The sequence below is a fragment of the Lucilia sericata genome, unplaced genomic scaffold (assembly GCF_015586225.1).
Source record: "Lucilia sericata isolate MDLA Ls3-8-SP2 unplaced genomic scaffold, ASM1558622v1 Contig000939F_arrow, whole genome shotgun sequence".
In the NCBI taxonomy this organism is placed as follows: domain Eukaryota; kingdom Metazoa; phylum Arthropoda; class Insecta; order Diptera; family Calliphoridae; genus Lucilia; species Lucilia sericata.
The window spans coordinates 58,077-194,185 of record NW_023994925.1 but is presented as its reverse complement, the minus strand read 5'-3'; the positions used below and the strand labels follow the sequence as shown (position 1 = coordinate 194,185).

General features: G+C 29.9%; 1 protein-coding gene across 1 annotated transcript; it reads left to right on the top strand.

The window, feature by feature from the left end:
* Nucleotides 1–14,490: 14,490 nt before the first annotated feature.
* Nucleotides 14,491–106,748, top strand: LOC119609145 (Down syndrome cell adhesion molecule-like protein Dscam2). Its single transcript, XM_037963859.1, has 31 exons — nucleotides 14,491–14,495; nucleotides 14,573–14,715; nucleotides 26,655–26,816; nucleotides 31,011–31,160; nucleotides 31,244–31,364; nucleotides 38,059–38,176; nucleotides 41,621–41,844; nucleotides 44,964–45,091; nucleotides 45,226–45,326; nucleotides 46,535–46,739; nucleotides 65,499–65,630; nucleotides 66,072–66,221; nucleotides 67,116–67,261; nucleotides 67,695–67,830; nucleotides 70,088–70,207; nucleotides 76,009–76,161; nucleotides 76,465–76,987; nucleotides 77,393–77,603; nucleotides 79,521–79,776; nucleotides 81,205–81,348; nucleotides 87,527–87,835; nucleotides 91,399–91,554; nucleotides 94,215–94,394; nucleotides 94,497–94,871; nucleotides 95,067–95,192; nucleotides 99,638–99,953; nucleotides 100,659–100,822; nucleotides 104,444–104,689; nucleotides 104,803–105,090; nucleotides 105,338–105,554; nucleotides 106,109–106,748. Exons 1-31 carry the CDS (start codon nucleotides 14,491–14,493, stop codon nucleotides 106,404–106,406), a joined length of 6,003 nt encoding a protein of 2,000 aa, XP_037819787.1. The 3' UTR covers nucleotides 106,407–106,748.
* Nucleotides 106,749–136,109: the final 29,361 nt, after the last annotated feature.

Below are 136,109 nucleotides of genomic sequence, written 5' to 3'. Positions count from 1 at the left end.
AAATTTGATTAGATTTCATTATAGTTATGTAATATTCGATAAACTGTATTTTAACAGAGAAAATTTTTACAAACTCTCTTATGAGAGTTTTTAATAAATTCTTTCTTTATAGATGAAATCTTCATTTAATGAAAATTCGATATCTCTTCACTCTACGATAATTATTTTATTTAAAAAATAAAATAACACTTTTGATTAGAAAAATTTTAAATATTTTAAATTTCTTAAATTTTGTCAGTGTTTAACAGAAAAATGTCATGTATACATCAAATGCACACTTAATAAATTCATTAGATAAAATGTTGTTTTGAAAATACTACTTAAGATATTACAATTAAAACAAGAAGTAAAAAAAATTGTCGTTAAAAATGATTCAAGACCAACTTCAGAGTTAAAAAATAAAAACAAAACATCTACTGAAAATCACATACACATTAATAGTATGTATGTACGTACGTACAAAACATAAACATGTAAGTACTTTAGAAAACGTGTTTCAAACAAAAGTTCTCAGTTTTTATCTAAATAACCATAAAACCACTCAACAATGTTGCATTGCAAAGAAAAAAAAACTGAATCTAAAGAAAAAACGAAAGATCCACATAAAAAGAAATCACAATATATTTCGTTTATATGAATATTAAACAAAAACAAACGCACTGACTTAGAAAGAAAAAATTTAAGTGAAAATATATACACTCTCATATAAAATTGATATAAACGAACAAAATTTTACATAAACTTTACAACAACAAAAAGAAAAGGGTGAACAAATAAAAAAATGCAAAAAAAAATGTTTTGCGTTTGACTCAAAACAATAGAAGAGACAAAATAAACTCACATACATACGTTCGCACTTATACACTTAAAAAAGGATTTGATGAATGAATGGTTGAATACATCTGTGTATGCAGGTTGTTCTCCCCTCAAAACATATTCACACATACAAATGTTTTCATGTGTAAAGGGTGAACAAAAAAATGTAAATTACATACATTCATAAATGTATGAATGAATGAATAAATCTGTCTGTCTAACTTAGTGACTGGCTGAGTGACTACACTAAACCGTCAAAATCAATGTACCCTATTGTTGTTGTTGGTTTTTGTCTTTTTTCATGGAAATGAATTGTAAAAAAAAGCTGTTTTAACAACCACAAACAAAACCTAAACATAAAAAAAACAAATTCGGGTTTTAAAGACTTTTATATTAGCTTCTTAAGCATGATATTTAGTGCATATCTTCTATTATAAGTCTTTCCTTCCAGAGAACTTCACTTAATTAAAATAATAAATCATAATGAATTTAGGCTTAGACATGACGCGATATATATGAAAATAAAACCAAGTCCAATAATATTTTCATGGATCATTTTCAGAAACATCAATAGAGTTTGTAATTAAAGAATTCTTTAAATCATTATTAGACTCTAAATATTATCTTTGGTTACAAAGAAAATTTCGCTACAACTGCACTCAAACGTTAGCGAAACAATGACAATTGAATTTTGAACAAGTGAGAGTGTTATATTCGGCTGTGCCGAATCATATACCCACCATCAAACCGTATGCCTTAAAAGAAATGCTCCCCTATAAACATCAGGGTTATATGATCAAATTAACTGAAGAGGACCTTATATGAGAGATAGGGTTAATAATTGACTGTTTTTCATAAAATTTCTTGACCAATTTTGTTCATACAAACTTCTTTACATCGAATATTACTTCCCGACACTTTCCGCATTAAATACGGTAGGAAGATTTGCATTCCTATAAATGTTTCTTATATAAAATTTTATAAACTGTTCACGTATTTTTAAGTCAGCAAAGATCGTTAAAGTAATTTTCTTATGGACCAATCCTCAAGACATTTGGTAGAGAGGTTTTAACTCGTATAAAAAAATATGTGCGACGAATTCCATCGCTTTTCTGTATTCTGTATTTTTAAGCTAGTAATGATCGTTTAAGTAATTTTTTGAAGGGCACCTTATATGGGGAGTAGGTTCAATTATGGACGGATCCACATAAAGTTTGATAGAGAGATTTGGCTTCATTGAAACTTATGTGTGTCGAATTTCATCACTATACTCGTATTTTTATGCCAGTAATGAGCGTTAAAGTAATTTTATGAAGGGGGCCTTACATGGGGGATAGGGTCAATTATGGACCGATTTCATCATTATGCTCGTACTTTGAAACAGATATGCCCATTAAGCTTTTTTTCGGGGGTCCACTTGTATGGGAGCTATCCGAAACGTGGACCGATATTGCCCATTTTCAATACCAAACAAACCTTACCTATAGAGAATATTTGTGGAAAATTTCAATCCTCTAACTCGTTCCGTTCGGCCTCTATCGTGCTTTTAACAGACAGACAGACAGACATAAAGACAGACGGACGGATGATTGACGGACAGTCGTCTTAGATTTAATAAGGACCCGAATAATATATACTTTTGTGGGTCTATGACCAATATTTCTTTGTGTTGCAAACGGAATGACAAAATCAATATACCCCCCATTTTTTTTGATGATGGGTATAAAAAAAACCAAGCCGGAAAAAAACAAAAGAAGACAAATAAGCGAAAAACAATTGTTTAAAAAAACAAATAAGGAAAAACATTATGAATCAGGGATAATAACATTGTACTTTTTCCCGTAATTTTGACATCGATAGTACTTTGCCATTGTTATAAACTTTTGTTAATAGACCACAATGCAGTCAGTTACTAGACTTAACTAGACCATAGAGTGATCAGTGCACTACTCAATTCAGTACTCTATAGATAAGTCACTAGACTTTTTAGTAAACTAATACTTAGACTTAGTAGTAAGTAGACTAGCCAATTGAATATAATACTGCATAAACTAAATCTATAGATACATATGTCAATAGACTAGGCAAGACTATAGACTGTTAAAAGAAAGTTAAAGTCGAGTCAATATACCAGAATTCAGTCAGTCACTAGACTGGTCAGTTAACCGTTCCATGGAGTGATTAGTGTACTACTCCATTGAGTACTCTATTTATTATTCACTAGACTTTTAGTAAACTAATACATAGCCTAATCATAAACTAATATATAGACATGTCAATAGACTTGAATTGAATAACCATATAATAGCTAATTGATTAAATACTTTATTACTTATAAATTTTAAATATTCCAAGATCTACTCAAAAATAGTCAGTAGACTAATCCGTATACGAGTATATAGCCTAGTTAGTAGAATACTCAGTAAACTAGATGATAGTCCAATCAGCATAATAGTCTATACTCTAGGTTATAGACTTATCCATAGACTAGTCTATAGTCAAGAATAGATAATAGACTAGTCCACAGATAAGAGTAGTCATTAGACTAGAACATAGACTAGCCCATATTAATCAGTAGACTAGTCCATACACTTGCTTATAGACAGGCCAGTCCATAGACTAGTTCATGTACTAGTCTATAGACTAGAGAGTAGACTAGTCAATAAACTAGTCAGTATACTACTCAAGAGAATAATCCATAGACTGATCAGTAGGCTAGTCAGTATACTAGTCCATATACTACTCAATAGACTAATTCATAGACTAGTCCATAGGATAGTACATGCGCTAGCCAGTAGACTAGTCCATAGGCTAGGCCACAGACTACTTAGTAGACTATCCCATCGACTGGTCAGTAGACCAGTATGTTAATCAGTAGAGTAGTCCATAGGCTAGTCCATACAGCTAGCCTTTAAAAACTATTTTAAAAATTAAACGATCGAAAAAACCAAATGTACTTTAAATGCTAAAAAAGAGTACTTTTTTTCAAAATTAAAAATGTCCATGCCTGGTATGAATACAATGCATGTTTGGTTGTTTCAGTGTGTTTATAACATTCATTTGACAAATAACATGACTAAAGTGACATTTAGCAATGAGTAGTTAAAAACCCACAAGCAATATTACGCATGAGGGAGTTAGGGAAACTTAAAGAAAAAAATTCTACAAATTATTAAAATTTAATTTTTTCGCTTTCTTTTAGAAAAGTATTTTTTTTATTTTGTAAAAAACATTCTAATTGACAAGTGTCTCTAAGGTGTATTTAAAATAACTCATCAACATGAACATTGTGAATTTGTAATTAAAACCTTGCAATAACAGAAGAATAATATTTTTTGTTTAAAAAACCACAAAAGCATGTAGTTATGTCCACATGTATTTATGTGAGAGACTGAAAAAAACAACATGTAACCCCATGTGTAACTTTAGTTTTGACCCTCATTTGTTGGCAACCACAAAAACCAACAGAGTTAACCAAAAAAAAGGCGTCACTCGAACACACTTTAAAACATTTCAAAATTTTATGCCAGTTTTTAGTTAAATTAAGAGCAGGGAGATGTTTTGAAGGCCTCAAAATTTTAAACGATATTAATTCATTCTCTTTTTAACATTTTGAAAATAATCCCTTAAAGTGATGGTGAATTTTAATCTCGAGAATTTTTAATTATTTCCATATTTTTAATATTTCGATTCTTAATAGAAAATTTTCTATAATTCTAAATTCATAGAGAATTTAAACGAATTTTCGATAAATTTGTGGAGAACTTTCGATACATTGTTTCTTCGTACGCAACTTTCTTTTGTAAATAATTTTTTTTTAGTGTTTTCACGCTTCCCTTTTTATAGAAAATTTAGAAATTATAAAAATTGTTCAATAAACTCACAATTATAAAGAATTGCTGATAAGTTCTGTTTTTATGGAGATTTCCATGTTAATAGAGAAATTTCGATACATTCTCTTTATAGAGAATTATGATAAATTCTCTTTAAAACAGAAATTTTCGAGAAATTCTCGTTTGTAGAGAATTTTCGATAAATTCTCTTTTATAGAGAATTTTCGATAAATTCTCTTTTATAGAGAATTTCGATAAATTCTCTTTTATAGAGAATTTCGATAAATTCTTTTATAGAGAATTTTCGATAAATCTTTTTATAGAGAATTTCGATAAATTCTCTTTTTATAGAGAATTTCGATAAATTCTCTTTTATAGAGAATTTTCGATAAATTCTCTTTTATAGAGAATTTCGATAAATTCTCTTTTATAGAGAATTTTCGATAAATTCTCTTTTTATAGAGAATTTTCGATAAATTCTCTTTTATAGAGAATTTTCGATAAATTCTTTTTATAGAGAATTTTCGATAAATTCTCTTTTATAGAGAATTTTCGATAAATTCTCTTTTTATAGAGAATTTTCGATAAATTCTTTTTATAGAGAATTTTCGATAAATTCTCTTTTATAGAGAATTTCGATAAATTCTCTTTTATAGAGAATTTTCGATAAATTCTCTTTTATAGAGAATTTTCGATAAATTCTCTTTTATAGAGAATTTTCGATAAATTCTCTTTTATAGAGAATTTTCGATAAATTCTCTTTTATAGAGAATTTCGAAAATTCTTTTATAGAGAATTTTCGATAAATTCTCTTTTATAGAGAATTTTCGATAAATTCTCTTTATAGAGAATTTTCGAAATTCTCTTTTATAGAGAATTTTCGATAAATTTCTTTTATAGAGAATTTTCGATAAATTCTCTTTTATAGAGAATTTTCGATAAATTCTCTTTATAGAGAATTTTCGATAAATTCTCTTTTATAGAGAATTTTCGATAAATTCTCTTTTTATAGAGAATTTTCGATAAATTCTCTTTTATAGAGAATTTTCGAAAATTCTCTTTTATAGAGAATTTTCGAAAATTCTCTTTTTATAGAGAATTTTCGATAAATTCTCTTTTATAGAGAATTTTCGAAAATTCTCTTTTATAGAGAATTTTCGAAATTCTCTTTTATAGAGAATTTTCGAAAATTCTCTATAAAAGAGAATTTATCGAAAATTCTCTATAAAGAGAATTTATCGAAAATTCTCTATAAAAGAGAATTTATCGAAAATTTCTATAAAAGAGAATTTATCGAAAATTCTCTAAAAAAGAGAATTTATCGAAAATTCTCTAAAAAGAGAATTTATCGAAAATTCTCTAAAAAGAGAATTTATCGAAAATTCTCTATAAAAAGAGAATTTATCGAAAATTCTCTAAAAAGAGAATTTATCGAAAATTCTCTATAAAAGAGAATTTATCGAAAATTCTCTATAAAAGAGAATTTATCGAAAATTCTCTATAAAAGAGAATTTATCGAAAATTTCTATAAAAGAGAATTTATCGAAAATTCTCTATAAAAGAGAATTTATCGAAAATTCTCTATAAAAGAGAATTTATCGAAAATTCTCTATAAAAGAGAATTTATCAAAATTTCTATAAAAAGAGAATTTATCGAAAATTCTCTATAAAAGAGAATTTATCGAAAATTCTCTATAAAAGAGAATTTATCGAAAATTCTCTATAAAAGAGAATTTATCGAAAATTCTCTATAAAAGAGAATTTATCGAAAATTCTCTATAAAAGAGAATTTATCGAAAATTCTCTATAAAAGAGAATTTATCGAAAATTCTCTATAAAAGAGAATTTATCGAAAATTCTCTATAAAAGAGAATTTATCGAAAATTCTCTATAAAAGAGAATTTATCGAAAATTCTCTATAAAAGAGAATTTATCGAAATTCTTCATTAAAAGAGAATTTATCGAAAATTCTCTATAAAAGAGAATTTATCGAAACTTCTCTATAATAAAGAGAATTTATCGAAACTTCTCTATAAAAGAGAATTTATCGAAAATTCTCTATAAAAGAGAATTTATCGAAATTCTCTAATAAAAGAGAATTTATCGAAAATTCTTCTATAAAAGAGAATTTATCGGAAAATTCTCTATAAAAGCGAATTTATCGAAAATTCTTCTATAAAGAGAATTTCTCGAAAATTCTCAAATTTATCGAAAATTCTCTATAAGAGAATTTATTCGAAAATTCTCTATAACAGAGAATTTATCGAAAATTTCTATAAAAGAGCAATTTCTCGCCAATTCTCTATACAAAGAGAATTTATCGAAAATTCTCTATATAAAGAGATTTATTCGAGAATTCTCTACAACCGAGAATTTCTCGAACTTTCTGTTTTAAGAGCATTTATCATAATTTCTCTGATTAAAGAGAATGTATCGGAAATTTCTCCTATTAACATGGAAACATCTCCATAAAACAGAACTTATCAGCAATTCTTTATAAATGTGAGTTATTGAACAAATTTTTATAATTTCTAAATTTTCTATAAAAGGGAAGTCGTGAAAACACTAAAAAAAAAATTATTTAAAAAAGAAAGTTGCGTACGAAGAAACAATGTATCGAAAGTTCTCCACAAATTTATCGAAAATTCGTTTAAATTCTCTATGAATTTAGAATTATAGAAAATTTTCTATTAAGAATCGAAATATTTAAAAATATGGAAATAATTAAAAATTCTCGAGATTAAAATTCACCATCACTTTAAAGGGATTATTTTCAAAATGTTAAAAAGAGAATGAATTAAATATCGTTTAAAATTTTGAGGCCTTCAAAACATCTCTCCTGCTCTTAATTTTAACTAAAAAACTGGCATAAAATTTTGAAATGTTTTAAAGTGTGTTCGAGTGACGCCTTTTTTTTGGTTAACTCTGTTGGTTTTTGTGGTTGCCAACAAATGAGGGTCAAAACTAAAGTTACACATGGGGTTACATGTTGTTTTTTTTCAGTCTCTCACATAAAATACATGTGGACATAACTACATGCTTTTTGTGGTTTTTAAACAAAAAAATATTTATTCTTCTTGTTATTGCAAGGTTTTAATTACAAATTCACAATGTTCATGTTGATGAGTTATTTTAAATACACCTTAGAGACACTTGTCAATTAGAATGTTTTATTCAAAATAAAAAAAATAACTTTTCTAAAAGAAAGCGAAAAAAATTAAATTTTAATAATTTTGTAGAATTTTTTTCTTTAAGTTTCCCTAACTCCCTCATGCGTAATATTGCTTGTGGGTTTTTAACTACTCATTGCTAAATGTCACTTTAGTCATGTTATTTGTCAAATGAATGTTATAAACACACTGAAACAACCAAACATGCATTGTATTCATACCAGGCATGGACATTTTTAATTTTGAAAAAAAGTACTCTTTTTTAGCATTTAAAGTACATTTGGTTTTTTCGATCGTTTAATTTTTAAAATAGTTTTAAAGGCTAGCTGTATGGACTAGCCTATGGACTACTCTACTGATTAACATACTGGTCTACTGACCAGTCGATGGGATAGTCTACTAAGTAGTCTGTGGCCTAGCCTATGGACTAGTCTACTGGCTAGCGCATGTACTATCCTATGGACTAGTCTATGAATTAGTCTATTGAGTAGTATATGGACTAGTATACTGACTAGCCTACTGATCAGTCTATGGATTATTCTCTTGAGTAGTATACTGACTAGTTTATTGACTAGTCTACTCTCTAGTCTATAGACTAGTACATGAACTAGTCTATGGACTGGCCTGTCTATAAGCAAGTGTATGGACTAGTCTACTGATTAATATATGGGCTAGTCTATGTTCTAGTCTAATGACTACTCTTATCTGTGGACTAGTCTATTATCTATTCTTGACTATAGACTAGTCTATGGATAAGTCTATAACCTAGAGTATAGACTATTATGCTGATTGGACTATCATCTAGTTTACTGAGTATTCTACTAACTAGGCTATATACTCGTATACGGATTAGTCTACTGACTAGTTTTTGAGTAGATCTTGGAATATTTAACAAATTTATAAGTAATGATAAAGTATTTAATAATCAATTAGCTATTATATTGGTTATTCAATTCAAGTCTATTGACATGTCTATATATTAGTTTATGAATTAGGCTATGTATTAGTTTACTAAAAAGTCTAGTGAATAATAAATAGAGTACTCAATGGAGTAGTACACTAATCACTCCATGGAACGGTTAACTGACCAGTCTAGTGACTGACTGAATTCTGGTATATTGACTCGACTTTAACTTTCTTTTAACAGTCTATAGTCTTGCCTAGTCTATTGACATATGTATCTATAGATTTAGTTTATGCAGTATTATATTCAATTGGCTAGTCTACTTACTACTAAGTCTAAGTATTAGTTTACTAAAAAGTCTAGTGACTTATCTATAGAGTACTGAATTGAGTAGTGCACTGATCACTCTATGGTCTAGTTAAGTCTAGTAACTGACTGCATTGTGGTCTATTAACAAAAGTTTATAACAATGGCAAAGTACTATCGATGTCAAAAATTACGGGAAAAAGTACAATGTTATTATCCCTGATTCATAATGTTTTTTCCTTATTTGTTTTTTAAACAATTGTTTTTCGCTTATTTGTCTTCTTTTGTTTTTTTCCGGCTTGGTTTTTTTTATACCCATCATCAAAAAAAATGGGGGGTATATTGATTTTGTCATTCCGTTTGCAACACAAAGAAATATTGGTCATAGACCCACAAAAGTATATATATATTCTGGGTCCTTATTAAATTCTAAGACGACTGTCCGTCAATCCATCCGTCCGTCTGTCTTTATGTCTGTCTGTCTGTCTGTTAAAAGCACGATAGAGGCCGAACGGAACGAGTTAGAGGATTGAAATTTTCCACAAATATTCTCTATAGGTAAGGTTTGTTTGGTATTGAAAATGGGCAATATCGGTCCACGTTTCGGATAGCTCCCATACAAGTGGACCCCCGAAAAAAAAGCTTTAATGGGCATATCTGTTTCAAAAGTACGAGCATAATGATGAAATCGGTCCATAATTGACCCTATCCCCCATGTAAGGCCCCCTTCATAAAATTACTTTAACGCTCATTACTGGCATAAAAATACGAGTATAGTGATGAAATTCGACACACATAAGTTTCAATGAAGCCAAAATCTCTCTATCAAACTTTATGTGGATCCGTCCATAATTGAACCTACTCCCCATATAAGGTGCCCTTCAAAAAATTACTTAAACGATCATTACTAGCTTAAAAATACAGAATACAGAAAAGCGATGGAATTCGTCGCACATATTTTTTTATACGAGTTAAAACCTCTCTACCAAATGTCTTGAGGATTGGTCCATAAGAAAATTACTTTAACGATCTTTGCTGACTTAAAAATACGTGAACAGTTATAAAATTTTATATAAGAAACATTTATAGGAATGCAAATCTTCCTACCGTATTTAATGCGGAAAGTGTCGGGAAGTAATATTCGATGTAAAGAAGTTTTGTATGAATCAAAATTGGTCTAAGAAAATTTTATGAAAAACAGTCAATTATTAACCCTATCTCTCATATAAGGTCCTCTTCAGTTAATTTGATCATATAACCCTGATGTTTATAGGGGAGCATTTCTTTTAAGGCATACGGTTTGATGGTGGGTATATGAGATTCGGCACAGCCGAATATAACACTCTCACTTGTTCAAAATTCAATTTGTCATTGTTCGCTAACGTTTGAGTGCAGTTGTAGCGAAATTTTCTTTGTAACCAAAGATAATATTTAGAGTCTAATAATGATATTAAGAGAATTCTTTAATTACAAACTCTATTGATGTTTCTGAAAATAGATCCATGAAAATATTATTGGACTTGGTTTTATTTTCATATATATCGCGTCATGTCTAAGCCTAAATTCATTATGAATTTATTATTTTAATTAAAAGTGAAGTTCTCTGGAAGGAAAGACTTAAATAATAGAAGATATGCACTAAATATCATGCTTAAGAAGCCTAATATAAAAGTCTTTAAAACCGAATTTGTTTTTTTATGTTTAGGTTTTGTTTGTGGTTGTTAAAACAGCTTTTTTTTACAATTCATTTCCATGAAAAAAGACAAAAACCAACAACAACAATAGGGTACATTGATTTTGACAGGTTTAGTGTAGTCACTCAGCCAGTCACTAAGTTAGACAGACAGATTTATTCATTCATTCATACATTTATGAATGTATGTAATTTTACATATTTTTTTTGTTCACCCTTTACACATGAAAACATTTGTATGTGTGAATATGTTTGTGAGGGGAGAACAACCTGCATACACAGATGTATTCAACCATTCATTCATCAAAATCCTTTTTTAAAGTGTATAAGTGCGAACGTATGTATGTGAGTTTATTTTGTCTCTTCTATTGTGTTTGAGTCAAACGCAAAACATTTTTTTTTGCATTTTTTTATTTTGTTCACCCTTTTCTTTTTTGTTGTTGTAAAGTTTATGTAAAATTTTGTTCGTTTATATCAATTTATATGAGAGTGTATATGATATTTTCACTTAAATTTTTTTCTTTCTAAGTCAGTGCGTTTGTTTTTGTTTAATATTCATATACAACGAAATATATTGTGATTTCTTTTTATGTGGATCTTTCGTTTTTCTTTAGATTCAGTTTTTTTTCTTTGCAATGCAACATTGTTGAGTGGTTTTATGGTTATTTAGATAAAAACTGAGAACTTTTGTTTGAAACACGTTTTCTAAAGTACTTACATGTTTATGTTTTGTACGTACGTACATACATACATATTAATGTGTATGTGATTTTCAGTAGATGTTTTGTTTTTATTATTTTAACTCTGAAGTTGTTCTTGGAATCATTTTTAACGACAATTTTTTTTACTTCTTGTTTTAATTTTAATATCTTAAGTAGTATTTTCAAAACAACATTTTATCTAATGAATTTATTAAGTGTGCATTTGATGTATACATGACATTTTTCTGTTAAAAACTGACAAAATTTAAGAAATTTAAAATATTTAAAATTTTTCTAATCAAAAGTGTTATTTTATTTTTTAAATAAAATAAATTATCGTAGAGTGAAAGAGAATATCGAATTTTCATTAAATGAAGATTTCATCTATAAAGAAAGAATTTATTAAAAACTCTCAATAAAGAGAGTTTGTAAAAATTTTCTCTGTTAAAATACAGTTTATCGAATATTACATAACTATAATGAAATCTAATCAAAATTTCTTTATTAAGAAGATTTTTCGAAAATTTCTTATTAAAAGATAATCTATCAATAATTACCTATTAAAACAGAATTTAGCGAAAATTCTCTACAAGTAGAATATTTATCGAAAATTCTATATAAGAAGAGAATTTATCGAAAATTCTATATTAGAAGAAAATTTATAGAATATTCTCCATAAGAAGAGAGTTTATCGAATATACTCTATAAGAGGACCATGGACTAGCCTATGGACTAGTCTACTGGCCAGTCTATGAAATAGTCTATTGAGTAGTATATGGAGTAGTATACTGACTAGTCTACTGACCAATCTATACTCTATTGAGTAGTATACTGAGTAGGTTATTGACTAGTATACTCTCTAGTCTATACACTAGTAAATGAACTAGTCTATGGACTGACCTGTAAATTAGTCTATTAGCTAGTGTATGGACTGGACTATTGAATAGTATATGATATAATCTATGTACTAGTCTATTGACTACTCTTATCTGTGGACCAGTCTATTATCTATTCTTGGCTATAGACTTGTCTATGGATCAGTCTATAAACTAGAGTATGGACTAGTATGCTGATTGGACAGTCATTTAATTTACTGAGTATTCTACTAACTAGGCTATAGATTCGTATTCAGATTAGTCTACTGACTAGTCTACTGATAAGTATATTGACTAGAATGTCCTGAGTAGTTCTTGTAACATTTAACATATATGTATATAGTAATGATGTAGTACTTAATAGTCAATTAGCTATTCAATTGAAGTCTATTGACATGTCTATGGATTAGTTTATGAATTAGGCTATTGTTTTACTAAACAGTCTAGTGAATAATAAATAGAGTACCCAATGGAGTACTCATGGAATGGTTAACTGACCAGTCTAGTGACTGAATTCTCTGGTCTATTGTCTCGACTTTAACTTTCTTTTAATAGTCTATTGACATATGTATCTATAGATTTAGTTTATGGAGTATCATATTCAATTGACTAGACTACTTACTAGTTAGTCTAAGTATTAGTTTACTAAAAAATCTAGTGACTTATCTATAGAGTACTTATCTATAGAGTACTCTTTGGACTGGTTAATTCTAGTGACTGACTGCATTGTGGTCAATTGTCTCTCGATTTAACAAAAGTTTATTAAAACAGAATTTAGCGAAAATTCCCTACAAGAAGAGAATTTATGAATAATTCTCTATAAGAAGAGACTTTATGGAAAATACTCTATAAGAGAATTTATCAAAAGTTTCTTATTAAAAGAGAATTGATAATAAATTCCTTATATAAAGAGAATTTATAAAAAATTCCCTATTAAAATTTACTGAAAATTCCCTTTTAAAACTAAATTTATCGAAAATTCTCTATAAAGAGACAATTAATTAGAAATCTCTAGAAAAGGAAAATTTATCAAAAAGAAAGAGTGAGATTATCACAGAATTTTTAAAAATTTTTCTAATAATTAAAGTATTTATAGAGAATTTTTAGATTTTTTATGCAACTAGTACAGCATGACGTATGATTATTAAATAATTCTTGAAATAGAAATATCCATCATACGCTGCTTAATATTTTTTTAAAAACCTTAATTGTTTGGTGATTCATATAAATTGTATTTATACCGTTCTTTAACACACTCTTGCTCTTTAGAAAAATATCGTTAAAAATAATTCATATTTATGTGTAACCATTTAGGCAAACATGATCACATTATATCTTCCTTTACTTTTCACTTTCTCATTTGACATTTGAAATATAAATTTATTGCAACGAAATTGCTTTTTTTTTTCTTCGTCTATAGTAAAACTATGTAAAATGTATGTGAAATTTTAATGTTTGTTTGCAAGAGTGAGTGATGAATGCTGTTGCTTTTATTTTTTGTATTCACAATTGCGACTATATCCTTGTATGTACTTTTTAAGGAGTAAACAACAAAATTACTACACATATGTAGTTGGTAGTATATTTTTTGCAACAACAAGTAAAATAAAAATACTCTTGCTTTAAAACGAGGTTAAATTTAGTATTATTTTAAAAAGAAAGAAATATTTTTTATAACAAAATATTTTGAGTTTGATCAGGAAAAATGGTAAAATTTTTTTATTTTAGTAAATTACATAACATCAATAATATGAGTAGTAAAATCAATATGAATGAAACTATTTAGGATAAATTTGCAAACTAACCACCTACATATTAATATATAAAATAAAAAAAAAAAAACAAATCTACTTGTATCTACTAGTATACGTTGTAAAGGAACTTGATGTTGAATGTTGCTAGTTTTGATGTTATTTATAATACGTTCTTAAGTGTATGAGTGTACTTAAAATATTGTAGTAATAAAAATAATTTTTTAACAGTGGGGGAATATATTTATATAAAACCATGATATTTAACAAAAAGTTTTTACTTTTTTTCCACATTTTCCATTTTAAGTGAGATATAAATATGTAGGTATATACATAATATGTATATAGTGGTTTTAATGAATGCATTCAAAAGCCAAAAAAACATGATTTTTTGTAAAAAATTTGTTCACAATAAATATTTCTATTAAAAAAACATAAATAATGGTGTAAATTATATGAAAATAATGTCTTACTATTCCATATTTAATAAATTAGCATTCATTTTTATTATGTTTCTTTTCAGAAAAATTTCTGGCAATGGCACTTTATATTTTCCACCATTTCTGGCTCAATACTATCGTTCCGATGTTCATGAGACCATGTATCGTTGTCGTGTTACCAATGAAGCCGGCACAATCTTAAGTCGAAATGTTCACGTACAAGCAGGTAAATTAAATATTTTTTTTTTATTTTCATTCATTTTGTTACAAATTTATCTTTTTTATATTTATGTTATTGTTAAAAAAAATGATGTTGATTTTTTTCTATATTTACTTATTTTTTTATTGAATAAGTAATTATAGAAAAAAGTTCTTTATTAAATAAACTAAAAATCTATAGTAGTTTTTTTAAGAATAAAATATAGAAACATGTTTACAAATAACTGAGTTTATAAATCTAGAAAGAAAGCTTTTAGGGCTTAGTTTTTCTTTTGTCAGTTTTATAACAAATTTGTGAAGGAAATTATATTTTGTTTTGAAAATATAAGAAAATTATAGAGATGAACTTGCAAGTAAATAAATTCTAGTAAAGTAAAAGTTAAGTTTATGTTACAGTTTTTAGTTTAGTTATAAACTATAGATTCCCTTTTAAAAATAATTTATAGAAAACTAGCATACCCTGGGTGCTTCGCTACCCTTACCAAAATTAAATACATACAAAATTTTGTTTACTTTTATAGAAAATTAAAATTGATTTAAAAATTTGTTAATGTTTCAGTTTTTTACGTTCAATATCACGTGAATAAATTCGCATTCAGGAAGAAGCTTGTATTTATAGTTTATTCGTTTAGCTTCACATTATAGAAATTTCGAAATTACTATTTGAAAAAAGTACTATAAAATACGTCTTATTTAATCAAAGATTTTATGTATCTGTGTTCAATATTATAGACAATTCAAAAAATATAATTTGATGAATGAAAAAGTACCAAAAGCCCCTTTCAATAGATTCTCATTCACTAAAGTCCCTATATTTTAAATTTTATATTTCTATTTTCAATATCGTAAAAATATTAAAAAGTTCTATCGGAAAAACGAAAAAGAACAAAAATCTCTCTCAATAAATTCTCATTAACTAAAGAATGTGTTCCGGTTAACCATTATAGAGAAACCAAAAGTACCCCCTTACAGTATATTATTCAGTCAAGACCATGTATGTTAAAATTTATGTTCCTAGGTTGAATATTTCAGAAAATTCAAAAAGTACCATTTATGAGATAAAAAGTACTAAAAAGTTCTCTCTTAAAGAATCTTATTCAATGAGGACCGTGTATGTTTATTAATCATGTGTTTTTAATTCATATTATAAAACATACAGAGTATCATTTGAAGAAAGAAAAAGTATCAAAAGTGGAATAAATTCTACGTTAGTGGAGAGTACTAAAAAAAATAGTACAATTTAGAAATATATTTTTTTGAGAATTAAGTTTACAAAATGTTCCGTATTTAAATCTATATATCACAGTTAAAACTCAAACGATTCAAATCTGCATTCATTTGTTCCAGAAAAATTGTGCTTTCAAAGAGGTACCAAACAATTTGGTCCTATATACGCCTTAGTGCTCGAATTCCAAAATAATGTACAAAAAGTTTATTTTGTGTGAGTAAATAAACTACTTTTTGAAATTTTATAAAAATTGGCTCAATGAGTTTGAATAAAATTAAATTTCCCCTTTTTCTTCTTTTTAGTACTTTTTCCCCAATGAAATAGCAAACATTTTGTTTTAATAAACATTACAGAGTTAGTCCCTAATTAAATAGGAATACTTCAATAAATCGAAAAAGTTTTCTTAGTGTGCTTCTAATTTTAAGAGATATATTCAAAATATTTACAAAAATGTTATTTTGTTTATTAGTTAAAAAGTTATAAAGGGCCAAAAAGGTACCAAAATCACCTTTGTTACACATTTTCACCCCTTAAAAGTACGAATTTCAAAAAAGTACCAGACACACATCTGCTTATTTTAAGATTAGATACATGTGCATTTAAAATTTTTCTTGTATCACTAATATTAGGTAAGATAATTAAGAAAACCTGTTTTACCCGTTTATCCCCTTTTTACCCCTAAATGTACAAATTTCCAAAAATCTCTCCTTAGTGGATCTATATAACCAAAAAAAACATCTACTGTCAAAATTTCATGATTCTAGCCGTTTGGGCTGTACGAAGATGAATCAGTCAGTCAGTAACAAAACTCTTTTATATATATATATAGATTCTTTATTAAAATCAAATTCTTCAAAGAAGAAGGCAGATAGAAAGAAGTCGTTCAAGTTTATTTATAAAAAGAGAATTTATCGATAAATCTCATTGAAAAGAGATTTGATCGTCAGTTTTCTATAAAGAGAGAAGATTATCTTTAAACAGAGAATATGTCGAGAATTTGTCATTATTTTTGAATAGAGATTTGCTATAAAGATAGAATTTATCGAGAATTCTCTGTAAAGAGAGATTTTGTCGATAATTTTCTATAAAGAGAAAATATTAATATAATTTGATTTATAATTTTCTATAAAAAACAAGATTATCTATTAACAGAGATTCGAAAATTATCTTTGAAAAGAGTTTGATAGACAATTTTCTCTGAGAGTAAGGTTTATTTTTAAGGAGAGATTACATCGCAAATCTCTAGAAAATAGAGAATTAAACAAAATTCCTCTGAAGAGAAAATTGATTGTCAGTTTTCTAATAAGAGCGAATATTCTCTATAAGAATACAATTCATTGAACATTCTTATAAAGAGACAATTCATCGATAACTCTAAAAGGAGATATCTTGTCTCGAAAACTTTTGAAAACAGAGAATTTGTTTTAGATCAATAACTTCTCGTCCTGCTGTTCACCATTACCTTTACTTCATTCTTGTTGCTAATGGTATGTTGTTCACTTGAAGGATACAAGGCACCCACCTCTATAGTCCACTTATAAAAACATATTATTAAATCAATTAAAAGGAAATACTTCGATAAATAATGACAAGTCTTGCCTTTAAATTGACTTTAATTCATTTCATTGCACACCTATGCATTTCTTACCAAAGTTTAAATAATCTACGACAATTCTTGGCCCACTTAACTTATATTTATTTTACTCTAAGTTTTATTTTTGTAGAAATTAAATATTTTATGGTTTCTTAAAAGCATTTTATTGCCCTTTCTTTCTTTTTATTTAACATTATTTGCCAATAGAACTAGACACAATTTCCTGAAAGTTTAATACTATGTACTTGTTTGTTTATTTATAAAATTCTAAAATAGACATCAAAAGACCACAGAAACCAGACCAAAGAAACAACAAAATACAAAAAACAAACACAATCAAAGAATAATATTGAAGTTTTGTTGTGTGAATAGACAGAAACATTGTTATTAGGAATGTTCCATAAAATCTATTTCATTTAAACTGAAATTCTCTAAATTACATATGGAGTTTTGGCAAGAAATGTTATCTGAAACAAAATAGTTTTATTATGGAACTTTTTTGTCCCTTGATTTTATATATTGAACTATAACAAACTACTTGTTTTAGGAATGTTAATGAAAAATATCAACTGTATTGTTACGATTCTAATAGATCGGCACACCCTAATGGCCACACTAATTCCACACTTGCAACAACAGCCACATCATCATCACCAACATTTTAATCATTATCATGGGGATGATTTTTCAAAGTGCGAGTAGTTTTAGAAAATGTTTGTGGTGAAATTAGTTGACAACCATAATGATTACAAGTAAAAATTTGTCAAAGCATTAAATATTATCTGAAGGCACAGGCGAAAAGTAAATGTTTGTATTCATTGAAGGAGAGAAAGAAGACACTTGTTATTTAGTCATTTCCTTTAGGCTGATTGCTCTAATATCCGGTTTTTATACCCTACACAAATGTGCTAAAACAGAAAACTTGAGATATTGTTGTTTAGGAATTTAGAACAATGTATGCAAAGGTGTGTAGGAATAGCGTAGTTGAGAATTAAGGAATACTAACTAACTAAACTAACTAACTAACTAACTAACAACTAACTAACTAACTAACTAACTAACTAACTAACTAACTAACTAACTAACTAACTAACTAACTAACTAAACTAACTAACTAACTAACTAACTAACTAAACTAACTAACTAACTAACAACGAACGAACGAACTAACGAACGAACGAACGAACGAACGAACGAACGAACGAAAGAACGAACGAAAACGAACGAACGAAGAACGAACGAACGAACGAACGAACGAAACGAACGAACGAACAACGAACGAACGAACGAACGAACGAACGAAACGAACGAACGAACGAACGAACGAACGAACGAACGAACGAACGAACAACGAACGAACGAAAGAACGAACGAACGAACGAACGAACGAAACGAACGAACGAAAGAAGAACGAACGAACGAACGAAGAACGAACGAAACGAACGAACGAACGAACGAAGAACGAAACGAACGAACGAACGAAAAGAACGAACGAACGAAGAACGAACGAACGAAACGAACGAACGAACGAAACGAACGAACACGAACGAACGAACGAACGAACGAAGAACGAACGAACGAACGAACGAAACGAACGAACGAACGAACGAACGAACGAACGAACGAACGAACGAACGAACGAACGAACGAAACGGAACGAACGAACGAACGAACGAAAACGAAGAACGAAACGAAACGAACGAACGAACGAACGAACGAACGAACGAACGAAAAAACGAACGAACGAACGAACGAACGAACGAACGAACGAACGAACGAACGAACGAACGAACGAACGAACGAACGAACGAACGAACGAACGAACGAAGAACGAACGAACGAACGAAAACGAACGAACGAACGAACGAAAACGAACGAACGAACGAACGAACGAACGAACGAAACGAAAACGAAACGAACGAACGAACGAACGAACGAACGAACGAACGAACGAACGAACGAACGAACGAACAAACGAACGAACGAACAACGAACGAACGAAACGAACTAACGAACGAACGAACGAACGAACGAACGAACGAACGAAACGAACGAAAACTAACGAACGAACGAACGAACAAACGAACGAACGAACGAACGAAAGAAACGAACGAACGAACTAACGAACTAACTAACGAACTAACGAACTAACTAACTAACTAACTAACTAACTAACTAACAAACGAACTAACTAATAACTAACTAATAAACTAACTAACTAACTAAAACTAATATGAAAAGGATATATAGGAAATAATATGGTATTAAGCGTCCTACAGTTCGTATTCTGTTGCTAGGTCAGCATTTAACTCTTCAGCTGTAGTAACAGCAATGCTTTACTACATACACATAATTTATGTAAATATATTGTCGTTTTTGTAGATATATTGTCTCATAAAAGTTGTTCTTATAATTAATAATTAATTAAAAACTAAATTTCTTTTTACATTTACATTCTAAAAAGATAATTTATTTCTTTATTAAATTTTTAAGTTGCAATTGCAAATAAGAATAAATTATTAGAAAGTGAATAGAAATAAGTAGCCGATAAAGCCGTTAGCAAATTAAAGATTGTACTAAGTATGTACTTCAACCAAAAAAGACAAAGATATTAAGTAATTGCGTTATTTTGATAATTAATTTATCACTTGTAATAAAGCTTAAAATTTACTTTACTTCACCTGCTATCAATTTACTGCAAACATTTAATAATTTACCAGTTTTGCCCAACACACAAACAGACGAGAAATATTCATGATTTGTTGATGATAGTAAGTTTTTAGCAAACAAAATGGCTTAAAGGTAGTATTATACATTTGCAAAAAAAAGTGAAACAATCAGTTGTTTTAAGTGTTGACATCAAAAGGATTTACAAGTCGGCAACACTACAACAACAATAACTACAAGTGTAACAGTAGTAAACTGTGTATAAAGGAAAATAATCATTGTTATAACCCAAGGCTATTGCAAGTATTCAACGGATAATGATCCTTTTTATTTCAGTTGTTGTTATTACACTTTTCTTCTTCACTTTTTTTATTTATATTTTAATAAATGTAATATTCAAGCAATTTAAAACACTTACGTCGAAAATGCAATACTACAAATGAAACGTTAAAAAGAAACAAAGGAAATATATAATACTTGTAATTATTATGTGTCAGAAATAAAAAAAACACACAAGCAGGGAAGAAAAAGTAATAATAAAAATCTGCATATTGACCTGAAAACCTTCATTGTGATTTTTTTAACATGTCCTGTGAGTAGTATTGTATTTGTATGAGTGGAAAAAGTGTGTTTGCATTTGTGTATGTATTTTAATAGTATTTATGTGAGGGCGCGTTCAGAATAATAATTTTGTAATAGCTGAAATATGATATCAGAAATGTTTTGCTGTGCTTTTTATGGAAAATAGATGCAAAAACTCAGTTTCCTGGACGTAGCTGCTTAAAATGTTCATCCATTAGTCACCACTGTGCCTCAGATCATTCGTTTAGTATTACGTAAAGCAAACATTTTTACATGGAAAATAATTTTCTTATATAACAATAAATATCAACTCTATAAACTCTATGACGATCTTTTATTATCATATATTTAATATAAAAAATGTGTTAAACTTGTACTAACAAATTTGTATCTATTCATAAATTTTTCCTGCAAACAAAAAAAAACTTATATTTATTTTAACATTGTACTCTTTTTATCAATTTTTTTTTGTTACATAAAATTTTGCATAAAAATGTTTACAAATTTTTCATTCAATTCCTGCTAGCAACATCATATGTATTCATCAGATATTTACGAAATGCATCTATACAATGTGTTGTTGATACACTGTTACATTTAGTACACAGAAATACACTAACATATTTAGTCTATTTGTGTGTCTATGTATGTATGTATGTCTATTTAACTTAACTGCTACATATTCATTTTCTCACGTTTTTAAATATTTCATCACTATTGACTGTAGTCGATTTTCATAGTAAACTGCAAGTTTGTTCTACATTTATGTATGTATGCATCTAGTTCATATCTCTGGTATGTATGTATACATTCATTCATGTTTTTTGTTTATTCATTTTTATACCCTACACCACTTTAGTGGGGAGGGTATATTGGATTTGTGCTGATGTTTGTAACATACAAAAATATTCGTCCTATATCCACCTAAAGTATACCAATCGGCTTAGAATCGTTTTCTAAGTTGATTAAGCTATGTCCGTCCGTCTGTCCGTCTGGCTGGCTGGCTGTCCATGTAAACCTTGTGTGCAAGGTACAGGTCGCAATTTTCAAGATAATTGGATGAAATTTGGCACGCACGTTTTATTTGACCCAATGACGAAGCGTATTGAAAATGGTTAAAATCGGTCCATTATTTCACCTAGCCCCTATAGAACAGTACCCCCTGAAAAGGGCTTCTGAGCTCATAATTATGTTAAATATACAGATATATCGATAAAATACGGCACAACTAAGTTTTATAGAAGTCTTGATGACCCTGCCAAATATCATAAAGATCGGGCCCCATTTGACCCTAGCTCCCATACAAAGTCCCCTTAAGAAAATTACTTGAATGTCCCAAATTAACTTATAAACACAAATATCGCGATGAAATTCAGCACAATAAAATATTATGTAAATATAAACATATATTCACAAAATGTTATCGGGCTTGGTCCATATTTGCCCCTAGCCCCCATATAAAGCTTCTTTCAAAAAATTAGTTTTTCATCCATAAATTGCTTAAATGTATCGGAACAAGGGAATATTGAAGATAAATGCGATATTATGAAAAATAAATCACATTTAATATTCATAACTGGTGTAGGGTATCATATGGTCGGCCACGCCCGACTATACTTTCTTACTTGTTAAATTTGCTTTTGTAGTTTTGCCAGTTATTTACATACATGACTGTGAATTGAAATCGAGAGAAAAAAATGAAATAATTTGATAAATAAAAAGTGAATATTTTTTCTAGCATTTATTTTCATTTAAAGGTCAGGTAAAAAAGTTACACATTTGTGTGATGATATATTTTTGTAATAAATTCATGCATAAAAATGTGACTTTATCACGGTATTTTTGTTGTGTTTATTTAATTATTGTTTAATATTTTATAGTACAAATTGGTAAACTAGCGTTTGTCTGTTGTGAAAAAAATATATATATATATATTTATATTTTATTAAGTTTAAACTTCTTTTTCTTTAATAAAATAAACATAAAATTCCTTTTCATGGGATTTACCAAAAATATTAAACAATTTTAAGATTAGTTTAAAAACAGTAGATTTTAATTTAAGACCACTTTAGTTTTAAATAAGCCATATGTTTGCAATTAATATGAGTTCTACTAAACGTATGATTGATATTTAATTCCTTAAGTATACATACTACATACGCATGTGGACATACATATGTTTTCTATTATTTGCAAAAGAATGATAATAATGTAAATAAAAGATATTTTTTTTAAAGATCAAATTACTTACTTACAGCCATATGTTGTTCATGATTGATATATTCAGTAATATATTTAATATGCTGAAAAGAAAAAAATAATTAATATGTATGAAAAATATTTAATATTTATATTTATACAATAGTCAGAAATTTTAATTAGAAATTAAATTTTATATACTATTAATTAAGTTTAATTTAATTTAATTAAATAATTTTTTTTAATGATTAATATTTTAAAATTTCTTATAAACTTTTGGAGTGAATAACTACTAATTATTTTTGGTTTGCAAAAAAAGTAGTTACAAATAAGTTATACAATAACTAGTTACTCAGGAACAATGCTGAAAACAAAAAAAATTAAACATTTTCTAAGCCTTACTTAATGCTCCATTAACAAGTTGCTTTATAGTGATTTTGAGAACGGATTTTTACAAAATACATACATATCGTCAACTGAAACGCAAACGGCCCTAACTAACCAAAAATTCAAAATCGATTTTATTGTTGATTCTGATTTATTGCATCAAAACAAATGCTCACACCAAAAAATGGACTCCTACAAAAGGCCCTATCTACAAAAACATTTGAATATTGAAGGTAAAAAGTCCAATTTATTCATTTTTATATACGTCACTGTCAACCATGATAACAAATAATAGGTTTCACTATTAAATAATTTTTTTATTTACTACAAATAAATCGCGCTAATAGAAACAAACTTTTCACTTTAAATAGTTTTTTGCTTCTCCTGTAAAATTTACAAAAATGTTAGATAGGGCCATTTGCGTTTTAAATACGATATATAAATCAGTGCTATTTAAAAAACAAGTAGGCCATGCCCGACTATATTATACCCTACACCTTAAGTATATTTTAAAAATTAGTTATTTTTCATAAAGAAACTTTTATGTTGAATTTCCTTTTAATTCCGATGTATTTAAGCAATTTATGGATGAAAAACAAAATGTCTAAAAGAGGCTTTATATGGGAGTTAGGTTAGTTATGCTGAATTTCATCGCTATAATAATTGTTATAAGTAAATTTATGGATGTTTAAGATATTTTTTAAAGGGTGGATTGTATGGGGGCTAGAGTCAAATGACAGCCGATCAGTATATAAATTGGAATGGTCATTAATGCCTATATAAAACTTAGTTGTGCCAATTTTGGGAGAGATAGTAGTATATATTTAATGTAGTTATGAGTTAAAAACCCCAAATCGGAAAGTCAGGTGAAATAATGGATCAATTTCAACCATTTTCAATTGGCAAAAAACACGTATGATCCAAATTTTATCAAAATATCTTGACATCCAGCCGGACAGAGGAACGGAGATGTCTTAATCGGCTCATAAAGTTATTCTGAGCCGATCGGTATACTTTAAGGTGGGTGTAGGTCTAATATTTTTGTGCGTTACAAACATCAGCACAAACATATAATACTCTCCCCACTGTAGTGTGGTGTTGGGTATAAAAATAAATGTTATTCAGAAGGGTTTGAACCACCAACCTAATGTTTGTTAAATATACGCTCTAGAAACTTGGCCTATAAAAAATCCAAATTGCATCTCTCCTTACAAGTAATTGTCTATTCAACTCAATGAAATAATATAGTTAATAATGACCACGCATCAGTAAGTAATATATGAAATAACGATTGGCAATTAACCATTATTTTAACGATTTTGCTGGATATCTACTTTATGATGGATTCTTGATCATTTTTCTATTTATAGAAAATGTTGATGAAGTTTAAACATTAGATATTCTTAAATGAATATTACATTTTCCCATACGTCCACCTATTCTTCTTAAGATATTCTTAAATGAATATTACATTTTCCCATACGTCCACCTAGATTAATGCAACAATACATGAACCCACAAAACGAGAAAACTTCTTCAGAATGAGTAAGTTTGTGGTACGTTGCGTCGCTGATTCAGACGAATGTAAAACATGCACATAGGACAGTGAACCTATAAAACACTTTCCTCGTCATTACCAGGCTTTTGTCGAAATTATGATATTTCAGATATAACATCTCTCACGAACACTGATTGGAAATTTTTAATGAACTGAGTTTCTGAACATGTACGTAAAGGACCACACAAGAGGCCGTTAGTTGCCTAAGTACATTTGTTCGGATAGTATATATTATACATACTCCTCTCAACGTAACTTAACCTAAGTTGTTTTATTTTATATAAAAATTAGCTGTTAGCTATGATGCGAACTTGGGTCTCGTGTTTGTTAGCTCGCTGTCGTATTCACAGTACCGCTGCTTATTTACTTTATTATTGGTCATCTAATGGTTTTATATATATTCATCTCTTAAATGTTTGTGCAAAAAAAAAAAAACAGTTTCTAACGAAAAATGTTAAAAGCCTAAAAATTTGTACTCATTTATCAGATTACAAATATGTCCTTACTGAACTACTTAAAATGAATGCAGATAGTATGATGTAGCCATTGAAAAGTAAGTTGTTAAGTAAGTATAAAGGGTTAAATATACTATGCTATGCAGCTTGACAGACATTTTAATATTTAAGGTTTGTGCAATTGAAAAAAGTGTGTTTTACAAGCCACTTGTATAGTCTATTAGGGCCTATTTGGGCTTTATCAAGCTTTCACTGGGATTTGTATTTACAGATAATATTTCTGTGGTAAAAAGGCAAAAGTATATAAAGTGTTTTTTGTACTTTTCGAAAGGACATTTTTAAATTCCAATACAAAACTATTGTAAAATACATTTTAAAATTTCGATATTTTCAAAAGTTCTGTTCCGATTTTTATGACACTATATAATGTAGAGTGCGGAGATTTCAAAAATGCAAAAACATGCGATATGTACTTCTTCATTTTTGCCACAGATTTGTTAAATTTTTAATTTATTGAAAAGTTGAAATTAATTAATAATTTATTGAAAAGTTGAAATTTATTTAGACAAAGCTCTACTTCAAATTGGCTAGATTCCCTAGATAAACTTTTTCTTAGGACCCTTATCCATTGGAATATATTGAATTTTAGTCAAAATCGAGCGATTAGTTTTTGTTCACATAGCTTTACTTTCAACTCTAATTATTGACTATATGTATTTAATTTGTTTTAAAACTAATGTAACTGATCTTTGTAGTATTATGTGAAAAATACTACATTTTTTTGAAAATGAAATTATACGTTTAAGTAACTTTAATCACGTAAATTGTACAAACAAAAACTGCAGTAAATATTATATTGTGTTGAATACTGGCTTTTAATATTTTATTTATTGTATTTTTATTTGCAACATCAGCAAAATCTCATTTCAGACATTGTTGTGTTATTTTTATAGTTTTAAATATTCAGTTTAAAACCTGTTAATCCTTACTGCTCATGAAAACTATTTTATTTTTCATATTTTTTTCTTTCTCTCTTTTTGTTTTTGTACATTCTCATACAAAAACATAACCGGAAATAACACTTTTGTTTCAACACATACCGATAAATTTTTCATGATGTTTTACTTCTGTTGGTTACATTTTGTTGTTTTTGTTGTGTGAAGTTAAAACTCTCTCATTTTTTTTTTTGGAGTAAATTCCTACATACATATATTCGTATGTTTATCATTGTGTTGATGATGTTTCTCATGTTATTGTTGATTATTTTTCATTGTAGTGGTGCGCCGACAATTCCATGTACACGTGGAAAATACTGAAGTCTATTTGGGAAATTCAGCGTTGATTAAGTGTGCCATACCGGACTATGTGCGTACATATGTTAAAGTAGCCAGTTGGCAACGTGGCGAAGAGATACTATTGCCGGATCTGTCGGATGTTGGTGAGTGTTGTTTTAATTTTTTTTTATATACATATAAAAAAATATACGTATGTATTTACTGTAGTTGTACTTGTTGTTTTATTTTATAGTTTATTTTGGTTCCATTTATTTCTGTCCATTTAAATAGTATGAACAGTTTTATTATATGAGATTTTTGCCTTTCGTTGGGAGTTTTTAAACTCTCTTTTTTACTTATTCTGGTTTTTGTTCAGATAATCGACCGACCGGTATATGTATCTTCATATATATGTAGGTATATATTTATATATGTATGTAAATAATAATATAAACAAAAAACACTGACTATTGTCTGTTGTTTACATTTATATGTATGGATTTATGTATGTCTGTGTGTATTCTTGTGTACAACTAGTTTTTGCTGGAATATTGTGGGTATTTTACATTGTAGTTATTTGTCCTTTTTTGTGTATGCAGTAGTTATGTTGCTGTTGTGTTGGTATCTGTCTGTGTTTATCCGTTGGCTAAAATTTATGTTTTGCGCATTTTTCTTTCCTTCCGGTGCGTACGTATGTTACATGTTTTCTTTAAATTTTACAGTGTTTATCAAAATTCCATAACAGAAAAATATTGTCCTTGGTAAGAAGGAAAAACGCGCATTTCAAATCGATTTTCTTATTAAACATTTGATTTTATATTTATGTTGATGTCCATTCATATGTTTATCTAACTGTTTGTAACACGTATGTACCAAGCAACCAATTTCGAGGCAATGCACTTACCCCAAATATTCTTCATGTTCCTTATTAAACATTTTTATCTTCCTATTTTATTTTACAATTCTCTTACTTTTGTCCTTCATTGTTAAATCTTTTATTTTAAAGGCAGTGATGTACAAATTGGAATTTGATTTATGATTTAAAGTAATTTGTGTAATTTAAAATTTATAGATTTTGTTAGATTTATATATAAAATATGAAAAAGAATTATATTGTTTTAAATTGTAGGAAGAAATAAAGTTTTGGTCAAATATTATCCATCGTTTAGGATTTCATTGTTAACCTTCTTATATTATCAGGAAAATTATGGGCTAGGAAATCATGCTTTGATGATGACAATATATGTATGAGGCAGCATAGCCATTCGGCTATAAGCCCAACAATGAAGTATTCGGCGAACATTCTGGATAATAGATTTTTTAACTATGTTTTATTCATAAAAAGAAGAGTATTTGTACCTAAAGGTACTCATCATGTGGACATAAGATTTACACAAGAATTAAAGCCCGAGTACTTTATAATTATACCACAGTTTGGCGATGAATGCATACAACATATGAGTCATTATTGAATGTGGTACCGAGGTTTTAAAAATTAAACTCCAGTGATCCACGATAACACGATAACAGAGTATTTGAAATGCTTTGGCTGGTATGACGAAGAATTCGCTAGGTTTTCATAGCAACTATTGATGAAGTTTTTAGATCATGGTACCAGCAATGTAAATGGTGATGCGCTGATTATAATAATAATATCTGAGATTGTAAAGAAACGGCATTCCAAGGTTTTTACCAATTGATTGTAGAGAATATCCTAGCGATACTTCCGTAACTTATGGCCCCCACTTTAATACTGTATTGTACGTATTGGTGGTAATGTATACTCTACTGTTATCTATTACCACCAATACGTACATAAATAGGTAGAGGCAAAAAAGGAAAGAAAAAAATCGAAAATATTTGGACTGTCTGTTATAAATGTATGTATTTATGTTGATTTGTTTGTAGGTATATAGAAGCACATATGGTGTCCCTGCAGTTCGAAGAGCTATCCCAAACTGAGAACAGTTATATAATAATGCTAGTTTTGTTTTTGTGCTAAAAGCCGAATTCGTACTTTTTCATATCGATCAAGTAAGAGCTACATATTTGCCTTTGACGAATCTTATATTCCTTTCATTATAGTGTGTTTAAAATAAAGTTAATTTTATAAAATTTTCATATTACCCGAGTCCATAACTACTTTAACAACAACATACGCCAAACGAAACAAAACTCAAAGAACAACCAACAAAATAGGCTTTTTTATGAAATTTTCAGAGGTTGTCTCGGAACGGAATGACAAACTTATATATTCCCTTCTCACGAAGGAGAAGTGTATACAAATACAAATTTTGTTAGTAGGCAATGGACCAGTCTAATCTATAGTCTATTATAGTCTTTAGAGTAGTATAGACTCTAGTCTATAGACTAGTCCTTAGTCAGGTCTTATGTCTAATCTATAGTCTAGTATACAGTTTAGTCTATAGTATATAGTCTAGTCTATAGCCTAGTCTGTAGTGCAGTCTATAGTGTAGTCTATAGTCTAGTCTATAGAGTAGTATAGACTCTAGTCTATAGACTAGTCCTTAGTCTATAGTATATAGTCTATAGTCAAGTCTATAGTCTAGTCTATAGTCCAGTCTATAGTCTAGTATATAGTCTAGTCTATAGTCTATTATAGTCTATAGAGTAGTATAGACTCTAGTCCATAGACTAGTACTTAGTCAGGTCTTTGGTCTAATCTATAGTCTAGTCTACAGTTTAGTCTATAGTATATAGTCTGTAGTCTAGTCTATAGTCTAGTCTATAGTCTAGTTTATAGTCTAGTCTATAGTCTAGTCTATAGTCTAGTCTATAGTCTAGTCTATAGTCTAGTCTATAGTCTAGTCTATAGTCTAGTCTATAGTCTAGTCTATAGTCTAGTCTATAGTCTAGTCTATAGTCTAGTCTATAGTCTAGTCTATAGTCTAGTCTATAGTCTAGTCTATAGTCTAGTCTATAGTCTAGTCTATAGTCTAGTCTATAGTCTAGTCTATAGTCTAGTCTATAGTCTAGTCTATAGTCTAGTCTATAGTCTAGTCTATAGTCTTGTCTATAGTCTAGTCTATAGTCTAGTCTATAGTCTTGTCTATAGTCTTGTCTATAGTCTAGTCTATAGTCTAGTCTATAGTCTAGTCTATAGTCTAGTCTATAGTCTAGTCTATAGTCTAGTCTATAGTCTATCCTATAGTCTAGAGTATAGTCTAGTCTATAGTCTAGTCTATATTGTAGTCTGGTCTATAGAGTATAATAGTTTCTAGCCTTTTGTCTATAGACTAGACTATAGGTTAGACTATAGACTCTGTAGTCTAATCTACAGTTTAGTCTAAATTCTAGTCTGTAGTTAGTCTATGGCTTAGGGAAAAATTTATTAAGTACTTTAAAACTTAAAGGTTAGTTATTAGTTAGTACTATTTTTAAATACGAATACAAATGGACAAAAGACTCTGCAATGGATATTTAATTTACTATTCAGATTAGTTCGTGACACGAATGTGGCGATTAGCTTTCTCTATACTTCAACAAACGATTTTTATTATAAAAAATTGATTTATACAAATTTTTATAATACAAATCGTAATACAAAAGTAGTAAGAATTTTGGGAAAAATACTTTCCAAGCTTTATAGAACTAATGGGTTGTCACTAGTACTACTACTCCCACACCCATGTTGTAAAAATAATAAATATAGTGGCATTGTAGGTTGTATTTGTAGTTGTATATATTTTTTTCTGTTTCCGTTGCTGCTTTTTCTTTTTGTTGTAGTAGTATATTTTGTAGTTGACATTTATTGGAAAATGTTTTCATGTCATCATGTGGGAATTTTCATGTTTGTCCACTATTTTGTGTTACTGTCACACATACAACATTTATTTAACATTTTCAGGGGATTTTCAACTAGTTGTTGTTTTTGTTGCTGTTGTTGTTGTTAGTGAGCCCTAAACAAGTTACAAGTTTTTGTATCTATAGTAAAGTTACTATTTCTTTTTTTTATACTATATTACATTTGTTTTTTGTTTTTTTTTTTTTTTTTTTGCAAAATCCCCTAAGGAAGAGTATAGAGATTTTGCAATATACTATTACACCATTTCCAATTTAAAGTAAATTAAAGATTGCTTGCCGGGAAGTTTTTTTTTTAATTAGATTGAACATTTTTGAATATTAAATTTCACAAAAAAAAAAAAAAAAAAAAAAAAAACACAAATAATTTTATTACTTTTTTGCAAATTAACGAGAATTTTTAAGAAATGGTGTGTAAGTTATTGATTATTGTTAAAGTAAAATTTGTGTAGTTCTTAAAGTATTACAATTTTGTTAAAGTTATACCACTAGTACATTCTTTAAAATCCTTTATTATTCCCTTTACTTTTTTCCAGCTGGTCGTTATGTTGTGTTATCTGCATCTGGCGATTTGTATGTACGTTCCATACGCTCTGAGGATGCTTTAGTTAAATATTCCTGTTTGGTAACTAACACCTTAAATGGTGATAGACAACGTAGCGAAGCTGTTACGTTACAAGTAAAAGGTAACGAAAAGGATTTCAAATATTTCATTTTATATTTATCCCTAATTATATGTATTTTACCCTTTTTTTCGCCTTTTTCACAGAATTAAGTAAAAATTTAGCACCACGCACTACTCAGAAGCCTGTTATGGATATTCATGTAGAACGTGGCAATGATGTTCATCTGCCTTGTAATATACAGGGCAATCCATTTCCTATATTTACGTAAGTTTATATTATTTTCTCTTACCATCCTGTTAAAAGATATGAGAGTTCATTTGTTTTGGCAAACTTTTATGTTTATTTTAATCTCCAGGGATAATTGCAGAAAATATTTTAATGATGTGTGTGGGTTTTGTTTATTTTTATTATTATTTTTGGGCTTGAGAAATAATTAAAGTGTAGAAATGAATTCTAATAATAATAATTATTATTATAATAATTAGGGACACATGTTTAGCTGTGTGCATTTTCTAAGAATAAGGGATAATTGGGAAAAAACATTTCTAATAGAAATAACAGAAATTTAGGCTTTTTAGTACCTTTTATATTTAAGGTTACTCAAGAGGAAATTAGAATGAGTAAAAGTTAACTAAGGGGGCAATTTGTATTCAATAACTTAGTAGCTAAATAGATATTGTGAAAGAAACAAATTTTATTTTAAATCTAAATAGTTCCACTTAGTGCCTCAAATTACGATCCAATGATTGATTTTGACTTTTTAGAAGATAAACATACAGACAGACGGATGGACATAGCTTTACAATTTGACATGTTTGGGGGGTAACGACTATATATACCTCAAACGTAATTGTAATTGAAGCTTTATCATTAAAAATTACCTGTAATTCTAATTAAAGATTTGCCAATTGAAATTATATTTAATGTGTAATTAAGCAATAACCAATTACAATTACTTATAATTGTAATTGAAGAATTTAAAATTACTTGTAATTGTAATTGAAGAATTTATAATTACTTGTAATTGTAATTAAAGAATTTACAATTACTTGTAATTGTAATTGAAGAATTTACAATTACAATTACTTGTAAATATGAATTTTATTTCCTTACAATTACATGTAGAAGTAATTAGTAATACTTTGATTACAACTACAAGTAATTGTAATTTCTTCTGATCAGTTCCGACACATTTTTTAATCTTTTTTGAGTAATTTTTAAGTCGAATTACTGATCGTTTTGGTGTCATTTTCGAATCATATTTAAGTAATTTTTAAGTCATTTCTGAGTTATTTTTATGTGTGTTGCAAACAAATTATGAAATATAGAATATTTGTGGAAAAAAATTTCAGTATATTTTCCATAAGGAACCTGACGCACTCTTCCAAGAGATGGACGAACATAGCTAGAATATCTTAGATTTTGATGGTGGTTATAATAATCCATTTTTGTATTGAATTCAAGAAATCTTTTGGCCGATGGCCAACTATAGAGAAATCGAAATAATTGTAAAATCTTGTTTAATTTTTCTAAAATTGTTTGTATAATATCAGTTCATATTATTTTCCCCACCACTGTTCTGCAATAACCCAAAACATATTGTATAACTTTATCAGATTAATAGAATTTTCTAATTTAATAATATTTCCCCTCAATATATTCAAAATATCATATGTTTTATCGTTTCGAAACATAAACCCCATTTTCATGGTTAATATTTTTTGGATTCTAAATTATTATATTTACATTCCAGATACACGTATGTCTACACTCACGTATTATGATTACGAAAATATTTTCCCTCCCTTAAACCTATAAAAACACGAAATCAATAAACGCTACTTAAGCATAATCTGTCACAGATTTTCTTTTATGAACGTACAACTTAACGATTTATCCTTGTTCCTTTTTTTTGTTGTTAGTTATGCCAGGCACGCATACACTTTTTATGTTTTTTGCCGCATATGATTTTGTAACGGGAAATCAAAAACAATAAAAACAGGAAAACAGCAGACACACACAGAAAAACACACAAATATGTGCAAATATAGTCGTAACGGCAAACACTTCATGTTGTCTTGTACTAAATAAAAGAAGAGTATATTGTTTTAGATGTCTCTCTCTATATGTATGTTTAGAGTCACACATGTTTAAGTTTAAAGGATCTTTAGTTGGTGCTTCCTTGTTTGTTTTTAATTTTATTGCTTTTTCCACTGAAGTTTATTTTATTGCGTTCGAAAAAATTATCTTACATTTACCTCGTTACACCTTTTTCCCCTGGGTTGTGTGTAATGTGGGTTTAAATTATTTTGCTTGGTTGTCTGATTGCTGGCTGTCTGTCTTCTTAGCAACCAGTCATCAAACTTTTATTTTTGGTTAGTTAATATTGATTGGAGTGTGTGTATATTTATGTGAAGGAATTTTAATGAGCTTGTTTAAATGGTTTTTCATATGGTGTTGTAGGAGTGTGTGTGCGTTTAAGGATGTGCATAAATTTAATATGTCTGACATACGTTGCAAATAAATAAGCATTTTTATTGAAGGTTGTAGAAATGGTGGCAAAAATATTTTTGTCAAAATTATATACATACTTTTATTATTTTTATACCCTACACCACTTTAGTGGGGAGGGTATATTGGGTTTGTGCTGATGTTTGTAACGCACAATAATATTGGTCCTATACCCACCTTAAAGTATACCAATCGGCTCAGAATCATTTTCTGAGTCGATTTAGCTATGTCCGTCCGTCTGTCCGTCCGTCTGTCCGTCCGTCCATGTAAACCTTGTAATCAAACTACAGGTCGCAATTTTGAAGATAATTCAATGAAATTTGGTACATGATCTTCTATTGTACCAGGGACGAAGCCTATTGAAAATGGTTAAGATCGGTCCATTATTTCACCTAGCCCCCATACAACTGAACCCCCCAATAGGGCTTGTAATCCTTGTAATCAAACTACAGGTCGCAATTTTGCAGATAATTCAATGAAATTTGGCACATGATCTTTTATGGTATCGTAGACGAAGCCTATTGAAAATGGTTAACATCGGTCCATTATTTCACCTAGCCCCCATACAACTGAACCCCTCGAATAGGGCTTTTAAAACTTGTAATCAAACTACAGGTCGATATTTTGGAGATAATTCAATGAAATTTGGCACATGATCTTTTATGGTACCGTAGATGAAGCCTATTGAAAATGGTTACCATCGGTCCATTATTTCACCTAGCCCCCATACAACTGAACCCCTCGAATAGGGCTTTTAAAACTTGTAATCAAACTACAGGTCGCAATTTTGGAGATAATTCAATGAAATTTGGCACATGATCTTTTATGGTACCGTAGACGAAGCCTATTGAAAATGGTTACCATCGGTCCATTATTTCACCTAGCCCCCATACAACTGAACCCCCGAAAAGGGCTTTTAAAACTTGTAATCAAACTACAGGTCGCAATTTTGGAGATAATTCAATGAAATTTGGCACATGATCTTTTATGGTACCGTAGACGATGCCTATTGAAAATGGTTACCATCGGTCCATTATTTCACCTAGCCCCCATTCAACTGAACCCCCGAATAGGGCTTTTAAAACTTGTAATCAAACTACAGGTCGCAATTTTGGAGATAATTCAATGAAATTTGGCACATGATCTTTTATGGTACCGTGGATGAAGCCTGTTGAAAATGGTTTACATCGGTCCATTATTTCACCTAGCCCGCATACAACTGAATCCGCCGAATAGGGCTTTTAAGTTCATAATTATGATTAATATACTCATATCTCGACAAAAAGCTGCAATAACCAAGTTGTATACAAGACTTGATGACCCCCACGAATTCCATAATAATAGGTTCTCATATGACCCTAGCCCCTATGAAAAGCCCCCATCAAAATTTCACTTAAATGTCCACAATTTTATTCAACAATAAACGGCTTAAGTATGTATATCTAATACCCCATTTACACATACACGAAATCTAGTACTTATGAGATTTCGAGCCAAATCTACTTGATTTTAACTTGATTTCCCATACAAAACAAAATCTACTTCGTAACTAGATTTCGTTAAAATCTACTCAAAATCTAATAGTTTTTAGTGATGCAACTCTGTTTTTTTCCTAAATAATACTAAAAAATATGACACTACACAAGAAAAAAGAGGAAAACAAAACAAACAAAAAAAATTAAAATGTCGACAAAATTTTTATAAATTGAAAAACATGAATGAAAAGTTAATCTAAAATAAAAGGTAATGTTATATTTAAATATCTATTTTTTTATTTTAAATGGAATTTTGATAAATATCCCATTTTTCCTTCTTATTTTTCATATCACACACTTTTTCAAGAAATATTAGAAAAAATTAAATCTTCTTAAATGTCAAGAATAGTAAGTGTAAACGGACTAGATTTGGAAAAAGATTTTAAATGAAATCTACTAGATTTCGTGTATGTGTAAATGGGGTATAAGGCAAGGTACAATTCAACTTAAATGCTTTATTATGGCAACTAAATCACATTATATTTTTGTCAAAGTTGTAGGGTATTATATGGTCGGCCTCGCCCGACTATAATTTCTTACTTGTTAAAATTTGTTATTTTTATTATTTTTAAAATCATAAATGGGTTTTTATTTGGACAATTAATTAAATAATTTAATTGAAATGGCTTCTAACGTTATTCTGCCGAGCTATCGGCCTCTTAATGAAAGATATTTTTCAGAGACATTTAATAGGTTTCTTTACTTAATACTAAAGGAAACTTTCCCTTGTATTTATAAAGATATCCATCGCTTACTTTGGGTTTATTATGCAAATTTTCAATACAAAATTCCTACAATAAACCATTAATAACTTTATTAAACATTTACGAATATGAAGTTTTGTATTTAGAATTTAAACTTATAAATTGTCTGTTGCTCTGAAATGTGTATATTTCTTTTTATGAAAATTTTGCTTTTGGTAATACATCTTAGTATATTTTCACGACTATATTAATTAAGTCCAGTCTATAATGAAGACTATTTCCAGTCTCTGTTAGTCTATGTAGTTCTACGTCTGTAGTATGTATACTACATAACGTATGATGAATTTGTAAGTTATTGTTAATCAAATATTTATTATACGCACCGAAGTATTTTAAATTTTAAGAGATTTTAATGAGTGTGGCCACCGGAAGGTTAATGGTTAGTGTTTTAGCCTGGTAGACCGGAGGTGGTGGGTTGGATTCTCACCTTAGGCACTGGTTAAGGAGAGCACCACAGGCCCGATGGAGGGAGACCTTGGTGTATCGGATGTGATGTATATACGTATGAACTTCCTAACTAACTAACTAACTAACTAACTAACTAACTAACTAACTAACTAACTAACTAACTAACTAACTAACTAACTAACTAACTAACTAACTAACTAACTAACTAACTAACTAACTACTAACTAACTAACTAACTAACTAACTAACTAACTAACTAACTAACTAACTAACTAACTACTACTAACTAACTAACTAACTAACTAACTAACTAACTACTAACTAACTAACTAACTACTAACTAACTAACTAACTAACTAACTAACTACTAACTAACTAACTAACTAACTAACTAACTAACTAACTAACTAACTAACTAACTAACTAACTAACTACTAACTAACTAACTACTAACTAACTAACTAACTAACTAACTAACTACTAACTAACTAACTAACTAACTAACTAACTAACTAACTAACTAACTAACTACTAACTAACTAACTAACTAACTAACTAACTAACTAACTAACTAACTAACTAACTAACTAACTAACTAACTAACTAACTAACTAACTAACTAACTAACTAACTAACTAACTAACTAACTAACTAACTAACTAACTAACTAACTAACTAACTACTACTAACTAACTAACTAACTAACTAACTAACTAACTAACTACTAACTAACTACTACTAACTAACTAACTAACTAACTAACTAACTAACTAACTACTACTAACTAACTAACTAACTAACTAACTAACTAACTAACTAACTAACTAACTAACTACTAACTAACTAACTAACTAACTAACTAACTAACTAACTAACTACTAACTACTAACTAACTAACTAACTACTAACTAACTAACTAACTAACTAACTAACTAACTAACTAACTAACTAACTAACTACTACTAACTAACTAACTAACTAACTAACTAACTAACTAACTAACTAACTAACTAACTAACTAACTAACTAACTACTAACTAACTAACTAACTAACTAACTAATACACTAACTAATACAACCTTTTGATTGTATTTTTCAAGGCAAAAGTTTCCTATAGCTTATTTCGTCTCACTCTTTGGACGAAGCTTTCTAGAGAAAAAGGTGATTCTTTCTAGCAAACGTTTTGTATACAAAATATTGTCCATTTCAAGTAAATATTGTTTGCAGAAAGCATTGTTTTTTTCTTTAGCAAAAGTAAAATTTCAAATTTGTTATAAAAAATTTGGCTTTAAGGGAACTATTTATTTGTGAATGTTATGGTTTTATGAAATATTTATAACTTTTCATAAGATATTTACTAGTTTTCTCCATAACCTTCATAAAAACTTGAAATTTCTTTCTTTTTATTTGATTTATATAAAAAAATTATCGATTTCCATTTAATACTACTCTTTATAAACGTAATAGCTTTTATAAATGTCTATTATAAACCATATTTTAAGAGCCATTTATATGTATCATAGTACAATTACCATTAAATTATACAAGTACATTATTATACAGAGTATGGGTTTGTATATGTAAATATAATAAATTTCGGAAAGAAAAAAATAACTCATCCAGTTTTTACAACATCGTTTATTTTGTTCCTTTGTGTGTGTGTGTGTGTATATATATTTTTTCATATTTATATATTTACGTAGTTTTTTCATTTTTTCTCTTTTTTTTCATTTATTGTAGATGGTATCGTGTATCGGATTCATCAGCTTTATATCCAATACCATCATCCCAGCGTGTTATATTATCTCGAACATTGTTGCTGATCAAAAATGCTGACGAACGTGATGCAGGCAAATGGGTAAGTAAATGAAAATGAAATATTTTTTTTTGCGAAAAGAAATTTAAATTACTTTAGTTTATATGTAACGAATTTTGAAGGTGCTACTTAAGTTGGAAAAATTATAGGAATTTAATCAATGATATCAATTGATTTGAAATTTAAGTACCTTCGGGAGAGAGGAAAGTTACAATAACTAAAAGTTCAATTATAAGATATCCTATCATATTAATTCGGCTTCTAAATATTATAACAATATGACAAATTAATTTGCATGACAGTTACTATGAAAAATAATTAATATTTTTTCTACTATCTATCCTTCAAACCAGTAGGGGTCGGAAAAAAGGCTAAATTAAAAGACAAACGAACCGAACAATTTGAATATTGTGAATGTTATAAGTTAAATAAGTGAGCGAGTAAGTACGAAAGTAAGCAGGAAGTAAGCTAAATATTGTATAAGTAAGTGAAATAAGTAAAGTAAAGCGACAGTTGGAGTGTTTTAAAAACACAATCAGCCAAGCAGGCATGCTGCCACACAGACAAGCAAGCCAACAGCCAGCCAGACAAACAGAATGAATGAAAGACAGTCAGCATTAAAGCAACAGACATCATAGTCGAAGGTATTTACAGACACACTCACTCACATAAGAAATATGAATAAAAAGGAACAACTGGAAAAAAAGAAGTACTCAGCAGACTGCCAGCCATCCAAGCAGTTACACATTTTACCACACATAAAAATTGCGCCATGGTTTTGGTTTCCTTGTTACATTTTTTTCTAGTAGGGATTGTTCATATTCTAAATTGATTTAAATTCAAGTAGATTCTTTTTTATGACAACAATGAGTACCATCAACATCAACGTAATCATCCTCATGATGTTTGTAGTACTTTCGTGTTGTTCATCTCCGCTAAAAGGAGGCATAATGAAGAACAATTTAAATTTGCATAAATTCATTTGCACAGGGGATGTGGGAAAAAAAATTATGAGAAGTAGAACTTATTTATCTACTTTATTCATCATATTCATTAAAGTTTTGACAATAACCATTTTACTATGAAATATTTTTATCTGTTTTTGTTTTAACAAATTAAGTATTTGTTGCGAGCAAAGAAATGGAATATTTGTTTATTGGAAATGACAAAATAGAAGTGTTTAAATAAGAGGGTTAATCAATAAGTGGATTAGATTGTAGTAGAAAACTGAAAAATATTAACAATGAGAATTACAATGTAATGAAAAGTTTGAGAAAATTTTCTTTAGCCGAGAAAATATTAAATGTTTCTATAGAAGAGAAATTAAAAAAAAAATTACAAAATTTTCTATAGTAGAAATGAGAAAAATTTGTATAATATATATTGGGAAATTTTTACAGAAGTAAAATGCGAAAATTTGATATAGAAGAGAAAATTATAACATTTTCTATAAAAAAAGCGATCAAATTTTCTATAGAAGTGAAAATTAGGAGAGAGAATTGAGTAGAGAAAATTTTCTATAAAAAAGAAAATGAGAAAATTTTAAAATAAATTTCTTTAATTTCTCTGAGTAATTTTTTATATTTTCTCTTCTATAGACAATTTTTTACTTTCTCGTTTATAAAAAATTTTCTATAGAAGAGGAAATATAAAAAATTTCTCAGAGTAATTAAAGAATTTTGTATAGAAAATAAAATAAGATACAAAGGAAATCTATATATATATATATATATATATATATATATATATATATATATATATATATATATATATATATATATATATATATATAAAAATGAATGTGTGTTTGTATGTATGTTTGTTCGTTTGTTTGGACTTTATAGACTGCTAAACGGCTGGACCGATTTTCCTGAAATTTTCACAGTGTTTTCATTTATGTCTGGAAGGAACTATAGGCTACTTTTTATTTCAAAATTTTATGTGGGCAAAGTGCCACGCCCACGTACATAATAAGTATTTAAAATCACATATCTCGGAAACTGAAACAGCTAGAGTCCTCAAATTTTGTATGGACAACTTTGACATCTACATGAACATATGGGGACAAAATGGCCGGACTAGCTATAGTAGGCGTGGCCGCTCCCTTATAAAGAAAACATTAAATTAGTATATCTGAGGATACATAACAGCTAGAGTCCTCCAATTTTTCGGAGCCACTTTAGTAGCAACATGAATACTTAGGACAAAAAATGAGCGAACTAGCAATAGGGGGCGTGGCACCTCCCATATGAATTAAATACAAGATATTTATTTGGGAAACTATTGGAGCTGCAATCTTTAAATTTAGCTAGAAGCACTTTAACATCTATGTAAACATTTTGGGGGAACTATAGTCTACTTTTTTATTTTAAAATTTCATGTGGGAAAAGTGCCACGCCCACATATATAATAAGTATTTAAAATTACATATCTCAGAAACTGCAATAGCTAGAGTCCTCAAACTACAACTTTGACATCCACATGAACATATGGGGACAATATGGGCGGACTAGCTATAGTAGGCATGGCCGCTCCCATATAAAGAAAACCTTGAAGTATATCTGAGAAAATATAATAGCTAGAGTCGTCTAAGTGGCTCCGAAAACCACTTTAGTATCAACATGAATACTTAGGACAAAAATAGTGGCACCTCCCATATGAATTTAATGAAAAAAAATCATTTATTTGAGAAACTATTGGAGCTGGAATCTTTAACTTTTGCACGAAGCACTTTATTATCTATATGATCATTTTGGGACTAGCAATAGTGGCTGTGTACCTCCCATATGAATTAAATAAAAATTTCGTTTATCTGGGAAACTATTAGATCTAGAATCTTAAAATTTTGCAGGAAGAACTTTGACATTCATTTGAACATTTGGGTAATAAATTGGCGGCATAGCAATAGGGGGCATAGCACCCTTATGAATTAAATACAAAAATTTGTTTATCTAGAAACTATAAGAGGTAAAATCTTAAAATTAACATAAAAGTGCACATTTGGAAGTAAAATGAGCATAGGAATGAATATGAGTTAAATGCAAAAATGTGTATATCTGAGAAACTATTAGAGCTAAAACCTTAAATTTTGCGCTAACAACTCTAATATGTGAATATTTGAATCTATAGTCCTCAAATTTTGCAGAATAATTTTCACATTCATGTAAACATGGAAGGTACCATACCCCTATTGTGGACTATCAATAGGGGCTTTGGTACCTCCCATATGCATTAAAGAAAAACTGAGAAAATATTCTGAAGAACTGAGAAAATATTCTGTAGAAAAAATTTATCTTTCAAAGACACTAAAAACCTATTCTATAGAAATATTTGTTTCCCAGATAAACTTTAACCATTAGAGATTATTTCATTAAAATACTCTCTCTCTCTCTTTTGTTGGCTAACAAAAAATTTATTCAGTTTTCCTATACTATAGATAGTTATTCCTTGCTTAAATTTACATATTTGCTTTTTTTTATTTTACAGGTTTGTCAGGCATCAAATCAATTTGGCGAACAACGTATTGAAATACGTTTATTTGTAAATTCGTATGTATCCGTTCATATATTGCCACAAGTTCAAATTGTCAATTCGGGCGGAACGGCAATATTCAATTGTTCGACAACGGGTTCAGCAATCGATAATATTGAATGGCTGCACAATGGAAAACCATTACAGGAGGATAATATTCTAACAACTGGCAGAGATAAGTGAGTATCGTTTATGATGAATACTTTTACATACACAGACAAAAACAAACATGTAAATCATATATAAATGTTATACATACATATAAAAAACGTTATATTGTATCTGTATTTTATATAGATTTTATAGTTACACTCGTACAAACAATTATGTATTCAGGTTCGAGTATCTGCTGTTTGATTTTAGACATTGTTATTAGTGATTCAATGGCATTGAACTCGAATTTTCAACAGTTTTATTTATTTAAGTATTTGATTTTTTTTGTTAATATTCTTTTTGTCTTGTTTTAAAATTGTCTATTTAATAAAAATGTCAATTTATTTTTTTATTTTTTGGGTATTTGCAAATCGTAATATAGTTAGTGGATAGTTTTTTCGTTTGTTTTAAAGTTAACTCAATTATTTGCAGATAATAACTTTATTGAAATAGATAGGAATAAAAGTTTAAAAGTAAATAACAAAATATTTATAAGAGGAATATAAAAATAACCAAGTGATTTTGTAAAAATTATGATGAGTTTATAATAAAGGACGGGTTTTTGAATAAAATATATAAAACATGTATAACTATAGTATAACTATGATTCAGTCTATATTCAAGGCTGTAGTTCAGCCTACAGTCAAGACTCCAATCTATTGTCAATATTATAGTCCAGTATATTGTCAAGACTACAGTCCATCCTCTAGTCTAGACTATAGTCTAGTCTACATATAGTCCATTCTTCAGTCAAGACCGTAGTCCAATGAAGTCTATAATCTAGGCTATAGACCAGTCTGGACTATAGTCTAGTATATAGTCTAGATAACAGTATATAGTCTACACTATAGTACAGTCTGTACTAAATTTTAAATGAAAATTTTTAGTTCTATGTATGCAGTATGTATACCACATAACGTATGATGAATTTGTATTTTAATGTTAATCAAATATTTATTATACGCACCGAAGTATTTTAAGAAATTTTAATAAGTGAGAATAATACTATTTTCTAAAAAATTAACCTAAAAAACTCAAAATTAAAGTTTATACAGTAAAGTCCATAGTCTAGACTACAGTCCAATCTATAGTCTCGCCTATAGCCATACTGGGCTGGATGTGCATATCTTGCAAGACTTTAAATTATATAGTAAGACTATATTCTGGACTGCAGTGAGATTGTAGCCTGAACCTTAGTGAGACTGCAATCTATACTATATTGATTCTAGACTATATTGAAACTATAGTCTGTACTAAAGTGAGAACATAGTCTGGTCTATAGTGAGACTATAGACCCGACTATTGTGAGACTATAAGCTGGACTATAGTGAGACTATAGTCTAGACTCTAATGAGGCTATAGCTTGGACAATAGTGAGACTATATTGTACACTATAGTGAGACTATAGTCTAGATTATAGTGAGATAATAGTCTGGACTATAGTGGGATAATAGTCTGGCTACATATGAACTATAGTGAGATTATAGTCTGGCCTATAGTGAGATTATAGCCTGGGCTATTGTCATACTGCAATCTGGTCTAGGTTATAGACCAGTCTTTTATATGGACTATAGTTCACTACAGGCCTGCCTATATTCTAAATTATAGTGCAGTCTATAATACAGACTATAGTCAAGTTTATAGTACATACTTCAATCCAGTCTATAGTCTAGACTTCAGTCCAGACTATAGTCCAGACTATAGTCTAGACTATAATCCAGTCTATAGTCTAGACTTCAGTCCAGATTATAGTCTAGACTATAATCCAGTCTATAGTCCAAACTATAGAGCAGTCCATTATCTAGCCTATAGTTTAGACAATAGTCCTGTCTGAAGTTTAAGCTATAGTCCAGTCTATAGTTTTGACTATAGTCCAGTATATAGTTTAGAGTACAGTCCAGTCTATAGTCTAGACTTTGGTCTTCTTTGTAGTCTAGACTAGAGTCCAGTATATATTTAAGAATATAGGCCAGTCTTTTGTGCAGTCTAGTCTGTACTCAATTTTGAATGAAAATTTTAAGTTTTATGCATATAGTATGTATACCACATAACGTATGATGAATTTGTATTTAAGTGTTATTCTAACATTTGTCATACGCACCGTTATACTATTTTATAAAAAAGTTAACCTAAAATATCAAAATTAAAGCTTTTCTACCATATACATATTTCATTTTCCGCACTTAATTTAAATAACTTTGATATCTCTTTGATTTTCAATTCCGTCTATTTGCACAATATTTGCTGACCTGTACACATTCAATTATTATGCTTGTATACACTTTTTCCTAGATTTACTTGGTTTTTATTTTTAAAATTCTTTTCTTTAGATTTTATTATTTTATTTGTTACAAATAAATACAAAAAACAAAAACATTTTTATGATAATTTAAGACAAATAATACACAAAATCAACATGCATGATCATAAATTTTCCCAAAACTTTGAGGAAGGTTTATATAAAAAAAAAACCAAATCGATATCCAAAAATGCTTCAATACGTGTGTGCTTGTATAGGGTTATCTATGCATGTGAGTGTGGCAAATAATACCAAATAATATGGTTACAATAAAAAAAAACATGAACCAGATAAAGGAATTTCCTGTTTAAACCTTTTGCCAAAAAATATAAATAAAATATGTATGTATGAGGGAAGATATATATATTATTAGACAATTCAACAGATGTTGATTTTTCATCTTTTTTTGTGTTTTTTCTTTTTTGCATATTTTTATATTGGAGGCAGTCCAGAAAACATAGAAAATCAAAAAAACAAATCAAGCGTAAAGTTTTTATGCTTCACTAAGGATTTTATGCAAAGAATAATATAAATATACATACGAATATCTTAACAATTTTGTTTACATATATCATTACATGCTTTTTACTTAATTTACATAGATGTATGTATGTTAATACGTGAATCTATTTAGGTATGTAGAATTTGTATAGGTATGTAAAATAGAGTTAAAAGACATATTTAAAAATATATGTATATAGACGAGGGGAAAGGTCTATAAAATATATTGTACTCAAATTTAGAAAAACACATTTGTTTACCTAAGATTCGAGGCTGATGAAAGAGATCTATGACTCCCAGAAATATTTATTATTTTATATATTTTTTTCACGTTTCTCATTTTAGCTTACGTTTTCTGGCCAAAACATCTCTGGTTGTCCACAATGTGGGCCGTCGTGATCGTGGTGTGTATCAGTGTTTGGTAGGAAATCAAAAATCCAGCGCACAAGCAATGGCCGAATTAAAATTGGGTGGTAAATATCTTCGATGTTCAGTGCAAGAAATGTGTTTCATATTCATGTTATTAATCTTGCATTTTTTTTTCTTGTTCATATTTTTATTCATTACTTCTTTATATTCATCATTATCATGTCGTGTGTATTGGTAGATACGGTACCAGAATTGATTTATACATTTATTGAACAGAATGTACGTCCAGGACCATTAATATCGCTTAAATGTTCTGCCAGTGGTTCACCGCCACCGCAAGTAAGTTAAACATTTCTTTTCTTATTTTTTTTATTACTTACATAACCACATTCCACATATGTACATGAAAATGTATGTATGTATATATGTACTTATGTGTATGGACAAGTTAATACATGCATATGAATATGTATGTATATTAGCTACAACAAAAATAACATATCTTGCTTGTTTTCATGTGTGAGTGTGCAAATATGTTTAAAAATTATATGATTTTACGTGTGTACACATTCCTGAAAATTTCGTTACTGTTTTCCTACCTAAGTATTCTATGGCAAAGTGATTTTGGACCCATTTATTTTTTAGTTATTTATAAACTACTGCAGTATCAAGTGCTTATAATGTTTGTAGTCTTTAAAGGGTTAATTGACATTCATTTAAGAAAAACAAAGTAATGGGCTAATCTTATACATATTATATTTATTATATAAAATTACTTGTTTTATGCTGCTACCCAGAACTGTAGGGTAAAAAGCAACATGTGATTTTTGCTGATTATGTGAAAATTTTCTTGTTATAAGTTTGAATCCATATATTGGCACTAGTAATCAAAATGTTCAATATTTTGCAAACCTTAAAATATATAAAATGCCGCTGAAAAGGCAAAATTATTGCATTTACTTTTACCATTGGCAAAACTAATATAATGAATCCCTCAAACCCCGTCATGTGAAACATTTGAATTGCAAAGTATTTTGGTTTCAAAGTTTTTATTACATTTTATGCAAATCTTATATTCATGTTATTAAAAGCTTGTCGTAATAATATGGTCATCAGAGTGATTTTCAGAAAAGGGCCTTATATAACGACTTGGGTCAATTATATACCGAACTCTTCAGAATTCGAGAAAGTGAGTAATTCGTAATAAAAATAATTTTTGTTAAATTTCTCTTAATCGATTTATTGCAAAGAATTTACATCTCTAAAAACAAACCTCTTAGTTAAATTTCTAAATTGTAGTAAAAAATTCAATTAACAAAAATTTTGTCCAAAACCCTTAAAATAAGACACAAAAGTGCAATTTTATTTGATATTACATTTCTGTATGTAACACACACATAAATTCCCACATCATAACTACAACTGTACATGTGTAAGTATGTCCTTTTTTAGTTTCAATGTAGTACATCATAATTTTTGTTCCTTTACTACTTTTCCGTTCAATTATATGTAAGTGTACTTCTTGTTGTTGTTATGTTGTGTTTCAGTTCTCCTGGTTATTGGATTCACAGCCAATTATGGATGTTTCTTTGCATCATCGCTTTGCAATTGGGCAATTTGTCGATATGTCCGGCGATGTGATAAGTCATTTAAATATCTCTCATGTGAGACCGGATGATGGTGGACTTTATAAATGTATTGCCACCAATACAATGGGCAATGTTGAACATTCGGCCCGCTTAAATGTTTATGGTAAGTAATGAACTAAAACAAAATTCTTGATGATACTGCATAAAATTACTATATTTCAGTTTTGTATTTTTTTCTTTTTGCATTATTAAACATTTTCTAATGCATTTGGATAACTATATATGTACATACAAATGTGTATTTCGAATAACAGTTAATTTTGTTGCAAGTTCGTAATTTTAATGTAATTTATACGTGTTAATGGCATTTTGACTTAGTGGTTATTAAAGAGAAAAGAAATTAAAATACGATAGCAATAAGGTAAATATAATTGCAAAGTTGCAGTTGTGTGAAAAATATACATTTCATTGCATACATTGTGGCTGTTCTGAATTGAATTATGTTATACATATTTTGAACATTAAAACTATCCTGAAGAATATCATTTTTGTTTCATATATTGAATAATATTAGAATTCCATTCAGTTTTAACAAAAATTAGTATTCCATTCCGTTGTAGTCTTATCTTCGATAAAACTTTCAGTTGTAGTCACATATCGCCTGGAATCTTCGGTTCAATAGAAACGTTTTGTGGCAGAGGATTGTACATTTCTCCATTTTACAATTTCAGCTGGCATTAGTTCTGAATTTATTCGTGTTTTCGATGTGCGTAGCCTTATCATGCAATTGAACTTGCGAAATATTTGCTAGAGTAATAGCAGGCATGGAAAATTGAAATTTTTAAATGGTACTAATTTACAACAAAATAGTACTTTTTAGTACTTTAAAGTAGCGTGGGCTGTATACTATACTAGATTAGACTATAGATTAGACTATGGGCTGGACTTTAGATTAGACTATGGACTGGACTTTAGACTAGACTATAGACTAGACTGAACTATAGACTAGACTGGACTATAGACTAGACTATAGACTAGACTATAGACTAGACTATAGACTAGACTATAGACTAGACTATAGACTAGACTATAGACTAGACTATAGACTAGACTATAGACTAGACTATAGACTAGACTATAGACTAGACTATAGACTAGACTATAGACTAGACTATAGACTAGACTATAGACTAGACTATAGACTAGACTATAGACTAGACTATAGACTAGACTATAGACTAGACTATAGACTAGACTATAGACTAGACTATAGACTAGACTATAGACTAGAGATAGACTAGACTATAGACTAGACTATAGACTAGACTATAGACTAGACTATAGACTAGACTATAGACTAGACTATAGACTAGACTATAGACTAGACTAGATAGACTATAGACTAGACTATAGACTAGACTATAGACTAGACTATAGACTAGACTATAGACTAGACTATAGACTAGACTATAGACTAGACTATAGACTAGACTATAGACTAGACTATAGACTAGACTATAGACTAGACTATAGACTAGACTATAGACTAGACTATAGACTAGACTATAGACTAGACTATAGACTAGACTATAGACTAGACTATAGACTAGACTATAGACTAGACTATAGACTAGACTATAGACTAGACTATAGACTAGACTATAGACTAGACTATAGACTAGACTATAGACTAGACTATAGACTAGACTATAGACTAGACTATAGACTAGACTATAGACTAGACTATAGACTAGACTATAGACTAGACTATAGACTAGACTATAGACTAGACTATAGACTAGACTATAGACTAGACTATAGACTAGACTATAGACTAGACTATAGACTAGACTATAGACTAGACTATAGACTAGACTATAGACTAGACTATAGACTAGACTATAGACTAGACTATAGACTAGACTATAGACTAGACTATAGACTAGACTATAGACTAGACTATAGACTAGACTATAGACTAGACTAGACTATAGACTAGACTATAGACTAGACTATAGACTAGACTATAGACTAGACTATAGACTAGACTAGACTATAGACTAGACTATAGACTAGACTATAGACTAGACTATAGACTAGACTATAGACTAGACTATAGACTAGACTAGACTAGACTAAGACTAGACTATAGACTAGACTATAGACTAGACTATAGACTAGACTATAGACTAGACTATAGAATAGACTGTAGACTAGACTATAGACTAGACTATAGGCTAGACTATATACTAGACTATAGACTAGACTATAGACTAGGTTATGGACCGATCCTCATAAAAATCGATAGATAAATTTCTTATATCGAATTTCAGCGCTAGACTCGTATTTTGAAGCCAATAATGGGCGTTAATGTGATTTTTTGAGGGGATCATATATGAGGAATAGTGTCAATTATGGACCGATCCTCATAAAATTTGATAGAGATAATGTGGCTCATATAAAACTTATTGATATAGAATTTCATCGCTATACTCGCATTTTTAAAACAGTTATGACTGTTAAAGCTGGTTTTCGGGGGCCCACTTGTATGGGGGCTATGCGAAAACGTAGACCGATATTGTTCATTTTCAATACCAAATAAACTTTACCGTTAAGAATTCAAGTCTCTTGATCTGTCGGTTCGGACTCGATCGTGTTTTCAACAGACAGACAGACGGAGAGCTGGACGGACGTGGCTAGATCGTCTTAGAATTTAATAAGGACCCAAAATATATATACTTTTGTGAGTCTATGATAAATATTTCGATGTGTTACAAATGGAATAACAAAATCTATATACTCCCACCATCTTTTTTGATGGTGGGTATAAAAACTTACAAACCTTATGGACGCCAAGGAACTCACAATTTGCTTTGGAACGAACAATTTAAGATCTATTCCAACCTTATATTAAATGAAGTTCCTTTTAAATCTACTTTTAAATTTTTCTCTTAACATACAAACGGAAATTGATACTTTTATCTCTTTTGAACATTTATTCAAACTACACAAGCTTATGATTCTTACATCCTGCAAGTTGGCCCTTATATACTTGGCAATATCCGAATGCCTCTTCTTTTGAAATAAAGTAAAATATTTTATGCATTTTTCGCCATCCCTACAAAAAAAAAAAAAAAAAAAAATGAGAAGATGAAGAAGAAAAATATTAAATGCTTCCTTCTAACAAATCACAAGTAACCATAGTTAATATTTGTTTTCAATTTTTTGCAATATATTTTTTTATAATAAAAATTGACAGTGACAGTGATTGCTGATATAGAAAATAACAAAAACAACAATCCAGTGCACAACTATACTATTCAGCACAATCACACTCAGCCAAAGAAGACAAGCTAGAACATAAACAACAACAACAGTAACAAAACCATCAGTAAGGATAATAATAATACAGACAAGACAAGAGCATAAAATTTCAAATTCAAAATATACAGAACAACACTATTGATAAGCATGATTTTATATTTAGCCTTGTCTGCCAATAATTGTGAGGGAGAGTAAGGAAATGGTGGATGATGGTGAAAAAAATCAACAAAATAAAAAGGATAACCCTAGAGTTATAGAGAGAAAAGGGAATTGAATGAAATAATATAACCTTTTAGCATTCAGGACATTGTTAGATAATGCTTTGTTATTTTCCAAAAGAGAATCATTACAACGTTAAGGATTTTCAGTTTAGTGTCTGGTGTTGTACCAACAGACACACAAACAAATATATACTCCTAAATAGGACTCACTCATACAACAACTAAGAGGATTCGTGTTTGTACATCTTTTTTTTTGCAAATTTGAAATGATTTTTTTTTTTTTGTTTTTTGCATAATAATTGTCAAGTAGGAATTTTATGTGAAAAACTCACTGTGGGTTAAATGCACAGTGGGTGGAATGTAAACAATATACAAATATTATTTAATCTAGATCATTTATTATTTAACCTTTAATGTGACAAATATGGACCGATCTTTATAAAATCTTATAAGGCGATTTTGGTTCATACAAAACTGAGTCAAATATTAACTGATTATTTGTTTTGAAATCCAAAAGAGGGAATACTTTAAAATATAGTGATTGTAAATACTTCGAAAACATTTATTTTATAACAATTTGAGGAAGAAATTCCGTAGTTATACAGCCTATGTCTGTTTGCAACAAATATGTCACTATGGCATCCACTGGTCGGCGTATCTCCCATTGTGTTAATGGGGGTATAAGTCTAGAGTATTATGTTCCCAGATTCTATCAAATGAGTTTTTTGTTTTGTCTCTACTGCTGTCTCTGCTGTTGTTCTCCAAATCATATGGTGTGGTTATTATTCACTATGGAGACTTGTAACTATACATATCTATCAATATACATACGTAAATGTCTAGTAATACCAGTTCTACTCCCTGCAGTTCGGATTTGGTTTGTTTTGGAACTAGTGTCATTCGGGTTACCACTAGTTACATAATTATCTAAATGACAACATAATTCAGCATATGCCTTCACTAGTGGTGAACAATTGATCACTACTACAATGGAGTTTAAAAGTATTTTCTAAAGTAATTGCAGAATGAAGTTCAAAGTGAAAATTTTGAACTTAGAGCACTAAAGTGACAATCTGTCTAAGTTAATTGATTACAGATACTCGAAATTATGTTAAGGCAAGTAATTTGACATTTGGGAAAGAACTAGTAGTATACCTCTTAGACTGCTGGGATATATATGTATGTAGTAGAAATAACTATTTCAGTAGCAGTGATAGTTAGAATTTTCCTAAAATATTGTTTGTGCCAAAGGACACAAGATTTGTATGTGTATTTGTTTATTTCTTTGATATCTATTTTCAATAATGATGTTTTTTTTTCATATTAACTTTTTTTGTTTTTTTTTTTATGTTTTAGTTTTTCCTTTTTATGTTACATTATTTTGTATCTTTTGTGAGGAAAGCAAGCGAAAATTTTAATTTAGATTTTGATTTGTTTTAGAGAAGGAAGAGATGTCCAAAAATGATAAAACATTTTTATGTACGAATACACACACATACATATTTAAAATTATATAAGACAAAAAACGTTTATTTTTCATTTCTAAGGTTAAAGATGAAAAAATGTTACAAAAAAAGAAATAAAGTAAATAACAAAGGGACAAAAATAAAATTGATTTTTTTTATTATTAGTTAGTAAATTCTCTGGTGTATATACATAACAAATAACTGTTGATGCAGATATTTATCGAAAGATTCGCAACAAACTCTCTGGCCTTAAATATTTAAAAGAAACGTTTTATTTTTTTGGAGAAAATTTTAATAAAAGTAAAGAATTCAATAAATATGTACAATAAGTTTCAAGTCTTGGATCATTCTACTAATTAATGTAATACTTTAAGTCTATGTCAACAAAAAACAGAAGCTTTACAAATGAAAACAAATTGGGTATTAAATTTAATTGAGAATGTTTAAACACGATGCAAAGTAAAGATTCAAAGGCATTTCTAGTAGTTAGTTGGTTAGTCAGTTAGTTAGTTAGTTAGTTAGTTAGTTAGTTAGTTAGTTAGTTAGTTAGTTAGTTAGTTAGTTAGTTAGTTAGTTAGTTAGTTAGTTAGTTAGTTAGTTAGTTAGTTAGTTAGTTAGTTAGTTAGTTAGTAGTTAGTTAGTTAGTTAGTTAGTTAGTTAGTTAGTTAGTTAGTTAGTTAGTTAGTTAGTTAGTTAGTTAGTTAGTTAGTTAGTTAGTTAGTTAGTAGTTAGTTAGTTAGTTAGTTAGTTAGTTAGTTAGTTAGTTAGTTAGTTAGTTAGTTAGTTAGTTAGTTAGTTAGTTAGTTAGTTAGTTAGTTAGTTAGTTAGTTAGTTAGTTAGTTAGTAGTTAGTTAGTAGTAGTTAGTTAGTTAGTTAGTTAGTTAGTTAGTTAGTTAGTTAGTTAGTTAGTTAGTTAGTTAGTTAGTTAGTTAGTTAGTTAGTTAGTTAGTTAGTTAGTTAGTTAGTTAGTTAGTTAGTTAGTTAGTTAGTTAGTTAGTTAGTTAGTTAGTTAGTTAGTTAGTTAGTTAGTTAGTTAGTTAGTTAGTAGTTAGTTAGTTAGTTAGTTAGTTAGTAGTTAGTTAGTTAGTTAGTAGTTAGTTAGTTAGTTAGTTAGTAGTTAGTTAGTTAGTTAGTAGTTAGTTAGTTAGTTAGTTAGTTAGTTAGTAGTTAGTTAGTTAGTTAGTTAGTTAGTTAGTTAGTTAGTAGTTAGTTAGTTAGTTAGTAGTTAGTTAGTTAGTTAGTTAGTTAGTTAGTTAGTTAGTTAGTTAGTTAGTAGTTAGTTAGTTAGTAGTTAGTTAGTTAGTTAGTTAGTTAGTCAGTTAGTTAGTTAGTTAGTTAGTTAGTTAGTTAGTTAGTTAGTTAGTTAGTTAGTTAGTTAGTAGTTACACACAGAAAACAGATCGATTGGAAATCGGTTACCATGATAAATATTTAGTTAAATTAATTAAAATTGTATAGATGTTATTGAAAAACTGTATAATTAACTGATTTTCTATATTCAGAATTAAAAAACCATAATATTAATCGAATTGTGGTTTGTAACAATTTCCAAATCAATAATTTGAACTGAATTCTATTGGTTATTAAATTCATTTGTGAATTTAGTAAATGCAGCCGACTTTTATTTAGGATTAAAATGTAAGAACATCAAATATTAGTCTCTGTAACCAAAAAACAGTAGAAAGTAAAAAATATTGCAACCAATTATCAACTGATAAAATTATTTAAAATTTGATTACGGTTAAAGGAACCAAATTCGATGTTCACAACCGATCAATTGGTAATTATATTTGACGTATACAAAAATAAATAAAATAAAACGATTTTATAATTGAATAATAAAACTAATAACAATTAAATGTAAATTAATACGGAAAAATGGGATAGAAAAGGTAAGTTTAGTCTATTTTATATCTTAACATCTATTTTGTGTTATTTTCCTATAATCTTTAATAATTTTACAGCAGCCGAAAAGCGTGGTATGGTAGTGTTCCTTTGGAAATGTTGGACAGAATTAAGAGTAAAATCCCTGGTACATAAACATAGCTTTCACCATCAACATCTATTTTATAGTAATAAGTTTTGTAGGTTTGTAAATGTACATTTATATTTTATTGTAATTATTTTAAACAAAATAAAATATATTTTCAAATAAACATAATCCACAAATTGGTTTTAATAAATAATATTTCAGTTCCAAATACCGATAATTTCGATCCAGATTATCGAAAAATAATTTAAAATAGTTGTGTACACCATATATTCAATAACAGGAACCGAATTTTACAGTAGTTACAATCGAATTATAGGATAGTTGTGAGAACCGACTGAATTCGATTGGAAACAAATTCGGTTATCACAACGAATCTGTTTTCTCTGTGTAGTTAGCTAGTTAGTTAGTTAGTTAGTTAGTTAGTTAGTTAGTTAGTTAGTTAGTAGTTAGTTAGTAGTTAGTTAGTTAGTAGTTAGTTAGTAGTTAGTTAGTTAGTTAGTTAGTTAGTTAGTTAGTTAGTTAGTTAGTTAGTTAGTTAGTTAGTTAGTTAGTTAGTTAGTTAGTTAGTTAGTTAGTTAGTTAGTAGTTAGTTAGTAGTTAGTTAGTTAGTTAGTTAGTTAGTTAGTTAGTTAGTTAGTTAGTTAGTAGTTCGTTAGTTAGTTAGTTAGTTAGTTAGTTAGTTAGTTAGTTAGTTAGTTAGTTAGTTAGTTAGTAGTTAGTTAGTAGTTAGTTAGTTAGTTAGTTAGTTAGTTAGTTAGTTAGTTAGTTAGTTAGTAGTTAGTTAGTAGTTAGTTAGTAGTTAGTTAGTTAGTTAGTTAGTTAGTTAGTTAGTTAGTTAGTTAGTTAGTTAGTTAGTAGTTAGTTAGTTAGTTAGTTAGTTAGTTAGTTAGTAGTAGTTAGTTAGTTAGTTAGTTAGTTAGTTAGTTAGTTAGTAGTTAGTTAGTTAGTTAGTTAGTTAGTTAGTAGTTAGTTAGTTAGTAGTTAGTTAGTTAGTTAGTTAGTTAGTTAGTTAGTTAGTTAGTTAGTTAGTTAGTTAGTTAGTAGTTAGTTAGTTAGTTAGTTAGTTAGTTAGTTAGTAGTTAGTTAGTTAGTTAGTTAGTTAGTTAGTTAGTTAGTAGTTAGTTAGTTAGTTAGTTAGTAGTTAGTTAGTTAGTTAGTTAGTTAGTTAGTTAGTAGTTAGTTAGTTAGTTAGTTAGTTAGTTAGTTAGTAGTTAGTTAGTTAGTTAGTTAGTTAGTTAGTTAGTTAGTTAGTTAGTAGTTAGTTAGTTAGTAGTTAGTTAGTTAGTTAGTTAGTTAGTTAGTTAGTTAGTTAGTTAGTTAGTTAGTTAGTTAGTTAGTTAGTTAGTTAGTTAGTTAGTAGTTAGTTAGTTAGTTAGTTAGTTAGTTAGTTAGTTAGTTAGTTAGTTAGTTAGTTAGTTAGTAGTTAGTTAGTTAGTTAGTTAGTTAGTAGTAGTTAGTTAGTTAGTTAGTAGTTAGTTAGTTAGTTAGTTAGTTAGTAGTTAGTTAGTTAGTTAGTTAGTTAGTTAGTTAGTTAGTTAGTTAGTTAGTTAGTTAGTTAGTTAGTTAGTTAGTTAGTTAGTTAGTTAGTTAGTTAGTTAGTTAGTTAGTTAGTTAGTTAGTAGTTAGTTAGTTAGTTAGTTAGTTAGTTAGTTAGTTAGTTAGTTAGTTAGTAGTTAGTTAGTTAGTTAGTTAGTTAGTTAGTAGTTAGTTAGTTAGTTAGTTAGTTAGTTAGTTAGTTAGTTAGTTAGTTAGTTAGTTAGTAGTTAGTTAGTTAGTTAGTTAGTTAGTTAGTTAGTTAGTAGTTAGTTAGTTAGTTAGTTAGTAGTTAGTTAGTAGTTAGTAGGTTAGTTAGTTAGTTAGTTAGTTAGTTAGTTAGTTAGTTAGTTAGTAGTAGTTAGTTAGTTAGTTAGTTAGTTAGTTAGTTAGTAGTTAGTTAGTAGTTAGTTAGTTAGTTAGTTAGTTAGTTAGTTAGTTAGTTAGTTAGTTAGTTAGTTAGTTAGTTAGTTAGTTAGTTAGTTAGTTAGTAGTAGTTAGTTAGTTAGTTAGTTAGTTAGTTAGTTAGTTAGTTAGTTAGTTAGTTAGTTGTTAGTTAGTTAGTAGTTAGTTAGTTAGTTAGTTAGTAGTTAGTTAGTTAGTGTTAGTAGTTAGTTAGTTAGTTAGTTAGTAGTTAGTTAGTTAGTTAGTAGTTAGTTAGTTAGTTAGGTTAGTTAGTTAGTTAGTTAGTTAGTTAGTTAGTTAGTTAGTAGTTAGTAGTTAGTTAGTAGTTAGTTAGTTAGTAGTTAGTTAGTTAGTTAGTTCAGTTAGTTAGTAGTTAGTTAGTTAGTTTAGTTAATTGGTTAATTAATTAGTTACATTTTATCAGCAATAAATACATCTATGCCTCTATCAGAGTTTCCTGTGTGCATCGAATCCTTGACCTCCTTACTAACGGATTATAACGCTACCAACTAACTTACCGCAGTCGCCTAAATAAGTACATAAAATTTTAAAAATATTTGTTTGTTTTCTTTAAATAAATTCTTTTTATTTATAAAACAACACTTTTTATCTTATCTTAAAATCTTTGCAATAGTCAGACATTTTTATAAGAACTGTAACCATTCTCATAATAATTACAAGTTTCTTTAGTCTGCTGCAAATAATTTAATTTTTTTCTTTTCTACGCCTTTTATATGCATATCTTCATTTTTTTTATAAAAAAAAATATTAAAATTTAATTAAAAACAAACATTAAATTAATTGAATTTTTTATATATATTTTTTTTTTTGTCTTTTTGAAAAAAGAAAAATTGCTTTCTGTCTAACAAAGTTCAAAGTAAACATAAACTAAAAGACATTTGTAGTGTTTAAAACCAGAAACTGTTACCATAATTGAACAAAAACTCAAACAAATAGTAAGATTTTAATACCCAACAAACGTTTGAGGTTAGTAAGAAACCCCTGTATGAGGACTAGGTTAAATTATAAGCAGGATGTGTACTGTGCGTCTAAAGCCTGGCAATAACAAAGAAAGTGTTCCATATAGTTTTGCTGTTCTGTCCGCATGTTCTTTATTAGTTTGAATTCGTTCTTCTAGAATACTTCACGTTATACTAACCACGAACTTGCTCGTTGCAAAAAAAGTGTTTCAGAGTTTTACTCTTCAGTCCGCATACTCTTCATTCGTCTGAATTCGTTCGTTCAGAATACTTAACGTCATACTAACATCGTCAGGTTAAAAATCTCTAGTTCTCTTCCCTTAATATCAAGTATATACACTCTTTCATTGGCAATTATTCCCAAGTGACCTTATTCCAAGTGACATCAGCTCAGGGAATATGGTTTTATATTTAACCTTCTAACCCGTGGACTAGGTTGAAGATTTTAAAATTTTGTTTTATTTTATTATAGTTTTCAGAATAATGCCTAAAGAAACTTTAATTGTATATTTGATCATAACGAGATTTTAAACAAACTCATTAGGTAGTGTAGAACATAATATTTATTGGAAATCGAAATCCATTAAGCATTTGAATGTTTACTGGGCTTTGCTTTTATACAAAGTCTTGCACAGCATGAGTATGTAACCAAAGATAAACTAACAAGAAAACTAAATTTTACTACAAATTAACCTTCACACATTTATATACATGTGTACATATGTATATGTAGTAGTTTTAAAATTTAAATGGTAAATTATTTTCAATAAAATTTTATACTTATTGAAAATTGTGTAAACAATTGTTTTAATTCTTCGAAATACAGTTTTAATGCTAAAGATAAGATTCTATGACTATGGATTTAAGGAATTTTATTATTTAAAAATGTTACTTTAATTAAAGGAATAAATTATATACTTAGGTCAGCGTAACAATACGTTTGTTTCATCCGCATTCCTTTGAAAAAATGTCCTGGATAGCCGGCTTTCGCAGGGGTTTTAAATTCTTGGGTATTTCGAATACCCGCTTCGCTAAATTACACTTTGTTTGATAAATGGACTCTTTGAAATCCATGGACTTTATGTCATTATGCTTATAGACATGGACACTATGACTCAGTTTAGTCCCAACGTCCCATTAACATTATGTCACTTGATACAAAATGTGATAAATACAATGTTTAAGTAAAAATGTATAACCTATAGGTTAAGTACTTTTTAATGCTTCAAATTAATTTATGTAAAAATTATAAAAATTTTGTATAAATTTTATACTTAGTAATAATTACACACAAGCTTAAACCTTCAAATATACATTTAAAACTAATTATAATTATTGATTTCTATGACCAAATAGCGTTTTATCTAATATGCATACAAATACATATGTACATGTGTAACTATGTAATTAAATTTCAATAATTTTTGGTATATTTTAGGCGTGTCTAATAACTGCTATTTCCCATCACATACATACATCGACAGAGTCCCTCACATCCATTTGTGTCAATATCTACAAAATATATTCATATTCAAATGTACATTAATGCAATTCACATTAAGCTACACAGTGGATTTCATTATGAGAGCATTCTCGTATGTGACATATAATTTGCATAAATGATAAACTACATAAAACCTTAATGCTAAAGACATGAACAAAAAATCTATATAGATATACAACCCGCGTTTCAATAAGCACAAATTCATGTTTTGTACTTTTACATAGAAATTTACTTGCATAGTTTTTTTCTATGTAACAAAATTTGTGTATTTATACATTGTACTGGTGATATTAATCGGTGAGCTGCAAATACTGCTCAGTACTAATGAAATGACTAAAGTCCGCTAACGTATTGAACACTAGAATGCACTGCAATTTAATAATTAAAGTTATAACTAGTACTGTCAAATTATTTCGCTATTGCTGACCTTTATCCATGTACTTCAGTGATGCAAATATAAATACAAATGTAGTTACAAACATATACTGCCAACGGTATAATGCACTAATATTAAATGTATTAATATGTACATTAGGGTTGGTCAAAATCCCTTTTTTGCTCAAATTAATTTCTAATGGTGAATGAAATGATGTCTTTTTATTCCAATTACATAACCTGCATTAGACCTGATCGAGATGTAAATCTTATGTGAGAAGTACATGCACGCAGAGGAAAAAACATAGTTGTGATAACCATGTTCTACTTAAGAGCAACAATTTTAAAATATCATATTATGATTAAATACCGTTGAAGTATTTCATCATAATATTTTCTATTTATCATAATATTGTTATACTTAATCATGTTAAGATCCAATGTGATCAAAATTTCGTATAAAACAGGTAAGAAAGTATAGTCGGGTGTGACCGACAATATTATACCCTACACCAGTTATGAATATTAAATGTGATTTATTTTTCATAATAATTCATTGTTCCGATACATTTAAGCAATTTATGGATGAAAAATTAATTTTCTGAAAAAGTCTTTATATGGGGGCTGGAGGCAAATATGGACCAATCCCGATAAAATTTTGTGAATGTATTTATGTTTATATAATATTTATTTGTGCTGAATTTCATCGCGATATTTGTGTTTATAAGTTAATTTTGGACATTCAAGTAATTTTCTGAAGGGGACTATGACCATACATATGACCATACAATGAGGCCCGATCTTTATGAAATTTGGCAAGGTCATCGAGGCTTGTATAAAAATTAGTTGTGCCACTTTTTTATCGATATACAGGTATATTTAACATAATTATGAGCTCAGAAGCCTTTTTCGGGGGGTTATATTGTATGGGGGCTAGGTAAAATAAAGGACCTATTTTTAACCATTTTCAATAGGCCTCGTCCAAAATTAACTCAGAAAACGATTCTAAGCCGATTGGTATACTTTAAGGTGGGTATATGACGAATATTTTTGTATGTTACAACCATCAGCACAAACCCAATATACCCTCCCCATTAAAGTGGTGTAGGGTATAAATATTTATCGAAATCAAAATAAATTTTACTGAATAAGTAAAATAACAGTTTCTAAAACAGTGTAAAAAATATATATAAATTAATATATAATACTTACAATAATTAATTTCAATTTGCTTCACAATATACATTAATGTTGTAAACCAAATGAGAATTATTTCAACTCATTTTATTGTCGAGTAAATACTACACACGAAAAAATAATCTGTAGTCTTAGTAAGATGTGTATGGCTAAAGTTGTTGTTGTTGTATCAGCAGACATATACAACATAACATATAATGGTTGTAAATAACATAATATGTTTTCATTGTTATCATTATTTAGTTGTTGTAAAAATAATTATGTTCCAGTGAAACATATTCAAATTTATAATTGCCTTGAACATGAAAAAGTTTTATAATAACTAAAATATTGTTAAAATCTGATTAAAATAATAATTACATGTTTTTGAAAACAATATATTGTTCCAGTAAACATGGTGTAGTTATAGTAACCATGTCGAACTATGTTTTTTCTCTGCATGTGTCGCAATTTTTATATTAAATTTTGGTAAAATTTGTTTTTCGGCATAAATTTTATTATATCGGCCAAGGCTTCCATACAACCGGGCCTTCCGATTTGAACCTTTTATCATATAACCACATCAAATATGTACAGTTACGTGATATGCGGTACAGTTTCTTGATATTAGACATTTGCAATAAATAAAATAAAATTTTGTTTTTATAATTTTGTAGCAGATTACTAAGCATACATTTACAATACATATTTATGTATGTATGAACTGTGCATAAAATTATACATTAATGTTCATCTCCATTATAATTATATAAACATCAACTGTAGTACATTTATAAAGTTTTATTATACGAAGACAATCTTAAAAGACTCTCTTCAAATGTTTAAAGAAATCAAGAATCAAATGTGAAAGTCATTCATTATAGAAGATCAATATTATAGAAGATCAATTTTACATATGTATATTTTTAATGTTAATATTAATTCTATATATCGTATCAATTGTTAACAGAAAAGAAAAACCTCTTTTTTAAATCAATGCAATATTACAACATAATTGAAAAGTCAACTCTCGTACATTTATAAATAAATGAACAAATACTCGCATATATGAATTGCTTTATTTGAAAAGTTCTTTTAATGTCCCTAGAATTTATATGTCCATAAACAAATGTACATTCATAAATATGTATTTTTATATGAGTAAATATATAATATATGTATAAATTTTACAAATATACAATCTATATTTTGTATATGTGCCTGCAGAACATGGAATAAATGATTTCTAAACAGCCAAGAGGAATAATTCGTTGAATTTTGTGCTTATTGTGTTCATGTTGCGTATGATCAATATATGTATGAAAATTAATTGAAAACACACATACGCCCAAGGTTCAGTAGTATCGTATTTGTATATCATAGCCTATATTACTGAAGAGAAAAGTATGAAGGGTTATATCTGATATTGGCATTATACAGTAATATTGGTTCTATTTCCATCGATTTTTATGATTATATTTACATGTATTAATATAAGATTAAGGTGATATCGGTAGCAGGTCCCAAATGGGATCTCAAGTCAATCATGAAGAAAAGTACGGAGTCAGAAAAGTTTCATCCCTTTAGTCTCTATGTTAAAATTTTTTTGGTCTGTATTATTGACGTTCATGTTAGTTATAAGGGGTGCTTTTATGTGTGTTTATTGTGTTCATGTAGCGTATGATCAATATATGTATGTAAATTAATTTAAAACACGCATACGCCCAAGGGTCAGTAGTACCGTATTTGAATATCATACCTTATATTACTGAAGAGGAAGGTATGAAGGGTTCTATCAAATATTGGTAATATACAGTAATATTGATTCTATTTCCATCGATTTTTATGATTCTATTTAAATGTATTAATATGAGATTAAGGTGATATCGGTAGCAGGTCCTAAATGGGATCTCAAGTCAATCATGGAGAAAAGTACGGATTTAGTCTCTATGTTAAAAAATTTTTGCTGTGTATTATTGACGTTCATGTAATTTATGTGGGCTAGGATTCTTGAGTTTCAAAGCGCTATTCGATACCTGGATGTATTGAGGCTGGGGGAAATAATGGACTGCTTTCAACAATTTTCAATAAGCATCGTCTTAGGTACAATAAAACATATTGATAATGTTGTTAATGTGGCCTTATTTCAAAGAAAAACACCGAAATAAATGGAATATATCGAGGTTGGTAGCAGTAATTACTGGACACTGGGTGCTATGCTATCACATTATACAAAACCCATTATATATTATTCAATTAAGATCATTCATAATTAAATGTAACACCGATCGGTAGCCAAAATTCATATGTACAATTACATCTCAAAAAAACTATTAACTGTTGGAAGTGATTACATAAATGTACTAGCATAGACTTGATTCCTTTGAAGATCTTTCGACAGCAGACTATATTAGTTTATTATTGAAATAAGACTAATATCAATGAGTTATTAAAAAATATGCAATTATTGTTATTATTTTGCATTTCAATAGCAATTCATCAATTGAAAAAGATAATAACTTAAAAATAGTTATTTTATATTTATTTACAATTTTGAGAGGAGAGTTAGAAAACGGCAAATACGAGGTCAAAAATATAACATTCTACCCATATTTTTTTTATTAAGTAGTTTCTAATTATAAAATTAATTTACACATCTATTAAAAGAACACTAATTTAGAATTAAAAAAAATATATATATATATTATTTTTGTGCATAATATAATAAGCAAAAAATCAAATTAAATTAAAAAAATTTGCACTTCCATACACCATCCACTTTGTGTGTTTTGAATGTACATTTTGCAGTATTTGTGTAATGGTCCGTTATTCTACTTGATTATTATAATTAAATTGTATTTAATTTAAAATTTTTGTTCAAAGCAATTAGTATGCATCTGTTTATTTTATTTTGGTTTTTATTATATGTATATATTTTTAACATAATGCGATTTATGAAAATCATATATACAAATATTACACAAACGCTGGAAAAAAGAACAAAAAATTTAAAATAGACTTAAATTAAAAAAATATCATTGGCGCAGACCTTTAGTGCCCAATGAATAAATTAAAAAAATAACAATTATAATAACCAAAATAAAAATAATTAAATTATTAACATGTTGAAAATTATTATTGTTGCAAAAGAAAAAAGAGAATTCAAAATTTAATTATTTGAATTATCTGAGTTGAATGTAATATTTAAAAGTCAGTGGTGGTTTTTGAAACTTTTTTGTTCAAAAAATTTTATAAAATATATTTATAAAATATGTGACATCATTTGCAATATAAATTTAACTTAAGATTTTCAACGAATATTTTACTAATTTTATTTACTTAAATTCTGACAAAATTGGGTTAACTAACTAACTAACTAACTAACTAACTACTACTAACTAACTAACTAACTAACTAACTAACTAACTAACTAACTAACTAACTAACTAACTACTAACTAACTAACTAACTAACTAACTAACTAACTAACTACTAACTAACTAACTAACTAACTAACTAACTAACTAACTAACTAACTAACTAACTAACTAACTAACTAACTAACTAACTAACTAACTAACTAACTAACTAACTAACTAACTAACTAACTAACTAACTAACTAACTAACTAACTAACTAACTACTAACTAACTAACTAACTAACTAACTACTAACTAACTAACTAACTAACTACTACTAACTAACTAACTACTAACTAACTAACTAACTAACTAACTAACTAACTAACTAACTAACTAACTAACTAACTAACTAACTAACTAACTAACTAACTAACTAACTAACTAACTAACTAACTAACTAACTAACTAACTAACTAACTAACTAACTAACTAACTAACTAACTAACTAACTAACTAACTAACTAACTAACTAACTAACTAACTAACTAACTAACTAACTACTAACTACTACCTAACTAACTAACTAACTAACTAACTAACTAACTAACTAACTAACCTAACTAACTAACTAACTAACTAACTAACTAACCAACTAACTCACTAACTAACTAACTACTAACTAACTAACCTACTAACTAACTAACTAACTAACTAACTAACTAACTAACTACTAACTACTAACTAACTAACTAACTAACTAACTAACTAACTAACTAACTACTACTAACTAACTACCTAACTACTAACTAACTAACTAACTAACTAACCTACTAACTAACTAACTAACTAACTAACTAACTAACTAACTACTAACTAACTAACTACTAACTAACTAACTAACTAACTAACTAACTAACTAACTAACTAACTAACTAACTAACTAACTAACTAACTAACTAACTAACTAACTAACTAACTAACTAACTAACTAACTAACTAACTAACTAACTAACTAACTAACTAACTAACTAACTAACTAACTAACTAACTAACTAACTAACTAACTAACTAACTAACTAACTAACTAACTAACTAACTAACTAACTAACTAACTAACTAACTAACTAACTAACTAACTAACTACTAACTAACGAACTAACTAACTAACTAACTAACTACTAACTAACTAACTAACTAACTAACTAACTCACTAACTAACTAACTAACTAACTAACTAACTAACTAACTAACTAACTACTAACTAACTAACTAACTAACTAACTACTAACTAACTAACTAACTAACTAACTAACTAACTAACTAACTAACTACTAACTACTAACTAACTAACTAACTAACTAACTAACTAACTAACTAACTAACTAACTAACTAACTAACTAACTAACTAACTAACTAACTAACTACCTAACTACTAACTAACTAACTAACTAACTAACTAACTAACTAACTAACTAACTAACTAACTAACTAACTAACTAACTAACTAACTAACTAACTAACTAACTAACTACCTAACTAACTAACTAACTAGCTAACTAACTAACTAACTAACTAACTAACTACCTAACTAACTAACTAACTAACTAACTAACGTAACTAACTAACTAACTAACTAACTAACTAACTAACTAAGATTGAAAATCTTGATCTCTGTTCAATATGTTCAAAAATTTTATTTTTATCTTTTATTTTCTCGTGTTCAGTGCATTAACACTCATATGTTGAAAAGTATTCCTACATATGATTCTCTAGTACATACATATATCGCACACCCAGTACTAAAGTGACTCAATTCAAAATTTTTGGTGTAGTTTGTTGTTGTTAACTGTTCAAAAAAAAAAAAAAAAAAAAACGTTATGTCTTTCTTTATGTTTCAGAATTTGTAAAAAATTTGATCTCTTTTCTAAAAAAAAAACAATTTTTGAGTTATGTCACTTTTGTACTGGGTGATCGATATGTAAATATGCGGAACAATTTTTTAGCATTATGGTTATATAAAATTTTTGGGCTGATCATCTCATGTATAAAATTTAATTTAACTATTCTATCAAAATTAATTTTTGTTCATTATATAAAAATGTAAACACATGTATTAATAAAACATCACACCCACATAAAGTCATACATAATTGGTTTATTATAAACGTAGTACAATATTTATTTATTTTTTGAATACACATTTGAATGAAGTACTACATTTAAATGTTTATTTTTAATTAATGTGTTAAGCAAAAGTTCACAAAATGTCAAAATGTCATTTATGTATAACATCAGCTAAAATTACAGCAGCAGCAGCAATAAAAACATAAGAAAAAAAAATACATACGAACATTTGTAGTAAATGTATCCTGTTAAAACAGTTACATAAATTAGTATTTCAAATGTTCAAAAACACTATAGATGACAATATTTCTACATGGATATGCCTTTACCCATGTTCAGTTTGAAACCACCTATACCCATCATACCTAAACGTATATCTACAAATGTATATACATAAATTATGTAGTTTTTTTTATTAACCTCTTTTTTATGTAATTTTTGTATATTTTTTGCCATAGGACCTCCATATGTGCGAGCCATTGGACCAATAAAAGCTGTCGCCGGCGAAGATATAAAAGTACACTGTCCATTTTCCGGTTATCCCATTGAACAAATTAGATGGGAGAAAGGACATCATGAACTGACAACAAGTAAGACAAATTGCCAATATGTATACAGATACAAACATTCATACAATCACCCACTCACAGATACACTCACTACTAGATTGAGTGTAGAAAGTAATGAATATTTCACATATTTACACAAACAGATATACACCGATCTAAACATTTAGACATTCATGCATGTATGGCTTTCAATAGCAGAAGATACTTTTTATTTTCATGACTGCATGAATGTATATGAATGTTTGATTGTGAAACTGTTTTTGTATTCATTTATACACCAAACCAACCATCCATCCTGCATACTTCCACTGAACGTTAGTTTTAGCAACTCAAATACCTATTCATTGTGAATAGTTTGTAGTTGTAGATTGTTTTTTAAAACATTTTCCACATCCTTTTTGTACTATATTTGAATGAATTTAGTTGTATTGGTAATTTTTTGTGTGTTTTTTTTTTTTTCAGATAACCATTATACTTTAGGTCCTGTCCAACAGGGAGGTTATCTTGTCATCAAGAATGTTGAACCTAATCGTGATCAGGGCATGTACACCTGCATTGTTAAAAGCCGCACTGGTGAGGAGGCTCGTCGTGACATGCAATTGAATGTCAATAGTGAGTAAATTTTTGCATATTAAATATTTAACTGTGAATTGTTTAAGGTATTTTAATGGTTGTCAAAAAGTGGAGTTGTTTGTTTAGTAAAGGAATGTATTCATTCATCTTTACTCAAGTTCTTATTGAAAATTTTAGTCTTCTTACTTAAAGTTTAAAGATTTCCGTCCGTCCATCTGTTTGTCTGTCTGTCTATCCTTTCGTCGGTACGTATGTTTGTTAAGGTTCATTTTCTGAAGACTACAGGTATCTCCGGGATCCAAATCTTTATATTTATATAAGACATGCTTTCGAAAGTTTCCTGTTCAAAATCAGCAAATAACAGCGATATAAACAAATGAAAATATTGTAAAAAATTTGAACTTTTGTCATTGCAGGCAAAATCAGTGAAAACAAGATCAACAACAACATACAGCTTCATATGTTATTCATATGTTGTTGTATTTAGTTTAAATGTTTATAATTAATGATTCGAACAAGAACATATGAAGCTGTGTGCTGTTTTGTTGTTGCCTAAGTTAACGGTTGTCAAGGATGGAAGATTTTGATATGAAAAAAAAAATATTACAAAATTAAAATTTTCAAAAATCAAGAGGAATTTAAATTTATATGCAGAATTAAATCGTTACGGACATTAAAATATTATTCTGAATATTTTTTTAAAATATTTATGAATTTTAAAGCTCCATAGGATTTGAACAATTTGCCATAAAGTAGGTTACATATATCAAGAAAGAAGGATATTACGGATATTACGGTGTAGGGTATTGAAACGACCATACTACTTACAATAAAATATGTTATACAAATTATTTTCTAACAGTTTCAAAAGAAAAAAAAAACAAATTTTATACAAATCTAAATTGCATACTTCAAATTGTTATTATTTTTCAGGTCCTCCAGTTATAGAACCATTTAAATTTCCCAAAAATCTACAAGAGGGTGGTAGAGCACAAATAACATGTGCAGTATCTTCCGGTGATATGCCAATATATTTCAGTTGGAAGAAGGATGACATGTCTTTACCATCTAGCTTACAGGTAAAATTTTAAAAACCCACAATAAAAGAGTAAAAACTACATACATATGTATAAGAAAGAATTAAATCTGAAAAAAAGAAAATCAAATACATTATTTTCAATAACACACACAATTTAATACATTATCCCCAAGGTTACACATCATCTGTGTATGGAGAAGATTTAGCGTAAGGGAAATCTTATAAACTGGAAATTTGAACAATGTAAAAAAAGCTTTAGCAGACACATTTCAATCTATTATTTGCTAAAGTTAAGAGTTACAAAAATAAAAAAATAATTTTTCAAGGAAACCAATGCGATATTTGAAAGCATTTGTGTGGTTTCTTTCAATGAGTTTTTGTCAGTTACCCCAAATACGTTTTCCTTTAATTTTCTTATATGTTTCATAGTAGATTTTTTTTTTTGTAATTTTTCATTTTGTTTCCTATTAAAGATTACCGAAAAAAAGGAAGAATTCTATTCATTACTGGTATTCAAGGATATCAGTGCTAAACACAGTGGAAAATATACATGTTATGCCAGTAATGCAGCTGCTAAAGTTAATTACACTGCTGAATTACAAGTTCGAGGTAAGATAAATATGGAGAAAAATGCTGGTATAAAAATAATAAAGAAATGTATTGTTTGAATGGAATTTGAAAGTACAAAAATTCCTAATTAAAAGTGTTGAAATGTATGAGGGTTTTGTGATGGATTAATCTTATCTTTAGTTTATGATGTTGTATTTAATTTTGTTAATAAATTTAACAAAATTATATAAAAACAAGTAAGAAATTATAGTTGGGCGGGGCCGACCATATAATACCCTACACCTGTTACAAAAATAAGATTTGATTTAGTTTAAAAGCCCTATTCGTCGCGTTCAGGTGTATATAATGGACCCATATTAACCATTTTCAATAAGCTTTGACTCCGGTACCATAGAAGATCATGTGCCAAATTTCATTGAATTATCTTCAAAACTGCGACCTGTAGTTTGATAACAAGGTTTATTCGGAGGTTCAGTTGTATGTGGGCTAGGTGAAATAATCGACCAATCTTAACCATTTTCAATAGGCTTCGTCCCTGTGACAATAGATGGACGAACGGATGGAGGGACGGACGGATAGACGGACGGACATAGCTAAATAGACTTAGAAAATGATAGTATTATTGTGCGTTACAAACATCAACACAAACCCAATATACTCTTCCAAAATAAGAAAATAACTTTCTTTTAATAACCAGGGTCTCAGGTTAAAATCAAACCCACAACCTCCCAACTGATATATTTAGATTTTATATTGTGACCTTTAAGAGGTTTTAACGTTGAATGCGAGGGGTATTTTGTCCAGTAGAATTATTTAATGTCTACTAGCTGGAATTTACGCCTTCGACGTGGCTGCTAGAAGTACTAAATCTCGTGATATCGACCATTAAAACAGACTTATACAGTCTTGTATCTTCTAAGGTTTTCATACCGAACGAAATAAAATAAAATATGTTGTCATTAGCTGTCCCTGTTAAAGACGGCACTTTGTCGAAAAGCTATGGGAGAGGAAAGCATTCGGAGAAATCAAACGATTGTTGCCTTTGGCAGGTTACACAAAGTCAAATCTCAGAGAAAACCAATCATGTCCTACGATTTTTGGAATAGATTTGAGACATTATAACAGCGCGAAGATTTCATAATTATAATTTATTAGTTTGTTATACCAACTTAAAGTCCTATCTATAGACTATAATGTAAAGGTTTTACCTCTTTTATATCTTCTACCTTATTAGAGATATCTTGGACTTTCATTTTATAACGTATAAAATATGACCAAAAGCTAAATATTTTCAATCTTCAATTCTAAGACCCGTTTCGGATTCTGCTGAATTCAAAATGCTTTGTTCCTGCACAGAGGGAAAAAGAAATATACACGCCAAACTGTTTATGTTGTAATACCATCCGGAAGTATATACATACGTACGATAACACTATGTAAAGTTGACAACATTGCAACAGTTAGTTGTCGAAATCTAAATTTTATACACATCCGTTCTCGAAATGTTAACAAACATGGTTAGCTCACTGTTGACAAACAATCCCTTAGATTTCGACAACGAATTGTTGCAATGTTGACAACGTTGCGTTTTCGAAATTACATAGTGTATATACTTTGGCAACGGATGTTATTGGAAAATTATAAACTCTTTGGTGTTAATTTGGTACCAGGCGTGTATATTTCTTTTTTCATCTGTGTGTCTCTCATGTAAAAGGACCTTGATTGTCTTGGCACTTGATATAAAATCTCTGGTTTATAATCCAAGACTTTTATATATGACATTTGTGAAATTCATGCACTAAAACTGACATCTTTTTTTTAAGAAAAAAATTAATATTTATTTAACAAAAACACCTTCTTCTTCTTGCTTCAAAAAATTTCAATATTTTCACCCAATAAGCCTGCATTTATACCATTTTCTTTTCTTTCGAACTCCTTAACTATAATGACCTCTTTCTTTTCCCATCAATATCCGGTATTAAGGTTTATTTACACAATATATACTAAGTAGTATGTATTTTTTTAACTCCTTTTCTTCCCTAAGAAGGAAATAAGTAAATACAACAACATTTTTGCTCATTTTGTTATTTTTTTTTTCGTATACTTTCAACTCTGTATACCTTTTCGAAGCCTTACTCCATAAAATAAAAATCCTCATACTATTAACAACTATTGCTCTACAACAGCAAACGCAAACATTTCGTAAATAAAACTAAAATTATACAAAAATAACCGAAAGAAAAATAAAAAATATAATAAAATTTTGTTTTCTTTTTATTTGATCACGTTCTTACAGTTGCACCACGTTGGTATCTTGAACCCATGGATACAGCCATAATGCTGGGCAATACAATATCAATAAATTGTGAAGCGGAAGGATATCCGATACCCACGATTACCTGGTTCAAAGGACAAGGTAAGTGTACAGAAAACATAGTACTGTGTATTTTCTTCTTACCATTATTGCTATTACCATCAACTTTAACATCCTTCCTCCATCCACTTTGTGTAGTTTTCATTTCTGAGTTTATTTTCTCAATTCAATGAATTCACTGTGTAAACATTTGTTAGAGTTGTTTAAATAGTACTTTTGCCTTATATTTTATTTTAACTCTAAACTAAATTTCTAAGCACGTTTAAAAGAATGATTTTATGCTTTCAATTAAAACTAGAATCATTTCATATACTTCGTAGGATTAAATCGATTGCTAATGTTATATAATCGTACGAATAACGGCGTTATTAGTAAGAATCCGTGAAAGTCGATTTATGACCATGTATATGAATCTGAATCCAACAGTTCCTGGGGACCACTAAGGGTCACCACGACCAGCTAGGTGATTAGTTACTTTAAAAGTTTCTTGATCTTGACCTGATCCCAAAACTCCTAGATTGAAATTTATATATAAAAAGTCTTAAACAATTTCATTAATTTAAAACTCTGTTTTCAATTTATATAAAATCGAGTATTTAGTCTAGTAGTTAAGTAAGTATAACACCGGTCTATACTCGTATTCAATAGAAAATAGAACGTACAAAAAAACTGTAAGAAAAATTCGTGTATTTGTTAAAAGACAAATACACATACATACTCTCACTCACATTCCAATATGTACATAAATAAACGTGGGCATTAAATATTTTGTTTAAATACATTCAGTATCATTTGTCTTTAGACAAGTCCTGTGTACACATCGACAATCTGCCAGTCAGGCAACCAACAGCAAGTGGCAGACGTAAAAGTGCTGGTAATCTCTAAAAGCGAGTTCATTAAAGTTTGATATTCATTTGGTTCTTTTTTGTTGTTTGTGTATCTTTTTGGAAATAAAAACAAAAAGTGAAAAAAAGGATGTTAATTTCAATGAAATACTTTTATTTTATTTTTCTCAACTTATTTCACAAGAGAAGCGTAACAAACTGAAAGGGATTTATTAGTGAGTTGTGGATACATATTTGAAAGAAGAATAAACAAAAAATGAAAAAAATAAACTCGAAAAAAATAAGAAAATAAGGTTAATTGATTAGTTGGAAAGCTGTTAATTTTTTATTTACCAAAATTAATTATACAAAAGCAATAGCTTGGTTTAAGTTAAGGAATGTATAATAAATGCTACTCATTATTTGCATATACATATACAGTATATACATATGTAAATACCTATAAGTATTGGCATAAAGAGTAGATTATGAGAAAAGAAGCAAAATATTTAATCATTTTATTAGTGGATTAAGCTGAGGTTCAACAATTTGGGGTTGATACCCCAATTGATTGATATTAATTTTAAAGTGTAACTCAGTGTAATGGTATACGCACAATTGGGACGAACGACGAATTTCGTATAGCACGACGAACTAGTCGACAAAAATTCGTTGTGTAAATTCGTCGATTGGAACACAATCAAATTATTCGTACTGCGAATTCGTTTCAAAATTTATTTGTTTGAAATTGGAAAAAGTAGGAAAAAGGAACAAAAATTATATTTTTGTGAATCTCCACGATTTTGAGATAATTTGAACAGCTTTAAAATTTATTCGAACATTATTTCGAAATTAGAAAATGTAAAAAATTGGCCTCGAAAAGAACTAAAATTATATTTTTGTGAATATCCGCAATTCTGAGATTATTTTAAAAGCTTCAAAATTTTTTCGAATATTACTTCGAATTTTCGAACTTAATTTTAAATATTCCAACATAGCATTGTAGTGTCATCAAGTGTACTCCAGACTGCCAAATTTCAGACAATTCGGACCACGAGAACTGGTTTTCGATTTTTTTCGACTTTTTGATTATTTTCGACTTCTTTCGATTTTTTTTTTGACTATTTTTTGACTTTTTCGAGTTTTTCCGACTATTTTAGAGTTTTTGACTTTTTTCCACTTTTTTAAAATTTTCGATTATTTTTGACTTTTTTCTACTGTTTTCGAGTTTTAGACTTTTTCCGACTTTGTCCGACATTTTCTGACTTTCTCCGACTTTTTCGACTTTTTGATTTTTCGACTTTTTACGACTTTTCGACCTTTTCCGACTTTTTTCGACTTTTATTTACAAAGTCGACTTTTAGACTTAGTCGAGTTATCGACTTTTTTGAAACAAAATAGTCGACTTCGACTTTTCGACTTTTTTCAAAAAAAGGTCGATTGTTCGATTATTCGAAAGTCGAATTATAGAACCCTACTCAGAGTTACTTTTTTATTGGTCCCCAAAGATTTGAGGCCGTGGAGTCATTTTTGCAGGCTCATAATATCAAAAAAGATTTTTCCCTGTTCACGTCAATTAAAAGAAACAATCAATTACAACAAGTGAGAGTGTTATATTCGGTTATGCCGAATCTCATATACCCACCATCAAACCGTATGTCATAAAAGGAATGATCCCCTATAAACATCAGGATCACTCATCAAATTAACTCACCGATTTTCATTAAAATTTTTAGATCGATTTTGGTTCATATAAACGATGTATACATCGAATATTATCGCTGTAATCTCATTTTTATATCAGTAATTACTGTTAAAGAAATTTTTTGGCAGGCTTATATGTACGGGTAGGGAGAGTTACCGACACTTTCCGCATGAAATTCTGTAGGAAGATTTAAGTTTCTATAAAAGTTTTTTATATCAAATTTCATAACTCTACACCAGAGAAGCTCAATATGCCCGTGTCATAGCACGCGTGATAGGGTAAGAAAATTCTGCTGACGCTACGTTGATACACATACACTATAGGTCTATTTATTCTTCTTCTTTTAATGTTGGTTTGCTCTCAAATTGAAAAACAAAATTAAATTAGTTGCTGATCAGCACTTGTCAAAGCAAGGTCTGTGCGCGACTTTTTTAAAATACACACAGAAATACAACAACAAAATTTTGAGAAAGCCGAATTAATGTAGGAGAACAATAGAGAACAGTTGATAGTTTTTTTATATATAGACTTTGATATACGCTGGATGTCAAAATGCATAAGAAATATTTGACAGTTAGCATATACTCCATAGTTTGTAGCAAGTTTTTTTGTACACTTTTATTTTGAGTTGAATTCTGTTCTCTGCTGCTTTACCAAAACAAATAAAACTATGGTAGTCTATGGTAGTATCTGTTTGAGCTCCACTGCTCTACACTTATGTCGAATTTCATCTCAATACTCGTACTTTTAAGCCAGTAATGAGCGTTAGAGTAATTTTCGGAAGGGGACTTTATAGGGAGGTGGGGTCAATTATAAACCGATCCACATAAAATTCGGTGGATAGATTTTGGCTCGTACTTTTAAGTCAATTATGAGCGTTAGAGTAATTTTCTGAAGGAGCCCTTATAGGGGGGTAGGGTCAATTATTGACCATTTTTCCCAAAATTTATACATTACGAGGTATTAAATAAGATAATTTTAATAGTTTTTGATTAAAAAATAAGCAGGAGCATACAATATAAAACATTTCGGCTTCATTTTAACTGGAATTACTTTTTTTACATATCAGCATATATCAGAATATATACCGCCAGTCTTCCTGCTAATAAGAGGACACGGAGATATAACTGGCAATAATATTGATGATACCTTGGTAAAGGCTGGAACTACGATGGCTATACTGGATATAGACCAGAGTGTAGACTGTAGTGTTCCCCTACCAGCCATTAAAACCAACCATATATCCGATATTCAGCATATAACCGATATTCAACAGCAATTGGCATTCCTAGACGCAGCACACAGTATAAAAGCTAACGTTTACGTGATAAAAAATATTTCAAATGCTTCTCAAAATTAGGCGTATACTTAATATTTGTAATAGCAATAAATCATTAAAATGTATACGTACAGGTGTCGATAAAAAAGCACTGCAATACAACGTAAAACTTTCCACTTGAAATGAAACAAGTATGAAAGTATAGTCGGGCGTGGCCGACCATATGATACCCTACACCAGTTATTAATATTAAATGTGATTTATTTTTCATAATAAAGCATTTATCCTCAATACTACCTTGTTCCGATACATTTAAGCAATTTATGGATGAAAAACTAATTTTCTGAAAGAGGCTTTATATGGGCGGCTAGGGGCAAATATGGACCAAACCCGATAAAGTTTTGTGAATGTATTTATGTTTATATAATATTTATTTGTGCTGAATTTCATCGCGATATTTGTGTTTATAAGTTAATTTTGGGCATTCAAGTAATTTTCTGGTGGGGACTTTGTATGGGAGCTATGATCTTTATGAAATTTTGCGAGGTCATCAAAACTTGTATGAAACTTAGTTGTGCCGCTTTTTATCGATATTCAGGTATATTTAACATAATTATGAGCTCAGAAGCCCTTTTCGGGGGGTTCTGTTGGATGGGGGCTAGGTGAAATAATGGACCGATTTTAACCATTTTTAATAGGCTTCGCCCTTGAGCCAAAAAAGCGTGTGTGCCAAATTTCATCCAATTATCTTGAAAATTGCGACCTGTACCTTGCGCACAATGTTTACATGGACAGCCAGCCAGACGGACATAGCTTAATCGACTCAGAAAACGATTCTAAGCCGGTTGGTATACTTTAAGGTGGGTATAGGACGAATATTTTTGTATGTTACAAACATCAGCACAAACCCAATATACCCTCCCCACTAAAGTGGTGTAGGGTATAAAAATGACTATGAAGATTTTTTAATTTTATACATATGTTTTTATGATTTTATACATATGTTCATATGATTTTATACATATGGCATGACTTTAGCCAAAACTGGGAGACACGGGACTTCTTTTGTTTTTAATCTTAAGTTTACCATACTATTAATTCATTTTTGATTGATTGAATCATAAGCCTCACATCTTTCAAATTACAAATTGCAATAAAATAACGAAATCAATTAAAGAAAAGTTTCATTTATCTCCGAAGGCGAACTTAAGACAAATTTCGGGTAAATAAATTTGGTTTTATTTCAGATTTGTTTCGGAGTTCAATTTTAGATCTATGAAATACAAAAATGTTGTATACATATTGGAGATTCAAAATGGCAACATATCCAACAGAAGTTACCGTTCGGTATGGATTTAAATCGAAGGAATGTCGAAAACGATGCTCATTTTCAGCGACTAACCCTTCAATAGCTATTCGAAAAAAAATGTTACTAGAAGTTCTCAACATATTGGAGATTCAAAATGGCAACATATCCAAGAGAAGTTACCGTTCGGTATGGATTTAAACCGAAGAAATGTCGAAAACGATGCTCATTTTCAGCGACTAACCCTTCAATAGCTATTCGAAAAAAAATGTTACTAGATTCCTTTGAGGGCACGAGAATTCTGAAATTCACAGACCACAGAAACTTCTGTAATTCTTTTAAAAAGATATAAAGAAAATGAACAGTCAATTCCTCACAGTGCACAAAACATAAAACATATTCAGGTTACAAAAAACTGAAAACTTTGGGTTGGGTCTTCGCCCTGTACCTACACAAAATTCCTGAATTTTTGGAAGAGAAAATGGATTTTTGTACAAAAAATATTGAACTTTCAAATAAAATTAAAAACTTTTCACTTGAAATACTAAGACAGACTTAACATAAGTTTGTTAACATATGTTAAACATACTAAAGAGAAACTTTGCAAACTAAAAGAAAAAAAATATAAACAATTTAATTTAAACCTTTTTTCCACTTTACTTGTTAACCTAAAGTGTTTTTAATTGTTGTTAACGAAAACCTGTATATATTTTTGTAAAATATTTCTAGGTAAACTAAATAAGGATTTTAAACCTTTAAATATGCGTAACCATTCGTTGGTACTTAACCTTGCCACCGACATTGATGAGGGTTACTACATGTGTCAAGCAACAAATGATATTGGACCGGGTCTTAAGAAAATAATACGCATCAATGTCAATGGTAAGTATATACATGTAATTTTAATGTAATACCTAAGATACACACGAGCACGTAAAGTAGGATATATTATGTAATACTCATACATTAGATGTGTATGTATGTATATGTATTGCAGATATGGTAAAGGTAAATTTTACCGTTAATTAAACAACAAAATTCACTTATTTATTGTTGTAGACACACATACATACATACCCATTTGCACGATTTATATGATTATGTACTCGACCAACATTAAAGTTAATTCTTTTGTTCTCTTTATCAATTTTTGTTGTTGATGATGCCATCTATTCTGTTGTATAGAACCAGCACGTTTTGAGCAAACATCACGCAACATCTCGTCGCGACGAAATGATGCTGTTACACTCGACTGTCATGCCAAAGGTGATGAACCCATTAGTATCGCTTGGACACACAACAATGCCCGCATTGATTTAAATAATTTCCGTTTTAGTATTGCGGAAATGAAAACCGAAAAGGGTGTTGACTCTCAGTTGACAATCTCACGTTCGGATCGTCATGATTCGGGTATATATAAATGTATAGCCGAGAATCCCTATGGACGAGCGGAGCATGTTATCTATCTGGCGGTACAGGAACGTCCAGATACTCCCTCAAATTTGGAAGTATTTGAAGTGGGTTCTCGTACTGTTAAACTATCGTGGCGTCGTCCTTTCGATGGCAATTCACCGGTGTTATCCTACTTGGTGCAATATCAACCATTGAAATATTTGCAATCGCATGCAGCTTTGGGTATTGCTGGCAGTGACTGGAATGGTCAGAATATTATAAATGTAACACTGCCATCGACAAGTATAAGTAAAAGGTAAGTGGAAGAGTGTGATAGACTAAACGAGGGTTGATTGAGAAACATTTAAAATTAAGCAAGTAAAAGTATTGATAAATTTATTACTTATCCGTTCGCCTTAGAAAAGCAATTCAAACGCGATATGGGTTTTAAACCATAAAAACTTATAAAACTGTTAGATATTTTTTCAGAAGAAAAAAATACTTGTTCTAAATTGTGTTATAACATCATCATGCAAAATACTATTCAATAATTTTAAATATATTAAACAAATTATCAATTAACCCTTTTTGTATTTTATTCCCATATGTATAACAATTTATCTTCCTGATTTTTCCATTTTTATATAACATTTTATCACTGACATTTCTTTTTCTTTCTTTTTTTCTTCTTTTCCACTTAACCATAAAACATTTCACTCAGTTATGACAGTGACTTACGTGAAAGTGCCATCGTTGCTGGTTTAACACCAGCCACAACATTCTTGATTCGCATGCAGGCCATTAATGAAATCGAACGCAGTCCATACACCGAACCGATTGTATTGAAGACACAAGAAGAAGCACCCACCGAAGCACCCTCTAATGTTCAAGTACAAACAGGAGGTGAAAGTGAATTGATTGTCACTTGGCAGGTAATTTTCGTTAACATTTTTGTTTGTGTTTCATTTTCTGATTCACTTATAAAAAAAGTGTTTAAACGAAATACATTTGCAATTGACATTTATTGCATTTGCAAAAAGGTGTCGCCAGAAATTTTAAAATTTAATTTTGAAATGTTGTTGTATAGTGCAGAGAGACATAACTCTTTGTAAAATTAATTTTGAAATTAAAGTTGTGTAGTTTCACTTCGGAAGTGAAATTGCAGAACAGTGTCTATTGATTATAAACATTTATATTCGAATTAATATGAAATACTAAGTGAGTTTGATTCTCACCAGAGACTCTGGTAAAGAAGGACACAACAGATATTGATGAAGGTGAATTTGTTTGGATCCGATGTAATATGTATTCTCCTATAAATCCTAAAATATATTAAATAACTAACTAACGAACGAACGAACGAACGAACTAACGAACTAACTAACGAACTAACGAACTAACACGAACGAACGAACTAACTAACTAACTAACGAACTAACGAACAATAAACGAACTAACGACAACAAAACGAACTAACGAACTAACTAACGAACGAACTAAAAACTAACGAACTAAAACTAACACAACGAAACGAACTAACGAAAACTAACTAACGAACTAACTAACTAACGAAAACTAACTAAACTAACGAACTAACTAACGAAAGAACTAACGAACGAACTAACTAACGAACTAACTAACGAACTAACGAACTAACGAACGAACTAACGAACAAAACGAACGAACTAACTAACTAAACTAACTAACTAACTAACGAACGACTAACTAACGAACTACTAACGAACGAACTAACGAACTAACTAACTAACTAAAAACTAAAACTAACTAACGAACTAACTAAACTAACTAACTAACTAACTAACTAAAAAACTAACGAACTAACAACTAACTAACTACTAACTAACGAAACGAACTAACTAACGAACTAACTAACTAACTAACGAACGAACTAACTAACTAACTAACTAACTAACTAACTAACTAACAACTAACTAACTAACTAACTAACTAATAAAAACTAACTAACTAACTAACTAATAACTAACTAACAACTAACAACTAACGAACTAACTAACTAACTAACTAACTACTAACTAACTAAACTAACTAACTAACTAACACTAACTAACTAACTAACTAACTAACTGACTAACTAACTAACGAAGGTTTTCAAAAGACGTATATTTCTATATTTTATCGAGGTTCAAATTATACGTTTTAAGATTTTTGACATAAATATAAGGATAACGATATTAAAAATGTCCTTCAGATATTTACTTAAAGTTGATTTACCTGATATTTCTTGTCTAAACCGTCAAGAATTCATAATTTTCATAGAACTTTCTCTATACAAAGAAGTGTGTACCAAATTTCATCAAAATCGAAAATGTTCCAAATTTTTTTAAATGACCCAAAAATATTGAAAAATGCTTAATTAAGGTATTTACGTAAACCTAATTAATAATAAATTCCTATGTATACAAAATTGTGTAAAATTGCTAAAAATATAAACCACTAATTAGCTATGAAATCCACGAATCGCATTAGCAACTTTTTACTTAAAAAATACCAAAACGTAAATAAATGAATAAACAAGTTAAAAACCAAATAAAAAAGTGAATAATTTATTTAGTTACCACATGAAATGGAAAAACTCATTTACATTATGAACGGAGGGAGAAAAGTAAAGAAAACTAAACCTAGAAAAAAATTAAGAAACTTTTTAAAAGTGAATAAGAGAAGACAAAAAAAAACAGACATTAAACAAGTGTTAAGAAACATCATTCATTCACTTGAGACAAGTACAATCTCTGTAACTACTTTTATTCTACTTCGGCTTATTTCACCTGCTCTAATCGTAACCTTCTTTACATTCTTAATGCCACCAGATACCACCACGCGAATCCTGGAATGGTGAACTTATTGGCTACACCGTCAACTGCAGCGAAGAGAAGCAGAATATCAACTACATTAGTGTTGTCAATAATTCACTCAAGTCGGTGATTGTAAGTGGCTGGGCCACAACGAAGGCCACAATACGTGGATTGCGCAAATATACCAGATATGCAGTGACAGTACGAGCCTTAAATAGTTTTGGTTCCGGACCATGGAGCACACCCATCTTTGGCACCACTGCAGAGGGTGGTAAGTACTAGTATTTGTACTTCTAACTAACTTGGTGCATAGTAATAATAATGATAATAAAAAAAGCATAAAGAAAATATAGAAATATAAGTTGCAAAAAAAGAAAAAAAGAAAAAAATGAAGTAGGAAAAGAATGTTGGCAGACGGTGTCTGTTGAATGAACAGGTAACAGCTGTACAAATTGTTATCTTAATAACAACAAACATTAAAAATGCTTTTAGCGTGTTATGTTTATGGGAATGAGAGTGTGTCTATCCAGTCGATGTATGTATGTGAGTTTATAGTGTATTTAAGATGATGTACAGTGGTTTATTAAGAGGTTTCTTTCGAACGCGTTAAGATAGGTTGACGTCATTGACGTCTATTCTTTGAGACAACTCAGATATGTATTTATAATACGATATCATAGTCTGAACTCCATTAGAATGGGATATTAAGAAACAGGACGCTGTACAAATTCCCCTTCATCTAAGCAGCTTTTGTTGGTTGTCTAAATGTTTATATGTTTTTACTCTTAAGACAAACATATCCAGAGCCTATTTAAATGTGTGTACCGTCAGTGTATCATGAGATCAGTAAGTGTTTTTTCACAATAAAATCCTATTGGATACAAATATCGAGTGTATCTAAAGTGTAGCTATACAAGATCAGCGAGTGGCTTGACTTGCGCGATGTTCATCTGATTAAATCGATATCTGCACGAGGGCAAACAGTTGATTTACTGCTTTTTCTAAACACCCCGTAAATGACATGAATGATCGACTTCTCGGTACTTGTTCTCTGATTTTTCCTACGCCTGCATCGATACCGATCTGAAAAAGAAAAATATGTAGTATCACACATCACAACCGGAGAAACCATTTACGTTTTGAACCGCCAGTATAGAATTGATCAAGAAGACAAGAAGAGCAGAGGAAATTCGGGCTGTGGAACTCAGCTCTCTTTGAAATTCTGATCAGTTGTACCAAATTTGGCAACATAAAACCTATTCTTTCAAATTTGCTTAAACGCTAAAGATATTGTATCTCAAACCACTGTGCATTAGCAATAAAAAATAGTTTGTTTTTTCTAGGTTCTAAAATAGTACATTTCTTATGCACTCTATACACAGACATACTTACGTATTAGCGTTTATAGTAAGTAAATATGAGTTTCAGCCATAAGGATTTACTCTAAACATTTTTATAGTTTTACGTATTTTTTTTTTTGCAATAATGCTAAAAGCATCCCCACCATCATTATACATACATACATACATATCTTACGCAATAGCAAATGAGAAAAAAAATCATATTGTATTTTACATTTTAGTATTAATTTTTTATCCTTTCTCTATTTCTTTTCCTATACATACATATATATATATAACTATAAAACAACAAACCCTTCCGTGTTACTGTTTGGCAACAAAAAATAACAACATAATAGTGCCGGAAGCAGCACCGCAACATGTCAACTGTACTGCATTATCATCACAGAGTCTAAAAATATCATGGCTGGAGCCACCACTGCAATTTCATGGTGGCATAATTCAGGGCTATAAAATTTTATACCGACCGATTGTGAATCAAAGTGAGTTTAAGTGTATTTCTTGTTTGTTTTTATATTTCTTAGAAATACATACATACAAATCGAAATCAAATATTCAAAGCATGTGTAAGTATTTAAGTTTAAATTTAAAGGAATGATGTGATATTTGGAAATAGCTAACGGATTTATTTAGAAATTTAAATGTAATCGGATTAGGTTTAATACTGCTGCCGTAAGCTATAGTATTTTTAATCACATTAACAAGGGAACATAAATTTAAAACTGTTTTCCATTAGACTTAATGTAAAAAATGGAAATTATTCTAAATATATTGAAATTAATCGAAATTAATCCTTATAAATAATCAAATTAATAATTTAATAAATTTTGATTATTTTTTTATTAATATTAGTAATTTAAGTTGCATTTAAATCGGTTGAAAACAAAATAATATTTCACTATGGTTTCAAGAAAATTTCGCAATATTGCATAGCTTGAGTTTGACCTTCACAGTTTTTGTGAAGACTTCAGACAAATGTTTAATATTATCTTAATTTGTATAAAAGTTTTATATAAAAAAACATAAAGAATAAGACCTATTTTCTAAAAATTGTAACAAAAAATTGTTCTTCGAAATCCTCAAACTTCAAATTGTAGGTATCGCTAATGTGTGAGAATTTCTGTGTGTGAATTTCTTAGTATTATATTCCCTTCTTAATTGTCCTTAAGTCATATGCAGATTTTTCCAAAATTGTAAAATTTGCTTAACAAAAAGTTTAAACTGCCGTCTGAGGGGTTTTCAATATATGCCTATGTCGCTGGGTTGACAATCTTTGGCCTAGTATGACTCGGGTCGTTCCGGAGCGAAGATCCAATTGTCGTGGGAACGACCCTAGTGGTGGAGGGTTTGTGCTGATGTATGTAATGCCTACTAATTGGTTCAGAATCATTTCCTGAGTCGATTCAACAATGTCCGTCAGTCCATCCATGTAAACATTGCACATTGGGGTCTCCTTTAAGTAAACTTGGCATTAAGTAAATATTTAGAAATGATTTTTTTGATAAAAATTTAATATGCCTGGAAAGATAAGACTTTTTTCTATATAACACCATCATTAGTTTTCCCATTTTTGTTGTATAGGCCTTTAGATGAAGTAGCAAAGTTTATGTTTTTATGCATATTTTTCTACATTTTTTTTATTATTTAATACCATAACTTTTTTTGTACAAATCTACCATTTAATACAAATTTCTAAAAATTTTCTTTTTCGATACTAAATATACTATTGTTGTGTATGAAAAGGTGTTATTTTAAATCATCTTTACAGACAAAGATTTAATTATTAACGACTTTTTAAGATGCTATTTTTTATAGATATTTGTGTTTTTTTTGCAAATTTTTAAAAGTCAAAAAGTACAATTTGGCCACTGATGACCTCTAAGCGTTTATATTCCAAAGATACTCTGAAATCTTTTCAACACCAAAATTAAAATGTTTGCCTCCTTTTGCCTCTACGACATTTAGGCTCACTTTTCTAACAATCCATGATATGAAAATATTTACATTTTATTTAAAATCTAATTATTGAGGGGAAATGAATTGATTTAAATAATCAGTAAAATAGTAGAAACTAGTAAAACAATGACTGGACATTCTTGCAAATAAGTTTTACAAGAATATTAGACGGAATCTGTGTGTACGGAAAAAATGCTTGATGAGAAGATTAACTCTCATTAGAGTTTGGTATCACTTAAAAGGTTTTTAAAGCTTAGTACTCCGGTATATAAACCACTTAATATGAGATTAGCGATTATTAGTTATAAAATATAGGAAATAAAAGAGCTTTTCGTATAATTCCCTATCAAAACCCTATATAACTGTAAACAGAACCTTCCCTAAAAAAATCAAAAAAAAAATCCAGAAGATGCATTAACTTTAGTCTTTCACAAAACTAATTAGGATATTAAGTGCAACTTTTTTTTTACTTCATATCTAGAGGACTTCCTCTATCCATCGAAACACATAATTTATACCAAAACTTTATAGCTTAGTTTTTTTTCAGGGAAACCGCACTGTGCATTGTAATTAAAATGCAGCTTGAGTTTCAAGATAATGTGATGAAATTTGGCATATACGTTTCTTTTGACCCAAGGACGTAATCTAGCCTCCATAGAGCAGTACCTTCTGAGTAAATGCTACTGTTGATTTTTGTAATGACCTATACAAAGTTCCCCTCACAAATTCACTTGAATTTCCTCTTCTAATTTTATGCGGATCGATTCATATCTGACCCAAGCCCCCCCCGAAAAACATCAAACAGACTTACTCTAGGTATACGGGTGTCTAAGGTCCGCATATCCTTATACCCATCCCACAGTCACACCTCTATAATCCCGAATTATAGACATTAGCGAGCATCAGTCTTCCCGCGAATTTGGGTTTAAATCACAGCCACAACGTGCACCCCGGACCTCTCCAGTAACCGATCCCGTGATACCAGATTATGTGGTTCTCTGGTTCGACCCCATGTCAAATCATTCCAAGAAAAGGACCTCTAGGACATTTTTTTTAAGGAATTAAAGGAAATTTTATTTAAACTCTAAATAAAATTTCCTTTAATTTTTAAGTGGTCACAATGTCCATTGACATTATGTCACTTTTGAGATTGTTATATTGTCCGTGGACCCAACTTAAAAAATCGATTTGAATAAAATTTTGCACCAAGGTTAGTATGTACTATTGGATAGTACGGCATACACACAATTTTCAGCTCTATGGGTCGAGAACTGCCGGAGTTAGAAGGGGGTAAAAGTTGGACATTTTGGTCATACTGTTTTTTTTTTCATTATTTTAACACGGTGATGTCATTGGAGGCAAGTACTTACCACAAACGATTACAAGTAATTAGTAAAAGTAGTCATTTTAAATGGCAAGAAAAAACGTATACAGCTTCTATATCTTCACTAGCAAGATGACTAATAAATTAATAACACATTGTTAGTAAGAACTTTTTAAACTACTTCTATGTAATCCAGACGATATGTTGTAGTCATTGAAAAGTATGTTGTTAGGTAAGTAATTACAATTGAAAGCCATTACCCAGTTTTTGCTGGGTATTTTTTTTTTTTTTTTTTTTTTTTAATTAAATACTAAAATTGTTTATTTCCTTTTATTTTATTTGTTGGTTTGATCTCGGTTTGTCTATTAAACCATTATTTTTCAACATATGAATATTTTAAATTTTTATTTATTTAATAGCTTTTAGTATTTGCTTAACTTGGTTTTTTTTTTAGTTTTATATCATTTGATGATAGTTGACTTTACGTTTAATTTTTTTTCTTTATTTGTAGTAGAAATAAAAAAATAAATTCTACAAGTGCACTTGTATACCAATAATAATTTTGAAATTGAACTTACCTTTGTTAAATTGATTTTTTTTGTTTTCTGTGTTATTTTTATTAGTATTTGTCGGTATTTGGTGTATTTGTTGTGTGTTTATTTGGTGGTCCTTTTGTATGTTTTTAAATATACATATGTATTTGCATACATATGTATGTATGTGCTGTAAGTTTCGGTTTAAAATTTCACATAACTTTTCAATTAGTCATTTCATTTTTGTATAATCTGTAAAACTGTGTGTTTGTCGGATTATTTTGAATTTTGGATTTGTGTGGTTATAATTGTGGTCAAGTATTTTTTTAGATTACTTTTTCGTATTAAATTTTTTCTGGATATCGAAAATACCAATTTAAATCAAATGATTCCCAGTTCAGTTCAGGTTATGCTGATATTGTGTAAATACAATTTTGTAAGTGCAATGAACTTTCAATAGAAGTGATGAATTAGAAGAAAAGTTTTAAAGTGCAAATGTCTGATACAGTCTGAAGGTTGGTAAGGAATTTAAAGGATTTTTATACCCTACACCACTTTAGTAGGGAGGGTATATTGGGTTTATGCTGATGTTTGTAACACACAATAATATTGGTCCTATACCCACCTTAAAGTATACTAATCGGCTTAGAATCATTTTCTGTCCGTTCGTCCTTCCTTCCGTCCGTCCGTCCGTCTGTCTGTCTGTCTGTCTGTCTGTCTGTCTGTCTGTCTGTCTGTCTGTCTGTCTGTCTGTCTGTCCATGTAAACCTTGTAATCAAACTACAGCAATATTGAAGATAATTCAATGAAATTTGGTACATGATCTTCTGTTGTCCCAGGGACGAAGCCTATTGAAAATGGTTAAGATCGGTCCATTATTTCACCTAGCCCCCGTACAACTGAACCCCCGAATAGGGTTTGTAAGAATTGTAATCAAACTACAGGTCGCAATTTTGGAGATAATTCAATGAAATTTAGTACCATGATCGTCTATGGTACCGGAAACGAAGCCTATTGAAAATGGTTAAGATCGGTCCATTATTTCACCTAGTCCCCATACAACTAAACCCCCGAATAGGGTTTGTAAGCCTTGTAATCAAACTAAAGGTTGCAATTTTGGAGATATTTCAATGAAATATAGTACCGTGATCGTCTATGGTACCGGAAACGAAGCCTATTGAAAATGGTTAACATCGGTCGATTATTTCACCTAGCCCCCATACAACTGAACCCGCCGAATAGGTCTTTTAAGTTCTTAATTATGTTTAATATACTCCTATCTCGACTAAAAGCTGTAAAACCAAGTTCTATAATAGCCTTAATAACCCTCATGGATTTTATAATTATAGGGCCTCATTTGACCCTAGCCCCTACAAAAGTCCTCTTCAAAATTTGACTTAAATGTTCACAATTTTATTCCACAATAAATGGCTTAAGTATATCTGAGACGAGGTACAGACTGTCGAGAGTTTTAACGTGAGCACCTGCCTTGACGGCCTTATCTCACGGTAGTCTTTTTCATCCACTGGGTAGACTTGAGAACGGTCTACCATCGCCCCTTTTTCTTCAATGAAGAACTCAGGTGGCAGTTTTTCTACATTGGCTTTGACCGGTCCATGCACAAGTACTTTGCTGGAGTACTCGAGCTATCTAATCTCTTGTCAAAGTAGTCACGTTAGGGAAAGACAGGTGTCATGAGCAAGCTCAATCTACCCCGACATAATGTCGCCCAACCACACTACTATGGCTCTGTAGATTCGGCAACAGCACCTAGAGACGTAACCGGTGGACCGAAGCACGATCCATCAATAAGCCGTAGACATTGTTCTTACTCACAGTGACACGCTGTGGTAATTCTGATATGAACAGAGTTTACTCTGAACATATCTGGACAAGGAAGGAAAATTTAATGCTATCACTTGTATATGATACCTTTCATCCATCATCATTCAACCCAGCACACTTCTCATTTATCCGACACATTCATAAGAGAAAAACATACGACATACTCATTTAGATGTACGGGTGGACGAGGCCCGCATACCTCTACATTCATCCCTTATCATATACAATTGACACCAACCCATTTCCAACGCTTAGTCCCACAGTCACTCCTCTGTGGGGTATCTGTTGTTTTTGGCAACAGCACCGAACTTATCCCGAAATATTGACTATTATCATGCATCAGTCTTTTAACCGCAACTTACTCTCCCCTCGAATTTGGGTTTAAACCACGGCCAGGACATAGTCCTGCGGGCAACTGGCCACCCGTAGTACCAGATTATGCGCTGCTCTGGTCTGACCTCTGGCAATCTATGCAAGGACTAAGACAGGCAGTAGACTGTAACCAATTTTTCAGTCCCGGTAAGACTGGAGGTATTGGCCACCTCTTTATAGCCCGGGATTGCAATAACACCAAGGCGGAGGTCTCGCCAAGGTAACATGCCCCCCGGAGGGGGGGGGGGTGACAAGGTACAATTCAACTTAAATGCTTCATTTAGAAAACTAAATCGTTTTATTTTTGTAACAGGTGTAGGGTATACTTTAATTTCTTACTTGTTTATGATAAGCTTAATATAGCTTATTAAAGTTGAAAACTTAGCTCTCTCTATAATAAATAAGTTTTTATATAACTTTCCCCAACATTTCTATTAAACAATAACAAATATTTAAATTTTCTAAATCCTGAAGACTACTAAACAATAATAAAAGTAGAAGATGAAATAACAACTAAAAGAAAATTAAAATTGCATTTGTGACTTCCCCTTTAATACACTTGAATTTGATTTTCTTTTTTTTTTATTTTCTTCTTGTTCTTTTTGTCTTCTTTTTTTATTCACTTTGCAGTTGATTTTCCTGCTAAATTGGAAATAAAACGTACATCGAATCTGGAAACATTTCTACACACTCTACACAAAGCAACCAATTACTCAATACGAGTACTGGCGTATACGGCTACGGGTGATGGTATCGCCAGTCAACCGTTATATTGCCAAACAGAGGATGATGTACCCGATGCACCAGCCTCTATAAAAGCAGCAGCCTTAACAGCAGATTCCATTTTGATTTCGTGGCTGCCACCAAGAAATCGCAATGGCATTATAACACACTACACTGTCTATTCGAGAGAAGCCGGTCGTAAAGGACAAGCCAAATGTAAGTATGCTTTAAATGTTTAACACTTTTTAGGGAGAGTAACTATTTTCTTGAATTTTTTTTTATACTAAATAAATTTCATCTATTTTTTTAGTATTTAGTAGTAGTTGTAGAGTTATAAATTCCAATAACTTTAAGTGAATGTTGTGGGTAGTGGAAATGCAAAAAAAAAATATCTAAATGGTGATAGAAAAAGTTTCATTTCATTCCCTTAGTTTTTCCCAGTTTTTTTTTTTGGTTTAGCTGTGAAAGAGTCATGAAAGGTGCAGTAATAAACTTCTTCACTTGAAGGTCTTATTTTTTTTTTCTCCCATTTAAAGTCATCATCGTACGCAGCAGATCTTTTTTCTTCAACACAGTAATAAAAGTTGTAGAAAATATATATATATATTTTTTGTTATTTTTTTTTTACCATCATTTTGATACTCTTAGTTTTATTAGCCAAACTTTTGGCTGTAGATTTCAAAATAAATAAAAGTTTTGGCATTTAATTTCAATTTAATGCTGTTCAAGAGCTAGATGGAAAAAAATATTGCAAAAGTATGCGTTTGAACGAAAAAAAAGTTCTTAGTTTTTGTTGAAATTTATTTTGTTGATAGACAAATGATTTGTCAGCATAATTAACAGATAATTTAAGTAAAATCTTAATTGTATTTTATTACTAGTAGCAAGAAGAAATAAATGTTATATTATTCAATGTTAGGTGTGCCAAATTTAACAAAAAATTTCAGGCATTTAAAGATTTTAACTTTAGCTCAGGTTAAACCTTTAAATACTGCGATTTTTGTTTAATTGTGATAATTGGCTATAATTACGATCTTTATTCTTGTCAACGCCAACTATACCTAAAATTCCATTTGTAAGAAATGGGGTCTTTAGCCAGATATATGTGTGGTAAGCTGGATTTACACATCGGTTTTTAGGCCTATTCTTTATTATTGATGCTTTTTCGACTGAGAGGCCTTGAAAACGGTCAGGTAGAGATATATATTCATATATGTATATTCATCCAAGACTAAAGGTGTGCATTAAATGCGCTGTAAGCACTACAACACAAATACTGTACGAAACGTTTCTACTTGATCAGGATAATATTCTCTGAGGAATGATTATATATAATGAATAGGGACAAATGAATGCCGAAGTACTTTACATGAGTACCTGTCGTGTTGGCCTATCTCACGTTGGTATTTTTCAACCACTGGGTGAGCTTTGTGATGACTCATCATCGTCCCTTCAATCTTCAATGAAGAAATCAGGTGGCAATTTTTGTACATGGCTATAGCTGGTCCATGTACACGCACTTTGCTCAAGTACTTGAGCTATCTAATCTCTGACACCGTTGCTTAACTTCCGATATGTTAAACATCACTTTCATTTACAACCACACAGATGGGATGGCCTCTATTGTTTCGGCAACAGCATCTAGAGACGTAACCGGTAGACCGAAAGACGAATCCATCAAATAAGTCGAGACTTTGTTCTTACTCACAGTGACACACTGTGGTAATTCTGATATGAACACTGTTTACTCTGAACATATCTGGACAAGGAAGGAAAATTCAGTGGTATCATTTGTATATGATACCTTTCATTCATCATCATTCAACCCAGCGCACTTCTCATTCATCCGACACATTCATAAGAGAAAAACATACGACACACTTATTCTAGGTAAACGGGTGGATGAGGTCCGCATACCCCGTATACAATTAACACCAACTCATTTCCAACGCTTAGTCCCACAGTCACTCCTCTGTAGGGTATCTGTTGTCTCGGCAACAGCACCGAACTTATCCCGAAATATTGACTTTACCTTACATCAGTCCTTTAACCGCCAATTACTCTCCCCGCGAATTTGGGTTTAACCACAGCCACTACGTGGATCCCGAAGGAACCTCAACCAACTGACCAGCCAGGACATAGTCTTGCTGGCAACTGGCCACCCGTAGTACCAGATTATGCGGTTCTCTGGTTAGACCCTATGTCAAATCATACCAAGGACTAGCCGAGGAATGAAGTGACATTACCAGCTTATAGTCCCCGGGATTACAATACACCATGATGGGATCAATCATCATGGAAACATGGCCCGGGGGAAAACGAATAGGGACAATTAGCTTACTTACCATAAACTGTTCGGGGGGTATGAAGTATTTACTGACGCAACTATTCACTGATCCCTGACGTACATACCCAGCAAAAACATAGTAATGACTTGCACTTACTCAACAACTTTCTTTTCAATGACTACTACATACCGTCAGTAATACTTAGAAGGAGTCTAGTAATTACTTACAATCAATACATCATATAAGTATTTACTTGTCAGCATTGACATATTGTTTTTGAACTTAATTTTTAACATCCACCCAAAACGAAAAAAATATTTTTTGTGAAAACTAATAGTAAACGCTCAGAAACAAAACTCCTTACTTAACTTAATAAGTACTTATCTAACTCCTATTTGTAAGCGAGCGTTGCAAGTACTTCTCTCTTATGTCATCATCACAATATTAACATTTTAACCCCTTAATTTTCAATGTAATTTTTTGGGCATGTATACACCCAACTTCTGCAGTCTGTTATAAGATGTTGCGGAGCTATAGACGATTGAACATATATGTAAGTAATATGTTATGTTTAAGTTGATCTTTCGGATAGGAACTTCAACTTCAAGATTTTACTTTAACATGACCTTTTTTCAAACATTAATTATAGTTTAATTTCAGATATTTATGTACAAGAATCAGATCAGTCTGATAATATTGTATGTATGTAGATCTTAATTGATGATTTAATCTTCAATAGACCAATTCCGACGTCAGTACAAGAATCAGATCAGTCAGATTATATTGTATGTATGTAGGTCTTAATTGATGATTTAATCTTCAATAGATCAATTGCGGCTTCAGTGATAGATCTTTAATTATTCTAATATTCTAATCAGTAGTCTACTTTTAGATTCAACAGATAGATCGTTCTAATTTCATCTCACATCTATGATCTTATTCATATTTAGACTTGTTTGTATATAAAGTATTTATGTAGAATTTAATCTTAAATCCGATTATCCCAAAAAAGACAAGACAAAGCCTATTGAAATAGATCATATGTACAAAATTTCTTTCTGTTGTTAGTCAAATGTCAGCTACAATAAACCTTTAATAAGTCCTCAGTGAGGAAGAATCAAAATTTATTGGAAATAATTCAGATATTTTTAAAGAGCTCGGGAGGGAATTTAACATTGTTTTGAATAGAGGTGGCGCTACAGAGCATCATTGACTTCAATTTGGAGTCTTTAAAGTTTAAACAATTCAATAAACACTTCCACCGTTCGCTTTTTATTAAACCTCATATTTAGGGACAATTTATTAACAATGACAAATTAAATCACCAGTTCTTATAAATTTAATCCATTTGTTTTCTACAATTTTCATTATATTAAAACGAAAACAAAAAAAAAAAAAACAAAAAAAACAACCATAAACTCCCTCAATCTATATACATATGTATATCGGTGCAATAAATGAATGAATGATACTACTGATACATTATTCCAGCTCATATGGTTCGTGTCGATGAATCTGGTTATCCGGTTACATATGAGGCACGTGGTTTGGCTGAAAATCAAATGTATGAATTTTGGGTTTCTGCTTCAACATCTGTGGGCGAAGGAGAGCCAACATCTGTGGTAGCACAAGCCACAAATACACGTGGTAAGTTGAAAATTGAATTTCAATTCAATTTTATTTTATTTTTATTGTAATTGTAAATGTGTATGTAAGAGTAAGTGTGAGTGTCTGTATAATTTGCTCACTTTTGTTGTTTTTTTCTTTTTTTTTCATTTTTTATATATATTTTATACTGTCCAATCATTTAGTATTACAGATTAAATATATAAATATACTCACACACAAATCAGATAGACAGACATACCGACAATTTCACCCAGTATTTAATTTATACCATTACAAATGTGAAAATGTAGATTGAAATTTACTCGTATATATGTACATACATATGTATGTAAAAACATACTTCTGTTTGTATCTAGTTACGAGTACTGTTTTGCTGTTATTGTTGTCGTTTGTTTTGGTGTATTGTATAATTTATTTCCATTTAATTAATTGGCAATACTAGTACTAATTTTTGTATTATTATTGCTACATTTACATTTTCCATTTATTATTCTATTTTATTATTTCAACTTAATTTTTTATTAGTAAAATCTTTTGTTCCTTCTCGATTTGGATGGGAGAGCGTGGAGTTTTATTTAAAATTTATTATAATGTTCGGGAGGAAAAAGAGATTGAGATTTGTGGACAGAAAATACTGTTGTTATGTAATTCAGAGAATTACATTAAGTAGAGGATTATTTCTCTTTTACATGAAAATAAGTTTATTGATTGGATGGATAAATACATACAAATCTGTTAAGGTAAAACGTAAATGTATGGATAACATAACAAACGAGAGACTTACAGTCGGGCACTTCGCATCGTTTAAAAAAATTTAGGAAAAGTTGATCAGTTCGGAATGAGGTAAGTCCCTTAAAACCAGACTTACACATTTCTTACATAATGTAATAGTAACTAACTACTAACTACTAACTAACTAACTACTAACTACTAACTAACTACTAACTAACTACTAACTAACTAACTACTAACTAACTAACTAACTAACTAACTAACTAACTAACTAACTAACTAACTAACTAACTACTAACTAACTAACTAACTAACTAACTAACTAACTACTAACTAACTAACTAACTACTAACTAACTAACTAACTAACTAACTAACTACACCTACTAACTAACTAACTAACTAACTAACTAACTAACACTAACTAACCTACTAACTACTAACTAACTACTAACTAACTAACTAACTAACTAACTAACTAACTAACTACTAACTAACTAACTCTAACTAACTAACTAACTAACTAACTACTAACTACTAACTAACTAACTAACTAACTAACTAACTAACTAACTAACTAACTAACTAACTAACTAACTAACTAACTACTACTAACTAACTACTAACTAACTAACTAACTAACTAACTACTACTAACTAACTAACTAACTAACTAACTAACTAACTACTAACTAACTAACTAACTAACTAACTACTAACTAACTAACTAACTACTAACTAACTAACTAACTAACTAACTAACTAACTAACTAACTAACTAACTAACTAACTAACTACTACTAACTACTAACTAACTAACTAACTAACTAACTAACTAACTAACTAACTAACTAACTAACTAACTAACTACTAACTACTAACTAACTAACTAACTAACTAACTAACTAACTAACTAACTAACTAACTAACTAACTAACTAACTAACTAACTAACTAACTAACTAACTAACTAACTAACTAACTAACTAACTAACTAACTAACTAACTAACTAACTAACTAACTAACTAACTAACTAACTAACTAACTAACTAACTAACTAACTAACTAACTAACTACTAACTAACTAACTAACTAACTAACTAACTAACTAACTAACTAACTAACTAACTAACTAACTAACTAACTAACTAACTAACTAACTACTAACTAACTAACTAACTAACTAACTAACTAACTAACTAACTAACTAACTAACTAACTAACTAACTAACTAACTAACTAACTAACTAACTAACTAACTAACTAACTAACTAACTAACTAACTACTAACTAACTAACTAACTAACTAACTAACTAACTAACTAACTAACTAACTAACTAACTAACTAACTAACTAACTAACTAACTAACTAACTAACTAACTAACTAACTAACTAACTTATTTCGAAAATTTTATCATTTTCAATTCACCTATTTGACCATAGTAGCACAAACAAAATATTTTAAGAATCCTTGAAGGCACTTTTCGATATAAATTTTCGATTTATTGACCCCATAATGAAAATTGTATTTTTTTGTTTAAACTGTTTTCAAAGATATTTTTGTTGCTGAGACCACCTTTTCTCACAAACCTATTAATATTCGGATTGCTTATTTGTCTTTGAAATACCATCTTTAAAGACTTACTTACTTTTCACCATAATTATTGAAACTTTTGTTAAACGGACTATATTCGACGAATACAAAACTTTTGTAATACAAATTTTGACCTGTTTTTATACAAAAAAAATTACATACATTTCGCTTCGATCACATCTACAGCTCATGAGTAATATCAACTAAAAAATTGTAAATTTTTTCGTGGACTGGCCTTATACATATACTTATGTAAATTAATGATAGCTTATTTTTTTTCAAAACACAACGATAATCCAAATTTAATATTTTATCATCCAATTTTCAAATCATTTCACACCATTCTTTTCAGCACCAGCTCGTATTGCTTCATTTGGTCAATTGGTGCGTAAAGCAGTGGGTACCGGCTTAATATTGGAATGTTTAGCTGTTGGAAATCCTACACCCCGAGCAAGATGGCTGACAAGAGATAGGCCAGTAACATTTAGTCCTTTTTATGAAGTGACAAATGAAGGAAATTTGAAAATACACCGTAAGATGCAAAAAACACACAAAAATTTCCTTATTACTTTCTTACTTTGTACTTTACATTTGACAAACATATCCATGTATATCTATTTTATCTTAACTACAGGAGTTGAAGGAAGCTTATCAGGAAATTACACATGTACAGCGAACAATCTTTTTGGCAGTGATGAAATACAATATCAAGTGATTGCCATGAAACCACCAGCCTCACCACAAATCATTGTACAATATGCTTCAGCCGATAGTATACGCGTTAGTTGGGATCCACCCGATGATGGTGGTGCACCATTGCAGGGTTATTCCATATCATATCGAGTGGCTGGCGAGACTTGGTCTCAAACGGAATTGATGCCAGAAAATAATGCCTACACAATAACAGGTTTGAAGTGTGGCAATCAGTATATCATTAAAATGTCTGCACATAATATTGTTGGGGATGGCGTGTCGAGTGAGGAAATTAATGTCTGGACAAAGGGTAAAGGTAAGTAAAAGGGTTTTGTTTTCCAAAACATATTAAGGGATTTTCATTAATAAAAAACCAACATGTTTGATACTATTTTAAATTTCTAATAAATATGTTTGGTTTTCTTTCTTTGCCTGTAATAAATCATCATCAAAGTTTTGTAATTCTATTATAAAATTGTACTTTGTTTTTTGTTCACGTTTCTCATTTTAGCCTCGCAGGCTCCCAACAGCAATGAACTAATTGCAACAAATGCATCATGCGTTAATTTGAAATTGTCAGCCTGGAATAATGGCGGTTGTCCAATTCATCATTTCTCTATTGAACATCGTCCTCTGGGTAAGTTTGTTCATGCATTACACATTTATACATATATTCCAAATACATACTAATATATACATTATGAATTCGTACACATGAACGTACATGTGTATGTATGTATGTTTTTGAACGTCATTAAAATCACTAGTTGTTTTAACTAGTTGTCTTTATTGCATGTGTTTGTTGGTTGATTATTTATTGTGGTTTTAACCACAACTAACTAAAATACTGCACTCACTACTGCAGCTATCTCTCATACTTTGCTCCGCCATTCATGTGTTCATTCGTTCCTGTATCGGTCAGTCGTTTGAGGCTAAACAACCCTGACAGTGGTAATGTGGAACAGTGTCATTTTTAATATATAGAAAAATGTATATTGCAGTTGTTATCTTAAAATAATTGGTAATAACTTTAGAGGGTCCTAAGTTTTAGATAAAATTTTTCTTCGGTACGAAAAGATCGAATTTTACATCGTTAGGATTGTAGCAATTACAGTGGGTCCAGTAGATAAAAATATCCTCCTTATTCGATTGCGTTAGACTATTCTAAATGGTATATAAATTACAAAAAGATACATTTTAAGATAACCATTTAATTACTTAGTCCCACTGTAATGTTGTTAGTAATTGAATTCTAGTTTCATGTTTACTCAAATATACACACGCAACACGATGCGTTGTGGTCTTTGTGGTTTGGATTTAAACAAATTTTTGTTTTTTTTTTTTGTTATTACTGTTGCATGCATTTTGTCTCCTGCCTAACAACTAGCAAACCCAAATGTCAGTTTAATTTTTTGCTAAAATTTCCAAATGCGTGCGTGACTTTGAATATTGTCATTTATTTAAACAAAACAAAAAACTTAAAAGGACAAATTAATAAATTTTCATTAAATATTTTATTTTAATTAAAAACTATTTTTACCCAATACTATCAAGGGAAAATATTTATGTGGTTGGTAATTGAAATACATATATGTATGTATATGACAGTACTTAGAAAATAATGGAAGGAGATAACTTAAATATAAAAGGGAATTTAGTTATATTTAATGTACAGCTGACCATAAGGTTGAATTTTTATGAATTCTAGTTAATTTTTTGGTCGATCATATCCAAAAGATCAAGGAGGAATATTTGATGTAATATGAAAAACATAAATCCGGATGACGCACGTTTTTACATATCAGTATTTTTGAAGCAGTTCATCTTGCTTGAGACACTTAATATGAATCGGTTACGATCCGCTTAATATGAATCAGCGACAACCGGATGATATCCAAGCCCTCATAATGAATAAGCTCCTGGTGATAGTAGTGTTTTTTTGTTTCTAGCTTAGCTGTTACATAACTTTTCGTTTTGGTACATATTACCTTGTTCAATCGACCTCCAATTTGTGTTATTGCATTCCGGGGTATAAACTGCTACAAATACTTCTAGTCTTATCGGGGTAATAAACTAGATGAATCGTTGTAGTCAGATAAGAGAGAATCAGACAAGGGAATCAGATAACCTAGTACTACGAGAGTCGGTTGCCCGCAGGATTCGTCCCCTATCGATTATCAACTAAGGTCCGTTCCTGGTACACCTCCATTGTATATTCAGATACCAAACTAATGTTGGGTTTCCGCATACACCGTAATCGACGCCGATAACTGAAACTGAAAAACGTTGGTGTTCGTCACTGTTTCGTCTCTAATTTTTTAAACAGAAATTGAAACGAAATTATTTTTAGTTGTTGTAAAATTGAAAATTGTGTATGTGTTGGTAAAATACTATTAAATTTTAAAAATTACAAAGGAAATTTGATCTTTTGTTCATGTTAATTTTCTTTAATTTCGAAATAAAAATTAATTTGAATAATTTCGTTGATACAGCACCGACCTTAAATGACCTGTTTTTTTTTTTGCTGATCGGTGTCGTTTCGTTCCTAATTTTCGTTGATGATTTCTGAAACGAACTTTTTCCGGTGCAAATGTATGGAATTTCGTTTTTGGTGCCGATTACGGTGTATGCGGAAACGTAGCATAAGCGAATTCATCCCTGTCAGCAAGAACGAAGTCTTAGCTTATTGACGAAGATTATACTTCTGTCTACCAAACCTGAAGATTGCTGGATAGAAAGCAACAGATTATATAGCTCAATTATTTCGCAAAGTGATTTTATATGGACCGGCGTCAGGGTGGCCATTTGATCGTACTAGTAGGTCAGTTGGTTGAGGTTCCTTTGGAATCCACGTAGTGGCTGGGTTTTAAACCCAAAATCGTGTAATAGAGAAAATGTGTTAAAGGATTGAAGCAGGGTGAAATAATAATATTTCTGGATAAGTTTCAATTCTCGTTCCTAGTTTCTAGGAGCGGTACAAACCACAGAATAGGCTGTGGATTAATACAATATCGGAAAAGAGCTGATGGAACAAAGATTGGGTGTTGGATGTTGGTTGACTCTTAGATACTTGTATCTAATGGAAGAAATTGGTGAGAAAATTCTGAATAAATGTTGAAAATGCTGGATGTCGAAAGTTGAATAAGTTGAGATACATTAATCTTTGTTTTTATCGGTGATTCTCCTTCATGGTCGGTTTTGTTTGGAGTTTATTTATGTCAGTGTCATTCTCGAGATTATGGTTTCACCAGGTGCGTTTGAGCAAAACTCTTTCTTTTGATTCCACCGGTATGTCTCCACCTTGATAGCTCGAGTATTCCAACAAAGTGCTTGTTCATGGACGGGCAGAACCATGCACAAAAATTACCATCTGAGCGTTCTTCATTGAAGTCTCTAGACCACTGTGAAAAAAGTCGTCTATGAAGGTGTTCACGTAAAGCACTTCTTCATTCTTAAAGTATGATCTCTTTTACATTATCCCGGGCTGATGACAACCATAAATTTGTCGTAACCAAGTGATTAACTTTTTATCAATAAGGGGGACTAGTAAACGACGGACAGCTCGAGTACTCCAACAAAGTTCTTGTTCATGGACGGGCAGAACCATGCACAAAAATTACCATCTGAGTGTTCTTCATGGAAGTCTCTAGACCGCTGTGAAAAAAGTCGTCAAGGAAGGTGTTCACGTAAAGCACTTCTTCATTCTTACAGTATGATCTCTTTTACATTATTCTGGTCTGATGACAACCATAAATTTTTCGTAAGTCAGAAAAGAACCAATTGAAAGATTTTATTCGAACGTTATGTTCTGATCTTTGGATGGAAACCAAGGCTGTATGATTTCAATCCCGTTATACCCTATTTTATGAAGCATTATGAAGTCACGGGTTCATGGGAATAAGTCCTATTTAAGAGTTACACAGGTCGACAAAATTTGAAAAAAGTCGAAACCCTGAGATCAAGTTAGACATTTCCAAAGGTTTGAATCCGAATCAGATTTTCTTACATCTAGGAAAACGCCATTTTTTGGCGCTTTTTGAGACGTTATAACAGTGCCAAGACAACTTTATTTATAAAATGTTAGATATCATATGAAAGTCCATTTTATCAGCTATAAAAAAAGGCTTAACATCAGACATATCTTCTTTATACTTGGAGTTATCTTCATCTTAAACTTTAAAATTCATGGGTTTTCGGTATGCTCATGGTATTTATAACTCACACTACTATAATGCGGAGGGTATTATGCTTTATAAATATTGTTTATAACGAAAAAATATATTGAATCCACGTCTATCTGAGGGTATTCAAATCGACTCAAAATCAATTTCTGATTCGATTTAACGATGTCTCTCTGTCCGTCCGTCAACTTCAACTGATGATATCTCAACAACTACAGTAGATTTTTGAAGAATTCAAAAAGTATATTTAAGATATGTCAGATGTTAAGCATGTATTTTAAAGTTTACAGAATCGACTTTCAGATGCCATACAACATTTTATAAATAAAGTTGTCTTGGAGCTATAATAACATTTCAAAAAGCGCCAAAAATTGCGTTTTTTTCAAACTTCAGGACACGATATCTAAAATCTTAACATGAATTGGACCCAACCAGATTATCATCGCTGATACATGTTATAGCAAAACAATGAATTTTTTTCATTTTTAGAATTAAGCAAAATTTATTTTAAATAAATTCACCAAAACTTAACATATTGACGTGTACACGACTTAATAGTATAAATTTTTTTTTTATAAACGAATCAAGTATCATGAAATCTAATACAAGCATTTTCCTATGTATCACTATTATTCATTTATAAACAAATACCCTCAAGGATTATTTCTATATATTGTTTTAGAGCAACTTTGGGGAATAGCAATACCAATAACATAAAATAAAAGGAATTTCCGTTTTAAATTGACAATATTGTAACTTTTACATAAATACATACATGTGTATGTATGTACATGTTAAAATATGCAGAAAAAAAAATCATCCATTTATATTTTACTATATTTTTTCTATATATTTATTAAACATTTTGTTATATTTTTTGTCTATTTATTTGCGCTTGTAGGTGACATCCGTTGGACGGTTGTAACATCTGACATTTCCAATGCAGAGGAGAATCGTGAAAATTTAATATTTTGTGATTTTCTACCAGCAAAATGGTATCAATTGCGCATCTCTGCCACAAATGATGCTGGCAAAACAACCGAACACTATCATTTTGCCACAACGAATATTGATGGTGTAACGATACCACCGCCCTCTGTCTTTCCCTCCGAAAATGACCTGATGAACAATCTGATAAATGCAACAAATCCAACAAATGGTGATTGGTTATCGACATTAATTGTTATCGTTATAATAACGGTGGCGATAATAACGATGTAAGTTTTTAATTGTCTTTACGGAGAAATGATAAAATGTGTTATTATAGAATAACGATTTTTTACATAATTTTAACGAAGAAATAGTTTAAGATATAAATTTCTTTAATTTAACTTAGCAGAGCCAAATTTCATTAAATTATTTCACCTTTTCATTAAAAAAAAACTATTCTACAAATCTTTGCCTTTGAAGTTACTATCAATTAAAGACACGCTTTAATCTTTTAACTTTTGTGAAACTAGTAGACAAAAAAGAAAAAATTAATTAATTTTTTTCTCCATCATCTTCTTAAACTGTCAACAATAAAATATAGTACAGCAACTATTTCAACATAAGAAAAACTAACGAATTAACTTTTGTATGCTCTGTAATTAGTCCTCTTCCTTTGGCAATTTCTTTTCCTGCTACTTCTTAATATTTCTTTAAGTTCTTGTAAAAGAAGAAAATAATAGAAAATATAAAACAGAACAAAAAAAAGAATAGACAGAAACTAGAAGAATCAACTAATTCGCACGTTTTTAATTATGTGCCATTTTCTAACAATTTTTTTCTATATTTTTTTTTGACCTAACATTTTCCGTTTTTCACCCATTATTTTTGTTTTTTTTCTTGCTTCTACGTTTATGTTTTATTTCCTGGATTTCTGTGTGTGTGTGTCTAAATGCGGATGTGTGTTGGTTTGTGTCTGTGCGTTTAACCCTTAGAGCCTTAACAATTAAACATCGTCGCACACTGTGTGGCCCCATGACTGAGGGTTATGAATCCAGAACATTACCAGGCGACTACAAAGAAGACCATGACAATCGTCGTAATCAGCAAGTGTATAGTGCTTCACCCGTAAAAACCGTGGACAAAGGAAACGAATCAGGTAAGTTAAGCGAGAGATGGATAGACAGACAGACTAAATGAAGTAAATGAAAAACTAACGTTGGGTGTGAGCAGATTATAATAATCTAGTAAAATGAAGTTAGTTGAATAGTTACGTATTCTTATAGATGTGTTTTATATAAATCGTATAGTGAGTAAAATTTGAAAAAGAGCAGTTCTGCATTGGATACGTTTTTATTAGCAATAAAATTCTTTTAGGTTTTTTGCCTTCAATATAAAATTCTAGACTTGTACTGTCAATTTGAACTGACTTTCTTTTTAAGATCTCCACTAGGACATTAAAGCTTTAGTGCATTGTTCCAAATCTAGTGTATAATTAGCCATTCAAACACGGCTCAATAATTTCAAGTACATATCTCTTTCGAAATATTTCATCGTCAGATATTCAGAAACTCAGTTTCTTGGACTTACAGACTAGACTATAGACTAGACTATAGACTAGACTATAGACTAGACTATAGACTAGACTATAGACTAGACTATAGACTAGACTATAGACTAGACTATAGACTAGACTGTAGACTAGACTATAGACTAGACTATAGACTAGACTATAGACTAGACTATAGACTAGACTATAGACTAGACTATAGACTAGACTATAGACTAGACTATAGACTAGACTATAGACTAGACTATAGACTAGACTATAGACTAGACTATAGACTAGACTATAGACTAGACTATAGACTAGACTATAGACTAGACTATAGACTAGACTATAGACTAGACTATAGACTAGACTATAGACTAGACTATAGACTAGACTATAGACTAGACTATAGACTAGACTATAGACTAGACTATAGACTAGACTATAGACTAGACTATAGACTAGACTATAGACTAGACATAGACTAGACTATAGACTAGACTATAGACTAGACTATAGACTAGACTATAGACTAGACTATAGACTAGACTATAGACTAGACTATAGACTAGACTATAGACTAGACTATAGACTAGACTATAGACTAGACTATAGACTAGACTATAGACTAGACTATAGACTAGACTATAGACGACTATAGACTAGACTATAGACTAGACTATAGACTAGACTAGACTATAGACTAGACTAGACTATAGACTAGACTAGACTATAGACTAGACTAGACTATAGACTAGACTATAGACTAGACTAGACTATAGACTAGACTATAGACTAGACTATAGACTAGACTATAGACTAGACTATAGACTAGACTATAGACTAGACTATAGACTAGACTATAGACTAGACTATAGACTAGACTATAGACTAGACTATAGACTAGACTATAGACTAGACTATAGACTAGACTATAGACTAGACTATAGACTAACTATAGACTAGACTATAGACTAGAACTATAGACTAGACTATAGACTAGACTATAGACTAGACTATAGACTAGACTATAGACGAGACTATAGACTAGACTATAGACTAGACTATAGACTAGACTATAGACTAGACTATAGACTAGACTATAAGACTAGACTATAGACTAGACTATACGATAGACTATAGACAACTATAGACTAGAACTATAGACTAGACTATAGACTAGACTAGTAGACTAGACTAGAGACTAGACTATAGACTAACTATAGACTAGACTATAGACTAGCCTATAGACTAGACTATAGACTAGACTAATAGACTAGACTATAGACTAGACTATAGACTAGGACTATAGACTAGACTATAGACTAGACTATAGACTAGACTATAGACTAGACTATAGACTAGACTATAGACTAGACTATAGACTAGACTATAGACTAGACTATAGACTAGACTATAGACTAGACTATAGACTAGACTATAGACTAGACTATAGACTAGACTATAGACTAGACTATAGACTAGACTATAGACTAGACTAGACTAGACTATAGACTAGACTATAGACTAGACTATAGACTAGACTATAGACTAGACTATAGACTAGACTATAGACTAGACTATAGACTAGACTATAGACTAGACTATAGACTAGACTATAGACTAGACTATAGACTAGACTATAGACTAGACTATAGACTAGACTATAGACTAGACTATAGACTAGACTATAGACTAGACTATAGACTAGACTATAGACTAGACTATAGACTAGACTATAGACTAGACTATAGACTAGACTATAGACTAGACTATAGACTAGACTATAGACTAGACTATAGACTAGACTATAGACTAGACTATAGACTAGACTATAGACTAGACTATAGACTAGACTATAGACTAGACTATAGACTAGACTATAGACTAGACTATAGACTAGACTATAGACTAGACTATAGACTAGACTATAGACTAGACTATAGACTAGACTAGACTATGACTAGACTATAGACTAGACTAGACTATAGACTAAACTATAGACTTGACTATAGACTTGACTATAGACTAGACTATAGACTAGACTATAGACTAGACTATAGACTAGACTATAGACTAGACTATAGACTAGACTATAGACTAGACTATAGACTAGACTATAGACTAGACTATAGACTAGACTATAGACTAGACTATAGACTAGACTATAGACTAGACTATAGACTAGACTATAGACTAGACTATAGACTAGACTATAGACTAGACTATAGACTAGACTATAGACTAGACTATAGACTAGACTATAGACTAGACTATAGACTAGACTATAGACTAGACTAGACTATAGACTAGACTATAGTACGAAATATACATTGTCACCCTTAACTATAGGATTCTTATTTGAGGTTTCCTTGAACCAGATTTGTACTTAGGTTTGCTCTCATTCTTCAGCTTTTCGGGAGATCTGATCCTCTTTGCTTTAAATATTGCCCTGGGGCTTACTCACTAAATATGATTATCTGAAGCATCTTCTTCAACATCCTGCTCTGTACTCCAAAAATCCGCTTTTTTGTTGTAGATAGTTCATCATAGCTGTGCTGTTACTCATCTCCTTTAACCGTTCCTTTAAATTATAATTTTTGGCATTTGGTATGATGGTGTTGCTGTCATCTGGGGATGCAGAGTCGGAAGTCTCACCTATATATAAAGGCCTGGAGATCTGCTCGAGTATATACTTCTCTTTAATTTAACGCATTGTCCAACACGGAGACCTATGTATTTTATAAATATTTTCAATTTTTCATAAATACTCCTTCAACTTAAATGCTCCTAATAAAATTTCAAATACTGCTTTGTTACCCAAAGCACAATAAAACTATGAGTTATAAAAAAAGAGAATGTAACCACTGACAGTTACAATAATACACTCTGTAACTGTTTTTTGCTTTGCAAATGAAAAACAGAAAAACAATAAATAGAGTAAAAAAACTAAAAAGCAAACGGAGAAAAAACGTGATATCCTGACGAAGCACGTAGTACTTAAATCTTTTTTACATCTTTGCTCATTTTTTTGTTCTATCCCTATGATTCTGGTTTTTAATGGATTTTTTGTTTCCTTTAACCATACTTTGTCTGAGCTACTATTTCATTTTCTATTCCTTTTTTCTCTCATTTTATGTTTATTATTATAATGTGGTACGTTTACTGCGTGCCTTATGGAATATTGTGGTAACTTGGCTGCTTTGACTGGCGGGATGAACTAAATAGAAATGTATGAGATTTCGCCATATGCCACGTTTAGTGTTAATGGTGGCCGGACGGGAGCACCCGCTAAAACTCCAACACGCGGTGTTGCTGCCTCACCCATGGACTATACAATGCAATTTAAAACATTTGGCCATCCAGAAGGAGAAAATCTCAATGCCACTGCATATCCATTACTGCCATCTTCAGGATTTGGTCATGTCAAATCGAAATCATCGTGGCACAAGCAACGCTATTACAACACAGATGGTAGGTATTGGGGGAGCAATGAAAAGTAAAATCAAACCGTTAGATTTCTGCTTACTATACGAGGAGATAGTTGGAATGAAAGTAATATTTAAAACTAATTTTGTCACTTACAGATGAATCGACTTTAAGTAAATCAATGACTATGGCCATTGGCTCCCAGTCGGGTCATATGAAAAAATCTTCACGTAACGATAATGGCCGTAGTGGCAATAAAAGCAATAGCAGCAGTAGCGGTGGTGGTGGAGGCGGCAGTAGTGGTGTTGGTAGTGGTGGCAACAATGGTGTTGGCCATTGTGAATCAGAATCGGATACGAGTATTAGTCCTAGTACTGAATTTTCAAATATGCCTACTTATAGAGTTCCTTGTAAGTCACGCAACAGTGATGGTCGTAGTGGAGTAGGTGTGTACTCACACAAGCACACATACACTCACACATACACAAAACTGTGGACACATATGAAATAAGGCAAAGCAAACACAAAGGCAAATGATTGAAAAATTATAGTTTTAAGAAATCTTTTTTCAAATGATGAGAAATCACTTTAAAAATTACACGCCTCTGTGTTTGCGGGTTTCAGATAACTATGAAAAAATATAAAAAAAAATTTTTTTTCTTTTTGTTTTTTTTTTTTAAATTTTATCTACAGATATGTTTCGTCCTGACTCTTCGACGGAATCGAATAATGATCAATCATCCCCTGTGGACAGACGCCTAAATGGCCAAAGATATGGCAAGGATAATGTCGGTTCTACTTCTTCGGCCGATAAGCGTGCCAATCGCAATCGTAAACATCAACAACAGCAGCAGCAAATAAATGCCAAGGATTCTTTGGAGCGCCGTTTATGTCCTGGTAGTAACAACAGGTAGTTCAGGTACCTAAACCCCAAAACAAACCCAAAAAATAAACAAATTTCAATTTTGTTTTGAACTCACTAAAAGTCATCTTTTACATAATATTTATGAAATATTCATAATAATTAAGAAATTTTTGTTTGAAAGTTTTATCGACTTCATTAATCAGTTTTTTTGGTAAAAATCCATTTTGTTGATGTTATTAGGTAGGTAGTACGCTAAGTATGGTTTTGTCTGGGAGAAATAAGAACTCAAAGTTTTTCGCGTCCCAAGTTCGGCATAAGACTAGGCTTGTAACCGTTTAATAGTGGTGAAAACTAACAGTAAAAAACTCATTTCGGTGACGTTTTCTTTGCGGTAACGATATTTATATTAATTTGAGGAACGGCATAATTTATAAACTTAATTCATTTAATCATGCATTAAAAGGAGTTCTCCAAAATATCTCTAGAATATTTGAAAATAATAATTTTCTAATTATAACAAATTATTTTTCATAAAAATTATATTTATCTTTTAACAAAATAACTAACTTCAACCTCTTTTCTATCTCATTCTTCCATAGCTTAGACAGTGAGGTTAACAATTCGGAAACTTCAGCCTCAATTGCAGCCACAATTGCTGCTATGACCGGTGCAAATAATATGGGTTTTCGACCACCATCAGGATTTATCGATTCTCGAGAGTTCAGTGAAGCGGAATGTGATCATGAGCAACGAGCATTAGACTTGGAAGTGCAACGAGTTATGGAAAATAAAGATGGTCAATTGAGTAAGGTGGATAGAGAGGAATTAACCTCACTGTTGGCAAGATATCATGAGAAAAAGGAACAGGAACGTCAAGAATTTACCATACATGTTTAGGAGAGAGCGTAGTGCAAATTGCAAATAAAAATACAATTTAAAGTTAGTTGAAGGTAAGAGATGGTAAGAGCAAAGAATAAAAAAACGCATTTACAAAAAACGCAAAAATACTTAAATATCAAAATTTAGCAACAAAAGATATTAATAAATTGCAAAAAAAAAACAGAAACAACAAAACTCACCTAGAAACAAAATATTAAAAAAAAAACTGTATAGTTATTAAGCTATATATCTGTATAGTTATGTAAGTTAATTATTTTAAAGCTCTTTTTTGCTGCTCTTATACAAAACTAATTATAATTTATAAATTATAATAACTAAGACTCGAAAATATTTCGATAATTATAGTGCATTTATATAATTTAAATTAATTAATTTTATACTTTAAAAATATATAGGAATTTTTTCTATTGTTTTTGGAAACCTTTGTATAATATTTTATGGTAATTTAATTGAGAAAAAAAAAACACTGTTAAATATGTTGTGATATTCAATAAAGATTAAAATATAAATTATAATTAAATTTCTTTATTTACATATATATGTATATTAAAAGTATTAAAAAAAAAGTTAATTTGTGGGACATATGCTAGCTGAACGAGGTGATATGTACAAGTGTTCAATAATTGTTCCATTTTTAGACAGCTCTTGAGTTTAAGATAAAGTTTTACGTGAACGTAGCCAAGAGTGATTTGAGTTATAGTTCCGAAATTTGATGACTTGACGCAACAGTTGTGGATATGAAGCTTAAAGAAAAACTCTTACTTACATATCGCTTATTTACTACAAGACTGGTATAATTCAATTTTTGTTTTTTTAATAGACGCCTTACTAAAGCCTTTCACTAAGTTTTATCTACTTTTCAAAAATGTTTACCATTTTCGGTGTGAGAGTGGACATGGCCGACTATATGATACCCTACACCATGGGTATATTTTAAAAATTATTTATCTATATATATAAAGGAGTAGCGTTACGGACTGACTGATTCGCACAGCCCAAACGGCTGAACATAGAATCATTAAATTTTGACAGTAGATGTGTTTTTGGTTATGTAGATTCACTTTGTACATTTGGGGTTAAAAAGGAAAAAAAATAACGGGTATAACAGGATTTCTTAATTATCTTACCTAATATTAGTGATACAAGAAAAATTTTACATGCATCTACTCTTAAAATAAGCAGATGGGTGCCTGGTACTTTTTTGAAATTCGTACTTTTAAGGGATGCAAATGTGTAACAAAGGTGATTTTGGTACCTTTTTTGGCCCTTTATAACTTTTTAACTAATAAACAGAATAACATTTTTGTAAATATTTTGAATATATCTCCCAAAATTAGGAGACACCTGTTTCGTACATTTTTAAAGTTCAGTCCGTTTTGGGTGTAAAAGGGAGAAAACTGTATTTTTGGTACTATTTTTAGCACATTAAGAAACATTTTTCGGTTTATTAGCGTATTCCTGTTAAATTACGGACTAACTCCGTAATATTTATTGAAACAAAATTTTTGCTATTTCACTGGGGAAAAAAGTACCAAAAAGGGGAAAAACGGGAAATTTAATTTTATTCAAACTCATTGAGCCAATTTTTATAAAATGTAAACAAGTAGTTTATTTACTCACACAAAATAAGCTATTGGATATATTAATTTGGTATTCGAGTACTAAGGGCTATATAGGACCAAGTTCGAATAAATTGTTTGGTACTTTTTGAAAGCACAATTTTTCTGGAACATTTTGTAAACTTAATTCTCAGAAAAGTATATTTCTAAGCGAAAAGGGGAAAAATTTTACTATTTTTTTTAGTACATTCCATTAAGGTAGAATTTATTCCACTTTTGATACTTTTTCATTCTTCAAATGATACTCTGTATGTTCTATAATATGAATTCAAAACACATGATTATTAAACATATGAGGTCCTCATTGAATAAGCTTTTTTAAGAGAGAACTTTTTAGTACATTTTATCTCATAAATCGTACTTTTTGAATTTTCTAAAATATTCAACCTGAATAATATTCTGTGGGTACTCTTTGGTACTTTTCCGTTCTTCAAATGGTAACTTTTGAATTCTCTATAATGGTTAAACGGGGACACATGACACACGGTCCTTACTAATTGAGAGAGATTTTTGTACATTTTCGTTTTTCCGATGGTACTTTTTGATATTTTTACGATATTAAACATGGAAATATAAAGTTTTAAATGTAGGGACCTTACATGAGAATCTACTGAAAGGGACTTTTGGTACTTTTTCATTCATCAAATTATATTTTTTGAATTGTCTATAATATTGAACACAGAAACATAAAATTTTTGATTAAATGAGAATCTATAAGAGGTATTTTATACTACTTTTTTAAATAGTACTTTCGAAATTTTTCTGTAATGTGGAAGCTAAACGAATAAAACTAAAAATACAAGCTTCTTCCTGAATGCGAATTTATTCACGTGATATTGAACGTAAAAAACTGAAACATTAAAAAAATGTTTAATCAATTTTCTATAAAAGTAAGAAAAAAATTTGTATGTATTTAATTTTGGTTATATGGGTCGATCCTCAACAAATTGGGAAGAGGGATGTAATTTCGCTATACTAATGATTATAAGTAAATTTTTGGCCATTTAAGTTATTTTTTAAAAGAGGGTTTGTATGGGGTCTAGGGTCAAACGACGGCCGATAATTGGCATGGTCATTTACGCCTATATATAAAACTTAGTTGTTCCAATTTCTGGTGAGATAGTAGTATATTTGACGTAGTTATGAGTTAAAAACCCTAAATCTGAAGGTAAGGTCGTATGGGGGCTAGGTGAAATAATGGATTGATTTCAACCATTTTCAATAGGCATCGTCCTTGTGGCAAAAAACTCGTATGATCCAAATTTTATCAAAATATCGACTCGGAAAGTGATTCTACATCGATCGGTATACTTTAAGGTGGGTGTAGAACTAATGCGTTACAAACATCAGAACAAACGTATATAGTTCAGTAGGGTATACAAATTTAGTTTAAATTTAGTTAAAAACAAGTAAGAAAGTATAGTCGGGCATGACCAACCATATGATACCCTACACCAGTTATGAATATTAAATGTGATTTATTTTTCATAATAAAGCATTTATCTTCAATATAAGCTTGTTCCGATATAGTTAAGCAATTTATGGATGAAAAACTAATTTTCTGAAAGAGGCTTTATATGAGGGGCTAGGGGCCAGTTTGTTCCGGAAATTTCCATAAAACACAATGAAATAACAACATACATACATAGTTGTCGCTTAATGTGGCTTTGGACTATAAGATTTTGCTTACGAATTTGTAGTTATTTTTATATTTATTACTTTTAAATTTTTTTAAATGTTTATTATTTTTATACCCACCATCAAAAAAGACGGGGGTATATTGTTTTTGTCACTCCGTTTGTAACACATCGAAATATTCGTCTAAGACCCTTAAAAGTATATATATTCTGGGTAGTTATTAGATTCTAAGACGATATATCCATGTCCGTCTGTCTGTCTGTCTGTCTGTCTGTCTATCTGTTGAAAACACGATAGAATCCAATGGAAGTAGCTAGTGAGCTGAAATTTTGCACAGATATCGGTCCACGATTTCTCTTAGCTCCCTATAAGGCCCCCTTCAGAAAATGACTTTATCCCTCATAAATGGCTAAAAGAAGCATCTATATTTGGCACAGACATGTTTTATGGGAATTTAAATCTCTCTGTAAATTTTTTTTAAGGATAGGCCCATAATTTACCCTACCTCCATACAAAGTCCCCTTCAGAAAATGACTTCAACGCTTATTCATATAGGAACCTAATTCTCATCGTTAAATTTAATGATCATTACTGAACTTGAGAAGCATATATAGCAATAAAAATCGACATGAAAAGGTTTTATAGAAACTAAAATAATTTTCTGGGGTCTATAATTGACCCTGAAGGTCCCCTTCAGAAAATTACTTTAACGCTCAAAACTATCTTAAAACAGCTATGAAATTCGACAAAAACAAGTTTCATATGAGCCAAAATATCTCTACTAAATTTTATGAGGTTCAGTCTATATTGTTCTATGAAATTTTAGGAGGATCGCTCCATAATTGACTTGAATTTTTTGAGGTTCGGTCGATAACTGATCGGTTTCCTTCAGAAAATTATTTTAAACCTCATGACTGAATTAAATATACGAGTACAGCGATGAAATTCTATACAAATAATTATTATATAAACCGATGAGAATAGGTCCATAATTGACACTACCCTCCATATAACCACTCCTACAAGAAAAACAGTTTATGGTTATAAAAATTGGATAAAAAAATATAATACTTTTAATTCGGAAGAGCCCTCATTAAAAACCCTCTTCCCAATATTACCCTGATGTTCATATTAATATCGATATATAGTGATAAAATTCAACATAGAACTAATAAATGAGAAAATTGCTTTGATAATATTAAAGTTTATTTATAAGGCAGTATTCTTTTTCGGCAATGATTTCATGGTGGGTATATAAGATTCGGTATGGCCGAATATAACAATCTTACTTGTTAAAGTTAAACTTTTTTTTTCAATTCAATGATATTTTTTAATGAAACTAAACTTTTAAATTATGAATTTAATTAATTTTACATTTACGAATAGGTAACACTTATGAACTGTATGCAAAATAAATATACTGTGAGTATGAGTAACATTCAATTCTATAATATTACACATACGTATCGATTCCAAAAAATGGAAGTTTTTCTTGGTTTTTGGCTAAAATATCCATAATAAGATTATCGAATTACTTTGCAAAATGATTAATAACATATTGGGCCATGTTAGGTAGGTTACTGTATTTAGATATCGACTTCGCATTTTGATATTTTTTGCCCTGAATTTGAATTTCACGTAAAAATGGGTAGTTTTAGAATGGATCTAGGTATATTTCTTGTAATGTTAGCTTTTAATCATTTAAATGATCAATGATCTAGAAGATAAGAACTTAGTGACATACAACTTTGGATACGCAAGAAGGTGACCTATTTTCTGGAAACTTGTTACCCCATATTACTCTAATGTGTACAACTACCATGAACTAGTCTTTTGACTATACTATGGTCTATTGCCAAACATATGGACTAATATATTGCCTAATGTATGGACTAATCTACTGACAATTTTATAAACTACTATATGGACTCACTTTTAGATAAGTCTGTTGATAATTTTCTCCAGTTTATAACTTAGAAAATGTACTTAATATATCTTGTGGAAACAAATTTTTTCAAGATAAAAATGTACAAAAATACATAATTTACATAACTGTTTTCAACGCAAGTTGCGTGAGTAAAAACTAAATATTTTGTTATCTTAATTCCGAGAATTATTTTTTATGCCTTTATATAGGAATTGTTTCAACAAGAATAACACTTTTAAATAATAATGTATGTAAATGTTTTAAATACCTTAAACCGCATATGAAATTATGTTAGATAAAACAGTGTTATATTTACATCAATAATATTTAATCCATAATTCCTATGACATACAAGTACAATTTTCAAATTGCACAACATTTTATGAATTAACAATTATAATTATTATTTTCAAATGGTTTCTAATCAGTTTAGTGTCATTGAATGCCTCTCTTTGGTGGGTGGGCTATGCCCCTCAATGAAATTATACTGAATGTGAGAAATGAACATTAGTTCATAAATACATACCTATGTATGGATGTATATCGTGGTATGTGTGTGATGTATAAAAGTTAAATGGAATAAATTAATTACAATCACAATTCTGCAATGTATGTGTGTATGTTTTGACTTTATGTACATTACATTTAATTAGATTATGTTACATATACAAACAAACACTCTAACTATACAAATTGTATTATTATCTAAAGTCGTATACTTAATAAAATGCCATAAAAATAAATTTTCAAACCAGAAACCATAAAAACGAATAATACACCATTTACAAAGCTCTTCTGAAAATCTTGAGATTGTGAAAAATTTTGAAACCATATTTTGGAAATTTGCCATAGAACTTTGGTAATTGGAAAATTACACCAGTCAGAGTAGGAATTAAGAATCTTCGAAATATAATTTATAGTGTCTGAACTCTCTTAAACAAATCTAACCTAAAGTAATTGCATATTTCTGAAATACTACTACAATGGTGTATTATATACTAAATCCAAATAAAAAAACTCAAAATTGTAACTGTAAGTATTTGTAATGAGAGTAAGTGAGTGCGTCTGTGTGTAACTGTGAATGTATGAATCTGTATCGGTTGGCTTGACAGTTTATTGTTGCATTTATTTACAAGTATGTTTGTAAAATATTATGCATTTAAATTATGTATTTAAAAAAAAAACTACTATTTTTATTGTAAAAATTATTTTTCTTTGTAATTATAATATTTTAATATGTAAGTAAACAAATGAGTGAAAGTGTGTGTGTGCTTGTATAAAATAAACTATTTACAAAAACATTTAGTTATATATGATATATCTATATTAATTAAATACTAAGTATTTATGCAACAAACTGAATTAGAATTTATTAAAATAATTTTTTTTTTTAAACAACCAACAGTAAAACAATTAAATTTAATTTAACAAAAAAAAATGTTTTAAAAAATAGTAACCATTTAAATTATACATATATTATTTTAAAAAAGGGAATTAAAAATGTTTGTATTAATAACAAATAGTAATAAATATTATAATTATAATAATTACAAAAAATAATATGTTTAAACAAATAAACTATAAAAAAATAACATATGTATAAGTATATTTAAAATTACAGTATTAAATAAATATATAAAATGGCAAATTAAAATGCAAATATCTGAGGTAGAGGATTAAAATTTAAAATTAAAGTTTTAATTGTGTAAATTGTATTTTAATTTAAGGGGAATAAGAGAAAAAATGTAATGAAAATTAAATAAATAAAAAAACATATAAATAAAAAACAAAGTAATAAACAATAGATCTCTTTTATTGAAATCATTTATGTAAGTTATTTATTTTAGTTTAAAAGTTTTTATATAATAAGTAAGCTATCCAAAAAACCTTCTAAAGCCTTAAAAATTCCTATACAACAAATCATATCACCAGTACTTCATAATACAGATATTCATCAAATAACCATCAAATACTACCTACTGGAAAAGTGTTAATTTTGATATAAATATTTTCAGGCATTTCAGGAAGAGCAAAAACAGACTTTGAAACAATTAAGATTGCCAGTGAGACATAATAGTTTATTATTTAAGCATAGCATACCCTGGGTGCTTCGCTACCCTAACCAAAATTAAATACATACTAAATTTTGTTTACTTTTATAGAAAATTAAAATTGATTAAAAATTTCTTTAATGTTTCAGTTTTTTTACGTTCAATATCACGTGAATGAATTCGCATTCTGGAAGCAGCTTGTATTTTTGTTTCATTCGTTTAGCTTCCACATTATAGAACATTTCGAAATTACTATTTAAAAATAATTCCTATAAAATTATAGATTCTCATTTAATCAAAAATTTTATGTTTCTGTGTTCAATACTATAAACAATTCATAAAATATAATTTGATGAATGAAAAAGTACCAAAAGTCTCTTTCAGTAGATTCCCATGCATTAAGTTCCCTACATTTTAAATTTTATATTTCTATGTTCAATATCGTAAAAATATCAAAAAGTACCACGGGAAAACGAAAAAGTACAAAAATATCTCTTAATAAATTCTCATTTAATAAAGACCGTGTGTCATGTGTTCCGGTTAACCATTATAGAGAAACCAAAAGGTACCATTTAAAAAATGGAAAAGTACCAATGAGTATCTACTTACAGAATATTGCTCAGTCAAGACCATGTATGTTAAAATTTATGTTCCTAAGTTGAATATTTTAGAAAATTCAAAAAGTACCATTTATGAGATAAAAAGTACTAAAATGTTCTGTCTTAAAGAATCTTATTTAATAAGGACCGTGTATGTTTAATAATCATGTGTTTTGAATTCATATCACAAAACATACAAAGAGTATTATTTGAAGAAAGAAAAAGTATCAAAAGTGGAATAAATACTAATAAAAATAGTAAAATTTTTCCCCTTTTTGCTTAGAAATATACTTTTTTCAGAATTAAGTTTACAAAATGTTCCGTATTGTAATCTATATATCAAAGATAAAACTCAAACGATTCAAATCTGCATTCATTTGTTCCACAAAAATTTTGCTTTCAAAAAGGTACCAAATAATTTACTCGAATTTGGTCTTATATAGGTCTTAGTACTCGAATTCCAAAATAATATACCAATAGCTTATTTTGTGTGAGTAAATAAAGTACTTTTTCAAATTTTATAAAAATTGGTTCAATGAGTAAGAATAAAATTAAATTTCCCGTTTTCCCCTTTTTGGTACTTTTTTTTCCCCAGTAAAATAGCAAACATTTTTTTTCAATAAATATTACAAAGTTAGTCAGTAATTTAATAGGAATACTTCAATAAATCGAAAAGGTTTTCTTAATGTGCTAAAAAAAAGTACCAAAAATACAGTTTTCTTCTCCCTTTTAAATCCCAAAAGAACTGAATTTAAAAAAGTACGAAACAGGTGTCTCCTAATTTTGGGAGATATATTCAAAATATTTATTTTGTTTATTAGTTAAAAAGTTACAAAGGGCCAAAAAAGGTACCAAAATCACCTTTTTTACACATTTTCACACCTTAAAAGTACGAATTTCAAATAAGTACCAGACACCCATCTGCTTAATTTAAGAGTATATACATGTAGATTTAAAATTTTTCTTGTATCAGTAATATTAGGCAAGATAATTAAGAAAACCTGTTTTACCCGTTTTTCCCCTTTTTACCCTAAATGTACAAAAATCACTTCCTAGTGGATCTACATAACCAAAAACACATCTACTGTCAACATTTCATGATTCTAGGTTCAGCCGTCAGTAACGCTACTCTTTTATGTATATAGATAAGTGTCCATTGCACATTTGTGCAGTAAATGAAATGCACGGTGAGTATGAGTAACATTGAATATCATTATATTCCACATACGCATCCCTTCCCAATTGATCACATCTAGTTTAAGAGATATAAAACCATGTTTTTGGCTCGCTTAAAACGAATGCTCAAAAAATCGGAAAAAGTGCGATAAAGAGTCATAAGTTAGTTAATTATTCAGCATTAGTGGTAAAATTTTGCCTTATATGCAAAAATTATATTGTAATGTATGGCGGATTTCGGACCATAATTGATATCACCTCCCATAGAAGGTCCCTTTCAGGAAAGCACTTTAGATCTCCTAAATGTCTTAATAATACTAATATAGCGATGAAGTTCGTTATAAACAAGTTTTATAGCAACGAATATATAACAACGAATATATTTTGTAACAACGAATATGAGGATCTGTCCTTAATTGACCTTACCCCCATATAAGGTCCACCTCAGAAAATAACGCTTTAATGCTCATAGAGCCTGCATAACTGAATTAATCCACTATATCGAAGTCCACATACAGGATAACCAATTAACTTTCTGATGCAATAAGAGAAATTACACCAGACCCAGGATAGTTTAATTATGGTAATAGTGGACCAGCAGACATTCTTTTTTACGTAAAAGTTCTTTCGCAAATTCATTGGCTATTTCATTTTATGAATTCAACGATTTGTCTTACTTGGCACAGGAACGCAATTAAGTAGACGTTTCGAATTATATGTTAATATTCAACTTAAAGAATTCTTGTTGGAGTCATGTCCATTGCGTAAAAATCAGTCTGAAAAACAATGTAGTCATACTGATAGATCTAAGAGTCTGTGCTCATGGGAGAGATATCCTCAGCCATTATCCGTAATAGTTTTTAAATCATCATTGTAAACTGATATAGTGTTTACAGGCAAGTCTTCTTTGCCAGTTTTGTGCTTTGGTAGTTTTTTGATTATGAAAATCATGTTAACTGAAATGCAGTTAACATAGTTTCGCCTAACATTGTCTCTAATACATATTACCAGAGATATCAAACTCATAGAGCCTGTAATAGCTAAAAAAACATTTCTTTGTAATTTTTATAAAATCATTTGTATAAGATCAATTTTCAAAATTAAGTTTCCACTCTGGTTGATTATTAAGCTAAAGTATTTCGATTTTTTGAGAATTCTAAAGAAACACCATCCATCCCTCACAAACACTAATTAGAAAATTCTTATGAATTACGTCCAGAAAACAGAACATGGGATGTCAACACCTTCCTAGATCACTATATAAGGTTTGTGTTACTACAAACACATATTTTCCATGAGAAGGAGCTCACAACAAGCCCGATAGTGGCCTAAGTGTATTTCTTTGTGTAACAACCTAACCTTATCATACCATTCAGTCGAGGTCTTTGAAATCTTAAGATTGTAAAAACGTACTCATTTTGTCATTGTCGTGTTGACTTCTAGATCGCTTCTCCTTAGAATCGTGTTTTAGTCACATAGTCTAAAACTACTTAGAAAATATTAAGACAAAGGTTCGTCTCCCGACGAAGGTATAATGACAGACAATTTCTTCTACTTTTTGCGATTTGAATGATTAATCATATCTCCAGTATCAAACTTTTATAATATAGAATGTATAATTAGGGAAATTGGAGATATCAGATGCTCTTAGTTTCATAAACCTTTAATAGTCAGACGGAATTATCTAGATCGTCTTAGAAATTTTATTAAATTAATGTACATATATACGTTTTAAGTAATCAAATAACGTTGACTATCTCATATTGAATATAGTATACTACAGTAAGTATTAGCAACATTAAATACCACGACATTAAGTATACGCCTTAATGTGCACATGCATTTAGAAATGACTAAAACAAATTACAAAAAATATCGTTAAAAATTCTATTCTCGAACTCTTTCAAAACCAAAATACTTTGTAGGCAAAATATTACCCTTTTTAAAAAGGGTTTGAAAATCTTTTAAATTGTTCACCATGTCCTTTGTATACACACAAAATTCAAACGCAATTGTTTTAAAAATATGAAAAAACAAAAAGTTGAAAACATCATTCGATACTTATTTCCAACTAAAAACAAAATATAGAATTTTACTATAAATTAAAACAACAAAGTGCATACGTAAGCCATTTTAATTTCCTTTTATACATTAACACTCACTCACACACCTATTCAAAGGAAAACAAAACAAACCAACAAATGCAACTGCAACAATTGAGGATTATGATGCCACAAATATCTATATGTATAGAAAAATACATACACATACATATTTACACTATTACAGTTACATAAATGAATATTTAAAACCTGTAAGTCGGGGTGTTTGTCTCATAATGGTGAATTTAACCGCTATTTAGTGTCATCCCTGGTTAACTGGGTAGATAATTATTTCAACAATCCAAATGAAAGATTCGAGATTACCTGTAAGTTATTATATATAGAACTACATATGTATATATGTAAGTATATGTTTGTATATATGAAACTACTTAAAAGAGATCTTTTGTTTCCTTTTCATGCTATTGGGTATTCACAAATATTGTTGTTATACTCACACATATCCAATATAAACAACAACACATAAAAATGTAACAACTACATTTAAACGAATTTAGGCTGTAAATCTAAAATCGATATTTTGATGTTGGCTTTTAGGCTGAAAATACATACAAAATTACATGCAACAACATTTGTAATAAAACAAAGCCGTAAGAGGGAAAAGAAAAAGAGCAACAACAATAATATTAAAGCAAAAACTATAACGTATAATAATAGACTGATGCATTGCTGTTGATGTATTGTTTTTAAATATGTTTTTCGAAATTTTTGAAATGAGCAAATTTTAATTATAAAAAAAATATCAATCATTTGAAATGAAATTCAAACATGCCATAAAAAGAAGATGGGAAATTGTTGCCAATATTAATTAATTTTGATATTAATTATAGATTATTACATAACTATTGAGATATCCTTTGAGAGAGATTGGCACTAAAAGTATATTGAAGTATGGGAAACTCTTTTTCTATTTGAGTTTATTCTTTCCTAAACATAACTCAATATGATCTTCAAGGACATATTCTTCAATATATAGCTTAGCTATGTGGTCGTCCACCATCTGCTCTTCATAGTTGTTAGGATTTGGCGGTATGGTGCTGTTGTCATCATTTCCAGAGTCAAAACCCTCTCAAGTATTAAAGAGATTAGGTTGGTTCATGCTTTGAGACCTGACCTGATCGTATTTAACTACAAAGGTGTAGCTTAGTTAGTCGTATCCTGGATTTGCAGTTCGAAATTAGCAAAACACCTTTTTTGTATGAAAAAATTATAAAAAGAATCGAAGATTTTAAAAACGGTTAATATGCAAAACCTTCTATACATATGTATGTCAAAAAATAATTGAATTAGCGTCCAATGTGGTTCCAACATTCTAAAGAAATTGTACAACACTAACAATTGATATATTTCCACAAAGTAAAATACATTTAAAAAAAAGTTATTTTATGTTTCCTTTACTACTTATGTATATATGCTGTGTTTTAAAATAAGGTTTTGTTGTTGGTATATGTCCATTTGTGTATCTGATAGTGAATGGTATATGAAGTCAACAAAACATTTTGATGTGAACTTTATAGTTTTAGGAAATGTCAAAATTATACAAAATATATTTATTAAGGATATATCTGAAGAAATAGTAAAATTCGTATTTACTTGACATATTTTAGAGATCAATGTCAAGTGTTAAGAAGGTTGTTCAGGTTTACTGATGGGATACTAAACCCCACCAAGACCTCTAGGATTACCGCTCAATACTGTCCTCATCTAATAACATTTAATGTTTTAGACTCTACAATATAAAACTCTTGCTCCAGTCTAAATAAAGATACCCCTTTTAAATTAAATGTTTAAATAAAGTGAAATGTTTTACTACCTTAAATGTGATGGCAATTTGTTAACAAATGTATACTAGTCAGTATTAAAGCCCAAATCTTTACCAAAGGGGAATTTCAGTTGTGAAATTATTGTCCAGTACTGAATGTACTCGTTTTTATGAACTTTAATGCAGAACTCACTACATGTAGTGCTTTAGTCAGTATTAGTATCTATGGATACCAACCAGTATCCAGGACAAGGAACATTAAATATGTCCAAATCCAAAACTTTTGAAAATGTGTAAATTTGTAAATGTATAAGTTCCCCATATAAGTATGACTTGAACGTCCATGATATAGTCGGCCAAAACCGACCATACTTTTTTATAAGATTTATTTTTTCATTTTTTGTTAATATGAACGCGTCTAATGTGCTGACAAACGTCAAATGTAGTTTCTAGTTGGTAACAGTGTGTGTTTGATGATATTATAGCTGCATCTATTTCATCATCATTATCATCGTTTCTAGATTTGAGTGGAGTTTTTAACGTTTATGATGTTTATGTTTTACTTCACATAAATTCGTTATGAGGATCGCTCAAAACATTGGGAAGTAATTTAGATTTTAAATCATGGATATTGGGTCAATAAACAAACAAATCGGAAAGTAAATATATACACCCATCATCTTAAGAGCTAAGCTCCAATAATGTCAAGCAATTTCACCAAAGCCATTTACCAAAAGAACTACTTTTACCACCACTTCAAAAGTAGCGCTATGTGAATTTTTGTAGCAACTGTAGAAGGACATAAAAATTACATCTTGAGAGTGACTTCAGAAGAGGTGAATTTGGAATCAAATAAAAATGACAGCCCACCTATGACAAGTCTGTGATAAAATCATCACTTCTTTGAGTCATTCCGGTACTTCTTTTCGCTTTTTCAGGTTTATTCCACAAGTAAATAAATCAGTATTGTCTGTGTCCTTCCTTTCTCCCTAACTAACTAACTAACTAACTAACTAACTAACTAACTAACTACTAACTAACTAACTAACTAACTACTAACTAACTAACTACTAACTAACTACTAACTAACTAACTACTAACTAACTAACTAACTAACTAACTAACTAACTAACTAACTAACTACTAACTAACTAACTAACTAACTACTAACTAACTAACTAACTAACTAACTAACTACTAACTAACTAACTAACTAACTAACTAACTAACTAACTAACTAACTAACTAACTACTAACTAACTAACTAACTACTAACTAACTAACTAACTAACTAACTACTAACTAACTAACTAACTAACTAACTAACTAACTAACTAACTAACTAACTAACTAACTAACTAACTAACTAACTACTAACTAACTAACTAACTAACTAACTAACTAACTAACTAACTAACTAACTAACTAACTAACTAACTAACTAACTAACTAACTAACTAACTAACTAACTAACTAACTACTAACTAACTAACTAACTAACTAACTAACTAACTAACTAACTAACTAACTACTAACTAACTAACTAACTAACTAACTAACTAACTAACTAACTAACTAACTAACTAACTAACTAACTAACTAACTAACTAACTAACTAACTAACTAACTAACTAACTAACTAACTAACTAACTAACTAACTAACTAACTAACTAACTAACTAACACTAACTAACTAACTAACTAACTAACTAACTAACTAACTAACTACTAACTAACTAACTAACTAACTAACTAACTAACTAACTAACTAACTAACTAACTAACTAACTAACTAACTAACTAACTAACTAACTAACTAACTAACTAACTAACTAACTAACTAACTAACTAACTAACTAACTAACTAACTAACTAACTAACTAACTAACTAACTAACTAACTAACTAACTAACTAACTAACTAACTAACTAACTAACTACTAACTAACTAACTAACTAACTAACTAACTAACTAACTAACTAACTAACTAACTAACTAACTAACTAACTAACTAACTAACTAACTAACTAACTAACTAACTAACTAACTAACTAACTAACTAACTAACTAACTAACTAACTAACTAACTACTAACTAACTAACTAACTAACTAACTAACTAACTACTAACTACTAACTACTACTAACTAACTAACTAACTACTAACTAACTAACTAACTACTAACGACTACTAACTAATACTAACTAACTAACTAACTAACTAACTAACTAACTAACTAACTAACTAACTAACTAACTAACTAACTAACTAACTAACTAACTAACTAACTAACTAACTAACTAACTACTAACTACTAACTAACTACTAACTAACTACTAACTAACTACTAACTAACTAACTAACTAACTAACTAACTAAACAACTACTAACTAACTAACTAACTAACTACTAACTAACTAACTAACTAACTAACTAACTAACTAACTAACTAACTAACTAACTACTACTAACTAACTAACTAACTAACTAACTAACACTAACTAACTAACTAACTAACTAACTAACTAACTAACTAACTAACTAACTAACTAACTAACTAACTAACTAACTACTACCGATGTTTTTCTGTGAGCTAAGTTGATATTATTTTGAAACTTTTTTTCGAAAAGGATTGCGTTCTAATAATTCTATATATAGCTTTCTTACATGAATTTCTAATGAATTCTTTACGATCCTCGTAGTTTCTGCTTAACTCTATGTATAGCATATATACTAAAACTGCATGTTTGGATAATTTGCATTTAAATAGAAATTTTAATGTTTTTGTAAAACTTTATCTTCTTATACACACACATAAAACAAAAAGACACACACTTACGTATAAGCTAATATATACATATCCCTGCAATTCGACAGAACTGTCTCGAATTAGGGATCATTTAGAATTACTCTGAAATAGCAATTAATGGTCTCTTACAATTACCATTAACACTTTAACAGATTACGGTTTTCGTGTTAAATTATTACTTTTTTAAGGTGCAAGCACGTTTTAACAAATCTTGTGTAGAAATTTCTTTGAAAAACTGTTGATTAAGATTACTTGTAAAAATTTACTTTCCCTCTCTATTGTAAACTTGTGAAAACTGATATACTGACTCTTATTAAAACCTCAGGGATATGTTGCAAGAATACTCTCATGTCTATCTTAATAAATCCTATAGAATCTTATAATAATAAATATTTCTTTGTTAGACACGAACATATAAAAAAAATCTTTTTAATTTATGACTAATAAATTTAAATATTTCCATCGATATTTTATGAAATACAATTTGCAATTTTGAAAAATAGTTATTCATGGAAATGAACATAAAAATTTTCTTTAGTAAGAGTATGGATACCACAACAATTTGTGCCAAAACAATATATAGGAAATCTATATCCACAGAACAATGTGAAAAACGTGTTAAACACAAAACCAATAGATCGGTATAAATATTTACGTATTTCCTGGACATGCGTTATCACACTCAAACATGCAGTATTTTTCTGTTTTGTCCTTATTGGAAATTTACATGTATTTTTTGTTTGTTTATCCAGTGTTAGAAAACCACTTTAGCTGTGTAGTTTTCCAAACATCAATATCATACATTTACAAACACCGATAAAGAGGGGGAGGAATAACAGGATTTTCATTAGTCCTTTAGTTGTTAGTATGTTTGCAGTTGTACTCTGGTGTATTGTTGTTAAAAACCCCATTGAAAAGCTATTAGTAGTAGTACAATTATAAAATGTTACATCAAAATGTACATTATTTTCTGGATATATGAATGTTCAAAACATAAAGACAAATTAGGCTGTTCATTGGAACTTAATTATCTCTGGAAATAAGGAATTGCTATATAAAATACTAATAATTAGAAAATTTAAAAATAGAGAAATTCTTGAAGCTTTTGTTATCTCCTAATAAACAAAATTTTGCAAATAGTTCAATCTGAGGGTCACCCTTATAAGAAACCTTAGTTCACACACAAACACAAAACAACCAATAATTCAAATATCGGTTGTCATCAGTATTTTTTGAAAACGAAAAAATAATGTACCATTAAATGTATACAAGACTACTTGTACATTTGAATGTACTTTGTACAATTTATATTTTAATGTGGCTTTCAATCAAAAATGCCATTTGTAAAATTATGAAATTTTAAATTGGAAAAGTCTATCAAAGAGCATGAATAAACATAATACAGCATGTTGTTTCATGTTTTTTTCTTTGGAAAATAACATTAGTTTGTAATCTCTGTTTTCTGATCACATAATAACAAATTTTAATAAAAATTTATTTAAATCCGGTTAATTTTTAAGGGACTTTAGTATGTATAGTGAAAAGAAATAAATCCTATAGATCCATTTAATTTAGTATTTTCCCATTAATTTAGATTTAATATGACTTCAAAGATACTTTGATCTAACTTCGATGAAAGCCTGACAGTGGCAGAGAAAGTGATCCACAGTTTCACTGTCATATCCACATGCTCTACATTCGTCTGAATCCGCAGGTCCAATTTTGCATAGATGTGCTCGTAATCCTGTGAGTCCACTCAGAATACGTACCATCATACTAACTTCAGACTTGCTCATTTTGAGGAGACTTCTCGTGCTGCTCTCATAGGATTTTTGTGGTTTTACCCACCGTTTCATTATTCCAATAGGCCTTATGGGTTTCTCTCACCCATATTTTTAATTCAGCTTTTGTTGCGTTGAATGGTTTTAAGTTTGTCAGGATAACTACCTCGAGCTCCCTACCCTCTTTAAAGCTATTACATTCGACCTTTCGTTGCCGACTACTCCCAAATGGCCTGGTACCCATATGATGCAAACCTTTCTTACAATCCAAAACGATCTTAGATTTAATTCCATCACCTGATATCGCCCTAATTACTTTCTGGCTATCGGTAAACATATTACCCTGTGGGCGCCATATTTATTCTAATCAAATTTACACATTCTGTTATTGATCGGTCTTCTGTCTGGAAGTTTGTGTTATGATTAGGTAAACGGTGTAATATTTCTGTTTGTGGGTCTTCAACATAGAAACCCAGGCCCACTTTGTCCCCCAATTTATTGCCATCTGTGTAACAACGGATTCCTACTGGTATTTGCTCTAGTGTTCCACATGACCAAGACATTTTATCTGGGATCAGCGTGGACACAGACAGACAGATAGACGGACGGACTCAGAAAGTAATTCCGAGCCGATTGGTATACTTAAGGGTGGTGTAGGACCAACATTTTTGGTTGTAACAAAAACGCACTGTAGTAGTGTAGAGTATAAATTTTTTTTAAAATCCCTCTAAAATAACCAAATATTTATGGAGTGCCAAACGCTTAATAAGAAAAGAACAAAAGTTAATTTTTTTCTCACACCAACCCAAGTTAACTGACATTTACTGTTGCCCATAGAACACCTTGAACTAACTACTTTACATAATTACAATTAACTTGTACCAATTTAAGTCAATGCAACAATATCCATAAATCAAAATTTTTTAAAGTATTTGCAGCTGTTGCTCTTGTTTTTTTTTTTAATTGCAGGATATTTCAGATGCAGCTACGGGTATTGTTAGCTTATTAAGTTTTATTGACATTTATTGCTTAACTTTCTTACTAAGAAATGTGTGGATATGTGTGTCAATAGATATCATTCTATTTGCATGTATATGTGTTAGAAGGACATATGAAAATTTATGTAAATATGTTGAAATAAGTAAGTATATACCATGACTAGAAAATGTAAAATAAAATGACCATACTGGCATACTGAAATGATATTTGCTGGACGACACACACCAACAGATGGACAGACAAAAACATTCTACTAGTGATTCTGGGTGAGTGACTGACCTCATCTCTATTTGCATACGAAATGCAAATGAAAATACATACTCGTACACAAATTCGTTTTTTTTTTTTGGGGAGTTTAAAATCTTTTCCATCAAATCATCATGAAAATCTACATTATCACAAGCCAACCGGTCAGCCAGCTGCATCATGAAAATATTTCAAACATTAAGTTGGAAAATAGTAACGAACACAAACACATCATGACCATCATCAACGTTTTACTGGAACAAAAAAAAAAGAAAAAAGATTTGATTTCTTTTGATAGTCATTTCACATGATGATGATGAGAACGCAAAGGCAGAAAGTAGTAAAAAAATTTCGAAAATCATGTCAAAACAAATTTATTGGTCTATTATGGTATGTACGATTTTTCAAATGCATTTGTGCATTTTTTCGCTAGTGATTTAAAATTTTTCTATAATTTTTTTAGTTTCTTTTTTTATTTTAATAAAATCATTTTATCAGTTGAAATATATTAAAAACGTTTAATTGCAGTTATAGCAACATGAATCTATATTTTGTATATATAAAATTCTAACGTTACTGACTGACTGACTGACTGACTGACTGACTTCATTACAATACAATTACAAATTATATTTTAACCAAATTTACCGAGTAGGGTGACGATGGCCATACACCCGTTGTAGTGCAAGATATCATCATCTCTCAATGGACGGCATTTTTGGAAATTCGAATATTTAGAGGATGCAACGGGTAAGTTCAGTAATCATACATCTCTTCTACTAAAAAAAAGGTACCACAAAACCTTAACACTTATCGTTTTTCATTTAGAAAATAAACGGAACTTTTTTGGGAGAAAACGGGTAAAAACTGTATTTTGGTACATTTTTAGTACAATTTGGAATACAATTTGTATTACTTCAATAGGGAGAAAAAGTACCAAAAATGGAAACATTGAGTAGATGTGGTAATACTAAATATATTTATGGGATGTAAAGTGAACCTTAAACATGCAGAATCCGAAGTACATTATTTAACTGTTCCCGAGTGAATAAGAATATACTTTTTGGTACTTTTTAAAATTTGTATAATATTGATTGAATAAAAATCTACAAAAATGATTTTGTGCTACTCTTTTGTTCATCGACAGCTAATTTTTTTATTTTCTATAATATTCAGAATAGAACCATTAAATCGAACTTATAAAGTCCTGACTGATCGAAAATCTATAAAAACGAGACTTATTCGTTTTCTTCAACCATTTCGTTCTTCATTAATTACATAGAAAAGTAAAGCTAAAAATATCGCTTTTTACAATGTACAAAAAAAAAAAAATAATAAAAACAAGTAAGAATTAATAGTCGGTCATGGTAGACCATATGATTACGTCAAAAATGCTGATTATTCAAAATTATCATCAAATTATCTTTAAAATTGCGACGTGCAGATTGCCCACAAGGTTTACATGGATACAAAGACGGACACAGCGAAATCGGCTCAGAAAGTGATTCTAAGCCGATTGGCATACTGGTGTAGAACCAAACAAATGCATAATACCCTCCCCAGTACAATGGTGTAGGGTATAAACATGAAAGTCATTATAAGAGTACTTACGCTTGCGACCTGTAGATTGCCCACAGGGTTCACATGGCCTCACAGACGGACAAACAGACAGACAGACATACTGACAGACTGACAGGCAGACTGATGGATGGACGGACAGACGGACGGACATAGCGAAATCGACATGAAAGTCATTATAAAAGTACTTAAAAGTAATGCAGACGTTTGTAGTTGTTATTGAAATCTAGGTGGTTGTATAGACATAAGTTTTTGTTGACTAAATAAAGATTTCTCAAAGATCTAAATCGAAATGACCGAAAAATTTTAATTCCATGAAGTATTCTTTAAAATAACCTATGGACTAGTCCATTGAATAGTCTGTACAATAGTCTACTAACTAATTTTTAGAGTATTCTATGGACAAGTAGTGTGGTCTGTTGACTAGTAATTCAATGAATTATGGACTAGTCTAGTGGCTAGTCTATACAATAGTCTATTAACTAGTTTATTGATTGATCATTTTATTTAAGAAGGCTATATCTCACTCGTCTAATACTATAGGCCTTGACATGTCCATTATGTGGCAGAAAGAAAGAAAGAAGATGTCTAGTAAAAGGGCCAAAAATAGAGTTTTTCCCTATTTCAGTACACTATATCTCAAATCCCAGATATGTTGGAAAGAATCTGAGATCTGGATCAGATTCCGATTCAGCGCTGCTTAATCCTTTAGAAACGTCTAACTTGGTTTCAGGGTTTTGACTTTTATCAAATTTTGTCAGCCTGTGTAATTTACATAAATTTATATTTTACAATTTTTTTACAATAAACGACCAAAAAATTAGTTCTTTTTACTTTGTAAGCCGTTTTTTAGCCTGAACATATTTATTCTATATTCTGTAGAAGCAATACTATCATAGTTCAGTACTCCTGACTTTAAGAACGTTTACTTTTTGTACTATGATACAATGTTTTTGATATAATTTCTATTCAATATTGCACCCAAAGAGAAAATACATATGTTTGTATAACAGATAAGGAAATATACATTATCCAGAATATATTCCTAATACATCATTTAAAAACTTAATTTGTGCATTTAATTTTTTCTAACATTAATCATATAAACAATTTTAACATTTTCAGCTCCTAAGTAAACTGAATTCAATTTGAATATCAACATGTAGCATATTCCTCCATTCTGTAAATAGTTTGCATATTTCAATGTTATTTTGTTTCTAAGTTTTTCCAAATATTTTGTTCTCATGGTCATGTATCACATCATTCACTTACAATAACTTTTTTTTTTTTTTTACTTTATATTTTCCATTTTTTGGTTTTACAACACTTTTCATTTTGCAACACATCGTAAAAATATAAACTGAAACACATATTCTTTTGCAATGATAAAAGGAATTAAGCAAAAAAAAAAAAAAATGAATTTTATTGCTTTTACATCTACACACAAGTCAAATGTTCACCTGGTTTCTATTCCTGTTACATGAAAGTAAGGGTGTCCCAAATACATATAATTGATGACACATTTTTAAAATATTTATTTTTTACTAGTCATTGAAAAAATGCAAATTTTGCATGAGTCTGGATCATCCTAACAACTTGTATGCAAAACTTGGTCAATGTAAAGTATTTTTTTGTATTTCCCCCTCTTAACTTGAAATACACTTTTAAATTGGTGACAAGTTGTACCATGTTGAAATTTTAATTTTTGCAAAATATCATATGGTCATTGGTTTGATAGTTCTACGAAGATACTCGATGTCTGTTATAAATACATATATTTGTCCTCGTACTAGTACAGGTATGTACATAAGTGGACATATTCAACTTGTTCCAAAGTAGCAAATACGACCGAAAAATAGTGATAATAAAGATAACTGAACTTAATTTAACAAGATAAATGTTGATTTTTGTAAAAATAATAAAAGTAACTTTAGTTAAATGAAAAATGAATGTGAGAAAATATTTAAATGGAAATTTAATGGCGAGATATATATGAACAATGTATGAACATATCAGTTTAAGCATTAACCACCGTCATACTGCTTGAATGTATTGTTCAAACTCAGATTTGAAGACAAAGTTTAATATAGTTACAAGCCGATATAAATACTGCTATTTTATAACATCCGTGAGAGTGTGTGTAATGCTTTTCCAGTTAGTTACTAGTGTTCTAGTCTGTCAGTTCGGTGGTTCGATTCCCCCAAATACTCTGGGGGGGGAGTGCACAACTGGCCCAGATGTATTTTGTCGCATCTGTTAAAACATAATACATAATCTGTATAGGGAATTTCATGTCAAGTGACCCATCTCTAAAAGTCGGTTTTGACGAAATTTGCACTAAGGTTAGTACTATTGGATAGTAGGAAGAACTGCCGGACTTAGAGGGGGTCAAAACTGGACATTTTGGTCATACTAGGTTATATTCAAATGAGTGTAACTTTTCACCTATTGGTCCTAGCTATTTCTTCATTCCTTCCAATTCTTTTTTTTTAATTTTAAATATTTTTTTTCTTAATTTGTTTAAAAGGAAGAGCTCTTAAAGGAAATGGTCTTAGCTTTCATTTGAGTAAAAAAATACAACAAAAACGTCCATTTTGAAAAAATATTAAAAGAAAATTGGAAAGTATGAAGAAATAGCTATCTGATTTTTGCTAGGACCAATAGGTAAAAAGTTACACTCATTTAAACCCAATAGGACCAGAATGTCCAACTTTGACCCGACAGTTCTTGACCGATAGATTGGGTCACTTGACTGAAATTCCCCATATATATAAAAAGTAGAGTTACTGTCTGACTAATTCAAAATCGCCCAAACGGCTGAACCTTGAAATTTTGACAGTACATGTGTAAATCCACTAAGGAGAAATTTTTGGAAAGTTGTACATTTAGGGATAAAAAAGAGGAAAAAACGGGAAAAACTGGTTTTCTTAATTATCTTACACAATATTAGTGATACAAGAAAAATGCACCTGTGTCTGTCTACTCTTAAAATGAGCAGATGGGTGTCTGGTACTTTTTTGAAATGCATACTTTTAAGAGGCGAAAATGTGTAACAAAAGTGATTTTGGTACCTTTTTTGGTCTTTTACAACTTTTTAGATAACAAACTTAATTATTTTTTTTTAATATTTTGGATATATGTATATTCCAAAATTATGAGACACCTGTTTCGTACTTTTTTAAAATTCAGTCCTTTTTGGGTGTAAAAGGAAGAAAACTCTATTTGTGGTACTTTTGTAGCACATTAAGAAAACTTTTCGACTTATTGACGTATACCTATTAAATTAAGTACTAACTCTGTATTAAGTATTAAAACAAAATATTTGCTATTTCACTGGGGGGAAAAAGTACCAAAAAGGGAAAAAAGGGAAATTTAATTTATTCAAACTAATTGAGCCAATCTGAAAAAATAGTTAATTTGCTCACACAAAATAAGCTATTAGTACATTATTTTGGAATTCGGGTACTAAGATCTATATAGATCAAAATTCGGCTATATTGTTTGATACTTTTTGAAAGCACAATTTTTCTGGAGCAAATGAATGCAGATTGAAATTGTATGAGTTTTATCTGTGATATATAGATTTAAACACGAAATATTTTGTAAACTTAATTCTCGAAGAAGTCTATTCCTAGACTAAAAGGGGGAAAAAGGGTACCATTTTTATTAGTACTTTCCACAAAGGTAGAATTTATTCCACTGTTGGTACTTTTTCTTTTTTCAAATGATACTATTTGTATGTTCTATGGTATGAGTTTAAAACACATAATATAATATGAATCCAAAAATATACACGATCCTTATTGAATAAGATTCTTTAAGAGTGAATTTCTTGGTACTTTTTATCTCTCAAATGGTACTTTTTGAATATTCAATCTAGAAACATAAATTTGAACATAAATGGCCCTGACTGAATAATAATCTGTAAGTGGGTACTCTTTGGTACTTTTCCGTTCTTTTGGATTATCTATAATGGGAAACCGAAACACATGACAAAGGGTCCTTATTACATGAGAATTTAGTGAGAGTTTTTATTTATTGAACATTTTACGATATTGAACATAGTAACATAAAATTTAACGTGTTGGGACCTGAGCAAATGAGAATCTAATGAAAGGGACTTCTGGTACTTTTTTGTTCATCAAATTATAGTTTTTGCATTTTCTATAATATTGAACACAAGAACATACAATTTTTCATTGAATAAGAATCTCTAAGAGGTATTTTATAGTACTTTTTCCTTCTTCAAATAGTCTTTCGAAATTTTCTATAATGTGGAAGTTAAAATGCACGCTCCTTACTGATTGCGAATTGATTCACGTGATAAATTTCGATAATATGGAACATAAAAAACAGAAACATAATAAAACGTTTAATCAATTAAAATTTTCTATAAAAGTAATAAAAATTTCGTATGTATTTAAATTCGGTTAGTGTAGTGCACCCAGGGTATACACAGAGGAAAAATAAATATAAACGACTGGTACCAAATTGACACCAAATTTTTTAACAACATCCGTTGTAGAGTATATACACGCATACAACAACATGTAATGTAGACCATGCAACTTTGTCACCATTGCAACAATTCGTTGTCGCAATCTAAACTTAGTGAGCTCAAAATGTGTTGTAAATAGTGAGCTAACCACGTTTGTTAACATTTACACAACGGATGTGCATAAAGTTTAGATTGCGACAACGAATTGTTGCAATGTTGACAAAGTTGCGTGGGCTAAATTACACCTTGTGGTTGTATGTATTGGTGTCAATTTGGTACCAGACGTGTATATTGTTTTCCTCTGTTTACTAGTATTTCATAAAACTACTAAGTAATTCGCTCGAGTGAACCATAGAAGTATGCCAAGGGCTGATTTCTTATTCGATTATCTTCATTCCCTTCTGATCTCTAAAGGAATTTGTTTGTATAAAATTATGAAGATATTATAGATTGTTACTTTTCTATGATGAGCCTCAAAACTTTCCTTTTCATACCCTACACCACTTTAGTGGGGAGGGTATATTGGATTTGTGCTGATGTTTGTAACATACAAAAATATTCGTTCTAGACCCACCTTAAAGTATACCAATCGGCTTAGAATCGTTTTCTGATTAAGCTATGTCCGTCCGTCCGTCCGTCTGGCTGGCTGGCCATGTAAACCTTGTGCGCAAGGTACAGGTCGCAATTTTCAAGATAATTGGATGAAATTTGGCACGCATGTTTTATTTGACCCAAGGACGAAGACTATTGAAAATGGTTGAAATCGGTCCATTATTTCACCTAGCCCCCATAGAACAGAACACCCCGAAAAGGGCTTCTGAGCTCATAATTATGTTAAATATACAGATATATCGATAAAATACGGCACAACTAAATTATATAGAAGTCTTGATGACCCTGCCAAATTTCATAAAGATCGGGCCCCATTTGACCCTAGCTCCCATACAAAGTCCCCTTCAGAAAATTACTTGAATGTCCCAAATTAACTTATAAACACAAATATCGCGATGAAATTCAGCACAATAAAATAATATGTAAATATAAATATATTCACAAAATTTTATCGGGCTTGGTCCATATTTGCCCCTAGCCCCTATATAAAGCCTCTTTCAGAAAATTAGTTTTTCATCCATAAATTGCTTAAATGTATCGGAACAAGGGAATATTGAAGATAAATGCTTTATTATGAAAAATAAATCACATTTAATATTCATAACTGGTGTAGGGTATCATATGGTCGGCCACGCCCGACTATACTTTCTTACTTGTTTTACCTTTAACTTACTAGAGCAGCAGATTCTGCTCTTCAGTACATTCTTCCCTATCTAGTACGCAATTCTTAAGTCATTCCCTAAATCACTTAATTTAATTTATCTTTTATATCCAAAGTATTTCCTCAATGTAATCAAAAATATGAGAGGTAGCTAGCGACTGTTTCAGTAGAAGAAAACTATCAGTTTTTTCTATACAAAATTTATTGAGAAGCAAATTGATTTTGAACCAACAAACTTACATACATATATGCATACCTATGTGTTTATATAAATAATGTATTTGCTAAACAAAATTTTTAACAACTTCTCGCCCCAAAAACCATAATTTTAATAACCGCCTTTAAAATAACAAATCTTGCCATAAAATCTAACAGTAAAAAACACACCCTGAAACCACAATTAAAACTTTTTTTGTATTCCTCAAACGTGTGGGATGTCTAGTGATTCATTTTGTTTTTCTTTCCTCCCCAATTTGTTTTGTTTTTTTACTTCACTTTATTTGAATCCCTCTTCAGTTTGTTGTAATTGCATCATAAGCACTTCATTAAAAAATTATAATGTCTAGGATGTGTTTCATTTTATCTCTGTTGGTTTTTTAATATGCATAAAAAGCATATTTTTTTCATGCAGCATATAAGTACGAACATAAAGTACGTAACTATGTATGAATCTGCTACAAGTACGAAGAGATGTATCTGTTACATTTGGTTTTGTTTTATAATCATAAAACCGCTTAAAAAGCTCTTTTTTACAATTTAACTGCAACCGCAATATGTAATAGAGGATGCAGCATTTATGCTATAGCTCAGGATGAGTAGTGTATGTGGTTGTTGTATTGCATGTTTATGTGTAAATTTTTGTCCGACACAGAGAAGTTTTAAAGTACTTTTTTTTGTTTTTTATGATTTTGTTACATCCACAGATGATATAGTCGAAGAAACAAAGTCAACATTTATTTTAATGTAATTTGTTAAATAAAATATTTCTTTAATAGCTGAGATAATTCATAGAAAATACTTATAGACAAGTAAATAAAAATTGAGTGGATTTTTTTAAGAATAATGATCTTGATGACAATACTTTATGTTGTGGCTTGTAATAAAATGTAATGAATGTTGGTTGTTGAGAAATGATTTATATAAAATGTATATAATTATACCCTACACCACTATAGTGGTGACGGTATTATGAGTTTGTGCTGATGTTTGTAACACCCAAAAATATTGGTCCTATACCGACCTTAAAGTATACCAATCGGCTCAGATAATTAAACAAAATTTGGCACATACACTTTTTTTGACCCAAGGACGAAGCCTATTAAAAATGGTTAAAATAGGTCCATTATTTCGTCCCCATACGCTGTACCCCCGAATAGGGATTTTGAGCTCATAAATATGTTAAATGCGCTTGTATCACTTCAAAAGTCAGCAAAACTTTATTTTATATAAGTCTTAATGATACTGCTGTATTCGTAATCATCGGGCCTCACGTCACCCTATCCCCCATACCAAGTCCACTTCAGAAAATGACTTGATGGTCAAAATTCACTTCTAAACTAATATCACGATTATATTCTACATAAATAACTGATGTAGGCGTAAATTCCTCTACCAAAATGTATAAGGTTAGAACCATATTAATCCCCTGCCCCAATATAACCTTCTTTTAGATTATCCATTTTTTTGTCAACAAATTGTTAAAATATTTCTGAACTTAGTCAAGAATGAAATTAAATACTTTATTATTAAAAAAATAACTAAAATTTTTAACATAATCACTGGTATAGGGTATCATATGGTCGGCCATGCCTATAAATTCATACTTGTTTTTATTTTAAGTACGTATATCTTAAGATATACGTATGTATATCTTATTTACTTATATACATACTATGTATATGTAAGTAAATAAGTATGTGTATATGTACATATACTCTTGCAACATACATAAGTAAATTAGGTTGGTCCCGTATGTATGGAGAAAATGAGGTGCCGAAAAATAAAAGTTGGATCATTCATTTAAGATACAGTTTCTTAAAATTCGTATTTTGAAGCCAGTTGTGAGCTTTAAAGTAATTTTCTGAACATGACCTTATTTGGGGGTCAATTGTGGACCGATGACTATGAAAAAGATCATAGAAACCTCTATTTTGGGTCCTTATTAAATTCTAAGACTATTCAGTCATGTCTGTCTGTCCGTCCGTCTGTCTGTTGAAAGCACGATAGAGTCCGAAGGAAAGAGCTAAGGGATTGAAATTTTAATATTCTCTATAGGTAAGGTTTGTTTGGAATTGAAAATGGGTAATATCGGTCCACGTTTTCGGATAGCCCCCATACAAGTGCATCCCCGAAACACAGCTTTAACGGAAATATCTGTTTTAAAAGTATGAGTGTAGCGATGAAATTCGACATAAATTAGCTTTTAATCATCCAAAATCTCCCTACCAAATTTTATGAGGATCGGTCCATAATTGACCCTCAATATAAGGTACCTTCAGAAAATGACTTTAACGCTCATTACTAGCTTAAAAATACGAGTACAGTGATGAAATTCGACACACATAAGTTTCAATGAAGCCACAATCTCTCTATCAAGTTTTATGTGGATCGGTCCATAGTTGAGCCTACCCCCATACAAGGTCCCCTTCAAAAAAAGAGTTTAACGCTCATTACTGGCTTAAAAATACTACTATAACTATGAAATTTGACATAAGTAAGTCTTTTATGAACCAAAACCTCTCTACCAAATTTTATGTTGATAATTGACCCTACTCCCCATATAAGGTCTCCTTCAGAAAATGATTTTAACGCTCATTACAGGCTTAAAAATACGAGTATAGTGATGAAATTCAACACACATAAGTTTCATATGATCCAAAATCTCCCTACCAAATTTTATTAGGATAGGTCCATAATTGACCCTACCCCCCATTAAAGGTCCCCTTCAGAAAATGACCTTAACGCTCTTTATTAGCTTAAAAATACTAGTATAACTATGAAATTTGACAAAAGTAAGACTTTTATGATCCAAAACTTCTCTACCAAATTTTGTGTTGATTGGTCCATAATTGACCCTACCCCCATATAAAATCCCTTTCAGAAAATGACTTTAGCGCTCATTACTGGCTTAAAAATACGAGTATGGTTATGAAATTCGACACACATCAGTTTCAATGAAGCCAAAATCTCTCTATCAAACTCCCCATATAAGGTGCCCTTCAGATAATTAATTTAATGCTCATTACCGCCTTAGAAGTGCGAGTATAGAGATGAAATTCGATATAAGTGAGTTTCTTGCGAGTCAGAACCTCTCCACTGACTTTTATGAGAATCTGCATATATAATATCATCCTGATGTTTATAGGGAAGCATTTATTTTAAGGCATACGGTTTGATGGTGGATATATGAGATTCGGCACAGCCGAATATATCTTTTGATCCATCTCACCAAATATTGACGCCGGTATAAAAAAATGAGAAATTGTATCATTGAACATCAGCAACGTCCATTTTGGGGCCACCCTAAATTACATGACTTTTTTATTCCTATTATGTTGTTTATTTAAAAATAACAAGCTAAAAATCAAATCCTTTATATTATTCGAATTGTTACATAAATCA

Excerpts from the sequence above, each read along its gene's own strand:
- LOC119609145 (XM_037963859.1), top strand. Across the intron at positions 45,327-46,534 it reads GTGGTTCACCGCCACCGCAA|TTCTCCTGGTTATTGGATTC; the intron begins GTAAGTTAAACA and ends GTTGTGTTTCAG. Across the intron at positions 104,690-104,802 it reads ACGCTATTACAACACAGATG|ATGAATCGACTTTAAGTAAA; the intron begins GTAGGTATTGGG and ends TGTCACTTACAG.